The sequence below is a fragment of the Hevea brasiliensis genome, chromosome 8, assembly GCF_030052815.1.
Source record: "Hevea brasiliensis isolate MT/VB/25A 57/8 chromosome 8, ASM3005281v1, whole genome shotgun sequence".
In the NCBI taxonomy this organism is placed as follows: Eukaryota; Viridiplantae; Streptophyta; class Magnoliopsida; order Malpighiales; family Euphorbiaceae; genus Hevea; species Hevea brasiliensis.
The window spans coordinates 100,952,437-101,096,615 of NC_079500.1; the positions used below are offsets into that span (position 1 = coordinate 100,952,437).

At 33.8% G+C, this 144,179-nt stretch overlaps 9 protein-coding genes, 1 long non-coding RNA gene and 3 pseudogenes across 28 annotated transcripts; 8 read left to right on the top strand and 5 right to left on the bottom strand.

The window, feature by feature from the left end:
* The first annotated feature begins 15,510 nt into the window (after positions 1-15,510).
* LOC110668101 (peroxidase 4-like) lies at positions 15,511-17,025 on the top strand. The gene is made up of 4 exons (XM_021829199.2): positions 15,511-15,818; positions 15,916-16,107; positions 16,220-16,385; positions 16,488-17,025. The coding sequence occupies exons 1-4, from the start codon at positions 15,612-15,614 to the stop codon at positions 16,871-16,873; spliced, it is 951 nt and encodes a 316-aa protein (XP_021684891.2). The 5' UTR covers positions 15,511-15,611; the 3' UTR covers positions 16,874-17,025.
* Positions 17,026-17,074: 49 nt separating this feature from the next.
* LOC110668102 (uncharacterized) lies at positions 17,075-21,373 on the bottom strand. 2 transcript variants are annotated; one of them, XM_021829202.2, is made up of 4 exons: positions 20,903-21,373; positions 20,257-20,392; positions 19,309-19,372; positions 17,075-17,424 (listed from the first exon to the last, which is right to left on the bottom strand). In XM_021829202.2, exons 1-4 carry the CDS (start codon positions 21,177-21,179, stop codon positions 17,284-17,286), a joined length of 618 nt encoding a protein of 205 aa, XP_021684894.2. In that variant the 5' UTR covers positions 21,180-21,373; the 3' UTR covers positions 17,075-17,283. The 2 variants fall into 2 exon arrangements, with proteins under 2 accessions (XP_021684894.2, XP_058007880.1); XM_058151897.1 differs by lacking the exon at positions 19,309-19,372.
* A 3,056-nt stretch (positions 21,374-24,429) lies between these two features.
* On the top strand, positions 24,430-27,848 carry LOC110668097 (pentatricopeptide repeat-containing protein At2g35030, mitochondrial). 3 transcript variants are annotated; one of them, XR_009150775.1, is made up of 4 exons: positions 24,430-26,466; positions 26,653-26,808; positions 26,906-27,325; positions 27,636-27,848. XR_009150775.1 is itself a non-coding variant. In XM_058151899.1 (3 exons), the coding sequence occupies exons 1-2, from the start codon at positions 24,606-24,608 to the stop codon at positions 26,763-26,765; spliced, it is 1,974 nt and encodes a 657-aa protein (XP_058007882.1). In that variant the 5' UTR covers positions 24,430-24,605; the 3' UTR covers positions 26,766-26,808; positions 26,906-27,848. The 3 variants fall into 3 exon arrangements, 2 of the variants coding, with proteins under 2 accessions (XP_058007882.1, XP_058007881.1); XM_058151899.1 differs by having other exon boundaries at positions 26,906-27,848; XM_058151898.1 differs by lacking the exons at positions 26,906-27,325; positions 27,636-27,848 and having other exon boundaries at positions 24,430-26,802.
* On the top strand, positions 26,990-29,333 carry LOC110668096 (APO protein 1, chloroplastic-like; annotated as a pseudogene).
* On the top strand, positions 28,532-32,950 carry LOC110668040 (BTB/POZ domain-containing protein At3g56230-like; annotated as a pseudogene).
* Positions 32,951-33,413: 463 nt separating this feature from the next.
* LOC110668027 (transcription factor bHLH61) lies at positions 33,414-35,587 on the bottom strand. The gene is made up of 4 exons (XM_021829052.2): positions 35,277-35,587; positions 34,759-34,884; positions 34,433-34,603; positions 33,414-33,751 (listed from the first exon to the last, which is right to left on the bottom strand). The coding sequence occupies exons 1-4, from the start codon at positions 35,352-35,354 to the stop codon at positions 33,656-33,658; spliced, it is 471 nt and encodes a 156-aa protein (XP_021684744.1). The 5' UTR covers positions 35,355-35,587; the 3' UTR covers positions 33,414-33,655.
* A 6,724-nt stretch (positions 35,588-42,311) lies between these two features.
* Positions 42,312-44,447, top strand: LOC110668039 (protein NUCLEAR FUSION DEFECTIVE 4-like). The gene is made up of 2 exons (XM_021829065.2): positions 42,312-43,456; positions 43,904-44,447. Exons 1-2 carry the CDS (start codon positions 42,432-42,434, stop codon positions 44,325-44,327), a joined length of 1,449 nt encoding a protein of 482 aa, XP_021684757.2. The 5' UTR covers positions 42,312-42,431; the 3' UTR covers positions 44,328-44,447.
* Positions 44,448-45,790: 1,343 nt separating this feature from the next.
* On the top strand, positions 45,791-49,943 carry LOC110668091 (ribosome biogenesis protein NOP53). Of its 2 annotated transcripts, none has more exons than XM_021829179.2 (12): positions 45,791-46,045; positions 46,141-46,319; positions 46,416-46,467; positions 46,580-46,605; positions 46,799-46,879; positions 46,982-47,098; positions 47,175-47,254; positions 47,431-47,553; positions 47,640-47,762; positions 47,990-48,056; positions 48,179-48,258; positions 49,641-49,943. In XM_021829179.2, exons 1-12 carry the CDS (start codon positions 45,877-45,879, stop codon positions 49,645-49,647), a joined length of 1,104 nt encoding a protein of 367 aa, XP_021684871.2. In that variant the 5' UTR covers positions 45,791-45,876; the 3' UTR covers positions 49,648-49,943. The 2 variants fall into 2 exon arrangements, with proteins under 2 accessions (XP_021684871.2, XP_021684873.2); XM_021829181.2 differs by having other exon boundaries at positions 45,792-46,045; positions 47,434-47,553.
* A 1,652-nt stretch (positions 49,944-51,595) lies between these two features.
* On the top strand, positions 51,596-57,922 carry LOC110668033 (putative disease resistance protein RGA3). Of its 3 annotated transcripts, XM_058151902.1 has the most exons (5): positions 51,596-55,519; positions 55,619-55,787; positions 56,969-57,024; positions 57,161-57,251; positions 57,485-57,922. In XM_058151902.1, exons 1-2 carry the CDS (start codon positions 52,147-52,149, stop codon positions 55,636-55,638), a joined length of 3,393 nt encoding a protein of 1,130 aa, XP_058007885.1. In that variant the 5' UTR covers positions 51,596-52,146; the 3' UTR covers positions 55,639-55,787; positions 56,969-57,024; positions 57,161-57,251; positions 57,485-57,922. The 3 variants fall into 3 exon arrangements, with proteins under 3 accessions (XP_058007885.1, XP_058007884.1, XP_058007883.1); XM_058151901.1 differs by having other exon boundaries at positions 57,161-57,922; XM_058151900.1 differs by lacking the exon at positions 57,161-57,251.
* Positions 57,923-58,601: 679 nt separating this feature from the next.
* LOC110668030 (uncharacterized) lies at positions 58,602-59,766 on the bottom strand. Its single transcript, XM_021829057.2, has 3 exons — positions 59,398-59,766; positions 59,227-59,290; positions 58,602-58,937 (listed from the first exon to the last, which is right to left on the bottom strand). The coding sequence occupies exons 1-3, from the start codon at positions 59,686-59,688 to the stop codon at positions 58,768-58,770; spliced, it is 525 nt and encodes a 174-aa protein (XP_021684749.2). The 5' UTR covers positions 59,689-59,766; the 3' UTR covers positions 58,602-58,767.
* Positions 59,767-60,404: 638 nt separating this feature from the next.
* LOC110668070 (potassium transporter 2) lies at positions 60,405-67,688 on the bottom strand. 13 transcript variants are annotated; one of them, XM_058151914.1, is made up of 12 exons: positions 67,113-67,688; positions 66,019-66,499; positions 65,773-65,816; positions 65,462-65,564; positions 65,052-65,283; positions 64,728-64,973; positions 64,573-64,626; positions 63,039-63,299; positions 62,750-62,802; positions 62,526-62,643; positions 62,010-62,264; positions 60,405-61,684 (listed from the first exon to the last, which is right to left on the bottom strand). In XM_058151914.1, the coding sequence occupies exons 4-12, from the start codon at positions 65,498-65,500 to the stop codon at positions 60,582-60,584; spliced, it is 2,361 nt and encodes a 786-aa protein (XP_058007897.1). In that variant the 5' UTR covers positions 65,501-65,564; positions 65,773-65,816; positions 66,019-66,499; positions 67,113-67,688; the 3' UTR covers positions 60,405-60,581. The 13 variants fall into 13 exon arrangements, with proteins under 13 accessions (XP_058007897.1, XP_058007888.1, XP_058007898.1 ...); XM_058151905.1 differs by having other exon boundaries at positions 65,052-65,286; positions 67,113-67,686; XM_058151915.1 differs by lacking the exon at positions 65,773-65,816 and having other exon boundaries at positions 65,462-65,542.
* LOC110668036 (30S ribosomal protein S13, chloroplastic-like) lies at positions 67,433-71,692 on the top strand (annotated as a pseudogene).
* A 1,533-nt stretch (positions 71,693-73,225) lies between these two features.
* Positions 73,226-74,321, bottom strand: LOC131182559 (uncharacterized). Its single transcript, XR_009150824.1, has 2 exons — positions 74,087-74,321; positions 73,226-73,653 (listed from the first exon to the last, which is right to left on the bottom strand). It is a non-coding gene; the product is annotated as an uncharacterized LOC131182559 (long non-coding RNA).
* Positions 74,322-144,179: the final 69,858 nt, after the last annotated feature.

The window sequence follows — 144,179 nt, forward strand, 5'->3', positions numbered from 1 at the left end:
ATGACTATTGAACCTTCTAGTTCTTGGTCTATATGCCTGAGAGTGACTATATGTTCTCATGTGAACTTTCTTTTTGTGTCCATTATGTGCATGTGAGCATGAGGCATGGTGAGTGTGATGATAATTATGAGGCCTAGTAGCATGTCCCCTATGAAGTTTTGGCCTAGGTGCAACTCTCCCAGATGTATATGTTCTATTTACATTTTGTCTAGGAACATGTTGATGATATGAGGTCTTTCTAGGTTCATTGCTATTAGATTTCTTTGGTGCTTGTCCTTTAAGATTGGACATCTTTGGACCAGGCACTTGGGAACTAGGCTCACTAGAACTAGATGCTTTCATAAATATAGTCTGGAAGGAGGTGTTTAGGCAAATTTGTTATATCCAAGTACATACCTGATGCTTGGAAGCCTTTGAGAATCCAAAATTGCATCAAGTTTATCCTTTCCTTTTGCAAATTTGGAAAGAGAAGTTCTTAACTCAACAATTTCATTCTTCAACTTCTCATTTTCTAATGAGAGCTCATCTAAGGATTTTTGTATATCATAACCTAAAGATTTATCATCCTTAGTTGAGATCTCATTCTCCTTTCTTAAACTAACTAGTTCCTTTTTCAAAAGTTTGTTTTTCTTATGACTCAACTTAAGTTCATCATTTATGACTTTAAGAGCATTAACAAGTTTATCATAAGAAAATTCAATAATATCATCACTTAAAGTTATCCCATTGGAGCTTTCCTCCATTGCCATGAAGCACATTTTGGCAACTTCATCATCTGTCTCTTCACCTTCACATCTTGTGGATATTGAACATTACATGCTTCTCGTTCTTCTTGATTCTTTTTCATCATCTTCTAAAGTAATTAAGCACATGTCAATCATGGCATGTTCTTTGAAGCTTTATTCATGAGTATTATCCACTTGTGGTACTTGCTCCATTTGTTGATGAAAGGAATAGTTTTTTGTTTTCTCAACTTCATCAACTTGACAACAACGGTTATAATTATACATAGAATCAAGAGAATCCCATATATCTTTAGCATTGGAGCATTTAGAAATTTTAGCATAATAAAAATAATTTAAAGAAACTCTCAACATATGCATAGCTCTTATATTAAAAGAAAACATATACTTATCATGCTTACTCCATTCACCTTTGTCTTTGACATATGCTCACCATCTACTACTTTGATAGGAATGAAGGGATCATTTTCAATTATATCCCATAAATCCACTCTTTCTAATTTGAGGAAGTAATATATCCTATTCTTCTAATAGAGAAAATCATTTCAATCAAGGAAAGGGGGATTTACTTTCGGTTGACTTTCTGAAGCTTACGAGTAGAGGGTTGCCATGATATTGAAGGAACGGAAGCGTGAAAAACACAAGTTTATACCATTGAATTCAAAAATTTTCACCTAGGGTCATATGCATCATGCAAGATTTATTTTTATCTATTTGATTTCAATGATAAACAACATATTAAAGCTCTTTTAATATGTTTTTGGATCTGTATTTGCCATTTAAGATTTTAAAATTAATCAGATTAATTTTAGAACCCTAGATTAAATCAAGAACAAACACACTAACCTCTTGATGCACTGCAGTGTATTTGGGCCTTTGAGATTCGTCTTCAGGACACCAGATGTTGTCTCTCTAGCTTGTCCACACCAAGAACACCTATGGCAGCCCTTGAACAGCTTCTAAAGCTTTTTCTATTATTTAGAAAATCAAGTTCTGCCTTTTAAGAGATTAAGGATGTAAACAGGACACTAGAAACAATTTCTAACATTTTTAATTCAAGAGATTGATGGCTAATCTCTTTGAATTGATGAGAGATGAAGAAGAAGAGAAGGGAGAGCCTTGGGTGGCGGCACCAATAAGAGCAGCAGCTGGTTGTGTTATTTTCTTATCATAACAACACTTATATAGCTAGGTCAACACATTAAACCCTTGCCACATGTCACCTTTTGATTGGTTCTAGGTTTAATTGACCCAATCACATTGTACCGAGTGTCAAACCTATATTTAATCTTAATTTAAATCATCTTACATGATTAAAAGATATTTGGTAAGCTTATGTGTAATTCCATGTGTCACCATCTCATGGTGCCACATGTCACTCTGTGAAATGAGCAAAATGTCCCTGTGTCTTAATTTTGAGTTCTCAACCCAAAATAATTATTTCTCTTCTTCTAATCAATTTATATCAAATATAAATCAATTAATTAATCTTTATTAATTAATTTCTCATTAATTAAATTCATATTTAAACACTTTAAATATAAATTTAACTTATACTATACATCCAATAATCTAGATTTGGTTTCAAGTTATGCTAGGGACTTTACAATCTAATTGTAAATCAAACCTATTTAATTAATCGATTAAACTCTTTAATTAATTAATTAAATCATATTTAATTAGGTGATAACTTGTCTATGCGTGTGACTTACTAGGCTCATCACTAATTGGCAATGAGACATGATATCAACTCTTAATATCATCAGAACTCTTTCTTATCATAAATGATTTCTCTAAATCATTTTGTGCACCTTATAGACTATGGTTAATACCTAGCATAGCATGCCATGGCCACCCAATTAGTAATAAGGTTTACCTTAAATGAACTTATAATCATATGTTACCATGCACTAAAATCTCTCTGTTACAAAATCCCAACTCAAGCTGGAGTCATGGTTTATGTCAAACTCCATTTGCTATGAATATTATGTTCTCTTTTAATTCCAGTTCTTGATTAAAAAGATTTTCTCATCAGAAACTCTTTTCTGATTAAATCTATCTGTCATGGCCAGGAACTTGAAATATCAAGAACAATTAAATGAACTTAGGATTTTATCTCTATTTACTTAGAGGAACAGATTCCATCTTGATTAACACCTATCTCCATATATAACTAGTAGGAGCCAACACATGCCCATATAACCATACACAGTATAAGTATGAAAGCAGTATCAAACTCAAACTACCTATATACAAGATAACTGTGCTATCTCAGGTCTAAAGATTATATGCACTGATATGATTTATGACAAAACATTGACAAGAGTAAACTCCATATGCTTGTCATAAGTATCACTGGTTCGGCCTACTTATCATGTATAAGTGCCTATCATGTTTGTCATATGGCATGAGACTCACCATTCCATCTTATTTATATCTCATATAAATAACTTGGGAACAAACATGAATACAATCTTTCTAGATAAGTCATGTCCTTATTATGAAGTATCCTCGATTGTGAACCTATTTATGATACTTTGTACTAGAAATACTGTCACTCATATTCTTAACAACTTAAGAATAGAATTTCTAACAAAATATCAATGGACCTTTTCTATTACACATAAATATCTTATGTAAACGGAAAAGTGGAAATGCCTTTTATTAATAAAATCATGTACAAGATACATACTAAATGATATGCTCTAGGGCATACTACTAATAGATATTTGCTCCAAGATGGTTAAATCTTAAAAAAAATAGAGACTCAGCTCTGATACCACTTTTTGTCCCTTATAACAACCCAAGAGGAAGGGTGAATTGGGTTCTAATTGAAAATTTAAGGCTAGAGGAAGATTAAATAAATTAAGGCTCGAAGAAAGAAGAAGGAAGAAAAGATGAACACAAGAAATTTATAGAAGTTCAGCTATCCCAAGCCTACGTCCTCTCTCTTCAAGGCCCTCCTTGAGAAGTCCACTCCTCTATAACAATCTTCTTTGGTTGAAGATCAAACCCTTTACAATCTTTAGTGTAATCTCTAGCACTCTTACAAACTCTTACAATTTTAAGTGTAAACCCAAACACTCTTACATACCCTTTTTACTCAAGAGCAATTTAATGCTCTACAACTATTCTCTAATGAAGAAAAATAATAAATTTACTCAACAACCTCACTTTCTATCTTAGAATAACAAAGAAATTATAACTAAAAAGAAATCCCAATTGATTAAATGCTTTGGCTCAAGTTCTAAAGAAAGTGTGAAAGAAGGTTCTAACATAATAAATTCACAAATAAATGGTGTTGTAACTTTTTTCAGATTAAAAACACCTTATATTTATAGTTTTGGCATAAATATGATTATTGGGGGTGCATTAAATACAAAACTAGCCCTTTAACCACTTAAAAATACGTTCTAATGGCTTTTAGAAATCAGGTTCGGCTGTCGACGTCTCCTACTTCTGCTGTCGAAGTTTATTCTGCCAAAATATCATTTTTGAAAAATAGACTTCGGCTACCTAAGTTTCCTATTTAGTTGCTCAAGTCCATTTTGTTTATTTTTCCTGAAAACTAAAAAAATGCATAATTTTTTACTCCGAAATTGGATTTTTGATCCATTTGAAGTGCTGGAAAGCTAATTCAATGTATTTTTCAACTAAAATACTTCCCAAAATTAATTGTACATTTTTGAAAAAAAAAATAATTTCCCCTTGGTCAAGAATTAGGTGAAAATTAAATTAAATAAGATTTTCTTAGTAAAACCTAGACTTAAGCCAACACAGTTAATAAAATGAGATTAAAAAGGCATAAAAATAAATAAAAATTATTTTGTAGGATCCCACAAAGGTTTACTTCTCTATCTTGCTCTTTTTTAACCTTGATTTGAAGTAATTTGATAATTTTAAATTTAAGGCCTACAAATTCATCATAAACACTTAATTAGTAGCATACTGATTATTTATTATCATTAAAACATGGGTTAAGACATGGGTTAAGACACCTAGGTCTAACAGCACGTTCACTTGACTATCTAGCTGACAAAAGTCAAAATCCTTAAATTAGTTTATAAGTTTTAGATGAATTTTTTTTTAATTTTTAAAGTTATAATTAAATTATCTAAAATTAAAAATTTTGAATAAAATTGGCAATACATGTAAATATTTAAATTTATTCTGCCAATTGACTTTAAAAAAAAAAAACTTAACGGGATTAGTGTAATTTTTTTTTTTTTGAAAATAAGGATTAGTCCAATTAGTACAGATAGAAATTCTCAACATTTATTAATTAGGATTTGACTTTATTAGAGCACACTATAAAATTATTTAAAAAGAATTCAATTTAAACTGCTAACCACTTACATTAAACATTCGATTACTAAGCTACTAACTCAAAACGAATCTAAAATTCATTTTAAATTAAAAAAAATAAATTATAAATATGAATATTACTATCTAATCTATTAATAATATTTATAGTTTAATAATAATGGAATCGTTTTTTAAATTATAAATTTTCAATTAGTATTTCAATTCATATTAAATCAATTAAATATCACTGTCCAGTCAGTTCACAATAGACCATAAATGCATCATAATGTAGCATTGAAATGGGATGTAAAAGGATCAGAAATTGACCCCATCAACTAGCACAACAATAATTTGTGAGGTGCTATAATAGCAGTGATCGTTAGCAGCAGCCAGCTAAGTGGCTAACCCGAATAAGAATTGTGTTGGGCATGCAGCCCACCTGCACCGACCTTAATTGGACTAGGCCCCATTTTCCCTCACAGACATTCCCTTCTCATATGGGCACTAAATTTTTCAAGTGTGTAGTGGGACAAATGAGGTTTTTTTTTTATTTATTTATTTTCAATTGAGATTTCAATTTGAGATGTTGTTTTTTACAGACTATTTCAATACTGAAGTTTTAGATGCTGGTAAGAACAATGAAATGGACAGTGGACCACCAAGAATCCAACACCCCTTTTTTCTTAAGGGTATCTCAATATTTGGGTTTTGGGCATTGATTCTTGGGTGACAATGCCATTACTTGGTTTTCAGTAATTTATATTATCTTTTCATACAAGGAAGATATGAATATTAAATTAAAAAAAAAAGGAATATGAATAATTTAAAATATTAAATGGAATAATTATTATACTTTAAATGCAATTTAAGGTTTTTTTATCAATTACACCTTAATTCTCATATTGTAATTAATTATTTTACCAAGTTTTTTTTTTTATTTTGTACTTTATGGTCTATAATTTGGTGTATTGAAAGGTCTGTTGGTCTGAGTTTAATTCAACTAGCTCATATATCTTAAGTTTTTATTGGTTATTAATTAATATCAATAAATTTTTTGCTTATCTCAAAATAATCCTTTTAACAAGTTGCTCCATATTCAAGGATATTCCTTTTCATAAAAATAAAAAGGATATTCCTTAATTATTGTACTCAAAGTCTTGTGGATTCTTTTTTTTTTTTCCTATTATTTTTTTTTAAATTTAGTATTAAGAACAATTATCATTAATGAAATTTAATCTCGACATTTAATCTATTTAATTTCATCTTAAAAAATAAATGGTATAGGCCAATAATATAATAAATATTAAAAATCACTATTATTGAAGGTGATAACTAGCACTCCTCTTTTAATGTTTGATTAAAACATCGACTAAATCTCTTGAAATTAACTTTATTGATTAATTGTAACTGCTGAATCAAATTAATATTTAATAAAAAAATAGTTCATTCAATGCATTCATAAAAAATAATTGATATTTAATTCATATGGGTGAAGAAATTAATTTTCAATGAAATTACATCAAATTCGAAATTTAAAGATATATAACGAATAATTCTTTTTTTCTAATTTTTTTTTTAAATTTTGAAAGTGCTCTCAAAGCTCAATCAATTTTCTTGATCTTTTCGTTAAGCACTAATTATTATTATCTTTTGAGGGTCTTGATTGTTTCATGCTTGTCCATCTTGTTATCACACGTAATGATAGGCATGGGATGGATAGGAGAATCCACAAAGCCATAAACATTTCAAAAACCAAAGTAATAAATGATAAATTAATCTATTAAACTGTGATTTTTGTAATTCTTATGCAGTGGTTATTGGGTCTTTGAATTGTATCTTCTACTAAAATTTCTAATTCTTACTATATGATTTACTGGAATTTTATCCGTGACAATTCTAATATCATTGATTTAAAACTTATAGATAATATTAGTATGATTTTAATTAATACCAATCAGATAAAAAAAAAATCTTTTCTTTTATTCTAAAATCATACGTGTGGTCGATTGAAATATAAATTTATATTTAATATATATATATATATATATATATGTGTGTGTACACATGAGAAATTTAATTATTTTCAGGCAATAGTACATTGTTTTTGTGTCTCTCATTTGGTCTTGATCTAGGATCACTGATTCTCTGTACAATTTTCTGAACATATGGAATGCATTGTGACAGTGAATCTTATCTAAGTTCATTTTGACTTGCACTGTGTGGCTGTGGTGATGCATACAGTACCTATAGCTGAGCTAGCTGGTCCCCTTAAACTGTAGCATACCCATTTAACAAGAAAAGCCTTAGTAGTTGCAATTAATTTTAAGTTAAATGTGGTATATGAATCTAGGTCCAAAGTTGAAGGGAAAAGTCTTAATGCATTTGATGCCTTGTACAACTGAAGTTATAAAAGCCAATATTCCTCAGCAAAGCTAGCTGCCAGTGGAAGCTAGCTACTAGCCAGTACTACTCAATGGTGTATCATAGCCACTGAAATTGGAATCTTAATTGGTGGCCATTTTCAATTGTTGAATTGGGTAAAACAAGAACTCTGTGATTTAGTTTCAAACCCTTAATTTTACAAATGGAAATCGACACATGGCCGAATCTATCTTGCATGATAAAGTCATTCCAACAACACAAAAAATTATTTGTTGTCGTTAAACTTAATGTGACAAGCATAATATTATCTATCGTTAATATTTATCTATATTTTAAAAAAAGAATAACAAATATAACCATTACATCAACATAGAAATAATAAGCAAAGGAGATGGGTGTTGTAACTATTTGTGGGTTTGAAGTTTGAGCTTCAAAGTCACTCCAACTCAAAAGAGGAAGTTATGGAGAGCATATGTTAATAAATGTTAGAAACAAGGCAAAGGGACCACAATCTCTTGCTGGTTGCCTGTTAGGAGAAGACTACAGAGGATAGAAACCGACCAATCACCCTCGATTTTAATGTAAGATGCTGATCTTTTTCGAATCTAAAGAATAACAAAGAATCTAGCTACAGGGTCAATGCTATCGACCAACATATTTGCCTAGCTAAGTAGTGCAATTCTAGCACCCAGTTGCCCCCTATTTCTATTCAAGTTGGAGATTCCTTGTTCACGATAATCCTACCATATATGCATATAATATTTGCATAAATTAAAATGTTCTTAATCTTTGAAATTATTTGTTATCCCAGTTTTAATTTAAAGATTTGAATATTAAAATTATAAAGGTTTATTGTTTATCATAATATTAGTTCACTTGCCATGATAGGATGTAAAAGATATTTACGTAAATGCAGAAAATTATAGATTCAAAATGGATTCACACCAGAAAAGACGAGGAGGGAGGTACTGTGCACACAATGACAAGGCAAATGGTTTAATCTCTGTTTTACTTTTTCAAATTAAATTTGATTATGAAATTTCTCCGAATTAGTTTGTGATTTATTTTGTGGTTCCTTCAGACCAATCTGAAGTATCCAGCAGCATAGCAATATATACAGAGAAAGAGATAGAGAGATCAGTCCCGTCATCATTAGTGTTGTCTTATTATATGATAATACCAAATTGGAATTCTTTTGAAAGGAAGGTTTTGTCTTCATTCTACTATTGATCTTCTTGTCTTGATGAATTGGAGAAGAAATAGAATGATGCTATTACATGAATAGTAAGCTAGCTAGCTCTCTCTTCTTGATAATCACAAGTTTAGGGGGGTCCATAAGTGCTTTAATTTTCTTGTCCATTTTTTAGTACAAATAATGATAGTCTCTTTCACCAATTCTTTTCTATAATGCCAACGATACATCTCATTCATGGTTTTCCATTAAACAAAAATAGGTTTATTATGAAGAACAGCAATATTTGCAGTGAGAAGTTGTTAGCTAGGTTTTGCACAAATGCAGAGTTGTTGCATTGCATTGAAGGCATATATACCCTACATATCACCGATAACCTATAGCTCAAGCCATTAAGGCTACCCTATAGTATATTGGGAGGGAGGGGTGCCCTCTCCATTGTGCTTATTTAGAAAGAGACTAAAAATTAACCATTAGGTTTTGATGTCTCCATTTGATCAGTGTGAGACAAAACCTTTTGACCCTACAAAAGCCCCCACAAGTTCAAGATTATGATAAGGTCTTTTTCAAAAGGTGCTGTCCATTAAAGGACAAATTATTAGAAGAAAGGCCTATCAATGAATGGAGAGACTGTAAAGAAGTTTCAGAAAGTCCAAAGAGGAATCAAATTCAGTTGTGACATACATTGTATTGGTTGCCATGTTATATAAAACTATCTCATCAGGAATGAAAGACTATACCAAAATATAAATATGAGGTATAATTCAGTAATACTGAAGCCATCTTCATTGAGTTTAAATATGAGTAGGAACCAAATAATATAAAAAAAAGGAAGAATCTATATGAATATCCAATAGTATTAGCACATATTCTTATTGGGGTACCTTCTGAAAGCCTGCAAGGACTAATTAAAAGGTAGCACATTTGTTTTTGTCCAATGAGTTTGGAAAAGCGGGTTAGTAAGCTTTCGATCTCTTCAACCTAAATAATTGTTCCTTATAAGAGAAAAATCATATATTAATTGGAGTGGCCAAGAAGCCTTTTTTATTTAAATGGAGTGGCAGAGAAGACAACTCACTCTATATTCACCGTAGCTTTGCCAATGAACAATCAATTGTCGGTGACAATGAGTTGCCAAGTTGGGTTTCATTTTTGCAACTTGCAAGAACAACGACTACAAATAGGAACAGAAATGGATTCACACAAAATATCTCTAGATTTAATCTATAGGACACTCAATTTTTTTTTTTTGGCTTCGGCTTTGGGAGAATAGTCATTTTCTGATAAAATTTAATGATGTTAGTATATATTTGTGGATGCAAAAGAAAGAAAGATACTTGCATACGAAACCATTTAAAGAAAAAAAAACGTTTGAAATTGAATATTTAATTTAAGATTAAATCCAAAAAAAAAAACGTTTGAAATTGAATATTTAATTTAAGATTAAATCCAATTATTACTAATGAGTTTTAATTTAATAATATTAAAGATATTTTTAATATTATAAGATGTGGAATTTAAATTTTCAATTCAAATTAATTATATTAAAAAAAACAAAACATAACTATGGAATGTCAACTACATTTATTGCTGAAAGAATAAACATACACTTGCAATTAGAATAAGAAGATAATCTTAATTTGGAGAATTCCATTTATAAACGCATACGATATATGCCAATAAGCTTGAGATGCTTATCCCTAATGCGTACTAACCAACAATGGAGTCAAAGCATATGATGTTAACCGTGAGCAGAATATTGCATCAGTAGCTGCACTACATTAGGTTGCAAATTAATCATGACAAAGACACAAAAATTCTTGTATATGATTGGCTTATTGGCTCTTGGCTAAGTTATGTTGGCGGAAGGTGGTAGGTTATATAACAAAAGCTATATATATATATATATATATCCTAAAAATCGTTAATATATCCACTACCATAATGCACATCATGCTCAATATTTCTTGATCTCTTGCTCGTTTTTCTCATTTTCTTATTATAAACAAAATATTTTATAAATAAACAGTCAAGAAAAACTTAACATTTAGCCACCGACTATACCTTGATCTTTATACTATCTGAATAGCATTTTGGCACAAGAACAATATAAAATCTATACAAGAGTAAAACATAGATGACGTAGCGTGGAAAGGGATTGACACGTGATTAAACCCCTGAAAGTAAACAAGATTTAATCCAAGATATTAAAATAAATAAGACTCAATCCAGAATTTAAGGAGAAAATAAAGTAAATCAGTTTTATTAAGAAGAAACGTTTATTAAAATAAATTTGAAAACTTCTATATAACGAAAATACAATGAGAATTTATAGTATTCTAAATCCTAATCTAGGCAGAAATGAAATAAAGAGTCATAATCTAAATAGAAAACATATTTAAAGACTTAAATTAAATAGAAACGGTATTTTAGAATCCTAAATATATTAGGAAATATAAAAATAAAACATATCTAAGAAAATAAAGAATCCATCTAACATTAGAAGTCCTTGTGAAATATGGAAAACGTAAGTATTCGAGTTTGATCTTGATTTGTACACTACGTCATTTATCAATACTTTTTAGAAAATTCGACCTCGAATTTTAATTTCTGAACTGAATAATAATTGAATGATTATCTCTCACATAATTCTCCACTTGAGGTAAATTCGGCCTCAAATTTTAAAGTATTGATGAATTAAAATCTCCATTGGAAGATTATAACATATCTTTTTCTTGAATGGTATCAATAAGATTGGCTTGAAAAAAATTAATTTGAGCAAATTTGCATCTTTCTTAGCATGCTTAGACTCATTTAGATGAATAAAATCAATAAAAACACTATGAAAATTTTTAGAAAAAATTTCAATCTTCATTGAAATCTCCTTGACTTTATGTCCTTCTCTTGCCATGACACTCTATTCAAACTCTTCATCATCTACCATAGCAAAAGGTATTAAAAAAGTGCTAAATTCAAATTCAAGATGATCCGTTTGTTCTACAAAATCTTTTAATGACTTGTCTTCAATCTTTTGTATGAACATTGACCTCCCATCAAGCATGTCGATTCTTCTCGTTCACAATCTTCTTCTTTATCCTTTCCATTAGGCTCACAATCGATTTCACCATCATCATCATCATCATTATCATATTTTTCAATGATGTTGATGGCTTTTCTCTTTGAACATTCATTAGACCTATGTCCTTCCTCATTACATTTATAGCATTTGATAGGAGTAGGTTTTGCATTTGGATTATTGGTTTTGGGAGGATTCAAAGTTGTACCTTTATTGCTTCCACCCATTAGATTTTTATTGCTCACATTCTTCATGCTAATAATACTTGAGCTTGATTCGCCTTGTGCAACTTCCTTTATTTTTTCAAATTCACCATGGTTGTCATCTCCACCATACTGATACTTTTGATAGAGCTTATGGTAAATTCTTTCTTTCATCACCATATTAGCTTTTAACGCCAAGTTCCTTGCCTTTTGCATGCTCATAATCATTTGGATCCCAATCTTGCTACGAATTGAAGGTTTTAGTCCCTTTAAATGTCGTGCTGCTTGTTGATTATCACTTTCAGACAAGTGATTCATGTTGCTAACGTTAAGAATTCAGCTATATATTCATTGACACTCCTATTTCCTTGCAAGAAATTTTGGTAAGCTTCAAATAAATATTATTCATAATCTAGAGGTAAAAATCTACCCCTTAATAATTGTTGCATCCTCCTCCAAGTAGTGACTGGATTGCGTCCTTCTCGCCTCCTTGTCTCTTTCAAATGATCCCACCATATGGAAGCTCCTCCTTTTAATCTATAAGCTACCAATTTTACCTTTCGTTCCTCTAGAATTTCAACATACTCAAAGAAATGGTCCATCTCGGTTAACCAATCAAGAAAACCTTCAATGTTAAGATCTCCACTAAAGGTAGGGATATCCATCTTTTATTTGAACTCATCATCTCTCCTATGGTATTGTTAGAAATTTCGGCCACATCTTCCTTGTCCTTGGTGTGCAACATACCCAAAGTCCATCTCCTCATCATTGCTTGTATCATCCTCCATCATAGCTCATCTTCTAGGGTTAAATAGAATAGGATTAAGTTCAACTCTACTAGGGTTAGCTCCACCAACTTGAATCGGTATTTGATTCCTTTTTTCGCCAATATTCAACATGGTACGCTATTGCTCTTGAAGCTCTTAAAATTGGCATCTCAAATTTTTTGTAATTTATTCCATATTGTTCTGCTGTTCTTCGATCACTCTCCAAATAGCTGGTAACCATTGATCACTATCACAAGGTTGATTGTCACCACCACCACCACCAGTACTGACCATCCTAATAAGGGTGAAATCCTTGCTCTAATACCACCTGACGCAGTATGTAGCACGGAAAAGGATCGACACGTGGTTAACCCTTGAAAGTAAACAAGATCTAATCCAATGTCTTAAAATAAATAAGACTCAATCTAGAATCTAAGGAGAAAATAACTCAAACTAGGTTTATTAAGAAGAAAAGTCATTAAAATAAATTTGAAACTTCTACATAATGAAAATACAATAAGTATTTATAGTATTCTAAATTCTAATCAAGATAGGAATGAATTAAAGAGTCCTAGTCTAAATAGAAAATATACTTAAATACCTAAATTAAATAAAAATAGTATTTTAGAGTTCTAAATATATTAGAATATATAAATAAAATACATCTAAGAAAATAAAAAATCATCTAAAATTAGAAGTTTTTATGAAATATAAAAAACACAAGCATTTAAATCTGGTCTTGATTTGCGCACTATATCAATAGACACAGCAAGAACACAACCAACAACATGAGAAGAAAGAACATAGCTATTTTCTCATTGTTCTTATCTTGTGTGAGAAGAATGTAAAGGTTAATTGTATAGCAATAATTAATTGAAAATTTTCCCCATATGCAAATATGATTTCTTCTAAAAAATTTTCATGCCAATAGTCTTTCCCTAGTATCTCTGTGTGTCATTAATTTCTGTGCATATCTCTTTAAATTTGATTGAAATTTTAAATAATATATAAAAATTAAATTTATATAAAAAAATAAAAAAATAATATATATTTAATTTTTCGTGATTTCAAAATATGATATGTACATGTGAAACTTATATATTTATACAACCGAGTTCATATAAGTTTTTCTTATTTTATTTTGATGAATTGTAAAATCATAAAAAGTAAAAAAATTACTAATTATCATGGGTCACTAAATAAACCTTAATTACTAGTGGAGAGAACAGTAAATGGTGGAAATAGAATATAATCATTAGCACCTAATAAAAAAATAATGTTTTAAAAAAAATAAATAATAATATAATCATTAGCAGATTCCCATAAGATCAAAATAGCTACTTACAAAATGACGGAAGAGCCTCCCAACCAAATTGGAAGAGCCCTGCAAGTCCATATCCTTTGGGACAAGAACTTCTGTGAGAGGGTAAACTTTGGGCCTATGCCACAATTAATTTCATAAGGGAGCCCATATCTATCCTTTAGCAGATTGTGCTGCCCCAGCCCAAGTAGCAGCAAGTTATTTTAGATGCATGGAAATTAATTTTTTTTTAATAATTTTAAAAATACATTCCACCATAAAATAACTCTGTACAATCTCCAAATTTTAAATTGTACAGCATTCAATGGTAACAGTGTAATTTATTTCAATTAATGTGTAATTAAACTTAATTACATGTCATTCTTTTTTCTGTAAAAATAACATGTGAATACCAAAACAGTGAAACGCCATTTCTCTTTTGCTTTGTCGGTGAAACGACGCTGATGTTTCTCTCTTAGAAGCATTAATTTCAATGTGAAAATTGACTTGAAGATATCATAAATGTAAAATTAAAAAAAAAAAAAAAGATCCTACCCATTTTAAAAGATGATTGAAACCTTTGCTTGTAAGTATATGTTGTCCATATATATGATGAGAAAAGCTAAGACAGTGGAGGGAGTGGGTGTGAGAGGTAAGCAATTTTGTGGATGTAGATTGCTAAATTTGTGCTGCAGAGCTAAGAATGTACTACTTGAAATGATTTATTCATGTCAAATTTCTTCTGACTTGTTATAATAATGGGTTTGATATCATCATGATGCTATTCATTTTCAAGAATCAGGAATTCCCACCTCTCCAAATAGAAAATTTTTAAGAATTCTCGTTAGGCTAGCTTGCCCAGTAGAACTACAAGAATTCACTGAAATACAAATAGATTTGTTTCGTTTGTAATTACAAATAGAATTTCAATAAATATCACAAAAAAAAAAAATGTCGAGTTTTCCTTTCCAGACTTAAATGAAATTGATTTGCATTCTGCATTTCAAATTTTTTGTGATTCGTATTTACAATTATTGATACTTGTAACTGGAATATGTGTGATTTAATTAATTTGTAAGCTTTGCATTAAGATGGAATTAATATTATTTTTTTTTAATATTAGGAGTTTGAATTTCTTCATCTCTCTACCTATTATGGAATTATTAAACAACTCATTGTAACTCCATTGAATTAAAAATAATAATAATAATAAAATTGTATGCCCTTCATAACTTGTCTTCTTCTTCCACAAGGCACCGTTAGCTTGGAAAAGTATTCACGAGACTTTCAAGTAAGTAATTTAATTATATGAACAGAGTAAAGGTTATCAATTATTTATAAAGTAATGCTCAATTGCTTATCTTTTGGTAGATCTTATTACAGATCACCAGGATGTGTGATTCCCTATAGAGGAATCTTCAGGGACCCTTCTTCATGCGAGATGACACAAAATTATAACACGAACTTGCACTATATATCCAAGAAAAGACGAGCATAATAATGGAGGGTAATTGCTTAGTCCTTTTCATTTTAATTATTGGACTAAATTTGACTTAATACCTGGTTTTTCTTGGGGTTATAAAGCAATATTAGATCAGTACTACAATATCAGTATAGATAATTGTTAGATAACAAACAATTTCATGGCCTTTCACAACTTTCTGCTGCTCTCTCTGATTGCTGCTTATGCATCTGCTGCAACTGATGGCAAGCTATCCCCGAATTATTACTCGTCTACGTGCCCGAAAGCGTTGTCTATTATTCAGGCAGGAGTTGCAGCAGCAATAAAAAAAGAAACACGCATGGGAGCATCTTTGCTCAGATTGCATTTTCATGACTGTTTTGTGAATGTGAGCATTTGTGTGTGTACATATATATATATATATATATATATATATGGTTTTGCATGGATTGGTTTTTTATGCACTAATATCATATCATTTATAGGGCTGCGACGCATCGGTCCTGTTAGATGATAATGCCACCTTCATAGGGGAGAAGACTGCTGCTCCTAACAATAACTCAATTAGAGGATTTAATGTTATTGATGACATTAAAGCTAAGGTAGAAAAAGCTTGCCCTGGTGTTGTGTCCTGTGCTGATGTTGTTGCGCTGGCAGCTCGAGACTCGGCTGTTTATGTAAGTTATTGCATATTAAGCTCATAAGAGTTGCAACGTTCTGAAATTTTTATGTTGTTACCTTGTTAGAGTAGATGCCTAAAATGGGTTGATGCTTTTTTGGCACGGGCAGTTGGGGGGTCCTTTTTGGAATGTTGGGTTGGGAAGAAGAGATTCTCTCACTGCAAGCAGGGCACTTGCAAATATTTCTATCCCTCCACCTACTTCTAATCTGAGTGCTCTCATTACAAGCTTCTCTGCTCAGGGCCTCTCTTTCAAGGACTTGGTGGCTCTTTCAGGTGAAGTCTCTTTCAAGACCCATCACTTCACTTTTTAAGCTGATACGCAAACTATGAACATGAAATTTAAACAACTTGATAAATTGCTTATATGGATGGCAGGCTCACACACCATAGGCTTGGCCAGGTGCACATCATTTCGAGGTCACATCTACAACGATTCTAATATTGATCCCTCCTATGCCAAGTCATTACAGCGGATTTGCCCAAGAAGTGGGAAAGATAATGTTCTTGCACCCCTTGATCTCCGAACTCCAACCCGTTTTGATAATCTGTACTACAAGAACTTGTTGGAACGGAAGGGCCTTCTTCATTCAGACCAAGAACTCTTCAATGGCAACTCTGCTGATTCCCTCGTTAGAAGATATGAAAGTAACCCTTCTAAATTTTTCAGGGACTTTGCCAGTGCTATGGTTAAGATGAGCAACATTAAGCCCCTCACAGGCAGACAGGGAGAGGTAAGAAAAAATTGCAGAAAAGTCAATTGAAAGTCCTTGTGCTGGCAATTGAGGATCAGAAGTATGAATAAAATAATATTTGAAGCATGTAGTAGACAGCCTTTTACTCAGGGAATTATCTGCCATGTATGAATGTGGGAATCAAAAGTTACAACTGCAATAGAGTGATTTGAAGAATTTACCATCCACAATTGCATAATGACTATTGTCTAAAGAGAGAGACTTGCTGTATTTTCTACTGAAAAGAATAATCATTTCTCCATGCACGTTAGACTACAACAGCAAGTATCAAGCACTTACATCATATAATTGGTTAGGTGGTCATTACGCTAGAATGTATCAACTATCAACTAAGCTATTCTCAACTACACAAGACAAAATTCCAGCGTTCTGTTGCCTTGTTTGCTCACCCAGAATTATATACTTAATATAGCATTCATTCAGTCCAAGTCATCAACGGAAGTAACTTCCTCCTCTGAGAGCTCAAAAGCATCAATTTCTGCAAAGTAAGCTCTTTGCTGCTCAATAAAATCCTGTGGCAGGGCATAATTGGCAATATCTTTCTCAGTCTGGCATCGCTTCTGCAATAACATAATGTAGAGGTTGAAAGTTCATCCAAACAACTGTTAATATGGACCTTTATTAAAAGCAGATAGGAAGTTAGCTCAAAACAGAGAATATCACTATCTGACCAAACAGAACACTAAAACTAAAGTCAATGTTGAATGCTAATTGTTAATTTGTTACCAACTGTGTCCAGTTTCAGCAAAGAACAAAGACTGATTCCTTTTAAGATGAAGCTACTTTGCAAAGGAGAAAGTGAAAAATAGCTCACCACCTAAGCAGAATGAAACCTGTTTATACCCACAGAAGAAAAAATATAACAGTCTCAAAATCAGATTGCCAGTAGCAGAGCTCAATGATAAACTTTGAAGGGGCTGACTTCTAGAAAAAAATGCCATGTTTATGTATATAATGTATTAGATAAGTATAATACATTCTAAACCATTATTATAAAAAATTTGAGTTAATTTAGATATTTTTATGTACAATGATATAAAAAAAATATTTTCTAATATTTCCAGATTAGATGCACAGCCAGAGAACAGGTTGAGGGGGATTATAAACATCTCTATTAAGGTCCCATATATTTATAAGTTGATATTAGGGAGCTATAACCATAGTTATTAAAGGCTTAAGGCGCACTTAGGCACTAGGGGGTCCTGAAGCCTAGGCGCCTGCCTGAGCGAGGTGAGGTGCAAAAATATGAAAAATTCATTAAAAATAAATTATATAATAAATTCATTAAAAATAAGCACCATAAATTTAATTATTATATTAGTAATCATATAAAAATATATTAACCACCATTATTGTTAATTAAATTATATATACTATTGAAAATTATCATTAAAATTTATTATATTAATTTTATTTTAAATCAAATATAATATTAAAATAATAATTTAAATTTTTATTGCATTATAATTTTAATTTTAATTATAGGTTTAATTTAGTAATATCTACCTAAACATAATTTAAAATAATTTAAATTGAATTTTATAACTATAATTTATATTTAATTTTATTTTATGAAAAATAAAATTAAAAAATACATGTAAAAAAGTATTAATAATACTATCTCTAAATTAAGTTTAGCCCAATAACCATCAATCCATTAAAATCAGTCCATTTAAATAATATTAGTACATGCCACACCAATAAAAGCCCACCACTTAGCAGCAGCCTACATTTCATCAGCAGGCAGCCACGTACGCATCGTCTTCAACAACAACTTTTTCTCATTCTTCTTCTTCTTCTTCTTCCTCTTTTTCTTTTTGTTTTGTGGCTGTTGACTACATGTGGGAAGAGAAAAAAAAAAAAAAAAAGCGAGTGTTTATGGTGTGCCTGACACCTTGGTGCACATAGGTGCACCTCCTGTAGGTCGCTCGCGAGTGTCTCAGGCAATGGGTCCCTCACCTGGTGCGCCTTTAATAACAGTGACTATAACTTTTTCTAAAGGTTTTATATATATATATATATATTAAAAAAATTATACGTGTTAAGACGAAATTTTAAAGAATGAAATTTTGGGTTGGGGTGGGGAGGGTGGATGCATAAGCTAATTTTTTTACAGAGCCCATGAGGACCTTGGAGGCAGCTTGCAGTCATGCAAGAGTGAATTAACACTAGTTCCTAAGAATATAGCCCAAATTTGTGATGCTGAAATCAGTGTAAGCAAGCAGTCATGCCAATAGATATTACTCTTTACAGGTCCATTAAGAACATAAATCATTCAAAATAAACTGGGATAAGCAAAAAATTCTTTTCACAAAATTTTAAAGGTAAGCAACTTAAAGCAATTGACTAATAATGGTGAAAAGACACCTAAAGCAGGAGACAAAATGAGGAGTTGCAATAGTAAAAAAATGGTGTGAGAGTATAGACAACAAAATTCTCCACACCTTTTTGCAAGGCACTGTACAGGATTTGGATAACTTTGCAACTCCACCTTCATTCATTTCATCCCTACATTGAAGGCAAGATCAGAATATTTGGTTCCATCAATCTCGAAAATCTCTAGGAATAGAATTGGCAAATAAGTACATAGCAAAGTAAAGACAAAGCAACATATTGTTGTATGTAGTTAAACTAAATGGCCTATTCTGTAATCATTAAAAGATAATATTATGAAGCAGAAAATTCTACTCCAATTGCTATTCTGATGATTAGAAGCCATTATCATCATTTTCAAGGCCCTTAATATTTGTGTCCAGCAAGTTAGTCAAAGACGAAAGAACTCAAGTAAAACTGGACTGAGGATCTACCAATATATCAATGCTTAACACAGCTACAAAATCAATTCAAATCTGATAAAGCAAAAGAAGAGAGAATAAATAAAACGAATTAAAAGGTAAGCCCTTTGTTGACCACTTTTATTCCTTCAGCATGTACTTCCCAATATTGAAAAGGAGACAAACCCTTCTGAGTTAGTAGAATGCAGAAACTAAAAACATCTCTAATAGACTAATAATACTATCAAAGTCTGCTTCATGAGTAGTTAGAATGTTTTAAGCTCTCATTTCACAATTCATAACAAGTTGCACAAAACCGAAACCACTACTCATCAACATCCCAAAGACCCATTTCACCAAGTGAGCTACATGTCTTTTTAACATTGAGCATCCCATTAGACTTCATAATACTTTACTCATCATTCTGAAATAAATTTATCATAAACCATAAATATGATAATCACCAGTAGTACGTGATCAGTATGTCCAGTTTCATATCAAACTTCATCCTTCTACAACTTCAGTTGGGTGTGGTGGTGGATGGGTAGGTGGGTTGGGGTGGGGTGGTTGGGGGGTGTGTGTGTGTGTGTGTGTGTTAAGAAAGTGAGCAATGTTTACCTAGCAAATTGAGTCTTTACGGCAGGAAAGCAACTCATAGGCACAGCAACTGCCTTCCCTTTACTCTTCCTCTTATCTACTGATAGTCTCCGACTGTAAACTGAACATGGCTCAGAAACCTTATGACTAGGAGTCCCTAATCTCAGGTCACAAAAACACACTCATCAGGGAGAAAATTGAATCATAAATACAGAGAACAAGGCTAACTGAACAATAAGAATGTAAAACTACTCGAGAAATAGACAATAACAGACAATCAAAACCAGCATAGCATCATTTCAAATTTCATTTGTATCTCAAATATCCAGACCCTGAAAACAGACCATCCAATTCCAAACATGATTTGTTCCAGCAATTTTCTACTAAAAAATCCCCCAAAAGAGTATAAATTAAACTAGAATGGTTTAAACGTATAATGGCCTATACTATTAATCCATTACCCATAGCTACTATCTATATTAACACAACGGACACATCAAATAACACATCTCAAACTCGACTCCGAGAAGCAAATAACGCCTAATTATCAAAACCCAAAAGCGTAGTAATGTGGACAAAATAAACAAATAATTCAACTAAAAACCAGAAATCCAAATTCAGAACCCACAAATGAAACTCCAATCAAAGAAGAGAGCAGAAAAATTACCAGCAAGAGAAGAAGGTTTTTGAGCCCGAGGAGGCGTGGAAGCGGTAGGAAGCGAAACGGTACTAGGGTTTAATAGGGCGTTGTCGTTTCGAGTGGTACATCCAGTGGTTGATTTCTTTTGGGTTTCGGTTGTTGTGGGTGAGAATTTACTGGGTTTGATAATAGAAGAGGAGTTTTTGGCAGAGGTTGAAGAAGATTGAGAAGGATTGATGGAGTTGGTGCAATCTGAAAGCGGCTTTCTACTACTTCTTCTGCTCCTTTTAGCTTCCATTCTCATTGTAATTTAATTGATTCCCATTACAGAAGAGAATTAGACTGGTACTTGTTTCTGTTAGATGTAGAGAGAGAACAAAGGAAGCTTAGATTTCGTATTGGCGGGAAAATTCTGTGTTCTTCTTCTCAGGATATTTCTTCTTCTTCTTCTCTCACAAGCTATGGGGTCTGAGTCGGCTCCTTCTGGCTCGGGCTTAAGTTTCATCTTACCATCAGGCCCATATAAATTAATTGGCTCTTCATTCAAGTCCAATTTCTCTAATTAATAAAATTTCACACGAATAAAAGGGAAAAAGAGTGAGAATATTAAAATTGTATTTATGTTTCATTTGTTTCATGAAAAATAATTTATATATGTAAAATATTTTTATAAAAAATATTTTTTATTATTTAATTATAATATTAAATTAATAATATATATATAAGTATTTTTATATTTTAATAAAATTATCAAAATTTAGAAAGCGAAAATGACTTTTTTTTTTTAAATAAAAGTTATTTTTTAAAAAAATTGCATAATTTTTTCTTTGACGAGGAAAATTTTTTCCTTGAATAATTTTTTATAGTGTCTCAAATACTAAAAAAATATAAAAAATTATTTTTTAGAAAAATATTTTTTGTGAAATAAATTTAGTTTTAATAATAAATTTTATTTTTGTAAATATAAATAAATTTATGTATATTAATTTAAAAGATAAAACATATTTTAAAATTTTGATGTAAATTTGGCAAAAAAACATATATTTTAAAATTGTCTCTATCTTAATACATCTTAGTTCACCTGAATATAATCCCATTTAAAATTGAAATTGATTTAATTTGCCATTGAAATTGGATCGAAATTGGTCAAAATTAATAGAGAATGAATTGACAAGATAAGAGATGATAGAAGAAGAGTAGAAGAGAAAATCACATAAAATTAGAGATACAAAGAGAAGCTGAGAATACTCTATTTTTCAATTCAATGAATAATTCTTTGTCATATTTGGCTTTTATATTAAAAATTTGTTGGATCTAACAAATTTTTAATTATAGCTAGTAGTGTCATTAAATTTAGCTGAGAGATTGATTCAATAGAGATATTGAATCGATGAGTTAGTGATTTAATTAATGAATCAGTGATAATTTTACTAGTAAGACAATGATTTAATGGGTGAATAATCAATTTTAATAATTTTTTAAAATTTAAATAAATTTTTAATTTTAAATATTATTATTTAATATTTTTCCAAAATTTATAAATAATACATAAAAAATCATATAAATATATAACTATTTTTTAATATTTATAAAATATTAACCATATGTTAAAAAAATAAACTTATTATTATTATTATTATAGACTGAATAAAGAAAGTAAGAAATGGGCAGTTATAAGTTGAAAATGAGAATAAAAAAAGAAGCCAAGCCATGCCATGCATGCAAACTAACAAATGGCTTGAAATAAAAGTAGTGTACCCCTAGTTTCATACAATACCACATTGTTTCTCTCATCTTTTCTTTCCCATGTTAGCATTGCCTTTACCATGGAATTACAACAAGTTTGATACCTTTTCCAAAATTATTCAATACAACCATTACAAGTTATAGCATTTATTGAAATTTTTTCAGGCGAAAGTCCAATAGATAGGCTGCACCTGAAGAGTTGAAGGCTCTGATACAAGAACTCCTTATGGCTCCTTGATTTGAATCCAAATCCAATGGCTCACAGGAAATCAAGAAGCGAAGTAACAAAACCAGGAAAGTGGAGCCTCTAGTTTCAGGTTCCAGTGTTCCAAGAAAAAGAATGAAAACACTAAACCTAGGGGCCACAAAGAAAGACAACAAGGCACATGTTTCAACGTCTTCATTCCTTGCCTATAACTACCAACTCTCCCTTTGCTTGCCACTTCCACCATTTCTACTTCATTCTTTAGAGTTCTGGTACAACTTCATTCAAGAAGATGCAGGCATTTCAGTCTTGGGTTTCAGAACACAAGCTTACCAGCATTGGTTAGTAATTAATAATATATAATCCTAACTCATTTCTCTTATCATATAATAACTATTTAAAACTGCAATGATTATAATATGCATGATGTGGGTATTGCAGGAACATTGTGGGCAACAGCAGTTGCAGGATCACTGGCTTATACACGTACAAGAACTCCTCTAAAGCCAAGTCTCAGGCTCATCCATGCCAGGTATAGTATATTATTTATCATCTTTCTTTAGTCATGTTTTTGTCTCAAATACTTGTATTTTAGAGTCTTATTTTTTTTTTTTTTTTTTTTTTTTTTGTGGTTGGTGCAGGATGCATGCGCAAGCCTTGACACTTGCAGTGCTCTCAGGTGCCGCAATCTACCATCACTATGAGAAGCAAGGAGAGAATAATGCTGCTGCGTCCGAAGTTACCAACTCTCTGCCTAATTAATAACAAGTTTTCTCTAGTAGTCTCTTTTAATTTTTTGGGGTTTTTCTCTAAATTCTGTATTAATCTGGGACTTGCTTTCTGTGGGTGCCCGGGTTATGAATTACTTGTATGATTAATAAAGTTTTGTACTTTGCTATTCCATGGTGGATATGCATATACAACTATTTCATCATATATTATTGGGTTCTATATATTATGGTTATTAATACGTAATTGGTCCGTCCACTTTACCTATGTTTCAATATTTTTATTCGGTAATTAAGAATATAATTAAATTATTTAAATTATAATAAAATATTTTTAAATTTAATTAAATTATTTTTTATCTTACACATTTAATTAAATATAAAATATAATAAATAATCTGTTCTATAATAATTTTTAAGAAAATATTTAGTATTTTGATAACTCTAATATTTATATTATTAATTAGTTGATATAGTATTTATAGTAATATTTAAAAGTTAAGAGAATGATTTATAAAAAATTATATTTAATAAATTTTAGAAATTAGACGAGTGTTTTTATTAAACTTAATAAAATAACATTACTATTTATATATTGAATAATTAATTTAATAATTATTTTTATTAAATATTTTTATTTTAAATTATTATATAAATAATTAATATTTAAAAATTAATAATTATTAAAATAACTATCAATAATTACTAAAGTAACTAATAATTACTATGTATTATAAAAAATGATCAAAATAAATTTTAAAAAATTATAAAAAATTATTATATTTAATAAAAATAAATTAAAAAATAAATAACATTTCTCAATTTTTCCGAAGCCGCTTATAATTTTAGACCAAACAGGAAAGTGAAAAGTGGTTAGCATAAATTAAGGGACCTCATTATTTTTCACTTCGGTAGCCAGTAAGGCATTAATCACCAGACCGCCATTGTAGACCGCACCACTAACCACGCGCCTCCGATCACTACAATGATGAACTTTATTATTGAAATTGATGATTGAGTCATATGGATTTGGTTCTTAATTATCATTGTGATGATTATGGTGTCCCGCTCTCGTTTTTGGCATCGAGTTTTGAAACTTCCCTTCACATTTTCATGTCTTCGCCAGTTAAATCCTTCCTTCTCTTCTCTCGCGAAACAGAACCCAACAAGCTTCGTGAATCGGATTCCCATTTCCGTCAATGGAAGTTCGAGGCTGATGCCAATTGTTTCCTATACATATGAGTGTAACACAAGGATAAGTATTTTAGGCCGTCATGGCAATGTCAATGAAGCGAGGAAGTTGTTCGATGAAATGCCTCACCGTGACACCGTTTCTTATGCTTCAATGATTACTGTTTATTTGAAAAACAATGATCTTCCCAAAGCTGAGAGGCTTTTTTGGGCCATGCCAGAAAGAAATATTGTTGCTGATTCTGCAATGATAAGTGGTTATGTCAAGGCTGGCCAACTTGATAAGGCTCGTGATGTTTTTGATCATATGGTGGAGAGAAATGTGTTCTCTTGGACCAATTTGGTTTCTGGGTATTTCAGGATTGGGAAAGTTGATGAGGCTCTTCGGCTCTTCTATCAAATGCCTGACAAGAACGTGGTCTCGTGGACTAGTGTGGTTGCGGGTTATGCTCAAAATGGTTTCATTGATCAAGCTCGTCATATTTTTGATCAAATGCCAGAGAAAAACATCGTTGCTTGGACTGTTATGGTCAAGTGTTATGTTGAGAACGATCGAATTGATGAGGCTTTTAAGCTTTTCTATCAGATGCCCCAGCGGAATCTATATTCTTGGAATATTTTGATTTTGGGTTGCATAAATTCTAATAGGCTAAATGAAGCCATTCAACTATTTAATTCAATGCCTCATAGGAATACTGTTTCTTGGACAACAATGGTCACAGGTCTGGCTCGAAATGGAATGACTAAACACGCAAAGGAGTATTTTGATCAGATGCCTCAAAAGGACACAGCTTCATGGAATGCTATGATCACAGCATATATTGATCAAGGCAACATGGTTGAAGCTAGTGAACTTTTTAATTTTATGCCAGAAAAGAATATTGTGAGTTGGAATGTGATGATTGATGGGTATGCAAGAAATGGGCCTGGAGGTGTTGCCTTAAAGTACCTAATTCTCATGCTTCAGTCCAATGTTAAGCCAAATGAGACTACTATCACAAGTGTATTGACACAATGTAATAGCATAGTGGAGCTTATGCAAGCTCATGGCCTAGTGATTCATCTTGGCTTTGAGCATGACACATTGCTTTCCAATGCTCTCGTCACTATGTATTCTAGACGTGGTGATGTCCTCTCAGCTAGGTTTGTTTTTGATCAGCTTGAGGCAAAGGACATTGTGTCATGGACTGCAATGATATTAGCTTATTCAAACCATGGTTGTGGTCATCACGCCTTACAGGTCTTTGCACGAATGTTAAGATCTGGAGCTAAGCCTGATGAGATTACATTTGTTGGACTCTTATCAGCTTGTAGCCATGCAGGTCTTGTCAAAAAAGGTCAAAAGCTCTTTGATTCAATGGGTTGTGCTTATGCTATAGAACCGAGGGCTGAACATTATACCTGCCTTGTAGACATCCTGGGTCGTGCAGGAGAAGTGAACAAGGCAATGAAAGTGGTCTCTGAAATGCCTCAACATGAACGTGATGGTGCTGTTCTTGGGGCATTATTGGGGGCATGCAGATTGCACAGGGACGTTAGATTGGCAAACCAGATTGGCAACAAGCTAATAGATCAAGAGCCAACTAGCTCAGGGAGTTATACACTCTTGGCCAATGTGTATGCAGCATGTGGGAAGTGGAATGAGTTTGCACAAGTAAGGAAGAAGATGAAGGAAAGAAATGTGAAGAAAGAACCTGGTTTTAGTCGAATCGAAGTAAAAGGCAAGAGCCATGTATTTTTTGTAGGGGAGAGATCTCATCCTCAAGTTGAGGAAATTTATAGTTTCCTTGATGATAGACTGCTACCCCTAATGCAGGACATAGGATTCAATCCAGAAAGCACACATGCACTATTATCCTTTTACAATGAATAGAAGGCAATTAATTTATGCTTTTTATGCTGGCTAGGAGCTGAGGAGATGGAACTTTCTATTTCTTTTGATGATCAAGAGAGGATCATTGAAAGCCTTCTTGTATGCCAGTTACTAGATAGAGATTCCCTCTCTCAAAATCATCAATAGTTTCCTTTAATGCATGACCTTTGAGAACTTGAGAAATGATATGGTAAGTCACATTCCAACTCAGACTTCATTTCTGAATACCCATTTGCTTTTAGTTTCTGTGCCTCCAACTAACTGATCTCTGTATATACTTTATGCAGGCTGACATTGGGTTGCAAACTCGCAATATGCAGATCAAGTATATCTGCCATGCTTGAGTGAGCTTGGTCCATGCATGCTTGGTGATGACTTCATTGAAGGTTCATATATTGACTGAACAGCCGGAAGGTTTCATTGCAAGATACCAAGAAGCCTCTCCCTTGATCCAAGGGCTCATAATTATTAAAGGTGCACCTCAAGAGCAAGGTACTGTAGCAATCCTCTCTGGCAAGAAGAAGAAGGTCCACTTTTTGGAAACACTCAGCATCACAATTTCAAGTCTTAATCTTTGGATTTTTTTTCAACGGGAGGGGGCAGAAGATCTACAACTACAACTCCACTGACGCTCATGGAGTACTAAACATGATCAGCGGGGTAATTTTAATTCACAGTGGGGCTCTTATAGCGAGGTTCTTAAAAAGGTTTCAATCTGCAGATCCTCTATGGTTCTATTTGCTTTGTTGGTTGTCAAATTTTAGTATATATCATGTATGTTACTGGCTGGGGTACTAGGCTTGCTCTTGGCATTAAATCTGCTGGAATTAAATGGTGTGCCCCCACCAATATATTGGCATTAACACTACAGGTGGTTGTTGCATGTTGCAGACCAGACAGAAGTAGCAAGCATAGATGCTACTTTAATTTTTTCACTATACTGTGGGATATGTACTACATAATAATTCTCGGTATTATTAATATACTTTGGCATAATAGCATTGCTTGTGTTTGTAGAAATGTTGTTGCAAGTATACACACTTTTTTTGATTAAGAGAGCCGAGGAGAGATGTCAGAATGCTTAGCAGTTCAAGAAACTGAAGAAGAGGAAGTTTAGATGAGTTTTGTTTCTTTTTTTTACATATCCCATGTAAGTTATCTTGATACAATTTTGCTGTAGAAGAAAACAATGGTAGCTGTTATACAATTTGTTTAATGCTTTTTAGTTCCTTTTGGAGTCTCCAAGAATTTCTTTGTTGTTGTTGAGTCATTGTTAAATGATTGATCAAAAGAAAATGAAAACCTATTATGAGTTTATAAAATTTTATAAAATTCTTTTTTTTCTTAATAAATTTTAAAATTATGTTTTAGAAGAGAAATGTGGTATCAATCAATTCTTATTCACTCCTATATTCAACATCATTTTTGAAGAATTTTTTTTTCTTTTTATTATAAATACAAGTGAACTTAAGTGAGAAAAGACAAAGTAGAAGAGAAACTGAGAAAGTACTAAAAACCAAGCAAAAAAAAAGAGAAACTACAAATCTCCCTCCATCACAGGATGGGGAAGAAACAAGTATCTTCGTGGGGACTGGAAAGTGGCTCGGTGGGCAGTGCTTCTTGTTAGATACTTGCTGTCAAGAAACAAGCATCATATCCAGAGAATGTAGATCAGACACCGATACTACCAAAGAAAAAAGATGCAGCCCGATTCCTGTTGCACATGAGGTACTGGATGCCTGGAAATTTTTTATAAATGGAGTTGCACAGTTCTTGCATGTCATTTCTGTGTATGGTTGCAGGCACGTTGGACCTTTGATAGCTTGCTTGTCTAATGATTAATGCAATTATGCAAGCAAATTTCTTTGCTTTGTTTTGTATCTGGGGCATTAACATGCTAAAATTTGCGTGAAGTGCATGCTTAGAAGTTCATGTGGTCCAACCATTGTTAAGCGCTAGAGTTTCTACTCATGGATCAAGGGTTCCATCAATGATGTACTTGCTCCATTGAGTCATATCATCTCTATGACCATTTGGGTGGCCCATCAAGCATGAAACTCGGTTTGACTACGACATGATTCCAGCTTTTGTTGAACTCACCAAGCTGGTGCAGATATACCAGAGTATCCTTCTTGCCGAAGAACTAAACCAGTCAGAATGATTGGAAAGAAAGTGATAGACAGAGGTGGATATGTTGAGGAGCCGACACCATGGCATACTGCAAATCCATCTACTCTTACTGATTTTGATACTCATAGAGCTCGTGAAGGATTTTCACCTCCTCTGTTGGAAGATGTACCAAAGGTTGCACAGGAAACCATTGATGCATACGAAACTGTTGGGTGGGATGTGAGGAAATTAATGAGGAAATACACTGTGAAGGCACGAGGATATTGCTCAGAGGTTCACGTGGGTCCTTGGGGACACAATGTTGAGCTTTATGGGGAATACAAGCACCAGTGAAGGGATGGAAAACATGGTTGGCAGGACTACTGTTGAGGAAGTTGTCCCATCTTATTATGTGTGGCATGTTAGAGGCCCCAGTGGCCCAAGGGGCATCCCTTGAAGAGCGCACTCAAAAAGTTTTATGGCAAAGCTCCAGCTGTGTTTGAAATGTACAAGCAAGCGGGTGCGCAAATCCCTGAAAAATACAAGCCTATGATGAGGCTTGACATTATGATGCCTGAAACTGATGAAACCAAATTAGTAGCATGATAGGATCTGACAAGATGGCAAATGCCCCGTTTTTGTGCAGAAAATGAACTGATGCTTGCATGCAATTTTCGGGACATGTCTTTGCTACCATAATGATGGGAATGCAATTAGCAATCCACATATTTATTTGTCTGTGGAGGCAGCGCTTGTTTACTCTTGTGCAAATTGTTTGGTCGTGTATGGTGCGGTGCAGGTGAGGCCAACTGTGACCTTCAAAGAGATATATTAGAGTTCCTGGGCAAAGCCAAAATAATCTCACTGCCATTGGTATGTTATTTTTCTTATTTTCTCTGTTATAAGAATGTAAAATCTCCGAAATTGCCAAGCATTCATTTGTCTGTAATGCATAACAGTACTGATTTCCCCTGAAACCAGCTGATAAGAGCAGTAATTATTCTGCTCTGTTTTTGGTTCACAAGAGGAGAGGGAAAGTACCATTTTTAACCCCTTGATTGTTTAGAGGACATAATCCGCTCCAAGATATTGATTGTCTAATTGCATACCTTTGATAATTATTTGAGCAAGTGCTGTCAACCTAATTGTCATAATTCCATTCCCTCAATTATCACTTGCATCACCAACAATCAGCTTATGAGAAATACGTTCTTTATCCTAATATGGAAACCACATTGAGGTGATTTAGAAACTTGGAATTCCATTTTAAAAGAAAATGGAACTTCAAGTCTCTATCAGCTGATCCAGTGGATGGAATAAACTAAAAGTTTCAGATACTATTAGGCTCTTCTTGATTATAATGCATGTCTTTGCCAGTGGAAGTTCAACATTCCCTTTTTCTTCATCTCTTTCTGTGTCCTTCTTATATAAGTTTTATCATCCAAAGGAGATCATATTTGCAGTCAAAACATCCACACTGGCCAATGACATGTATATCATTGGGGAAGGCGGGCTACTAAAGTTAGGGGCTTGACAAGCCAACCTGGCCCAAAAGAACTACTTGGTGGAGGGTTGTAAGTGTTAGGGAAGTGGTTAATAGGACTTGCTTGCCTCACACATACTGGCTTTTTTAGGTTGGGAAGTCTTTTTCTTCTTCCCACCTTTATGATTCTTCCCCTAACCAAGTGATTGTTTATTAAGGGGCTTTCCTTTAAAACTACTCAGTCAAAAGCCAAACCTAACCAACTTCACATTCTTTCATTGATTGACAACAAACGCCCTTCACCTTCCATTTCTTTTATTCATTCTTTGACAATTATACCCTTACCAATGCTTTCTTTTCCTTCATCAACATGAAAAATGTAATGCTTATTTGAAGAAGCTAACCAGTGACCTTCCACTTGTTTTGCAAGAATAAGAGTCAAGGGTTTGCATTTTCATGCATTTAACCCTATTAAAGAATAACAGTTAAAATATGTAGAATCAACCTAAAGCAATCATGGAGTTGTCCCCTTCGCCAAATTGATTAACCAAAAAAAGGAGGAATATGAGATAGCAAACCTTTTTAGTATTAAGGAAAGTTGGCAAGAGTATGAATTGAACTCAACAGAGAAGAAACCCATCTCCTCCTCCTCCTCCTCCTCCTCCTCCTCTTCTTCACCATTAACATGATCTTCTTATTTGTCTTTCTTTTGGGTATCCAAACACGAAGAGGAAAATGGACTGCTCTATTTGTAGCACGATGCCCTCTATTCTTAGGCCTCCAAGAAATACCATATGCGGAACATGCTATGAGGGAGCTAAAAGCGTTATCACTTTGATGAACAAATTTGAAAATGATAAAGGAAGCGACAAAGCCAGTACCTCTGTGATTTCTTTCCCAAATTCCTGTAAGGCAAGCTCTTCTTTCTTTGTTTCTTCTAATTGCTTTCTTTGTATTGGTTTTTGCAGATGATGATAATATAGGGATTAAAATTGTTAATATCTCAAGATTTTCTTAAAAGTTTAATCCACTAACAAGAAAATATTCTAAAATGTTTAGGAAACGAAATTAATAATGGTTGTCATTGTGGTAATCATCCAGTACTTGAAATATTTATGACAAAGCTTTTTTTTTTTAATTACACCATGTATTAGTGAGTTACATAATTAGTACACCCTGCACATGTTTATAAGAGCATAACATTTGGGAGTTGGGGGCTTATCAAGTGATGAGTCTACGGCAGACTTATAAATTATGGTTTCTAATATTTATAAGTAATTCTCTAACAGGTGACAAAAATCATAATTTACTTTTATTTTAAAGAAGAAACAAGTTAGTATTCAAAGTGTATTTCTATTAAATTCAACATTAGCGGATTGAACATTGTAATAGTTTAGTTGATCACATTCTATTTTTTATACAGTGTAGTTTTTGTAATTTAATATTTTTATAATTTAATCTTTGAATTTGATTGACTATTTTGATTTATAATTGACTGATAGTAAATTTTAATATAAGTTTTATTTTGTTAATAGAAATATATTTCAAGTACATATATTGTAATTTATCATCGTAAATTATTCCTAATTAATTTATACTCAAATATATAGCAAAAACACTTTTGCTAATTTTAAATTTTCATTGTTAGTTGATGACCAGTAACAGAGATAAAAACTATAAATGTTTTAGGCTTTTATGGTAAACATACTATCATCCAATATTGAGTAATTTTGTCATTTAATCAATCATGGGATGCATGCATACGTATAATTTATATTCTGAGCTCTACTCTTTCTATACTCGCCTCAGCCGCTAGCAAATCTTCCAAAATGGATGAACAATATGAAGGAAATAGAAGATGAACTGAATGAGAAAATTAATTTCCTCAGTGGCTTTGTTTCTTTATTTAGAGATCAAATTCTTACTGACATCCAACTCAAACCTGCAATGGTGGTCTTTCCATTTCTGCACACAAAGCCTTACTGGTGAATCTCTCTCTCTCTCTCTCTCTCTCTCTCCCTCTCCCATATATATATGTGTTAGATTATTATTTTTATATTCATTGAGCTATGACTGACTAATTAAGATTCAAATTTGAGACTAATAGTTTGAGACTAATAGTTTGATATAAGACTTTAATATTATTAAGCCAAAATCCATTGGTATGCATATGATACATTAATATTGAATACATTATATTTGTAACTTATGTCTAGGCAGCAAGATCAGAAATATTCAAGAATATGCTAGGCTTAGATGCATGCAAAGCCGCAGCAAGTGATACAATAACACTTGCAGTGCTGAACCATGAAGAGCTCGAGTCTCTCCTGGAATTTCTCTACAGTGGAAGCTTGGCTACAGAGAAGGTGGGGAAGCATATCTGCTCATTGACCTTGGCAGCTGATAAATACGAGATCCCATTCTTGCTGAAATTCTGCGAGAGATACATGCTTAGATCCCTCTTCTTATCTAATGCTCTTGACGTCCTTAAGATCTCATATACGTGTTCCAACAAAATATTGAAGGAGACTGCCTTGAATTTTATTGTTAAGAACATGGAGGATATTGTTTTTCAGCTAAATATGAAACATTTGTATCCAAAAACCCACATCTAGCTGTGGACATTACCAGGGCATTCTTGATGGATGCCAAAAGCTGGCGGAGAAATGAGACCATTGCTTGACACTAAATTAATTACCAAGAATTCATTCATGTGTGGAATCCTATATATAAGCTTTGATCAAGAAGAAAACAAAATCAATTTGGCTTTAAATTTGCATCCTTTTTTTTTGAAAGAATGCAATAAAAAGACTTAATATTTTTTTTTTTGAAAGAATGCAATAAAAAGACTTAATATTTAAATATTTGTGTTCGAATATCTATTTTTTTCTGTGATATATATATGTACAAGGAATAATTAATGATGACATTGCTGATGGACAATGTACTAGCTGAAAAAGTATGTAATGGCCAGCCATATAATATCATATGGAATCATTTTGATTCTTTAGAATTTCACATGAAAACAAAAACTCAACTGCTTGCCAAACAACTTGTGATGAGCTTATCATTGTTTGATATAGTACTAAGTGCATTTCACACAAATGGAAGCATCCTACCCTAAACAACTTGAAATTGTTCTGTATTTTCATTGCAAGAAGACGAACAAAGGCTAATGCTTTTTCACTTCAATTCTTCTACTCTTAGAGAAAACACACATTTGATTTTATATATATATAATTGCATTTCATTTCTAAATTTGCCTTCCCCGAATTATGACTTAAATTCGGAGCATTTCATCTCTTGATTAACAACACTCTCAACCTAAACAAGCTAGCTTCAACAATAGATTAAACAAAAGTGATGGAAATTAAAATGACAATTAATTAACGATATTAATTTATAAAAACAAGACTTTGATCATATATATATATATATATATATATTACTCTTGTTCAGTACTCTCATTCCAATTCTTAATAGCCTGCAACACTGCTTGTTTCACCACCTGAGCATCCATGCATTCGCCTTGTTCTTCGTTCTGCAATCATCCCAAAAACATTATTTTCCACACACGCGCACATATAAAGAAAAAAAAAAAATGCTATTATCAATGCTAATAATTTAATTTAGAGATGGCAACTCTAAATGTTTGCCGACGCCTTTCCAAACGTCGGTATTTTTGTTGCTAAAAGTGATGATATCTCACAATTTTACAACACAAGATTCATGCGTTGGTAACACTAACATGTTGTCATTCAATGGATACTGGTAATCAAAATATTCTTTTTTCGGCTCCAAGACTACAAAAAGAACAAAAGAAAAAGGAGCCCACTTGAGCTGCTGGACAAACATGGCACGTACAAAGCCAGTGCATGACGACTACCACTCCATGGTTAAATACACAAGCAAGCAAACCTATAAAACACACCATTTAGCAAAGCAACAAGACATGGCTGAGTAGAGTGAGCCTCACACCAAATTAAGCAGCTCAATGGGAAAATTATAACAGGAAAAGAAAATTATAATAATGATTCCAAATTAATTCCAGTATTAGCAATAACAGAAAACTAACTGAAATACAAATTTCCAATGGAATTATTGTCCAAGAAATTATTAGCTTATCAAACATGTGATTGCTTGCTTTGGAACTATATGAGTATTAATAATAGGGAAAAATAAGAAAAAGAAAAAGAAAAAGAATAATTAGTTCATCTCCTACCTCCCCTCCAACTGCTTGTAATCGAAAACTATCAGTACAAGAAACCCTAGCTTCCTGCACATTAAGACCCAGTTCTTCAAATGCTTCCAATATGGAGACAAGCAAGCCAGGGCAACTCCTATCTAAAAATACATTTATCAGAAAACCCTTCTCTAGGGTTTCTACTGTAACCTGCAATAATAATGCAAAAAATTTAAAAAAAAATTCAAGAAAGAAACAAAAGCAATACTATTGTCGAATAGATCAATAAAGAAGAAAGTCCTCTCATGTGGGGGATGAAATAAAGAAAAAGAATAATTAATCATAGAGAGGATAAAAATTCGTACCATAGGCAATGGATTTCGGTGGCTCGAAGTTTGTGCAGCTTCCATATCTTGATTCAGTCTCTCTACCTTCTGTTTTAGCTCTTCAATGTACTTGGTTGCATCCATGATGATTGAGGTTTTGTTTAGCTGTTACATGCAAAATCTTTTGTCAGAACAAATTCATAAATACAACCCTTAATTCTCTTCTCTTTAATTTCATATATTTTTCCTTTCCTTCTGATTCCTTCATATGATACATAAAGCAAATTTTGCCTCTGGTAATATAAGAACTAGACAAGAATAACACAAGAATTAATTAAGGATGGCAAGAAAAAGCTAAGATCAATCATAGTATTAATTGAAAAAAAAAAAAAAAAAGAAAAAGCAAAGGTGATATACAGAAGTGAAATTGAAAGGAGAAAATTATGGTTTTGTTTTAGATAGAAATCTTTATATAAAATGATATATATAGATGAATTATAGGGAAAATGAATGTAAATCAATGGAAGCAAAGGCCTCAGAGAGATAGAGGGAATTACAGCATGAGAGTTAGTAATGGAACGAAGAAGTTGCAGCTTCTCATGCAGTGCTGCTCTCTTGTTCTCCCTAGAAACCATGGTTAATTCTTTCCCTATTGTCCTGATAAAAAAAAATAAAAGAAAATCTTCAGCTTTCTTTCTTTATTATCCTCCTCTCTTCTTCTTCTTAATTCTTCTCCTTCTTATATCAGCTCTCTGCAAGGCTCTGAGGCTGTTTAAAGAGGGGATGAAGCTCTCAATCTATATGATTCTCCCGTTTTCTTCCCATATGAATGCCTCAGTTTCTTCACACCAAAATATAACATAGATGGTGGCTGGACTTACCTCAATGCCCTTTCCAAAACATATAATAAAATATAACAAATTATTACGTATATTATAATTAATATTACTTGTATTTAGTTCTTGAAAATGAAAATAATATTCTTTTAGGATAATTACATGCTTAATTAATTATATATGCATATACGTCATTAATTTTCCCTTTCATGGAAACTTTATTTTATCAATTGAACCCACCTTATATAATTTCTTTTTTTTTTGAAAATTTTAAAATAATTATAAAGATGTTGGGATTTTGACAAGGCTCATCTCATCTCTTATTTTTTGTTTCTTTGTTATTTTCTTTATTTTTCAAGACAAAAAGTAAGTAAATTATAAATTATATATTTATAATCAGTCCTTTTCACTCTTTATTTTTTCTTAAGAAAAAGGTCAATAAATTATATATTATCATTAGTCCTTTTCATCACTTTGTTTTTAAATATGCACAACTCCAAGGCAAAATCAAATGCTTTATAATAGAACCGATGCTCCAACACTAATCCAAGTCTTTAATGTGGCGATTTTTTTTTTTTATTTAGCTCTCATTGAAACTCAAATTCAAGATATTATAATTCTGAATATAATTTTAATGACATTAAATTAAAATTTATTGATAATGATTGATTTATATTTTAATGATAAAAAAAATAAAATTGTCACCATTTTAGAGAAAAGGGTGTTTTGGGGAAGAGAGAGAGAGAGAGGCATAAGTTAAGATAGAAAGAGGGAATCATGGACTCGTGATGAGAAGGGAGTGCAAAAAATGGCTATCGAAAGAAGTGAAATAGAGAAGCAACAAAAGGATGTTTAGTTGTGATATTTGGAATGCCTCCAAGCACTCCTCACGGGGCCTTTTTAGCCTTCCATCCTCTCTTTCTCTCTCTCTGCCCCTCACCTTTTATCCCCTCTCTCTCTCTCTACACGTGCCTTTATTTTACTCTCCTCCAACATCTCATCTCATATAATCTAATCACCATTTCATTTCATTTCATTTCTCTATTCATATTCCTTTCCCTCGGGAATTGAACTCTCTTTATCCACCATGCAATCCTCTTAACATTTCAATCCTATGCTTCATGCAGCTTTCCTTCATGTAATCATTATACTATAATAATTTTATTATAACATTTACATAATTCTAATACACATATAATCACATAATTATAATATAAAAAAAATATAAAATTTACGTAATTCGGTCATAAACTTTATATTTACAAGCAAAATACAAAAAAAAAATTGCTATAATTAAAAAAAATATATAATTACAAAAAACTCTCAAAATATTATTTCTAATATATTTTTCTATATTACAGGTCGAATCATCCATGAATACATACTTGGAATTCAAGTCATATAATGTGACAAATTTAAATACTTGTTGATCATTTGTATAAAAAAAAAAGTAATAGTAGTAATTAAGTAAAATTGATGAAGAGAGGGTGGGTTAAATAGGCAGGCAGCCATCTGCAAAGAACAGGTCACGAGATGTTATATATCCAACAAGTATATCAAAATCACAGTTGATTATACATGGCAAGTTAGGAGGGTATTGGATCCTTTGCATCAAAGATTGTCTCCTTTGTACACAGACAAATCAAGTACTCAACCATTCACATGTGTGCCCTTTAATTAATCATTACAACAAAACAATACTCTCCTCATACATGCCCTGCTCTACCTTGTCTCTTCCATCACCTTATATTCTTCCTCTTCCTACACCTTTTAGATTCTACTTTTCCAGAGGCTTCTTCCATATATTCACCATTTATCCTTCTTAATTTATAAATTCTTCGCTATCTTACTTCTTAATTATTTACCCAGCCTTAGTTTTGGAGCCAATATCTTTAAACATAACGTTATGGAAGATATTCCCCCTTATTAATTAGTTAAATATGTCAATAATCGTTTAATATTTATAATATGATTTTAAAAAAAAATAGAATACTTTTATAATTGACCCAACTTGATTGATGTAGCATCCCATGTAGGATGCTATATTATAGTATTTTTTAAATTATTTTATAGCTAGTGTGGTCCATTTATACTCATATATGCTGAATCCATGAGCTAGAGTTGGAATAATGCTATATTTATATATATAAAAATAATGAAAATATGCTATACAAGTATAGAATTTTCACGTCAGAGAAAGATGGAATGAATGAGAGGTATAAAAGTGGAAATGACTCATATACCTATTGTAGATTTTAGATTAGATATGATATCAAATTTATGAATGTGTTCTTCAATAAGACTTATCAAGAAATGATTTTTCTTAGGAGTTTTGATATTTCCGAGCTATAATTTTGATTTGAACACAAAATTAAATCAGTCTAATTAAAAATTAAAATCAAACTCTTTATTTTTTTTTTTCATTTGAAATCAAATCGACATTTTCTTTTAATAAAATGAAGAAAATTTTAATCTATTAATTAGATTAAAATCAAAATGAACTAAAACTGGAATTGAGATTGATCAGTCGGCGGCCAACCCTAATACATGGTTGATATGTATAAATATGCAAGTAAGCATTCAGAAATTGTATTGTATGGTCTGTCCCGTCTACAAGTCTACAAGGTTGAGAAGGTTTCTAGGTCAATGAAAAATGCACACCACCTATTTGAAGGGAATGGCATGATTCAGAATTTGACAAAGATGAAGCTAGAACATATATATTTTGTCAAATGAGCCTGACTGGATGCTTATATCGAAATGATGGTGTTGCAAAAAAGTGGGAAAAATACAAATTAAAACAGATAAGCAATTATTTGTCTTCACACACATTTAGCAATAGCATATTTTGCTTCTTCCAGACAGGACTTATATATATGATTGATTTTTATTTGCTTTCTTTCAATCTGAATCATCCTACCTAGCTACCCTTTTCTTAAGTTTCCAATCCAATAATGGAGGAATATTATTAGGTACTTTTAACTAACATTGAAATTTCTACTACTTAATCCAATAATTGCATGCATTTCATCTTTAAAAGTTGCATTAATTTCATCTTCATATCTTTCAACTTACTTGCATGTTCTTGTAGTGAAATCCCACAAAGACAAAATCAACCTTTCACTTGTATTTTTTGATTCATTTAACTCTGATGAAGATTTAAATTCGAGACTTCATCACAGTTTTATAATATATATTTTTTTTTTCACAAAGAGATTGATCTCAAACCTGAAGCTACCTGACATAACAATTTTTTGTTATGTAGAAACCTTCAGTAATGTGTTAAAAATGGAAATTGTGGTGATATAGAGGGCTTGGGTAGTTGCAAAAAAGTTGAAGAATGAGAAGATACTGTTATGGAATGTGATTGTGATTGTTATTATTCACATGTATTATATTTTCACTATATAAAGAATGGTTTTAGTATAAAGTCTAAATAACAATATATAATAGCCTTAATTAAGCTCTTTTTTTGAGCTAATTTAATAATATCCAATGGGGCAAGGTGGTAGTGAATTGCTGATCTGTTGTGAATGATTTAATTAAATTATTATGGTATGAAGATCATGTGACAAAATAGAACAAAATATAAAACAAAAACCAAATAATATATTTTAAGGTCCAATAATGCAATTAAAGTGATTTACTTATGCAGAAATGTTTCTCGTGACATTCCAAATTACTTAAAAAGTGAAATTGTTCTCATTACATGACAACCAAATTACAAGACATGTTTCCTAAGGCTTACAAACATCATCAACATTCCCTCTAACCATATTTTAATTTCATTATTGCCCTCTCCTAATGAAATGGTTTTATTTTTTACTATTGAAGCAATAATTATTTGTTATTATTTACAGGATTCTTGTGAAAAGTCACATGAGTTGCACTTGGGGAAAAGTACATTCACATGCACATGTGATAATAGGAACAAACTTATACATGTATAGAGTTGTGATAAGTGCCTCCCTCCCTCTGATACATATGCCTGCCCACACAGATAATTAATCAAACTAATTAATGGGAGTTAACTGATTAGTGGCATAGGTTGATATATGATTCATTCATGGTTGAAGTAGAGAAAGAAGAAGTCACTTTCATGAAGCATTCTCTCCTATGAATAGAATAAAAGGGTCCTTTTCAATTGGTCATCATAACTTACAATCCTCATATTATTTTTCTATTGCTCATTGATTTCTCTGCTCTTTTACAAGCTTCTTGTTTCTATTCTTTCGTAGACACGGCTTTCCATCTCACACGCTTCACAGCTATTTTATTTTGTCCTTTCCCTCTTTTTTATTTTTATTTTTTTAATAAAAAAATTTCTATGAAATGCATATCACCCTCATACTTAAGCCTTATGGTGGGATTTGTTTCGAGTCGAGAATGAATAATATGTATATATATATATATATATATATATATATATATATATATATTATTGTTATTATTAAGTCTATCCGGAATGGAAGTATCCATTTTTATTGATAAACCAAATAGAAATAGACAGAGAAGATGACTTATAAGACACATGAACATCTACAAATAGCAACAATATATGTGTGTCATCTACAGAAGATGTATGTATCGAATTTGTTCTATCCGGTCTTGCTGGTTGATGAAGCCAGCTTCTATCAACCCCACACATTGTGATAAAAGGTATCAAAATTTGGGTCACGGGGTCGGTTTAATTTGTTGGTATCAAATATATATTTGCAATCTCAATATGGTAGAAAAATAAATAAATAAATAAATAAATGGATCAAATGAAAAGATACACTGCAGGGTACATCACATACTTGTCCTTTCCTTCTTCTTCTTCACATGTAAAGAAAGAAAGCCCACAAAAATGGCACGAGGAAGCCTGCCAGCCACTGCAATGGCCATTCATATATCTCTATTAGACATTTCAAGAAGAGGGTTTTTTCAACTGTTTGCGTCTCTTTGTTGGATTTTGGATAGTGTATGAGAGGCAGAGATATGGGTTGCGTTTTGGCTTCATGTCTTAATTTTTTTGTTGCAACTTCTTTAAGCCCCACAAAAATTGGAGAGGCTTTTTTTTTTTTTTTTAAGCATTTGGAAAATGACTTTTCTCCAATTGTAAGTCACAGGCCACAAGCCACTAATCCTCCAATAAACTTGTTAACTCCTCAAAGAAAGAATGTTAACTTGTCAACAAATTTTAACGAATAATGATGTCTAAAGAGTATTTTATTTATTTTATTAACATATATGGAGTTATAAGTAGGAATGCTAAGAACATGAAAGTTATCCACCAAATCGATATCTAAAAATTTATTAGGTAATAGAAGATTTTAGTTAGGCCCTCGAACTTGTAGATAAGATTGTAGATTATAGATAAGTTCTGCAAGTCTAAAATACATTAGTAATGATCTAAACATGTGGCTATATGTTGATCTTGAATATGTGGTCATTTAAAAATTTACTGTCAACTTCAATGAAGAAAAATTAGGAAGAATCAATAGACCCAGTTTCTTAAAATAAAGAAATTGCAAGATTATATATGGTTTTTATATTATTATTATTATTACCAGAAGGTTTCTTGCCCACATCTACTGTTTAATGCTGCAATTTTTTGTGGGATAGTTTTGGTTTATTTCCTTCGGGCTGGTTTATTTGTTCTGTATCTCAGTTTCTCTCTTTGCTTGGTTCTTGGTCTTTTATTCTTCTTGCTTTTCACTTAGCATGCTTAAAAAAAATGGTTATCATTGACTTTTCTGGTGATGGGGACATCTATTTGGCTCCAAAACAATAAAGAGGAGAAGAAGATCAGATGATAAAATAATGTCATTTTATATATTCAAATATATTTTTGTTGGTGAGGTAGCATTTAAATGGATTGCTGACTGGCACTGGCCTTTAATATATATAGTGATTCTTCAAATTATGAACACTTTCACTATCACCGTGTGAACTTTGTTGGAACCATAATTAATTAAAGCTGTCTTGTAATGGGCTTGAAATTGACCTAATTTATCAGAATTTACAAGTTTATGAGTAATTTTTGTGATGGTAATAAAGAAAGACCTCCTTTCTCCTCCAGCAATATATTTGCTAGTCTGCCAAAAAAAAGGCAGGCTAAACTATATGCAATTTATTTGATCTTATGCTGAGTTACTCTTAGGATGGCCTTTGACAGAGATACAATTGATCCTGTACTTGCAATCACCAGCAACTTTTAACAACATGGCATTCAAAATTGGGACAACCTAACCCCTTTTAGAAGCAACACATTTCACAATGTAAACCTACTTGTAATATCTTAATTCCTCTACCATTAAAGTTCATTTTTAGTCTTCTCATGTTCTCATAAGCCATTTCATGATTATATCAGTTTCAGTTTCTCTGCCTTTCCTGGCTCATCATAAAAGAAAAGAAAGTAGAGGAAAAGCAAAAGAAGAAACATAGTAAAACACACCTATCTTTTTCTTGAGAGCTAGCTAGGTTCTTTCCAGCCTCAAGTATGTCCAATTTGCCTAACATTTGGATTTGATACATATATAATTTCTGGTTTTAATTTTGCTATCTGGAAATTTGGACTGTAATTGAAAGTTACACATAACAAATTTCTGGGAAAACGTCCTTCAGGTGATTATTTGCTTTGACACAAAGCTGTATTTATTATAAAGAGAACAAGAAAAGAGCAAATCAAGAATTTCCAAATCCAGTTAACATCCAAAATAATAAAGAAAAATGAGCAATCAATTAAGCCTTAGACAACCGTCATCTTGGCTAGTCTTGGGGTGCATTACTTTGCTACAAGCCATTAGTGGTACTCGTTTTTCAATATTCCCTACATGCTCCACAACACAACAACAATATTGCCATTTCTCTCGTGTGCAGCTCAATAATCTAATGGTTGCTTCAGAAACTGGAAAGCTCTTTGGGTTCTTGTCAGGAGCTGCAGTTGATTATCTTCCTCCTTCTATGATCCTAGTAATTGGCCTTATATTTGGATTAGTTGGCTATGGTGGGCAATATCTTTCCATTGCACACAAAATCCCTGATTTGTCTTATTGGCAAGTGATATTTCTAAATGCCCTTGCAGGAAATAGCACTTGCTGGATCAGTACTTATTGTTCCACATTAGCCATTAGAAACTTCAGGGATTGGCAGGGAACACTGATTGAAATAACTTCAAGCTATTCTGGGTTGAGTGAAAAGATATATAGTATATTAGTTGGAGGCATTCAAGGGAGGAAGAGTTCTCAAAATTCCGTTACTTATCTCCTCTTTACTTCCCTTGCTCCTATCGTGGTTGGGTTAACCGTAGCAATAAAAAATTATGGTCTGAAGTGCTTGGAACATAGAGACATAGACATGTCTCCAATTGCCTTTCTGATAGCTATTTCAACTGGGATATATGTAGTGATTGAAAGTGTTGCACCAAGTTTCACACACTTGTCTCTGCAATTACAAGCAGTGATTTTAGTTTTGGTGCTAATGATACCATTTGCAGTAGCATCTTTTATTGCTTTACACCAGTTCACAACGCAGAAATGCAACTCTCAGGTAATGCCCGAGCCTTGTACTGACATTTTTGAATCAAAATCCAAAAGGGTCATCAAAGAATTCGAGATCGCAATAGATAAAGAAAGATGTGCTGATGAAAGTAAGGCCGCAGAGGTCGATAGAGGCACAGAACAAGTGTTAATGGTGGGAAATGAGAATGGTTTGAAAGAGCTGCTGATAGATGTAGACTTTTGGCTGTTTTACATGGTGAATGCATGTGGAGCTGCCGTAGGAAAGGTTTATCTGATCAACCTGGAACAAATCTTCGTATCTCGTAGCAGCAGTGTAGCATCATCTCTATTCGCAATGTCCTGTGTGTTCAGCTTCTTTGGAAGGAACTTCTCAGTTATGTTCAAGTGGTATACAAGGTTTGAACATTATTCTACTAACTTTGAAATAGAAAAGATCATATAGTGATATCACACATCAAAACTAAAGGAATTATTTATGATTATAGCTAATCAAATTTGATTAACACATCCATGCATTATAAATCAAGGGACAGACAGCAGAAACCAAGCTTATCTTTTTTCTTTTTTAGTTCAATAGGCTCCAAGTGGGTTCAAACTCGAGAACTCATAGACTATTTCAGTAACCTTGAGTCGAAACATTATTGATAGAACCAATTTCATCTTTATCAACCTTATACCTTAAAATTTTGCTTTCTTGATCAGATAAGCCTCTCAATGAAGTTCAGGTTTGATAGGTTCTGCTTCTGCAGAGATGCTGCAGCTTTACTCTTGGTTAATTACCTGCTATAACATATATGTCCCTGTAATTTTTATTGTTGGATATTCACAAGATATTTTTTCCAGGAAAAAATCAATCATATCCAACCCAGCATTAACAGTGCTCCTAATTCTTCCTATGCCGGTGGCCTTTTTCCTGCTAATCAACGACAGCAGCAGATGTTTATACATCAGCACAGGAATTCTTGGAGCCTGTTCTGGAGCCTTAAATGCCATAAGTGCATCAACCATGCACGAGGCTTTTGGTTGCAACAACTTCGTAGTGAAAAAAACCATTATTCAGACTAATATTCCACTGGGGCTTCTTGTCTTTGGGTGCTTGGCTGCTCTTAATTATCAGAAGGAAGGTGAAGGAAATCATGGGATTTGCTTGGGTTTGCAATGCTATAGCAGAACTTTCATCATCTGGGGATCCATTTCCTTGGCTGGAGCAATTCTCAGCGTTATTCTGCTTCTCCGTAAGCAGAACTTGTGTTCACATAAATCATAGAATGTGCCCAATTTGGAATAAATTTGATTGATTATATTATAGACTAGTTGAAAGCCCTTGCGCAGCTCAAACTTATGTAAAAGTTCCTCTTTTTACATTGTTTATAAAATTATGCTAGAATTTTGGAGTTATTTTATAACTGTAATAAAATTAAATTAAATTAGTTCATTCATTATATAAATGAATAAAAAATGCACTCATTATAATTAAAATAAAAATAATTAAATGAAACTAATTCATGAGTTTTCAATAATTTATTTTAGTATTATCAAGCGTCATAATCTCTTAAATAAATTTAACACATTAAAAATTATTTGAAAAAAAAAATTCTAACTATTCAACTTCTAATTTAATAACATGAGATCTTTAAATTAACATCACTCTTAAATTAATTAAACCAAATTAAACAACAATAACTAATTAATAATAATAGATCTAAGAATATATGTCCAAAATCTATTCCTAACGAACATAAATCTAAGAATTATTGAGAAAAAAAATAATGAAAAGTTGTCATGGGTGGTCATCCAAAGAGAAGATCAAAATGAAGAAAATATGAGAAAAATAAAAGAAAATAAGAGGTTTCTAGAGAGAAGGACCAATTTGGATATTTGCGATTGAACCTTAATTTAATAGGATGAATTTGGGTAATATATAATTATATTTGAGACCGAATTAGATTTAAAAAATAATATATATATATGTTTGAGTTTTGCATATTGAATAGCTATTATCTGAATCTATTTATATAAATAAATAATTAATTAATTATAAAATATATATTTTATAATGATATTTACAAATTTTTATATATTATATTTTAAATAAATAGAATTTAAATATTTTATAAAATTATTAAATTTTTAAAATATAAATTATTAATTAACAAATATTTATTAATAAAATTATATAAAATTAAATAAATTTAAATTTTTTTAGATAATAATAATTAAATTTGAAATGAGTTTGAGTAAAAAAAAATACTAACTTCTTTAAGGATGATTGTTATTTTTAAACACCTATTAGAACTAATGAAGTATATAATTGAATTTAAAATTAATTTGAATTTAATTCATATTAATTTAAATTTTATATATTAAATATTCATTACTTAAATTTTTTATATAAATAATTAATTACATATAAAATATATTTTTATAATAATAGTTATAAATTTATTAAATCAATAAAATTTCAAATTTAATTAAAATTATCAAATTTTAAATATAAATTATTCATTAACTATATAAAATTAAATAAATTCAGATAATATCTTAATATAAATTTTAATTAAATTTAAAATTAATTAATTACAAAATTATTAATTAAATTTAAATTTAAATAAAAAAAAAATTTTGTGAGCATCTAAAGGAAAAAAAAAGACTTTGAGAGTAACCTCCTTTGTCAAAGCAGAAACGGCACCGTTTTTCAGTTTTGCTAAGATATATAAATCGAGCGTCGTGCAAGGTTACCGTTTCACTCGCCATCTGCGCAGACTCTCGGCAGCCACAGCAGGAAGCAAGCAAAGCAAAGATAGAGAGAGAAAGAGATGGGGAAGAAAGCGAAAAGCTCAAGGAAGGGCAAGAAAGCATGGAGAGCAAACATAAGCACCGAAGACATAGACGATTTCATTGAGAAATCCACCAAAGATGCTCTCTCCGGAGGCTCTCTTTCCCATGTTCCCACTGAGTCCCTCTTTTTCGTCGATAAATCCAAAGGTGACCCTTCTCTCTTTTTCCTCATGGAAACTCTTCTCCTTCACCTTTTCCTCAATTTTATCTTTAGCTGATACCTTTTATTGGGTCAATTTCAGATCTTTCTGTGAAGCGCAAGATTGAGAAGCACAGAGAAAAGGTACTCCGCTGTGACAGTATACTTCAGAAAAATCCTTTTGTTCAAGCGGTGCCATCTTCGAATCAGAAAAAGAAGAAGATATCCAAGAAATCCCTGAAAGAGTCTGAGCCAAAAGATGCCACTCAAGATGGTTCCAAGGTAAGTGAGCAAGCGGTTTTGAGTGAGGTTGTGAATTGTGATTAATTTCTTTTAAAATTGCTCGGGATTGAGATTATTTCATGGGATTTGTTTCAGAATGATTGTCCTGTCCAGGATTCTGGCATGGTCGACTTGTGGGAAAATGAAGGTATTGAATTTTCATTGGCATGCATAACTTTATAATTTATGTTAGTTTAGCTTGTTTGGTTGTTTAGAGATTGCAAGGTTTTTATTTTTTGCTTCCTTTGACAATCTTCCAGGTGAATGTGACAACAAACTTAGAAAGGTACTTGATTGGCTTTAATTATCTAAATTCCAGCTTGAGGTCTTACTGTTACATTGCATATGAGGATATTTCGTTAAATATGATAGAATACATAGGATTTGTTGTATTTGTTTTGGCATGTACGAAATTCATTTTGCCTTGTAGATATTGAACAGGGTGTGCATTTTCCTGATGATTAGCTGATCATTTACAGGCATCCAAACCTTCAGTTATTCGGGCAGTGGAAGTTGAGCCTCCAGGATGCTCATTTAATCCTTCATTTGAAGCTCATCAGGTAATTTCCTAACATTTCAGATACTGACAGTTTTGCTTTTCTTGTGTTTTTTCCAAAATCGAAATGCTTTATGTTCTTTTTTGCTTCAATTCTTCAATCCAGGATTCTTTGGCCCAAGCTGTTGCAGAGGAAATGCAGAAAGTCTATCAGAGTGAGTTGGGACCTCAACCTGTTCCATTAACTGTTCCTGGGGAACAGCAAGTGATTGATGAAGAAGATGTGAGTCTCTTGCTTTACATGTACATTTAAGTTATTTTCCTTAAGCAGAAATTACAACATATGTTATTGTGTTTAGTTGTATTTTCTGGAGGCGGATAATGGGGATGATGGTGAAGAGAATTTGACAGAGAATGAGGATGCTGCGCAAGGAAAAAGGTTTTATTTGTTATCACTATTGCATATATATGCACTTGTACTTAACTTTTTAAGAACTTATATCTCAAATGTTGTTCTTTCTTTTGCTTTAACCTATACCCTTGTCTGCTTACAAATTGAATGTATTTTCTAATAATTGTCTCATCTAAATTCTTTCTATTTCAATGGTCATGTAGCAGGTCTACTAACACAAAGAGGGTGACCAAAGTTGAGTTGAATAGGAGAGCCAGACTCAAAGAACAGCAGAAAAAAGAAGCAGAAGCCAAGAAGAAAGAGGAGCTTTCAAAAGAAATTGATTCGTAAGATGATCATTGTTGTTCAAGTGAGATTTATTTCAGTGAAGAATGTGTTCTTACTGCTGTATGTTTCTCTTTTCCGGCTGCAGCTTGCCAGATATCATAAAGGAAATAGCTAAAGAAGATGAGGAGAAGCATAAAAGACACATCAGGCGTATAGTAGCTAAGCAAGAGAGACTTAAAACGTGTCCACCACGCTTGGGAAAGCACAAGTATGCATGCAGTTGCAGTTGTCTTTTGACATCTTTCCTTATTAGCCAGAACATTTAGAAATCAATTAGCTGAAATATTGTATTTTGGTTATGCATGTTTAACTTCTCAACTTTTTTCCACTATCAAGATTTAATTTCTTAATGGATTTCGTTTCTTCAAATCAAACTTATATTTTGCATTATTAATCTCAAGCATGACAAAACTAATTGACAATTTTCTGTTCCAGATTTAAGCCTGCTCCTCCACAAGTACTATTGTCTGAAGAAATTACTGGTTCTCTCCGCAAGCTGAAGGTGCATGCCAGAATCTTTTTTATTTTTAGAAGTTATTGATTAAGTGTCATCAGATTTCTGTTTATTAGAAGTTTGAAACTGAAGATTGCTGTTCTTATCCTTTGTTTTTCAATCATATGAAGGGTTGCTGCACCCTTCTAAGGGATCGATATAAAAGCCTAGAAAAAAGGGGATTGGTTGCACCAACAGCCAAACGCCTAAGGTCAGTTGATTTTTTTTCCCTTTTATTTCCTTGTGCTTTTGACTGGAACAGTGAGTTTGCATAGTTGATTTTCTTAAGAAACTGAGTGATGCTATTTAATTTCTCTGTAGCTTAAGTTTTTGCTTGTTTGCTGGAAACAGGCATTTGCCTTACTGTGGAGCATACTCAAGCATGTTATCCTTGCTTCGTAATAGATACTCAAACTAATAAGCAGCCCTGCACGATTTGCAGTATTGAGCTTGTGTTATAGTTAGCACAAATTATATAAAATTAGCACAAAGGATCAATCAAGGACAGCCAATAAAAAATCCATTAGAAATCTTTTATGATCAAAATATGAACTGGGAAATAAGAAATCAGTGATATATAAAAAATAAAATAAAACAAGGGTAAATAAATATTCCAAAATTATATGGTAAAAAATCCAAACTGTTTCAAAGTTCAAACTGAAACTAACCTGAATATTGCAATAGAACTGCCTAACCTGTGAAAGATGAGTGATTAATCAATTATTTAAAATCTTAAAATTAATATGACAACAACAACTAAAACCTTAATCCCAAACTGGTTGGGGTCAGCTATATGGATTATTTTTTTCCATTCGGTTATGTTAGACATTAGGTCCACATTAGTATTCAAAACTTATAAATCCTTTGATACTATTTCCCTCCATGTTATCTTCTTAGGCCTCTCTCTTTCCCTTCTCCCCCTTTCCCCTACTAACCTGTCACACTCTGTACTAGGGCATTTGATTTTATGCGTTGTACATGACTAAAATCTAAAAATCAATGTGAGAAAAACAAAAAAGTCAAAACTAAAAAGAAACCCACCATAATCCGTGCTAAACGTGTATCATCTGAAATAACTGGAGAATCTTCAAATCAACCCGAGCTTTGTCCTCCTACTCTGCTGTCCAATAGTTAAATCATAGAGAAAACATAAATAAAGAGAAAAGGGAGGAGGAAAACAGGAAAGGATTGGGAAAGGAAAGAGAGAGGGAATGGAGTGAGGAATTGTAGCTTTGCTGAGCATTGCTTTAGAGGGAGGGAAGAAAGGGAAAAGACATGAGTGTGTAATACTCTTGCCTTTAGTATAACTAGAATTACTAATCTCTCTATTGATGCCATTTCAGCTATTTAATCTAATTGCAAATAATTAAGCCTTACTCTCCACTTTTTTCATTATATTATGATTATGATATGCCTACTTGATGCAAAACCAAAATGAGGAGATGACGGTTCATTTTGGTGGTCAGTTGTAGTTGTAAGGTTATGTGTCAGAAAGCGTAAAAAAATGTTGGTGTTTCATATGCTTGTGTATTTTTGGGTACTGTTTGATGGTTCACATTAATTTGATTGATAGTGTATTTTGATCTTGGACAGGAGATAGATAGTGGATTCAATTATTGAGATTGTTGATTGTGTAGCAGTTGGCGGGTTAAAGCGAATGGAATGCTGTTTAGCATGAGAAGAAACAGATAGTTGAGATATGAAGATTCCATTGCAGACACAGACAAAGCCTTTTATCTGTGTTGTTATGTTTGTCACTCTATAAAATCCCAGTCATATTATTAGTCACCAATAGACTATTAGTGTTTTGCAAATGTGCTGGTTAGTTTGAAGTTATTTTTAGTTTAAATTTTGGATGGTTTAGATTGAAAAATAAAGAATTCAGAGTTCAGATTATATTTACATACTCCACATTGATATATGGTTTGGAAAACATGATACCCTTCTCACCCTTCTTCAATTTGCATACTTTTTTAGAATGTGAAATAGTTGCCACTCTTTTGATCTCATCCTCTAATATTCCCCTACTTTATCAACATCATTATATTAAAATAAAAGGATAAATATCAACAACTGTTCTTGAATTTATATAGTTGTAACATTACAATTCTTTAAATTTAAAATATAACATAACACTCCCTAAACTTTTAAATTTTGTACGGTAAAATTCCTCTGATTTTCAATTATTGATTTTTCAGTTAGAAACTGATGTAAATAGCATTCGCATGGCATTCATTAAATATTTATTTCTCCTCTTTTATGTAAAGTGTGAAATTATTTTCTTTATGCATGAAAAATTATTCTGTCTATAGGGAGAAAAATGATTCAATTTATACATGGCTTAAGAGAGAAAAGAAAAACACTGACTAAGCTCTAAGCTAGAATTTTTTAGATCAGCGTCTAATTGAATAATTGGAAGTTAGAGGGATTTTATGTTACATTTTTAAATTGAAGGATTGTAATGTTACAATTACATAAGTTCAGGGATAGTTGTTAAAATTTATCCTAAAATAAAAATGAAAGTTATAATTTATAGGTCTTGATTTCACCCACAAATATTCCCCTAATGCATTTGCAAAACAATTTCACATCAATAAGCCGCAAGTTGGTGTCAAGCCCTAGGGAAATTAACGGGCAGTGTTGAAACTATGCTAAACATTAGGTAGTTTTATAGTACAAATATGTTTTTAAAAAAACAAAAGGATACAATATTATTAAAATATTTCTATAATAAAATAATGTCATATGTTAAGTTAAATCAAGTTATAATTATTAATTTATAAAAAAAATTATTATGATATTTTAAATTTAAGAGAGAATTTTATTATAAATGGCAAAAAAATTTATTATAAATGGCAAAAAATTATGTGATTGCTCTAAAAAAAAAAGTTGATATTTGAAAACAATTTCTTCCATGGCATTATAATGTGCTGGCTTCAATGAATTGCACAATAATAATTTAAATTATTATTAATTAACATCATTTTGAGAAGAAAAATGCCCATCGACTAACCTATGAATATTTTCATTCATTTATTTTCTTTAATGTAGGTTTGAAAGCCAAGGTTTTTTTTTTCTTTAAATACACTTTTGCCATCCAATTTCCTTTAAATATTCATACATTTTATAATTTTAGTGTTAGATCATCATTAATCAAAACCATAATGAAAGCAAAATTGTTAATTTATAAAGACTTAAGGGGGAATTTATCCTCAAGTAGTGTAGAAGTGGCATCACCTGTCACACTTCTTCTTACGATTTGAAGGGGATCTTTTGTAATCAACTTTTTTTTCTTTCTTTCTTCTTCTTTTTCCTTTTCTCAGTAGAGAATTAGAGTAGTAATAACTAGAACCTGAAGCTATCATATGAGTTATATCACTTCGAACCAGCTAAATCAATTAGGCATAATCGACTTCTTTTTTACTGTTCTATTCTGGTATGCTTTCCATTACACACTAGATGTTAAATTAATTACGAAGGGATTTTTTGAATAATGAGTGCTTTAAAATTCTGAAACGTCAATTCTTATCATTTTTTTTTCTTTGTCATAATTTAAAAAAAAAAATGTTCTGGCAAACCTTCAACAGGTCTAACACTAATTACTTTTTTTTTTGTATAAATATATTTTCATATTAAAATTAATCAAACCCTTCAAAATTAAATCAATCAAAGGAAAATTTTGGTAGAATTTTCTGCTACACGTTCCAGGAATTAAAAAAAAAAAAAAGAATTAAGATAAAGGAAAAAAGAAAGAGAATACTATGAGCACCATCTGATCAATTATGCGTGGTTCTGCATGTTACCATTGAATTTGCAGGAGAAATTTCCTTGAATATACAGAAGATTTGTCGCTTAGGAACAGGAAGTAACAAGTTGAATATTAAAAAAAATAACTTCTCAATAGAAAAACAACATCCTTGCTTTCACGTGCGTTGGCTCCTGCGCGTTTCATAATATTAAAACCATCAATCATGCAAATGATTTTTTAATAATTTACACGAGACCTTGACTTCACTCAAAAATATTGCCTCTCCTTATCATCTTCTAGTTTTCAACTTCTGCTTCAACTCATTTCTCTGATCTTTGCTGGAAAGAAACGATGACTGACATGATCTCCAGTTTCGTGGTAGACGCAGCAATATCCAGGGTGGTTTCACTCATTACTGATGAAATCATGCTTGCTTGGAATCTCAAGGATGATTTGAAAGGCCTCCAAGAATCTCTCACAATGATCCGTGCTGTGCTTCAAGATGCAGAGGAGCAACAAACAAAGAGGAAGCCTGTGAGGCTTTGGTTGAAGAAGCTCCAAGATGTAGCTTATGAGGCTGAAGATGTTCTTGACGAGTTAGGCTATGAGAATCTTCGACAGAAGGTTGAAATGCAAGACCAATCCGGAAAGAAGGTACGCAACCTTTTGCCATTCTCCAAAGGCACTGGTTTTGTTAAGAAGGCTGCATTACATGTCAAAATAGCCCACAAAGTTAAGAACGTAAGTGAATCGTTGAGTAAGATTAAGAATGAAGCTATGGGTTTTGGACTCGAAGTCATATCTAGAGATAGAACAATGCCTCAAATTGACTTGGATCGAGTGACGGACTCAGTCCTTGACAACACAATTGTGGGGAGAGAAGATGATGTCTCTAGAATTGTGAACTTGCTGAGTTGTTCCTGTGACCAACAAGTTCTTACTATTATTCCCATAGTGGGGATGGGGGGTCTGGGAAAGACAGCCTTAGCTAAATTGGTGTGTCAAGAATTAATAAAAGAAAAGCTTTTTGATCTTAAAATATGGGTCTGTGTATCTGATAACTTTGATGATCGAAGAATTTTAGAGGAGATGTTGCAAACTCTCAATGCAAACATGGGAGGGTTGACCAACAAAGATGCAATACTTCAACAGCTTGAAAAGGCGTTGGAGGGAAAAAAATTTCTACTTGTTCTTGATGATGTATGGGATGATGTATTAACAAGGTGGGATGATTTAAAAATCCGTTTGGAAAACATTAGTAGAAACAACGGAAATGCTATTGTTGTCACCACTCGGAGTGAGGAGGTGGCATCAAAGGTGGAGACGTCTATTTCATGTAGGCATAAATTGGATTTGTTGTCTGATGATAATTGTTGGTTCATTATGAAGGAAAAGGTGTTAGGAAATGGAACATCAACCCCCCTAGACCTAGATTTGGAGGCCATTGGAAAGGAGATTGCAAAAAAATGTAGAGGAGTGCCATTAGCAGCAAAAGTTTTAGGTGGGACGATGGGTTTCATCAGGGATAAGAATGCGTGGTTGTTGATTGAGAAAAATGAAGTTTTGAATGCATCATATGGAAAGGATAATGTTCAGTCCATACTGAAACTAAGTTTTGATCACTTGCCTTCATTCTTGAAGTCATGTTTTGCATATTGTTCGATCTTTCCAAAAGATTTTAATTTTGACAAGGAAGAACTAATTTGGCTTTGGATGGCTGAAGGTTTAGTGATGCCGTCTAGTCAAGATGAGGGCAACAAGTATTTTAATGCCTTACTGCAGAATTCCTTTTTTCAAGATGTGAGAAAGGATCAATATGAGAATATTAGATGGTGCAAGATGCATGATCTTGTACACGATCTTGCATTGTCTCTTTCCAAGTCTGAATTATTGACTTTGGAAAATTGTTCAACGGGTGATAACATATCTTTCACTCGTCGTTTATTTATAAATCGTCAAAATGCAGCAACTTTAATGGCATTTCCGAAAGGTGGTACTAAGAAGCTGAGCAGTTTATTCATAGATGGCATTGTCTTTGATGGGACTTGGAAGTTGAAAAGGTTGCGGACTCTAATCTTGAAAAGTGCCAAAATTGAAGAGTTGCCATCTTCAGTTGGCAAGTTGAAACATTTAAGATATCTTGACATCTCAAGGACTAACATCAAAGTGTTGCCTGAATCCATCACCGGTCTCTACAATTTGCAAACATTGAGATTTTCTCTTTGCCGGTCTCTTAAAGAAGTTCCCAGAAACAAAATGTGCAATCTGATCAACTTGAGGCATATTGAATTTTCTGAACCTCACCATATGCCATCTATGTTGGGGCGGTTAACTTGTCTCGAAACACTGCCAAATTTTTTTGTGGCTCCAGGTGGGGGAAGTAACATTCAAGAACTAGAATGCTTAAACCAACTAAGAGGGGAGTTGAACATAATTTTTCTTGAGGAGGTGAGAGACAAAGAAGAAGCTGAGAAATCAAATCTAAAGGGGAAAATGAAATTAAAAGCCCTAGGATTTATATGGAAAAATGGAAGAGAAATCAGAAGCAATGATAAGGAAGTGTTGGAGGGCCTTGAGCCTCACCCAAACATAGAGAGAATAGACATAGGGAATTATTTGGGTGAAAATTTTCCTCAGTGGCTGTTAATGATGAAAATTCCAAGTAAGGGTGACTCTTTTGATAATTTGGTGGAACTTAAATTTTGGGACTGTCATTGCTGTGAAGAACTCCCGAAGCTTGGGCATCTTCCTCGTTTTAAAATACTTATGATACTTGGAATGGATAAGATCAGAAGCATAGGGAATGAATTCTATGGCATTGAGAGTGGAAGCACAAGCAATGGAGGGAGACTGTTCCCGGCATTAAAGAAACTATGCTTCTTTAATATGCCGAATTTAGTTGAATGGAAGGCACCGGTAAATGAAGGAGGTGAAACATATGTATTTCCTTGCCTTGAAGAATTGAGCATAGGTAAATGTCCTCGGTTGACAAAAATTCCATTAAGTGATCAGTCATCGCTTGTAAAACTGCAAGTCGATGATTGTGAAGAATTAAGCTATATATTTGACGAACTGCACTCCTTTCCGTCTCTTAAAAGTCTATCGATGGGTGGGTTTTATAAGTTAACTTGTCTTCCAAGTGTTCTGAAATCCTTCACTTCTCTGCAATCATTGAAAATACGTAGATGCAAAGGGCTGACATTCGTTCCTGAATATATAGGCGAATTGCATTCTCTTCGTCATTTATATATAACAGAGTGTCAAAGTTTGAGTTGTTTTCCAGAGAAGATATTAGGAGGGCTTTTCGGATTGAGGATTTTACATGTTGGTGGTTTCTCTAAGGCGTTGGATGGTTTTCCTTATCTGAATTCAATTCAAGACCTCCCATCCCTTGAGAACTTAGGGGTATATGGGGATTATGACAGTAGAATGAAGTCTTTGCCAGATCAACTTCAAGGCCTCACTGCCCTCAAGTCGTTGGTTATATGTAATTTCAATGGAGTGGAAGCTTTGCCAGAGTGGTTAGGCAACCTATCATCTCTAACCCACCTTAAGGTTTCGAAATGTGAGAATTTGAAGTATCTCCCTACAGCTATAGCCATGAAACGCCTCTCCAAATTAAGGACTCTCCACATTCTTGATTGTCCCCTTCTTAGGGAAAATTGCACCATGGGAATTGGCTCTGAGTGGTCCAAGATTTCTCATCTCCTGTCTATAATTATAGGTATGTTTACCCATCATCTGGCCTCTCTAAATATTTTGAAGATGATGATCTTATATTTTAATTAATTATTTATTTATTTTGTTGGTGGTGCATGAGAAGACGATGAACTTTTTTACTGAGTGGCCCGCATGATAAGAATGTGAATACTGAGAGGACAAAGAAGCGGAACTTTTTTTCCTCTACAGAACTTTTTATGGATAACTCCATACAGCCAGAATCTTGTTGTTGATTGATGAGACTGCCCTCACAAAACCTCTTGACATCCAAGGTACAATTCTTGTAGGCAATGATAGCTTAGGAATAGAACATGTCAAAAATTTTAATTCATAGTCTTATAACATGATATCTTAGGATTGAAATTGAGTAAGATTACATTTTGACTATGTTATCTTGAAAAAAAAAAAGGAAGGAGGAACAAATCAATTTGTTTATTTTGAACTGAAAGAAAATTGATGCATTTTGAATTGAGGAGCTCTTCAATACAGTATCAGTATTTTAAATTCATGAAAAATAAAGAAAAGAACAAAGAGTAGTTGGTTAATAAGAATATCAAGTATCTAGCTACAGCTACAGTCATGCAACACCTCTCAAATTTAACATCTCTGTATTTTATATAAAGTTTCCCTTCTTGAGAAAAGTTGTGCGAAGGGATGTGGCTCTAAGTGGTCAAAGATTTCTCAGATCCCAAATGTCACAGTAGAAAATGAGGAGATATATTTATAATTAATTATTTGCGGGAGGAATATGCAAAATGTCTCATATTTCAGTTCAAAGCTCTTACTAGCTCTAGACACAACCAATTTTAAATTTCTCTAAATTATCCATTATTTTATTTTATTGCTTATTTTCCTAATTTTAATCACCTTTTTTCCCTCCCTGGATACAGACATTTCAGCCTGTTTTTTCTGTAAAATCAATTTTAGGCAATTCAGTTCCTTCCATGTGCAATATCATTTTTTTTTTTTGAACAAAACAAAGGAAAATGATCAGGTTTTTTGTTTCTTACAGGGTGTTGTTTATGAATAAATGCCCATCTTTTGTTGTTTGTTTGAAGTATATACTAGGAAGCTTGCCTTTGATGATCTAAAGATTAAAAGAAAAAGCCCAATTGAGAAATACCATCTTTTTTTCATTTTTCTATACTTTATGGTTTCATTAATTATATTTTGACTCTTCAGCAATTCATTCTGGGATGTCTTTCTTTTACCGGAAAGTGGACACTTATGGATTATAAATAAATGCACAAGATATATGCTATCACTCTGCCGTTCATTTCCATTGCGTATTGCGATGAATTCATATGCTATGGTTCTTCCATCATCTTATGATCTATTATTACCTTCATGTAATTTTGATTTGACTCAGAATTTCACAAACTTTAAAGTATAGATTCATTAAGGAATAATGATTTATGCCAACTTCTAGTTATGTAACCTTTTCTATCAACAGGGGTGTTGCTGATAATTCTTTCTCAAGTTTCAATAGGGGGCATGGCTGCATTGCAGGTTTTTTTTTTTTTCTCAACTTAATTTGTCCCTTCTTCTCTGCTTAATTTGGACTTCACAATACTAGCTATGATGTTAGATATACTTTCTTCTGATAGTAAAGTTTTACTTGAGCCAACAAAGTCAAATTGAACAGGATAGCTAGATTCCATGAATAGAAGGGATATGAAGCAGAAGTAAGGAAGAAAGAAAAGAGGAACTTTGGGAAGTAATTGTCAAATAAGATGGTACTTGGATGTGAACTGTGAAATCAAATTTAAATTCCTATTTAGCAGCTCTAATGCCTGTTTATCAATCTCTCACTTTTTTCCATGGCAATGGTGTAAAATGTATGATTTTCTACTGAAGGGTTAGGCAGCAGCATCTTTCAAAAAAATTTGACCCAGTTTGATGTTTTGTACTGTTTGATGGTTGATGTTAACTTGATTAATAGTATTTTATGATTGTAATTCTTGTACAGGAGATAAAGAGTGGATTCACTTCAGGATAACCTTGATTGTATAGCAGTTGGTGGCGTAAAGCAAATCAAGCTCTTCTTTAGTTGGCCTGGTTAAAAATTCTCGGAGTGTAGGAGTTCATTCACCATTGGATCGAGCTCAAATTTGGTCAGCAAGTTCTTGACACCTGGTTCTTCAGTTTGAATGGTGGAGATCGAAATTGGAAACTTCTAGCCTGGTTAGTCCATGAATTTTGCCTTGTTTTTGGTGAAATTCTTCATCTTTTTCTTCATCTTCTCTAGAATTTAATCTCTTTGTTATTGAAATCAATTTGTTTATGTATTGTGACAATTATGGATGTGGTATTTGTAACATTATTTTGTTTATAGTGGAGATTTGTGGTGGACTCAAAAGTCCTGTGGTTTTTCCTCTTTGATTTGAAGAGGTTTTCCACGTAAAAATTCCTGTGTTCTTAGTGTGCTTGTTATGGTTGTGTTTTGAGCAATTTTTATAATTAATTTGCTGCTGGAATTTTGATGGAACTGTGATAAATTGGTGCTAGGCTTGTTGACAATTTATGATCCATATTATTATGGGTTTATATTGGTATCCTGAAGCCTGTATTTATTGCTTCAGCAAAATTTATCCAAATGCCAATTATTACTGTTCTATTTACTAGTCTGTTTCCTGCCTGTTAGAATCACTAATAATGTAGGATTGTCTTGCCTTTGAACTTGATATTTGGAATTCCATGTAGTTAGAATTTTGGAGGTTTAAGATTGAAGCAATGAATGCACCCTTCAAGTTAAAATTTTGGAAGACCATCATTCATGGAGATATAACTTTAATGCGATCTGTCGTTCACAAACGGCAGCTCTTTAACCTGAAATGATTAGTAGGTTTTCAATAGTATGTGAAATAGGCGACAGAATAGTATGTCCTTGCCTTGAAGAATTTTCCATTGACAATGAGATTGAGCTTTTCAGTGGGTTGACAAATTTCTTTGTGGCAGCATGATTGAAACGAATGCCATTGATTTCCATTTAAAAATGGCAGGAAGAATGTTATTATGTTGTACGTAATTTCACAGAAAATCTGAATTCTTGAAAGACTGATATGATGATTTAACTAGAATTGGTGTTTGCATCGCAAAATTAAGCAAGTTTTGTCAATTTATCATTCAAGTACACTTCAGCATCTTCTAGCTCATTACTTTTTAAGTTCAGAGGCAATTCTCTTGCAACAAATCTATATCAGGTATGAATAGCTATACAAAGGAAAATTCATTCAGCAGCTAACACTCCCTTCATCCGGAGAAAAGTCTGGTAAAAAAGTTCCCTGAATTGGCCTTTTCTCGACATGCTACATGAACATATCTTCCAAACTTGTCAACTTGCCTTGGCTCCCCTCCGGTATCTTTCCTGCAGACCTTGCAAGTTTTGTCAACCCAGCCATCTTCCACATATTGGCCATCCACTGATTTCAAGATGAGAAAATAGGACAAACTGTTAAAGCCCAGTAAAGCTAGTACTCAAAAGCAGATACAGCAAGAAAGATGGCAGTTTTGAAACCTGTCCCTAAATCTTAAATGAAACTTGATGGTGATTATGGCATGAAGAAGAACTATTCAAACTTTTTTTTTGTTTGATATTAGATTGTTCTCTAGTTTCTCTCCCACTATTGATCATTACAAGAGAAAAATGATGGATACCAAGAATAAGATTTTGACAGAATGAATTTGAAACTGGAAGAATGAACTGCATACCATCAATGTAAGATTTGAAGAAGTCCTTGTATGTCCCTCCAATTTTCCTTCTAAGAGCGCCATACTGCATTGAATGAGAAATTCAAGTCACATATTGAGTACACCACTGCAATATAGAGATTGAATAGAAAGATTATTACTTTCTTACATCAAACAAGAACTCTGCAATACCTGTTCCCTAGTCATTCTGCTACCAGACCTGGTGTTTTGTCTAGCTTTCTCAAGAAGTTCAGCATCTCTAGTAGACCGAACTTGGGAGAAATCTAAAGCTTCAGTTACACTGCTCAACAAAGATTGCTTACTCTTCTTTGGCTCCTCTTTACCATTCTCTGATTTAGCCAAAATTCTGAAGTTAGAGCTCTTATGAAGCCTGTGGTCAGACAAGAATTTCTGTGCAACTCCAACCTGTGAAGGGAAACAACAGTTTTGAGATGGTGACAACGGAAGAGTTCTAAGTCCCATGTCTATTTTCCTGAGGCTTAGTAGTATCAAATTCAATTTTCACTCAGAAACTTCGTTTAAGTTGCTCCTTTTATATAGTTAGCGTGGCTGTGCTTGGCCTGCAAAGCAGAACCACTAGTTTATTGCAATTTGTGATTGCACATAGCTTGGCTGCCACTCAAAACACTGGGTGGCTAAAGGAAAACTACGTGGTCCTTCGCCCAACTACTAAAATTGAGAGGACCAATTGGTTTTAAACTTGGGGAAATGCACAAGAAGTATCTCTTGACTAACATAAAAGAGATCTCTTTATATATTCAATATCAATGGCTGGCAGTCTTTTTTTTTTTTTTTTTTTTTCAATGTGAGAAACAGAATTTTCAAGTGATAATTGTTAGACTTGAAAACCAGCCGCAGGAAATTTGAGAATTTGTATTTGCATATGCTAAATCTTGTTTTATACAACTAAGACATTTTGTTAGTGAATATTAATTACCATAAGGTCTTTAAAAGTTTTAGTTAATTACAAATAAGCCCCTCTTGCTGACACTATTTACTATGAAATATAAAAATTAAATAGCATAATTGGAAAAGGGAATGAAACATATAAAGATTTTATAATTCAATGCAGACACTGTTTATCGTAGTGAATCCTGCGCTTAACAAAATTCATAATCAAGACCTCTTCTTGCTGCTGGTGCTCTTCAACTCATTGTAAGCACCATAATGGTTTGAGCTTCTTTGAATAAATTCATTTTTTTAAATTTCAAGAAGTGCATATGATTGGTAAAAGACGACTCTCTACAAACAAATTAACTTGCTATATAGACCTTGCCTGAACTTCAATTTCCTCTAGCTACTGTTCAGTTTTCTCTATATAGAATAAGCGTAGCAAATTACTTTACATGAAATTATTACACAACATAAACCATGCCAACCTCTAGAAGAGACACTGGTGGAACTTTGAGCGCCACATCAGGGCCCCTGCAGTTCCTTCCAAGGAAATTATATCCAAAATTAATAGCCAATCTCTTCAGGAGAGACGACCCTTGTTTCGCTTGAACATGCGAATGCCCTAGTATAAATGCAGTACCAGCTTGCTGAGCCGCAAACAGATCTTCTAGCTCGTCTTTTAACTGCACATGCATATCAGATTGTGAATCATCATCAATGGCAAACCTCACTCTTCTTTCAACTATAGGTTCCATTTCAATAACATCGGCCATACTTTCTAATGTCAAAAATCCACCAGATACACTTGCTGGCTGGACAGTCTCCTCAATCTCATAAGCTGGTAAGCCAGATAATGAATTGGTTCCAATTACTGTCAGTCTATATTCACTCGATGATGCAATGGATCGAGAAGCATCATCCTCAGTACACGAGTTAGTCCCATGTGCTCGATGCCAATCATAGTTGATGAAATCAGCCAGCCTAGCTACAAGCTCAGATTCAAAAGAATCAACATCCTGATGCACGTCACGGTATCCATAACGAACAATGCATCTGTAAGATCTATGAGATGGAGGGCCAACACGGCCCACAAGATACCTCTCATTAGGGGGCACGTAAGGGACAGGCACTGATTTTACACACACAAATACAAGGATACGATGGAAGGCAGGAAGGTTAGTGACAAAGCGTGAAAAGTTTGCAGGGATGCCAGAGGTGAGATCAGTGAAAACTATGCCAATGCCAGGCACTCTAGCAATTCCTAAGCTTGGACCTAAGGCTAAAAGCCAGTCTAGTGATACCTTGTTATGGAGATCAAATTCATATTTTTTAATGGTGGCATAATGCCAAACAAACATAATGGTCATGAGGAAGAGGGCTAAGAGGATGGGAAGCCAGGCACCCTCAGTGAACTTGGTGAGTGAAGCTGAGAAGTAGAGCAGTTCAACAGAGCCAAAGAAAAGTAGGAAGGAAAGCGCTATGATGGGGAGCTTGTTCCAACAGAGGATGATAACCAGGGAAGTAAGGCATGTGGTCACTAGCATTACCGTCATCACTGCTAATCCTGCAACAGAAAACCATGAGATTGTAAAACTTAAAAATCAAGATTCATTTCTTAATTGTCTAAATTTAGGTGCTTAATAACAATTTGATCATCAATTGTGAGATGAAGCAAGTTGTTTAACAAAGTCAATTCGGCAAATGATAGGCTAGGCATGCCCCAGAGGACTTAGAACTAGAAATGGACACTGCTCCTTATGAATAGGGAAATGAACTTGAAATGATTTCCAATAATATGAAAACATTTAATTGATATGGGAAAACTAATTTGATGATATATTAGAAAAATAAGGATCAGAGCCAACATTGGTGATACAAATGCAACTTACCTGATGCATTTCCCATGTGTTTTGTGTCTCTAAATCCAATAGTCACAGCAATGCAGAGGACCATGAGAATCCAATTTATCTCAGGGATATATATCTGGCCGTGTATCTCATCAGACGTATGAACAACTTTCACCTTTGGGAAGCAGCCAAGAGACTGGCTCTGGTTTATGATAGAGAATGTTCCACTGATAATTGCTTGGCTTCCGACCACAGAAGCAAGAATGGCTATTATTAGCACTGGTAACCTCAATTTTTCTGCATCCAAAGTCATCACTATCTTAGTCAAGTACACAACCACCAATGTTTTGAAGAAAATAATCCCCAGGACCCCAACAAATAGAGACATTACATTTTCTTAAGTTGCCAGGGTTGACACATTTTAAGTTCAGTCAGCATTGGCAGGACAGCAAATATGCACTGGAGTGAATACTAATTAATCATGTAGTGTAACCTCCTATCAAGACTATGCACATTTAACATTGTGGTTTCCTTTAAAAAGAATGAAGATGGTATTACCTGGAACTGAGATATAAAAACCAATATGACTATTGTCATCATGATGTTGCGAAAGATATGCAGCTTGCCCCATATATGCCAATATAAGTGCTGGATAAACCATAAATGTGAAAGCAATCTGAAGAACAATAAAAAGAGAAAATAAATATATAAATACATCATTGGCAGGTAGCATGGATTTTTCTATGACCAGATATCATACTAACTTTGGAATTCTAACAAACCTGAATTGCAGCATAAGAGAAATGACCAAGATCAGCAAACATTGCCTCTGAACCTGCATACAAATCATGCATAATATTGGCATTCTCAGGTAGTTAAATAAAATATGATCCAAACGTCTGTTTCCTACAATATAATCCATTGACACTGAGTCCTGGATGGCAAACTGTACCGGTAGATTGTATTGGCTTAGAGAAACATAGCAAACACATATCAGGCCGAACTTGAAATTCATAGTCACAAAACATCCAAGGCATTTCAATTCTGCAAATGCACATGTTATAAATGTACCTGTTATGCACAACAATATTCCACCCAAAGACATCCACCCGTCTTTCCTTGTTTTCTTCAAGAACTTAAACATGTAATATGGGGAAAGAGCTTGATAGACATGTGGATTCCAGTGGATTATGTTATATAAACCAAGGGCACTGATGCATACTAGCCATGTCAGTACTACTGGTGCAAAGAAAAATCCCACTCGATGTGTCCCATAGTGTTGTAGTGCAAAAAGACAAACCAAGATAAAGCAAGTGATTGGAATCACAGCATCTGCAAACAGAACGGGGCAAAGAGTATTATTATATAGTTACAACTAAAAATGAAACTAGCATATAAATGATAATCTTTCATTTCTAAACTGAACTGATTAAACACATTTAGTGACATGAATTACTGTGCTTTATGCCAATACCTGTTTAACATGATAAAGTAAATTGGATATAACAGTAGACCTGAAGAATGAAAATATGTACAACAGAGGGACCTATAGCCTTTCAGTGAAGAAGATCTATCTCAAAGGCAACTAAACCCATAACAATTTTTTTAGATATTAATCTAACTGTCATAAAAAGGCATTGATCAGAAACTATATATATATATATATATATATATATATGCTCTCACTTGGTGGGAAACTAAGTCCTGTATTACTTGCCCGAAATATTTATGATTATTCTCCTGTGCATGGCTGCCAATGCAGCCATAAAGAGAATGGTAAAAACTTCATGCATCCAGAAAAATTTCCTCTAGCAACATGAAAATAAGGCACAAAGATTCATTATTGCTGCCAATTATATGTAGGTATTGGAATTCTTCTGAGGCATTTAATTTACTCTTTGAATCATAAACAATAAGATGCAGTACTAATCAAAGATACTTTTTCTTTGTCAATCTGACTCATGAAGCAGTATCCTCATACTTCCTAAACAAAATTGTAAAATACACGAGGATGTTACAAGGGGTCATGATATGACTCCTTCAAGACCAAAGCATGCATGGGCAGTAGGGATGGTCCCAAAAATTCAGGCCAACTTGCCTTTCTTCAACAACTGGATCAGAATGACAAAGTAGACCCCACACCACCACACCCCCCCCACCGCCCCCCCCCCCCCCCCCCTCTCTCTCCCTCAAAATAAACAATCCAATTATCATCCCCTATGGCCAAATAAGGACATCAGATTATGTCTTCAAATAATTTACATGACTTTGTCACCATTTGGGAACATCACTTTTTCATAAACACAAATAAAGCTAAAAAAAAATTATTTGCAGACAGCCTAATTCCAATCCAGCCTCCCCCTTCCCCTCCCCAATCCAGTCTCTACCTTCTCCAAAGAGATCACCATTAACCTAAATAGAGAATATTCAATTGTGTGAAAGTAATTAGCCAGCTGTTCTTTGCTGCTTGTTTTTGCACACAATTAATCCACATCCAATGCAAAAAGCTTTGGCATTCTATTAAATGCCAGCTTCTTTTAACATTTATAACTTCCAATAACAATACAATGGTAATAATAAGGCAAATGCAAGTAAAGAAGAATACACTGATGATGCTCCTTGGACATGGATAACTCAAGGCCAGACACTGCAGAAAAAACTACATAGGAAAAACAAATAAACAATAAGTCAGTTTAAAAACTGAGAGAAATAAAGCAATGTCAAACAAATTATATTAAGTGTTACTGGAAATAGACTCACCAGAAATTGCAGGAGTGAGCAGTCCATCTCCAATTACCATACATGTACCAAGAAGTACCAAGATCAGTAAAGCAGTATGCAATCCCTTGTGCTTCTCAAGGTACATTTTAACCCTTGAATTATTATTCTTCTCTGGAGGGTGCTCCATTTTGTAAGTGGATAGTGCTTCATCTGCAACCTGTCTATTGGGCAGAAGGCTAACTTTTGCATGCCGGCATATCAAGGAATATAATGCAAAAGTACCGCCTACAAAATAAGTCATAAAAGGTTTTTAATTTGATGATATAACTGATATAGTCATAGCATAATTGTTCAGGCACTTACCCTCTCCATTGTCATCAGCTCTAAGTACAATGAAGACATACTTGAACAAGGGGACCAAAGTGAGAGTCCAGAATACAAATGACAGAACACCAAAAATCTCTTCATTGGACTCTGAATGCTGGATATCTTCTGCAAATGTGCTCTTGTAAACGTAGAGAGGGGAAGTGCTGAGGTCCCCATATACCACACCAAGGCTCTGATAAGCCAAAACCAACAGTGTCTTCAAAGAATCCTTCTGAAATGAAATTTGACAAGCACTACTCTTAAGAATTCGACCAAGTTACAAAGCACTTCAAAAAATTAAGTTTCTATTAACTGAATTGAGTCTACATGTTATGCCACGCCACAATAAAAGGCCCACAACTTTAAACAGCTACAGACTATTAAGCTCTAAAAGGAAATGAACAAACCTTTGAGGTATCCCAACATTTACCATGCCCAAGATCCATGGTTCCTATGCCTCAATCTTCACAATATATTTCTTGAAGTTCCTGAAACAATATACTTGTTGATCTGCAACGAATCAAATATTTATACTGAATATGCAATTAGAATGGAATCTGAAAACACGATCAAAAGAATATCCTAGTGAATTCCAAGCATCCATGCATATCCCTGCTTTACACCCGCAAACAGAGAAGATAGAACCCGCAAACAGAGAAGATAGAAAAGAACAAGTCCCATTCACTGACTTTACAATAAATCCACATGCCATCCATACCTCCAGCACATCCCACCAAACTTTTAGAAAATGCACATCTTTTTCTGAAAATTTTCACCAAAACATATTAAAAAAAAAACCTCTGAAGTTAAGTGACCCACATCTTAGTTTTTGGTGAATCCTTAAAATGTTAGGCTCAACTACAATAAAATTTAATCAAATAGAGCTTCATAAATGCAGAAGGGCCTTCATTTTAATTCTGCACCTACACTGATTTTGTGTTACAAATAAGAATTATATGTTTACCTTTCTTTTCCTTTTCTGGTTGATATCTCACTGTTTCTTGCTCTTGAATCAATCAAGAAGCCCAATCCAACACGAAATGTGGAACAACAACCCGCCCATAAAAGACAAAAAGGGTATAGAACAACAGGAGCTTTGAAGTTAACAGTGCATATATAGCCATGGGCATGGCAGCCTATGCAAGATAGTTACTACCACTACATCTTTCCACAGGGAAATAAAACAAAATTGAAGAATCCTATGTGATGGAAACAGAAGGGCATAGTCACGTGATATAACGACAGTTACATTCTCCAAACCATCACAACACCCCACTACAATAAAGCCAACTTTGAGGACTATCGAACAGACCCCACCCTCCCTCTCTTTCTATCTCTAATGCACACCCAATTGGACGGAGTCCCTTTATCACTCTCAATTTATCCATCAACTGCTGAATTTCAAGATTCTCACCTGCCAAAAGACACTCTTTTCATTCTTTTTCCTGCAAAATCTTTGAAAGCTGATTTAAGCAGTTTAAAAGGCAAGGTTAAGCGTTACTATAATTGCCATTAAACAAATAGGTTTTGCATTTTGCAAGCAGCTAAAAATAATAAAAAGAAACGCAGCCTCAATTTAACTTTTAGAGAGACCATAACCGCTCATATATTCATTAATCTAACAAACTTATCCTCCAGAACTAGCAATTTGCTTAAATGATTATGATAGAGGCAGATGCATGTGAGTCATATGAAATGAACATGTTTCTTAGCTCGAAATGCGCTAATCAACAGCCTTTTCACAACCCCTTTGCAGCAACATTCAGGCTCAGCATTTTCTGTTTTCTTATACCCACTTGGCTTCACTCCCAGACCCACTTTGTCCCTTTAATCATCTCAGCTAAAGAGCCTTTTTCTGGCCGAATCATCTGTCATATTTTTTCTGGGGGTTTATCTTGAAAAGAGATAGCAACTTGACCTCTAATTTTAGCATTTAACAGCTCACTCTAATTAAGAAATCTGACAGAATTTTTGTAAACTTTAAAACAAAGAGCATAAATTGACAAAAACAATTTGAACGGATACAAACGGATATGCAGCGAAGCACTAAACATTTACCTGATTTTCCATTCCATTCTGAAGTTCTTGGACACAACGGTACTATAGTCTTACTGGATCTGCAAGCAGTCACTAAAGCAGCAATCAACGGAGTTAAAGTTCAAATCTTTCCAATCTTCTCATCATATTAACAATACAGTGAACTCGAATCACTCTTTATATAACTGATTATTAACCAAAATTTAAGGCATGTGAGGCAGATTTGTACATAAAGAAAAGATGGCGAGTGAGCTTAAGACAGCGAGGAGTGAAGATTTTGGATGGATTTGAAGAGCTAAATGAATGCACAAAAAGCTGTTAAAGCTGTGCACCAACCGACAATGGCGAATGTTGCTCAGATAAAGTTGTATGAAAGGAAGAGAACATGGGTAAGCAAAGGGGATTTTGATTCTGTTCCGTGAAGAATGACGATGGATTTCATGGAAAACGGTGATAAAGTTGTATGAAAGTTCATTTCTTTTGTCCAAGTTGAACAAATATAAATTCCCAAAATGATTGCAAAAACAGGGGAATGTTTTCTATTTTCAAAAATTTTGCTATAAAAAAACCAGTTATTGCATGTATTCATCCATGTTTGCCATGCTTTGGAATCATGAGCCACATTTCAATATTAAAAATATAATTTCCAGAGACCAAAATGTGTTTATATAAAAAGGAATAAGAAAATGCTTAGGGGAACTTCATGAACTTAAATTAAATTGACATGGAATAGTTTGAAATACTTGTTCTTGAATCGCTGATTTCAATTCAAGCCGGTTCAAAATGATTTAGAGAGCGATTTAAAAGCAATTTAGATAATTTAAAGATAGTTTAGGTAAAAAAATTTTAAAAAAATTATTAATTTAAAATTAAGTTATATTTGTAATAATATTTTAATTTTTTTAGAAATTTTTTAATTAAAATAAATTAAAAAGAATAAAATTAATTTATCTTTAAGAAAAATTTAATAAGAAAAGAGTTAAACTTAAATTTGATAAAAAATTAGAAATAAAATTAATTTTTAAAAAAAAATTAAAAAAGTGTATATAAATTTAATTTTATCTATGTATCCTCTTGAAATTTAGAGAAATCAAAGTTTGCAATTCTATTATTTGCCTTTTCCTAAAAATTATATGATAATTTGGTAATTTAAAAAAAGTATAAAAGAGAAAAAAATAAAATATAAAGTATTAGAAATTTTTTTGAGGATATAAAATAATAATAGAGTAATAATATTAAAAATTTCAATGTTAATAAAGTAAATAAATTGAAAGAGTATTGGGAATTAAAAATGGTGTAGAAAATAATTGTTTAAAAAATTTGAGAGAAATTAATAATACTAAGAATTAAAAAAAGTGTAAAGAATTTAAGATTTGTATAAATGAATTAGGAGTAGGGTGAGGTATTTATTTAGTTCTTTTATATTAAACTGCCAGTTTGATTTAGTTTAAAACCATCTATCGTATTAAATTGCCAGTTTGATATGATTTAAAACCATCGATTCAATTTGATTCGAAATTGCCGGTTCATTATTCGTGAAAAATATGAACATGAACTAAATCAAAGAATAATGATTTCAGTTTGGTTTGAAATCAATTCCAATTTTAACTGATTTCAATTCAATTTTGACTGAATTAGTTTCGATTCGATTTCGATTCAAAACCAAGATCATCCCTACTTAGCCTAATTGGAAAAAACAAAAAATCTTGGCCTAATTTGTGAGGCGGCTAGCCACTTTGAGAGATATAGAGAAAGTTACAGTGCCCCCACTTTAATTGGCTAAGCTATTTATATAAATTGTGATGCTAGAAACCTAAGTTTATGTTATAAAGTCAAATTCAACCACTAACAAATAGATTTTTGGGAGCCATAGCCTATAGGCCTTGTGTTGCATGCTTCCTAGATAAGAATTTGATTTCCAATTCCTCCATATGGGTGAATTTTTCAGCCTAGTCATGAGATAAAACCATCTTAAAAATAGACCCCATCTTTAATATTAAAACACTTCCTCCCCTAAGGAATTTTTCATAGATTGATGTCGTATTATTATTATGGCTATGCATGGTTCTTATAATCGAATCGAGTCAACAGGAATCATATCGAACTAAAGTTTTTATCGATATTTTGATTCAATTTTGATTATTTACTAAGAATTAAACTGAAACTATATCGATACTAAACTGAAATCATACCAAATCAAACAGAATTGAGAGCTAAATTTATATTATGTTTTTCTTTTTTTTTAAATATATTATATACTTTCAATATAATTATATATATTTATATATGTATATATAATTATGAACTAAATACAATTTAATATTATATTTCATTTTTTTTATATTTTTTTATAATTTTAATTATAAATGCATTAAATTATCTTATAATTTATATTATTATAATATATATATTAATTCTTAATTATATTTATATATTATAATTAAATATTACTTAATTAATAAATAATTAAATATATATATTATATGATATATTTATACTATTATATTATATAATATATTTAATTTTAAATTACATATATGCTTTATATTTAAAAATTATATAATTTAGAAATAATTAAAAATACATTATGTAATATATTATATATTAGTAATCCAATTTAAAACTTAAATACTAATTCAAATATAATTTTTTAAAAAAAATAATTATATAAAATTATTATAAGAATCGAAAACTAAACTAAAATCGAAAAATTAAAAATTACATCGAATCAAAATCATAACCGTATCAAACTTTTAATTTAATTTTAATTTTTAGATAAACTTCAAATCAAATCGAAGCCACCCGCACTTAACTATTATGTTAAGAAGAAATACATTCTTTCTCGTTAGATTTTAAATTTAATAGCAGAAAGATATATAGTAAATATATTATTATTATTAATTAAAATAATTTTATATTAATTAAATTAAATATTTTATTAAGATTTATATAAATTTAATTAAAATATGCATAATTAATATATATATTTAAATAATATAAATATTTAATTTAATTATTATTATTAAATTAATTTTTATATAAGATTTTTAAAAGAATATCGAATGTAGGAGCGGCACATGGGGCGCAACCCATGTGTTTGATATACAGGCAGGCAACAGATGCTAAAAGTTTTTGTTTCTTCTTGGCCTCAATTGCCTATGATAACCTGTTTTGGCATTTTGTATTTAATATGTGAATGTGATATATCATAACAGAACCAACTGGAAATTCGAGCTTCCAGCTTCTCATTAATGGTGGATCACTGGTGATCATTGATGAGCTGCCTTACGTCCCCATTCATTATTGCTATTGCCTCACATCATTCAGCCAACTCTCATCAAATTAGAAATTCAACTATTCCAACTACTAATAAAAAGTTTATCATCAAATTTCCCATGAAGATTTTTCTCGACAAATTATCAACTTTATATTCATGGGAAAGAAAAATCTTCCCTTTAAAATGAAAAATTAGATAAATAAACATGTTTTTCAATTTTCTAAATTTTCATTCAAAAAATGAAAAAGTAAAGAACTTGAAAATAAAGAAGTAAAAAAAATACAGAAAACTTGGGTTTGATTTGAGTTTGTCTTCATCCGGCGTGAAGTTATGAATTTGTCCTATAGCCTTAAAACGCAGCGTTGCGTTCTCTGCGTTCGCATAACCAATTAGCAACTTTACAGTCTGTTTGGTTCCCAAGAAACGGCAAGAGAAAATGGCACGAATACAGAAACACTGGCAATGCCTTTAGTGGCACCCACGTTATCGCTAATATGCAACGGTCAGACAAGTAATTATCTCTCCAGCTTTGTCTCTCTTCCAATCTCAAACTCTCCAAAGGCAAGTCTCGTTTTCTTTGAAGGATTTAATGGTTTTGGTCTTTTCAACCATTTGGTTTTCTTATTGAAGTTGTCAATTTTTACATATTTTATTATAGGTTCATTGTTTAAGTATCCAGTGTGTTCGTGTTGGAGGTGTGGAGATTCCTAACAACAGGAGAGTTGAATACTCCCTTCAGTACAGACATCCATGGAGCTGGCCGCTCAAGGGGTTCGCAAAATCCTCTCTGATCTTAGCATGCACAACAAAATCACCAAGGACTTGTTTGATGAGGAGCTCTTTATTCTTCGTGATGAAGTCTCCAAGTTAATATGATTGAAGGCGATTTGGTAATACTTCTCATTTCTCCTCTCTCTTTCTAAAATTCTTATGTACCTTTTTATTTTTTATTATTTCAGAGACGGTTCAACGCTCTCAATAATATAAGGAGGTTGAAGGAGATTCAGTGCTACAGGGGGTAAGACATATTCAGGGTTTGCCATGCAGGGGATAGTGCACTAAGAACCATTGCCAAACCTTGACGGGGAAGAGAGTCACTGTTGCAGGGAAGAAGAAAGCTCCCCATTAACCATGTGGGTTCATTTTCTTTCACTTACTTGGTAGAATTGTGATGTTGATTCCAATGAAAATCACTCTTTAGTCCTAATACATATACTTGATTTAATGAAATTGAGTTTGTCATCTTTGAAAGTGCTTCTTGTATATTCTAAATACATTTTCTAAATAGCAAGCTACATGCCCTTTGTGTTTCTTGTCTAGCAAATTATTCTTGTTCATTAATGTTGGGGGCATCCGGTGCAGATAATTTGGTTCCTCAATGATAGTGTGATTGTGAGTCAGTACTGGCTAAGCTTTAAAAACTTGAACGAATTTGTTGTCAACCCTCCCCAGAGCCCATCAATGGTTCACCCTTCTTTCATTTAGCTCTTATATACTGACATTGTTTGAGTCCACACATTTTTCCATGTCTGCAGGTTCAATCCTATGCCTGCCCATTGTATTGGCTGTTGCCTCATCTCATCATTCTAATTATAGTTTTGCATTAATGTGTAATCAATTTCACTGAAACATTTCTGAGATCTTCTTCTCTTATGACTAGTTCATCCTATTGCAACATTCTTATTAAATCCCTTGTTTAGACGTTTGCACTCTACTTCTGGATAGAAAAGTGCACGCCAAGTTTAGATCCTTGCTTTCAGTCTACTTTTGTGGATGTTGCTCAAGGCTGAGGAGGATTGAAGCCATGGATTCTGTTCACAGCACAAGGCAATAATTGCCCGTAGGAGGAGCCTTGCCAATCTGCTTTTTCTATGGAATCATGTTTCCATTTTCCTCCCAAATATGATTGCAAGAAAAGAACTAAAATTGATGTTGGTGGTCTGTTTCCTTATTTAAGGCATTGTAATAATATAGGTTGGGGAATGAAGCTGTTTAATGATGATGATTAGTTGTAATTAAGCAGTAAAATTATTTCCTTGCAGTTTGTTAGGTGAGGTTGTCCGCTAAACATGTTTATCTCTTATCACCACAACACCATTGATTTAACTACAGTTCTCTTCTATTATCGTGTTTCTATTAGGACCTTGCCACAGTAGCAAAGATCAGTTACTAAAATTTAAAGAGCACAAATGGTCCCTCCTCATCAAATTCTTCTTTCTATCAAAAGGGTTTGAGCCATTATTTTTCAGTCGATTAAGAGGAGGAAATACAAGAGAATGCTATGCTGACCAAAGGCACTTGTGCATTACTTGGAATCCCAGTAAAAAAAATTAAGTTTTGTAAATATTTTTTTTCTTTCATACTTGTTATTGCAAAATTTTCAGGAAGGAGCTCGCTTTATACAGTAAACTGTGCTATAGAGATTTCAACTGAGGTGTTTTACCAGAAAGAGTCCATGATCATTGCTTTGGTTAATTTGTGGACAAAAAGTTAAAGAAATATTTCCCACATCTAAATCATAAACAAGCAAATGGTGATGCTTTCTTGTAATTCAAAAACAACATTTTTTTAAATTAGAAAAAGGCTGAGATTGCTTAGTGCTGACTTTAGAATTTAGCATACATAATCATGAGCATGCGCTTAGATGTTCTAAGATAGCTTTGTCAAGCCTGTGCAAAGAACGATAAGGGCATCTATCATAGGCCATGATGCTAATTTTTGTGATAATTACAGCGGGACTTCACAAAGAATTTTTTTTTGGAATTGGAGAAAAGGGTATCGCTCAAATTCTTTTTTTTTTTTGCTTTTCAAAGAAAAAAAAGGCTCAACTACAGTTTCCAACAAGGTGTTGCTTCACTTGGTGGGGACTTGATCAAATGTCCCAAAAAATATTTTGATAAAACTTTCAATATTGTCATATCTCCACTATAAAACCATGGACTAGCCAAAATCCTTACTGAAATGCTAATTTATGAACACAGGAAAAATAAAGGAAAAGAAATAGTTGTATGCATAACATGATGAAGATGAGAACTAACACAATAACATAAAAACATATGTATAGCAAAGAAGGGGAAAAAAATAGCAGCTGCAAGGAGACAAGAACTCGACTGTGCCTTCAGTGGCCAATACCAGGGCTTGGAACATCACCATACCTTCTATAATAGTCATAATCTCCTTGGGCAGCTTCATCTCCTGAATCATCTTCCATGTCTACATGCTTTTCTGCTCCTTTTCTTTCATTAAGGCAAGAAAGAGCACAATCTGTGCCAATCCTGGTAGCCACTTTATATTGAAACATAAGAGACAAAAGAAGCACTAGTATCAGCAGAAGAGCACGGGCCTTGGCCATTTCTTGAACTGATATAATTCTTGACGCTAGCTATCTAGCTTTAGCTAAGGAACCTAGTCTTGAAGGAGGTAAAGGTTACACCAATTTGAATTATTTATAAGGCACTATCATGGGGTGGCATGATTTTTAGAAAGGTGAGTAGTATTATATGATTTCATTCATGTAGGGTCATATAAATGAGCAGTGCATAGCATTTATGAATGAAGAATTATATAGTTTTATGACTTTGATGACTTTGTCTTTGACCTTATTGCAATCCATTGTCATTAGGAAACATCTTGAACTTGAAGATTTTATTGACATCATTATATTTCATTTATCAACTTTAGCTCAGTAACATCTTTGAAGAAAAGACACTTTCAGTACCTGACAGAAGTCTCTGGCAAGATATAGCTTGATGTGTGCAGTTCTAGAGCAATGTTAAGGGAGAGCCTTGGTGGAGTAGTAAAGTTACTTGAATATACTTGGGAGATTGCAAACATCATAAACAGTTCCTTCTCCATTCAAGGAGAGACCTTAGGAAGCTCAGAAGTCAAATCATATCCAGCCTTGAGATGAGTTATATGCAGACTTATTTCCTTGTGCATGGTGCTGCCTTATATAAATTACCTTGAAGTTAGTACTCAATGCAAATCACCTTGAATTTGAGGTCTAAGGTACTTGTAAATAATGAGGGACGTTATAAATTGAGTCTGGTCCATTATTAAGAGATCTGAAAGTTGTTGGAACTACAATCCTTTCAGTTGATAACTCTCATGTCACATGGGATATATCAGCTTTCCTGGCATGAAAATTTAGAATTTCTCATCCACCAACTTTCCATTTTTTTAATCCAACAGAATATTCTAATTGATAATGATGAAAGTCCTTTATTGATTAGTGTTCAACTTTGCAGCTAGAGCACTCCTAAATTACAAAAACCGATATGAGAGAATACACTTTTAAAATTATTAAGAGAAAAATATTTAATTTCAATATGCATAAATTAAAAAAATACTTCTCATTTTTATTGAGAGGATAATTAAGGACATTGCTAAAACAAAATGGGTCCATTTTATACGTAATAATAATGCAAGGATTGATGTTAATCTTCAATTTCTTGTTAAAATTTTCTTTTCCACAGTGATCAAAGCCTTCATTATGGCAAACTCCTTAATTTGATGGGCTTCACCTACATAATAAATATCTATTAACAAAGAAAGATATCTGGACAATCAGAATCAATTACAATCAAATTTATAATGCTACCTGATGGACAATTGAAGAATTTTTACGTTTATTTTAATTCCATTAAAGAAAAGAGATTTGAGACCTGCCTTTGTTGATACTAAATAAAACCAGGTTATAAAAATAAAATAATAAACAATAATAATAAAAGGTAAACTGGGGTCAGCATGGTATTCATTTCGTCTATAGAAAATGTCAATATCTTGATGCCTTCTGCATTTCTTTTCTTCTTCATGTAAAGCAAGTCTTTTTTAGCTTGTATGTATCAACAACTTTAATTCAGCCATGCAAGTGCAGCAACACAAACCAGCGACACATTAAAAGATTTATGCTTTTTCATGGCGTGTAGCTCTAACAAAGCACTTCTTTTTTCTTTTTCTTTTTTAATTTTCTCCACCAAACCTTATATGATATATATATATGTGTCATGCACTTGCATTTCATGCATCTTGCAATTTATTTGCGTCATCCTCTATGTTTGAAGCATGCAAATTCTTATTAATAATGTGTAAATTTACATATAATTATAATTAAGTGGGATAATTTGTAAAATTTAATTCTATGGTATGGGAAAGCATTAGGATATATACATGTACATATATAAATGCAATGAAGTAATAACAAGGATTATCAAATATATGTGAATTCTGAAAGCATATATCCTGTGATCAGAAATGCAAATGAAATGCTAATTTAATTAAAAATAAATAAAGTGGTTAGCCAATACACCCACTAACACAACTTTTTATCCACTAATTAATAATGGGATGGGACCAATATGGCTGCTTGGATTTTGACTGCCAATCCTAAAAAGTATTGGAAGTAGGTGAAAATAATGTTTTCAAGATTGCCATCCATGCATGACTTGGAAATCAATCTTCACATAGTAGCTTCCAGCGCGGTCCTTGGACTGAGATAATATAGAGATATAAAATTATTCTTAGAGTATTCATCTACAAGTTTAAGTTTTTACATTGAATGATTCATTAACATTTTATCAAAGCTTTTCAAATCAAAAGATTCAGAATTCAAACTTTGGCCACCCTATTTATTAATTGAATATTTCAGCGCAATCCAAAGCGAGTAAGTGCTTGTTGCAAGAGCGTAAAAGAGAGATATAAAACTATTTTTAAAACCTTCATCTATAAGTTTAAGTTATTAAATTGAATGATTCTTTAACAAGAGAGATATAAATTATCTTGTAATTAAGATCGTAATATTTCATTATGTTTCACAATTTTAATGTTCACGCACATTACTTTAACATTAAGTTTAATTTAACTTCGAGCGAATATAGTAATTTTAATGTCATCATTTATATTGCATTATTACAGTTGAGATGTATAGTAGATGGCACTGATATTATTAATATGAACTTAAAAAATCATACCCTAAAAATCAGTTATTAAAGTTCATATATTCCATATTAAAATTCTGACATTTGATTCATAAAACTGAAACCCTAAATCTTTTCATTTCAAATTTGGATTCTAATACAATATGATTTTGAATAAATGAAGGGTGGGCTAAAGTATTCTTTAGACTTTAGGTACATTAGATTCAAAGTGGAGAGCATAAAGACCAATCTTTTTTATGTAGAGAGCCAACATATTGGATTTCTCAGGAAGGAAGTCTATTAACTAAGGCAGGCAGCAATCACTTTCTAATTACCAAATTAATTAATAATTAATTAATAGACTATATATCCCTCATGAGTTGACCATGTTTATTAATTAAATTATTTAATTTGCATTAATTAAGCAGCAAATGGCATATATATATAGACCAATATACCTACAAGAAATTATTGTAGAGAAAGCATCAAGAAAATTAGTTGTGTTGGATTTCTGTTATCATGTGTCAAACGCTACCATATATTATATATCCAATTGAATTGGACTCAATTCATATTTGTATATGAGAAATCATTCTTCAATTCCCTATATACGTAATAGATGAGCTTATATATATATATATATATATATATATATATATATATATATATATATATATATATATATATATATATATATATATTCTAAATTAAGAGAATAAGGTTGGCGAATTAAATAATATTAAAGATTAATTAGTAATTAAATTTAATAAATTTTAATAATAAAAAATTCAAATTAAAATTTTTTTTCTCAAATTATTTTTTTATAGTACTTTTCTAATAATTACTTTTGCAGTCTCCTAATTACAGTTTCAAACAGAACCAAGAAATGAAGGCCGTCTTTCATTTGATATTAACCATATTTGTTTTTTTTTTGCCCTTTAGATAGAAAATAATGGATTAGTTATTCTCAACAATTGAATTATCAAACATGAGTTTAGATTTGAAAAATAATATGTGTCATACTCAAATTGGATTCAAATTTTGTGTTAGGTATTTTAAAAAAAAAAAAAAAGAAGATAAAACTTTCATTAAATGGAAACATAATACAAATTTAAAGTATAAATTTTTACCCTTCTATAAATTTACATAACAAAATTTAAGATAAACTACTTATACAAAATATAATAGCAATTTCTTAATTTGAAAGATTTGATCCTGTTAGGCACTTGTTATTCGAATATATTTATATAAATAACAAAATAAAAATAAAAATATACTTTATATATAATAATATTTATATATTATATTTTAAATAAATATAATTTAAATATTTTATAAAATATTAACATTTGAAGATGCAAATTATTAGTAAAAATTATATTTTATATAAATTATTAATTAAAATATATAAAATCAAATAGGTTTCAATATTATTTAAATAATTATAATAATTAAATGGGAAAAAATACACTTAAGTACCCTATAGTTTTCACGTTTTATTAAAAGGGTTTTGAGATTTTCTTTTTTTACGGATAAGAGTCTATGGTCTAACAATATTAGCATTTAAGAGACAAAGTGACTAACAATATTAGATATTTGCTAATATGACAGGTATGCATTGATATTGCGATGACGAGGCAAACGTGGCACTAATGTGTCGTGACTTCAATGCCATATTATTATTATTATTATTATTATTATTATTATTATTATTATTATTATTATTATTATTATTTATTTTGGGAGCTAAATACAAAAGGCTAAAAGCACATATCCCTTAAGCGTCAAAGGCTGAAAGCACATGTCCCTTTAAGTGTAAAACAAAAAGAGAAAAACTCGGGTTTTGAATGCTAAAAGCTTAAAAGTGTATGATATTTAAGTGCACTTTATGCTTTGATTTACAAATAATTCATTAAATATTATAATTATTTCTAATCCCTTTACCTTTGTCTCTTCCTCTTTATTTTTTTTTTTTTTTTTTTTTTTTTTTTTTTTTTTTTTTTTTTTTTTTTTTTTTTTTTTTTTTTTTTTTTTTTTTTTTTTTTTTTTTTTTTTTTTTTTTTTTTTTTAATTTTTTTTTTTTTTTTTTTTTTTTTTTTTTTTTTTTTTTTTTTTTTTTTTTTTTTTTTTTTTTTTTTTTTTTTTTTTTTTTTTTTTTTTTTTTTTTTTTTTTTTTTTTTTTTTTATTTTTTTATTTTTTCAAATTTAAAATTTCCGAATCGAAAATAAAAATCAAACTTTTCGAATTTTTCTCCGTCCCTCTCTCTTTCTTCTTCTCTTTTTCTCTCTCTCTCTCCTCTTTTCTCTCTCTCCTCCCTCCTCTCTCTCTCTCTCTCTCCTCTCTTCTCCTCTCTCTCCCTCCTCCTCCCCCGCCCCCCTCCCTCGCCGCGCCCGCGCGCGGCTCCCCCACCCTCGCCCCGCCCGCCCTCCCTCTCTAAATACGGCTTCGGCCGGCCAAATGCCGCCCCGGCCGCCAATCTAAAAATCCACAAAAATCCACCATCCATCCCCACCAAATTTCCTCCATCTCAATCCAATAATCTTTCCATTTTTTTTTTTTTTTTAATTTTTTTTTTTTTTTTTTTTTTTTTTTTTTTTTTTTTTTTTTTTTTTTTTTTTTTTTTTTTTTTTTTCGGGTTTTCCAACCTCGTCGAAGAAAAACGCGATCGAAATTCGACTTTTTTTTTTTTTTTTTTTTCCATTTTTTCTTTATTTTTCTTTTAAATTTTTTTTTTTTTTAAATTCTGAAAAATTTTTTTAATGAGCCAAAAAAAAAAATATAATAAAATTTATTAAAAAAAAAAAATTTAATAATTGGGTTGTAATTTTCGGTACATGAAAATTCGATTTGAAATTCAAGATTTGAAATGGATTGAAAGAATTTAGATTTTCATTCGATGTCGGAAAAGTTTCGTTTGTTGGGAACCCCATTGTCTTGTAAAAACCCTTTTTTTTTTTTTTTTAAAATTTTTCTAAAAAAAAATAAATAAAATATTAAAAAATAATATTATTAAAAAAAAAAATTAAAAAATATAAAAAATTAAAAAAAATAAATAAAAATTTAAAAATTTTTTTTTTTTTTTTTTTTTTTTTGAAAATTTTTTAAAATTTTTAAAATAAAAAAAAATTTTAAAAATTTGATTTTTTTTGATGAATGATCAATTGATTGATTTGTGTGATGATTGATGGATGTATGAGATGATGATGGATATGATGTGTGATGATAGGTGTTTGAGTGTGAGAGTTAGGTTGTGTAGGTTGAGGTTTAGGTAGGAGGTATAGGTTTAGAGGGGTTAGCTTATTTTTTTTTTTTTTAGTTTTTTATTATTTCTTTATTTTTTAATTTTATTTTTTCTTCTTTTAATTTCTTTTGAATAATTATTTCTATTCTTATTCCTCCCTTTGCTTTCGCGCGCCCCCTGCCTTTTAATGTAAGAGTAAAATAATTTTTAATTATAATTTTTATGTATTATTATATATTATTATATGCATATATATATATTATATATATATATATATTATATATTATTATATGCATATTATATGTTTATATGCATAATTATATAATATATGATATAATGTTGCATTGTTGTGTGTGTTGTGTTGTGGTGTGTGTGCGTGTGTGTGGGTTATGGCGTGTGTGTGGTATGGGTGTGGTGGTGGATGGTGGGGGTGGGTATGTAGTCAGGTAGTTGGATGTGAGTATTCATGTCATTGATTTCGTTTTGGATGAGGTTATTAAGAGGAAGTGAGAAGTAGTAATGAAGATTTGTTTTGGATAAGAGTAAGAGAGAGATATATGATATATATTATATATGATATATGACTTGTGTGTGTATGGTGTTGTGATTTTGATTTTTGATGATGTGATGTGAAAATGTTATTGATGTTGCATTTCATGTTGTAGTAGTTTTTAGTTTTTTAGTTTTTTATGGATTTATTTTTTAAATTGATATTTTTTACTCTGTAAAAATTTTTTTAAAAAAAAAAAAATTTTTTTTTTTTTTTTTTTTTTTTTTTGTTTTTTTTTCTCTCCTTTTTTTTATATTTTATTATTATAATTGTTTGTTTAAACTTTAAAAATTTTAGAATTTTTTGTTGATTTTTTTTTTTTTTTTTGATTTATAATAAAATTATTTATTTAAAACTAAATAACTTTATATATATATGATATGTTGGATGGATGGATGGGAGATGATTTTTTATTATTTTTTATTATATTGAGTGAGTGATGAGAGAGTGAGCTCCCCCAATTGTATATATATTATATTATATCGGTCGGGTAAAAAAAAAAAAAAAAAAAGTCATTTTATTTGATGACTCTTGTTTGTTTTTTTTTTTTTTTTGGGCAAATGGGGGCTGGGCCTGGTAAAAAATGAAATGCTAGCTTACTACGGGCGGGGGGGGCTTTGGGTGGCCAGTCAGTCCTCTTGTCCCGGGCTCATAGGTTGGGTCGTGACACTCTTTTTCTCCATCTCAGAGGTGGAGCGAGGGAGACAGAGATGGAAAGAGACCTAAATAGGAAAAGAGAGGGTGAAAGAGATGGATAGAGGGAGATAGAAATAGAAAGAGGGAGAGAGGGATGGAGAGAAACTCAAATAGGGAGAGAGAGAGAGAGAGAGAGAGAGGGTAAAAGAGATAGATAGAGAGAGAGAGAGAGAGAAACCTAAATAGGAAGAGTGATTGCAAAATATATGAATAGAGAGAAAGAGAGTGAGAGGGAGAGACAAGAGCAAAATGATTAAAATAATTATAATATTTAAGGACTTATTTATAAATTAAAGGCAAAATATACTTAAATATCATGTACTTTTAAACTTTTAGTATTCAAGGCCTCAGCTTTCCTTTTTTAATGCTTAAGGGACATTGTAACAACTTGAATTTTTTTTATAAAAATATAATTTTAATATTATTCTAATATTATTTTATTGATTTAAACAGTTCATTAAGTTTTGCTTGATCTTATTATTAGTTAAGGAATAAATAATTTATGTATTTAATTGCTTTAAAATTATTTAGTCATTTTAATATATTTTATAAAATTATTTTGAAGTCTTGAATTTAATCTTTAGAAATATTTACAATTTTATGTTTTAACATTTTTTTAAATTTAATGTAATTATTTGCTATTATTATGATTAATATTATTATGTTTAATTAATTTAGGGAGTAAGAATTTATTATAAATATTAATAACATTTTAATATTATTTTGATTAGAGATTTAATGAAGGTGTTTTAATAAAAAAAATATTATGTATTTAAATGTTAAAAGTATTATTTATATATATATTGATTTAATTATATTTTTATAAAAAAAATTCGAGTTATTACATTCTTCCCCCCTAAGAAAAAAAAATCGTTCTCTAATGTTAAATAGAAAGGACTAAGGAAAAGAAGGTGATTGGTCATTTCTCCTTAAACTCTACTTATGCTATCAAACATATTCCACTATTCTCCAACTTTGTTGTAGTGTCTAAGCCATCATCATCCTTTCGTAGTGAAACTCCTATCTCCAACTACTATTTAATCTTTTTCTAACATATTTGATACTCTTTATTCTTTCACTACACTCTGGTGTAATAGCTTGTAATTCTATTATATGTTCTCTTCCATTACCAATCTTTGTGGTGCACAAAAGTGACTTGTACTGCTTGTTATACAATGTCTCATAAAGCGACCTTCTAAAATAACTAACTTTGTATGCACTTTATCCAATATCATTTGTCATAACCTGAATTTTTTAAAATATATATATTATATTTTTATATAGTATTTAAATATTATTTTATTATTTTAATAAATTTTATAAGATTATTATGAAGTTAGATATAATCTTTTGGATTATTGAATTTAAAATATAGTTTTATGTTTTGATATTTTTAAATTTGGTATAATGAATACTATTATTATTATTATTAATGCTATTATGTTTAATTAAATTATTAAGTAAGAGTTATTCTAAATATTAATAATAATAATAATTAAATATTAATTTAAATTGGGGTTTAATAAACTTTTTTTTATACAATATTATGTATTTTAAAAGTTAAGAATTATTGTATTATATATATATATAGAGAGAGAGAGAGAGATGAAAAGTGATGGAAGTGGCAACTTCCATCTTGCGTAGTGTGTGGGCAGTGCAAAATTAAAAAAAAAAAAAAATTTGACACAAGAAAATCAGGAAGAGCTTCCTCTCCCCCCCCCCCCCCTTCTTCTCCTCCCCTCTCTTCTTCTTCTTTCTTTCTCCGGTAACCAGCCGGCGATCTCCTTGCCTGCTTCATACACACCGGCGATATCACCAGTGGCGGCAGCAGACCAAAATTTGGTCAGCAGTGGAGAGAGAGAGAGAGAGAAAAAAAAAAGGGTCCTAAACTTTGAAAACTCATATCCGGCGATCCCGACATTTGATCGGAGTGATTTCAGCTGCTATGGACTCCTAATAGAGAGCTCTTTCAGCTGAGACCAGCCTCGCTGGATTTGGTGTCCATTTTCGGCTCCGGCGAGGAGAGAGAAAATAGCCTTTTTTTTATTTTTCTGCGAGATTTTTGACAATCTGACCATTAGATCGATGATCTAAGACCACCTATGGACTCAGGAGGAAGAGAGAAATATTTGGTGTGACCAGTTCTGATAAATATCATCGGCGATCGGCAACCTGCCACTGTGTGCGGTTGTTCCGGCGGTGGCTCCGGCGAGTTTTGGGGATGATTCAACTTTCAAGGCTTCCTCATAAATTTTTAGTGTCACGACCCAACCTATGGGCCGGACCGGCACTAGGACCTGGGCCAGCCTAAAGCCCCCGAGGCCCGTAGTAAGCCTTAACTATTCATTAACCCAACTCTAAGGCCCATTTGGGCCCAATATCAAGAAAACAAACGGACAGAGTCCGGCCATAAAATGGACTTTCCAACGGGGAGTTTTCGACTCACCCGACCTGTAAACACAATAAACAATCCATTGGGGAGCTCAGCTCACCCTCCACATACTCATCAACATAATAATAAATGGGAGCTCAGCTCCCTCATCCAATCCATCAAACAGACTTAAAATATTTAAGTTTACAGGTCCAACATGATAAAAATATTACAGACCAAATTCAAATAAATACTGCTAACACATGCGGAAATTCTAGGAGTAATTAAAATTACACAAACATGGATAAACAACTGCGAAGGATAAAAGCAGTTAACCTAATAAAATATCCTCCGTGGCTGTAAAAATTTTTGAACAGAGTGAGCGTCGACTCGAGAGTAAAATATCAATCTTAACTATAATCTCTATAACTATCTCAAACTAATGCAACCTGTAGAGTGAAATGCAACATTAACATCATATTCACATCATAGCATCAAAAGGTAATTTGGAGCACTCACGCACTCGTAGCATCAATCATAATATATTGGGAGCCGATCCCTATACTCTCTTAAATCCAACTTGGTGCGCCGAAGAACTCAAGCGGACTTTCGCTTAATAAACCAAATCGAGGGTCCCAGAAGAACTCAAGCCGTGACTACCCTCGAAGGAACGGGTCCCTGAAGAACTCAAGCCGTGACTACCCGTCCTATCCATAGTCCACACCACATCACACGCACGCCAACGCACGACACCGCTCCAAATTACCACAACAACACTCATGGCACATTAATTATGAATGCAACATAAATCGTGCCTAGAGTTTAACTACATAAATATATTCATATAAGTGATGCATGGGCATCTTGAACATATAATAATATCGAAATTATAATTAAAATTAATATTTTACTCACGCACTTGACGACAAATTACCGTGGCGGGCGGAGGAAGAAGGGCTCACGACAATTACATTACATCTAATTAATACAATCTGACTCAATACAAACAAAGAAAAGACCAATTACGCCCTAAGTCGTGAAAATCCCAGAGTCTCCTATACCTAGGACCTACCCAACCCGCAAAAGGGCAAAAAACGCACTTCTATATTCACAATCCATATATCAACAGTTAAATCATATCACACAGACCCTCCTGGGACAATCAAATCAATTATCAATCACACTACGCAAAATTTCAATTTAGTCCTTATTATTGATCATATTTGCAAAACCGCCCAAACAAGCTCTAAAAATTATAAAACTTTGCCACGCGGTCCTTAGCAATATTACTAAGATATTGCAAAAAGAATCTTAATATTCTAATCTACAACTAAAATTTTAATGATTTTTAATCCTATTTAAGCAATAGAAAATTACGAAAAAACAAGGTACTGGTTTACCTTTTGCCGATTCCGACCTCGGGACGCGCCGACGTCGACAATGGGGTAGGCAAAATCTCGCCCAATTCGAGACTTTTCCAGAACGTGCATGCAGTCCGAAATTTGCGGCCAATCGTCCGAATTTCCGCGAATTGAGAATACCTACACGAAGCCCATAACACGCGTGTTAGTAAATAAATTTTTTAGAATTTTCTAAGCTCATTTAATGCTCGGAAAAACACTGCGAAGTTCCGTGGGACCCACCGAAAAACGTTGTCGGAAAATTTTGAAATTAATATCCCCAAGCTCGTCGAGTGGAGCGTGCTGGTAGCCTCGGTTTTCTCGTGGGATTCACGGTTTTCGAGAAATCTAGCCCAAAAGTCGAAATGGGCTAAAATCTTCCCGAGCTAAAATCGGACAATCCGCTCGATGGATTTCGGCGTTCTTGGTGTCTATGGAAAGCTCTCGCCGAGTAGATGGTTTTGGACACAAGACCCGGTCCAATCGGTGACCGGATCGGCCGGATTTGGCCGAGGAAGCTGAAGCGGCGCGGCGCGCGCAGGGGGAGAATCGCGCGCCGGCCGACTACCGGGAGGCCGGCGAGGGGAGGACGCAGGGGAGGCAGCTGGCCGGCGGCAGGGGAGGGGAGGAGAGAGAAAAGAGAGAGAGAAGGGGAGGGCGTCGCGCGCGGGAGGAAGAGGAAGAAAAAGAGAAGAGACCGGTCCGATTCGACCGGTCCGATCCGGTTCGATTCGGCCGGTTCGATTCGAAATACAAAATTTTGAATTTTTTACTCTGCCTCGGGACCGAAAACGAGGTCCAAAAATTCCGAAAAAATTTTCGAAAACTCAAAAAAATACGTAGACTCCAAATATATTTTTAGTTTTGCCACGTGGTCTTTAAATTAATTTTTTAAAAATCATCAAAGTTTATATTTTCGGAAAATCGAACCCGATTTTTAAAATCCGAAAAATCTCAAAAAAATTCCTAAAATTTAAATAAAATTTAAATATCAAAAATACCCATAATTAATAAAATTTTGGGGTGTTACATTCTTCCCCCCTTACAGAAAATTCGTCCTCGAATTTTTACACAAGGCAGAATAAAGTACATGATTATACATTGAACAAGTAAGGGTACTTGCTACGCATGTCCCGTTCGACTCCAGTGCACTCTTCCACCGATCGACTCCTCCACAAAACCTTAACCATAGGGATCTGCTTTGATCTCACTGCTTCACTTGGTAGTCCACTATGGCTACAGTGCTCCTCAAATGTCAAGTTCTCTTTTAGCTCTATCACATCCATGAGAAGGATCGGAATGTATTTCTGAGCATGGAGATGTGAAACACGGGATGAACGTGAAAAGGTTGGGTGGTAGCTCCAACCGTGAGGCAATCGCTCCAACTCTATCGGTAACCTCAAAAGGTCCGATATACCGAGGTGCCAATTTGCCCTTCTTTCCAAATCTCATGACTCCTTCATTGGAGATACCTTCAGAATACATAGTCGCCCACGCAAACTCCACATCCCTCCGTCAAGTGCATAACTCTTACGCCTCGAAAGTCGTCTTGATCGTTCTCGATTAAAGGAACTACCTCAAGTGTCTTGCACTAGGTCTACATCATGCACCTTCGCTTCCCCATTTCTGTCCAACACAGAGGAGACCTACACTTTCTTCCATATAGTGCCTCATAGGGTGCCATCCCTATCTGGAGTGATAATCGTTGTTGTAGGCAAACTCCACCAAAGCTAGCTCATCCCATTGACCTCCAAAATCCAAGACACTCATGCGGAGCATGTCTTCGATGTTTGGATTGTCCTTCCGTCTGTCGAGGGTGGAAGGTCAGATCAAGTTCAATTGTGTGCCAAGTGCCTCCTGCAACTTTCTCCAAAACCGAGAAGTGAATCGGGGCCCTCTGAGATATTATGGAAGCGAACTCCATGCAATGACTATTTCTCGAATGTAGAGCCGGGCATCGTGCCACGCAGTATGTAGTCTTTACTGTAAGAAGTGAGTGATTTGGTCGACGGTCTACAATTACCCATATCGAGTCATATCCTCGCGTGGTACGAGGCAACCCGTCACAAAATCCATAGTGATCATTTCCCACTTCCATTCAGGGATAGGGAGCACTTGCAGCTTCCCGACGGTCTCGTGTTCAAACTTCACCTTCGACAAGTCAAGCACTTGGACACAAAGTGCTATGTCTCTCTTCATGCCATTCCACCAATAGCTATCTTTCACATCATGGTACATTTTGGTGGAACCTGGGTGGATACTGTACAGTGTGTAGTGTGCCTCTTGCATGATTTCATTCCTGAGATTGTCCACATCGGGCACACATATTCTAGAACCTTGCACTATGGCGCCATCATTGGCAAATCTAAACTCACCACCTTCACCTTCTGTACTCTTTCTATAATCTTCATCAATTGTTGGTCCTGGCCGGGAAACTCTAACTCTGTCCCTCAAGTCTGGCCTCACTGAAAAGTGAGCCAACAATACCCCCTCATCTGAAAGATCTAGGATTAAACCTTGATCCATCAACTCATGTACCTCCTGAATCAATGGTCTCTTCTCTACTGAAATGTGCGCCAAACTGCCAGAAGATTTCCTACTCAAAGCATCTGCCACAACATTTGCCTTCCCAGGGTGGTACTGGATGGTGCAATCATAGTCTTTCAGAAGCTCCATCCATCTCCTCTGTCTCAAGTTTAAGTCCCTCTGTTGGAAGATGTACTTCAAACTCTTGTGGTCGGTGTATATCTCGCACACTTCACCATACAGGTAGTGTCTCCAGATTTTTAGTGCAAAGACTACAGCCGCCATTTCCAAATCATGGGTGGGGTAGTTCTGCTCATGCCTCTTCAGCTGCCTTGAAGCATAAGCCACTACCTTTCCATTCTGCATCAAAACACACACTAGGCCAACTCTGGAGGCGTCACAATACACGGTGTATCCTTCACCACTCACAGGTAGTGTCAACACAGGGGCAGTGGTTAGACACTCCTTGAGCTTCTGGAAACTCTCCTCACAGTCATCTGTCCAAATGAATGGAACATTCTTCCTGGTCAACTTAGTTAAGGGAGCCGCTATCTTGGAGAAATCTTGTACAAAACGCCTATAGTAGCCAGCTAAACCCAGAAAACTTCGCACCTCAGTGGATCGTTGTAGGCCTAAGCCAATCAGTTACTGCTTCAATTTTCTTGGGATCCACTTGAATACCGTCTCTAGAAACCACGTGTCCCAAGAATGAGATGCTTTCTAGCCAAAATTCACATTTTGAAAATTTGGCGTATAGCTGGTGCTCCCTCAACGTCTGCAACACCATCCTCAAGTGCCACACGTGTTCTTCCTCGATGCGAGTATACGAATGTCATCTATGAATACGATGACAAAACGGTCCAAAAATGGCTTGAACACCCTGTTCATCAAGTCCATGAAGGCTGCTGGTGCATTAGTGAGTCCAAAAGACATCACCAAGAACTCATAATGACCATATCTTGTCCTGAAAGCCGTTTTGGACACGTCCTCATCCCTGATTCTCAACTGATGGTAGCCTGATCGCAGGTCTATCTTGGAAAAGAATCTAGCCCCTTGGAGCTGATCAAATAGATCATCGATCCGAGGAAGTGGATACTTGTTCTTCATACCACTTTGTTCAGCTGTCTATAGTCAATACACAACCTCAATGACCCATCTTTCTTTCTCACGAATAGAACAGGAGCACCCCAGGGTGAAGTGCTCGGACGTATGAAACCCTTGTCCAACAGCTCCTGTAGTTGCTCCTTCAGCTCTTTCAATTCTTTGGTGCCATCCTGTAAGGTGGCATGGATATGGGGTTTGTACCCTAATAACATCAATGCGAACTCTATTCCCTTTCGTGGCAACCGAAGCTCTTCAGGAAGACATCCATGAATTCTCTGACAACAGGAACATTTTCCATATTGACACCTTCTACAGATGTATCTCTCACCAATGCCAAATACCCTTGGCATCCACGCCTCAACATTTTTCTGGCACTAATTGCTGACACCAAATTATATGGAGCCACGCTCCTGTCACCATCAAAGCTAAACTCTTCCACACCAGGTATGTGGAAGTATACCTTTTTGTTCCTGCAGTCTAAGGTGGCATAATGAGTTGCCAACCACCCATCCCCGTGATTACATCGAAATCCATTCGGTAGAGGAACCAAGTCCTGGGAGGATCTTTCCATCCACTACCACCGGGCTACCCGGAAATACCATGTCTACATCTATGTTGTCACTAAGTGGGGTAGCTCGACAAAGGGCACTCTAAAGTTGTAGGGTTTCTACCCAACCTCATGGCAAACAGGGAGACAAATGAGTGCGTAGCACCGGATCTATCAAAACACGAGCCTCATAAGAATGCACTGTAAGAATACCGCCACAACCGCATTTGAAGCTTGAGCATCCCGTGGGTCGTGGTGAAAACCCGAGCTTGACCCCTACCCCGAGTGGCGTAACCTTGATCGACTTCTACCTCTGATCGCCTCCAAATCCACGTCCCCCTTGTCCTCGGCCTGGCCATCTCGCCATGTTGGAAGCACCGGATACAATTGTCGAGGAACATTTGCAATGTAACCTGTGACCCCATCTGTGGCTCATCAAAACGGCGATCTCTAGCAAAGTGACCCGGTTGGCCACACCTGAAGCATACTCCTGACCCCATCAAACAAGGTCCTGAATGTCCTCTTCCACACTGTGGACACGGTGCCAAAGAGGATCTGAGCGCACTCGAATCGTGACCACCGCTGATCCGCACTGCGAATCCTCGTGGTTTGTGTCTAAAACCACTTTTCTTGTTCCTACTCTTTCCTCTGTAATTACTCTGGCCACCACTATCCGGAGTACCCATGGAAGGGACACCTGAGGAACCCTCTGCTCTGTTTTTCTTTGCTCTTCCGCTGTCATCCACAGCATAACTGATCTCAATCTGTCTAGCTCGATCAACCACCACATCAAAAGACTGATCAGACATCATGGCCAGGTTTGCATATCTCTTGTCAAGCCCCTTTAGGAATCTTTTCACCTTCATCTTTTCTGTAGCTACTGCTGCAGGGGCATATCTGCTCAATTCGTAAATTCAGAGCATATTCATCTACTGCACGCCATTCTGTCTTAAGGCCTCAAAGGCCCACTGCTTCTGATCTCTGAAGCTTTCTGGCACAAACCGATTAATAAAAAGTTCCACAAACTGAGCCCATGTCAAACCCTCCATCCGGGGTAACACGTAGTCATTCATCCATTGTCTAGGCATAGGCCCCATGACGTGCTGCATACACTCTATCAATCTTCTATCACCAATCAGTAATTGCTTCTGCACTGCAGAATCCAAAAACCGATATGCATCGTCTGACACATCATAGGTACCAGGCACCAACTTCTTGAAATTTATAATCTGTTTGTAAGATTCCTCTCTTGGTGCGCGATGCTTTGTGAAGGGTGGACCATATACTGCGCCATCATGTCGATGGTTCTCTGCAGACCAGCTAGAGTAGCTGCCATGGGGTCCATGGGACCCTGTGCCATGAAAGACTGTTCCTGAACTGTGGGTAGCTGCTCTTCTACTTGAGCAGCTCTAGGCCTCCTACCCCGCCTCCTCGAGGCGCCTCATCTGTCGACACCTCGTCAGCACATCTCGCTCGTGCGATGGCGCTCTTACCTTCTACGCATTTTCCTGAAATTCAGCAGCATTAGCCCACAAAATTCAAAACTGCACATTACACAGCTCTATAGACTCATATTTATACATAACATATGGAGCAGAAACTAGAAGCAAAGATGACAATGCAAGACGAATGTGGACCCTATATTTCCGCATGTGACTCCTAGTAGACTCTTCCCGACACTTTAGACAACATTCCCTAAGAATCTGGAGCCTAAGCTCTGATACCACATTTGTCACGACCCAACCTATGGGCCGGACCGGCACTAGGACCTGGGCCAGCCTAAAGCCCCCGAGGCCCGTAGTAAGCCTTAACTATTCATTAACCCAACTCTAAGGCCCATTTGGGCCCAATATCAAGAAAACAAACGGACAGAGTCCGGCCATAAAATGGACTTTCCAACGGGGAGTTTTCGACTCACCCGACCTGTAAACACAATAAACAATCCATTGGGGAGCTCAGCTCACCCTCCACATACTCATCAACATAATAATAAATGGGAGCTCAGCTCCCTCATCCAATCCATCAAACAGACTTAAAATATTTAAGTTTACAGGTCCAACATGATAAAAATATTACAGACCAAATTCAAATAAATACTGCTAACACATGCGGAAATTCTAGGAGTAATTAAAATTACACAAACATGGATAAACAACCTGCGAAGGATAAAAGCAGGTTAACCCAGAATAAAATATCCTCCTGTGGCCTGTAAAAATTTTTGAACAGGAGTGAGCGTTCGACTCAGAGAGTAAAATATCAATCTTAACTATAATCTCTATAACTATCTGAAACTAATGCAACCTGTAGAGTGAAATGCAACATTAACATCATATTCACATCATAGCATCAAAAAGGTAATTTGGAGCACTCACGCACCCTGTAGCATCAATCATAATATATTGGGAGCTGATCCCCTGTACAGCTCTCTTAAATCCAACCTGGTGCCAGCGAAGAACTCAAGCCGGACTTTCGCTTAATAAACCAAATCGAGGGTCCCAGCGAAGAACTCAAGCCGTGACTACCCCTCGAAGGAACGGGTCCAAGCGAAGAACTCAATCAGTGACTACCCCGTCCTATCCATAGTCCACACCACATCACTCGCACGCCAACTCACGCACACTGCTCCAAATTACCACAACAACACTCATGGCACATTAACGCTATGAATGCAACATAAATCGTGTCTAGATTTTAACTACATATATATATTCATATAAGTGATGCATGGGCATCGAACATATAATAATATCGAAATTATAATTAAAATTAATATTTTACTCACGACTTGACGACAAATTCGTGGCGGTGGGCGGAGGAGAAGAAGGTCATCTGCTCACTGACAATTACATTACATCTAATTAATACAATCGACTCAATACAAACAAAGAAAAAGACCAATTACGCCCTAAGTCGTAAAATCCTGAGTCTCCCTATACCTAGGACCTACCCAACTCGCAAAAGGGCTAAAACGCACTTCTATATTCACAATCCATATATCAACAGTTCAATCATAAAAAACAGCCCCTCCTCGGCCCATCAAATCAATTATCCATCACAAAACGCAAAATTTAAAATAAGTCCTTATTATTGATCATATATGCAAAAACAGCCCAAACAAGCTCTAAAAATTATAAAACTTTGCCCATGGTCCTTAGCAATATTACTAAGCTATTGCAAAAAGAATCGTAATTTTCTAAGCTACCACGAATATTTTACGGATTTTTAATCCTATTTAAGCACTAGAAAATTACGAAAAAACAAGGTTCGGGTTTACCTTTGCCGATTCCGACCTCGGGGACGCGCTCGGGACGTCTGACAATGGGGGGGTAGGCAAAATCTCGGCCCAATTCGGAGACTTTTGGCAGTCCGAAATTTGCGCACCGGTCAACTGTCGAATTTCCGCGAATTGAGAATACCTACACGAAGCCCATAACACGGGGGTTAGTACATAAATTTTTCAGAATTTTCTAAGCTCATTTAATGCTCGGAAAAACACTGCGAAGTTCCGTGGGACCCACCGAAAAACGTTGTCGGAAAATTTTGAAATTAATATCCCGCGAAGCTCGCCGAGTGGAGCGTGCTGGTAGCCTCGGTTTTCGTGGGATTCACGGTTTCGAGAAATCTAGCCCAAAAGTCGAAATGGGCTAAAATCTTCCCGAGCTAAAATCGGACAATCCGCTCGATGGATTTGGCGTTCTTGGTGTCTATGGAAAGCTCTCGCGAGTAGATGGTTTTGGACACAAGACCGGTCCAATCGGTGACCGGATCGGCCGGATTTGGCCGAGGAAGCTGGCGCGGCGCGCAGGGGGAGAATCGCGCGTTTCCGCTGGCCGGCTGGGGGGCGAGGGGAGGACGCAGGGGAGGCGGTGGCCGGAGGGGAGGAGAGAGAAAGAGAGAGAGAAGGGGAGGGCGTCGCGCGCGGGAGGAAGAGGAAGAAAAAGAAGAGACCGGTCCGATTCGACCGTCCGATCCGATCCGATTCGATTCGGCCGATTCGATTAATACAAAATTTTGAATTTTTACTCGCGGACCAAAACGAGGTCCAAAATTCAAAAATTCGAAAACTCAGAAAAATACGTAGACTCCAAATATATTTTTAGTTTTGCCACGTGGTCTTTAAATTAATTTTTAAAAATCATCAAAGTTTATATTTTCGGAAAATCGAACCCGATTTTTAAAATCCGAAAAATCTCAAAAAAATTCCTAAAATTTAAATAAAATTTAAATATCAAAAATACCCATAATTAATAAAATTTTGGGGTGTTACATTTAGAATTTTTGAGACACAGATAAGCGTTGGGTAAGATTATTTTTATCATTTCTCAATTTGTGGTGCTTAAATGCAATGTTTCTTAAACAGAAAAAATTAGAGAAAAATTCTGAAAAAAGTATATGATGAAATTAAAATTATTTGGAGATATTCTATGGTATTTGTTGAATTTTTAAGTGATTGTAGAATATTTTTGAAAAATATATATGTGAGTTTTAGTTAGATTTTTAGCATCTGAGCATATAAGATCATCTGAATTTATAGTATTTAAATTTTATATGATTGGTTGAAGCTTAAGAATGGAGAGTTAAATATGTGAATGTTGACTTGGGTTAAATTAGAAACATCTTAGCTGTTGGAAACTTATGAAATTGAATAATATTCTTGAATAAAAATTCATAAAATATTCATAGGTAATTAGAAAATTACAATTCTTTTTGCGATAGCTTTATAACCTTATTAAGGACGGCGGAGCAAAATTTTAGAATTTTTACAGCTTGTTTGAGTGCATTTTACAAAATGTTAATTATAGGGATTAAAACGTAATTTTTCAAGTTTATAACTATTGTCTGATTTAGAGGGCTCAGGAGAGGCCATATGATGTTGATGAGATGTGATTGTGAAAATTGAGAATTAGAAGTGTTATTTGAATCTTTTTATAGATTGGGTAGGTCCTAGGCATAGGGAAAATTCTATCGAATTTTCGGCATAAATTAGAATGTGTTTGCCTCTTTAAATTTATTTTTATTTGAATTAGTACTAATAAATTCACAATAAAATTATGTAGGTGATCAGGGTCAACCAACTTCCTTTACCCAACTTCTATAGTAGTATCTGGTATATGTGAGTAAAATATTAATTTTAATTATAATTTCAACATTATTATATGTTCAGGCATGCCCATGCATCACTTATAAATATGTATCTATGTAGTTAAATACTAGGCACATTTTATATTGCATTCTTAATTGATGAAAATTTTTTATAATTTTTAAATAGTTTGTAAATGATGTAACAGAGTTGAGCTAAGCTCCCCTAATTTTAGTTTCTAATAATTATTGGGTTAAGTTGGCCAGAAATAAAATTATAATAGTTTAATATAAATTATTTTATATGCATGTTGGGCCTAAATTATAGGCCTGGTCATGGGTTTAGAAATAACAAGGCTTACTACGGGCCTCGGGGGCTTTATGCCGACTCACGTCTTAGTACCGGTCTGGCCCATGGGATCGGGTCGTGACAAAGTTGGTATCAGAGCTTAGGCTTTAGATTCGTGGGAAAGTGTGCACATAGAGTTGTCATATGCGGAGTATAGGATTCTGTTTCGTCTTTTTCTGTAATTTCTTTCTTCTAGATTCTGCATTATTCCTTGAGTAGTATAAGAGTGCTTCAGTTTAACACCTCAGTTTTGTGAAGTACATGGTGATGTGAAATAGATTTAGCAGACGTGTTGAGGTCTGCCATGGAAATATGTACTCCAAGAAACATTATGTTTCTATCAGTATGGGTCCAAATGGTGTGCCTATCTAGTGCAAGGCACGAGGACCTAAAGGTGATTTTTGGCAATATAGCTACCCTAAATGGGAGTGAAGATATCGTTGCTAGTAGTCATTAGTGAATAGCCAGTCGAAGTAAGTTCATGGTAATAATGGATTCAGGATAGATAAAAGAGTTGGAAACCTAGTTTGTTGGGACGTACCGTCGTAACTATGCAATTTTCTCAATGTTTATGCTGTAAGCTGCAGATTACAGTACCAACATAGGATTATTGTGTAGAGTTGCATGCTTCCCGTGGTACTCATGACGAGGATATTTGCAGATAGTCTCTGTTTTGGTACAGTTATGCCAGAATAGGGTTCTATTACTGCAAAAGAGTTTGAAAATCCTAGGTAGAGATTTAAAACTCTAGAGCTAGAATATCGAAGGGTCACAGTTGTAAGGTAGCTAGAGTCAGTGACTCAATTACCCTAGCATGAGCTACAATTACATCAGAAATTACTGAAAGACTAGAGGTTTCAGTATAGTCATAAATTAAAGGTAACACCTATAGGGTGAGGCCATTTAGTCTTTGATATGGGGCCTTAGATACTTTTGGCATTGCAATGGGCCTTTTGCCTAAAGTTTAGTAAAAAACTGTGTCTTCGTTGTGTAACAGCAGGGCGCAGGGTATGATTTTTCTCCCCTAAAGGAGACAGGATGCTATGGATGTTGTTCATAGCCTATGAAATGACGCTTTAAGGGGTTTGCAGTATGATAAGAGAGCAGATAACCAGACGTGGTTGTGGCAAGGTGGTAGATGTAGTGCCTTTTTCACAGTCAGTTATGATGTAAAGCCCTTGAATTGAATGACGGGTTTGAGTGCCCAGTATCTTAAGTTTTAGCTAATTGAATAAAAAAAAAATGCTGCAGAATCAATTCTCGAGGTCGTAAGGTTATTATGTAAGCTAAAGGATGAGAATAGAGATCACACAATAAATGTATGACTGTAAGTTCCTGAGTTCCTTTCTAACTTCATATTGTTCAAAATAATAGTATAATCTAATTATAATAGTGTTAAGAGTAATAAATTAGCGAAGATAAATCACAGAAGGCCAGTGGATAGAGAAAGTGCAGAATGAGAGTTTGGACAATTTGTAACACCCTTACTTTAGCTAGTCCATGCATTCGACTGTTCTGGTGACTAATGTCTGTCCGGACAGCTAGAATAACTGGAATTGTATGTAAACTAGAGTGAGGAGTCATAAATAAACCAAATAATAGTAAGAAAAATTAAGAAAAAATTTTAGAAATGAAATACAATAAAGTTAAATAAGCCGATGCCTCGGTGATGGGTGACCCTAACAGGAAGTTGCTGTCTTCACAGCTAGTAACCCTAAACCCGAGGGGAATCCCCTGAAATAATTTCTGGGATGCTGGAGAAGAGTTACGATGCCCTAGGTAGCATTAGAATGCCAAGAAAAGGTTAGGAGAATTTTTAAGACCACTATAGACAGTTTTGGCTCTTTAAGCCAAACGGAGGGCATTTTGGTCATTTTGTCTTTAGAGACAATTTTTGACCAACTTGTAAAATTAAGTAAATAAATTATATGACATAAAATATAAATAAACAATGCTAAAAATTTAATTGAAAATAAGTAGAAAAGAAAAGAAAAGAAAATGAATTTAAATGGAAATTATGACATAATATGATGTCATTAAAAACTCTCCACCCAATCACAACTTGACAAACTAATTAAAAGGGATAAAAACTAAATAAAAAGAGACAAAATGAAAAATAAAAATCTGTACTCCCATCTTCAACCAGCCAGCCAACATAGGAAGAGAGAGAGAGAGAGAGAGAGTGAAAACCTCCATTGATGCTTGGTTACAAACTTGAGTTCACCCACCAAACTACCTCAAAACCCTAGATTGTCTTCACAAAAATTTAACCTCACACCTAGAGCAAGACTTGGACAGCAAAAAGAAAGAGAGAAAGTGGAGTTGGCAAGCTTGAGAATTTCTTCAATGGAGGTTAGTGCATATTAACCTTTAAATCTTGTTTATTTCTTGGAATTTAGCTTAAATATGAGTAAATAATTAAGAAATTAGAAGAAATCATGTATAAAAGTGAGAAGTAAAATTCGGGTAGCAACCATAAGAAGAGGAATTGATGGGTTTTGTTGAATTAAAACTTGAATACAAGCTTAGATAAGGGTATATGTGTGATTGATAACCTTAGTTGGTGTGAAAATGCATGGAAGTTGATTATGGAAGTTAGGGTTTGGAGCAAACTTAGGGTTTTGCTCATGTGTTGGTGAATGGAAGTCCTAATGGTTAATTAATGACCATTTGGCTATATTTGATGAGGAATTGAAGTGATTTATGCTAATGGAATTGAGGTTAGGTATGCTACCTTAGGTGACCTGTAGGGCTGGATGTGAGTCCAGCAAGTTTGGACAGCTGTAACTTGAGAGGTGTAGGTTTAATTGGTGCAAGGCCAATTGGACATGAAACTAGACACATAATGACACAACTTTGATGAAGAAACCTTTCTCAGAAAATAAACTTAGGATATCCTAAAAATTGATCAAATCCGGGTAACAAATTCTGGACTTGGCAAAAGTGACCAAATAAATAGTATTTGTTCAAATGGTCGTAACTGAGTGAACAAATGCCCAATTGACCTGATTTTTATGTCAGTGGAAAGCTTAGACAATTTAGGACAACTTTCATGAGGACCATAACTCTAAATTATGACCAGAACTAAATGAAATTGTTTATCAAAATCAGGACACTAAAACTGCTAGAATTGATTCTGCCCAGAAATTTTGGAAAAATTGCAATCCGGCCAGTTATGGTAATTTGGTCTTAACTTGAGCTACAAAACTCCAAATGGAGTGATTCAAAAAGGAAATTAAAGAAGACACATAAAGGAACAACTTTGACGAATAAAAGTTTATCAAATTCTAACTGTAGCTTAGACCAATGGAATAGTAAACATAGGACACAAAAACTGAATTTTTTGAAAATAATTATTGGAGGCTTTGAATTGCAATTGGCAATCAATGCCAACAAACTTAGAACCCAAAATATGGTATAATTATGCATCAAATATTTGTATACATATTATGTATGAAAAAGTCAAGAATTTGAGTGATTAGTGATATGTGAATAGTAATCCCAAAGACATAAGAAATAATAAAAGAAATTAAAGAAGACATTATGAGTACTAATATATATAGTGTAATTAGTGAATTGAATAAATGAATCAAATGAATGTAAGCATGAGACATTAGTTCTCGTTATTGTAGAAAGGAAAAATACTTTGTGTAAAATGGTATAAAAGGATAATTGATGTAAATTGCGATTATATGAATGATCAAATGAATGTATAAATTATAATGAAATAATAAAACATGATGGTACTAGCGTGCCCATATATTGCCTAGACACGTGTGTCAGATTAGATAGATTGATATGCCAATAGGGTATTATTTTAGTAGTACTGCGTAAGGCTTTATGCCTGTATTCATGGCTTTATGCCTGCACTCATGGCTTTTATGCCCGATTATATGTTATCATGGCTTTTAGCCATACTGATATGTTATCATGGCTTTTAGCCATACTAATATGTTATCATGGCTTTTAGCCATTCTGACTGCATACGTGATTGACGTTTCACATTTCACGTCCCATAGTATGACGGCCCGAGACACCGCGATGTCCAGTGCCAATGACCCGTTATCCAGTTTAGTCAGCCTGTCATAGGTTACTTGGGTAGTGAAATTTATTGAAATGAGTTAAGAATAATAGCAACTGAAAATATTAGCAATTAAATAAAAGAGTAAGAATATTTGAAATAAATTAGATTAGTTATTTAGTAGAAAGAATTAAAATGAATTGGAACGATATTAAAATTTAATTATTATGAAATAATCTGCAATAACCTAGAAAGTATTGAATGAAATGATAAAAAAAAATTTGCAAAAGAGATATAAGTATATTACTACTATGAATTTAGCAAATAAATTGCTTCTTAAGAGGAATAAATTAGAACGAAAGATAATTGGTATTAGAAGTATTATATAAAAGTAGATAAAATTCCAAAGCATCCAAAGTATAATCCATTTCTTTCTTTATTTGTATATATTATTTTATTTGTTATATTATTGCACCACTAAGCAGTAATGCTTAGCGCGATAGATTGTTTCCTCGCGCAGGTACTGAAGATAAAGTCCAGTGGATATTGGACGAGGATTTTAGAGTCCGGATCTACAGAAGTGTCAGAAGTGTATAAGGTTATCACCTCCTCAGCAATGCATGTAGATAGAGCTCACAAAAGTTATTTTATATATTTATAATTAGTTATTATGTTGAAATGTAAATTATGAAATTGTAATTAATTTGTATATTATGTAAATTTTAAATTTATGTAATTAGTTTGTAAATTATGTAATTAATGGAAATTTGAGAATTTGATATATGAAATGAGCATGAATGGATATGCATGGTAATGAATAAGAATCGAAATGTATGGACACTATCAGAAATGATGAGTATGGATGAGATCTTTATTTGAAAATGTTATTAAAAATTTCAAACAGATGAATAGTGACTCACGTTAAATGATAATAAAATAGGAGAAACTCCGCTGGTTTCTCCTTAGAAAAATAATTGATATTAAAAGATAATGAGTTTAAAATGATTAAAGGAATAAAGTAAAATGAGTTAAGGTGCTCCAGCACCGAGTGTGACATTCCTGACTCGGCTACACTATAGATGGGTGAGGGGTGTCATATTTAATGGTATCAGAGCATGGTTTAGGCGTTCCTAGGCATCGATAGATAGAATAAGATTGTGTGCATAACATGCATTGCATTCATATGAGTTGAGGTGACACTAATGCAGATATGTTTTCTCTGGTAAGGTGAGGAAATAAGGAGGTAGCAGCTCCTTGACTATTTACACCGGGAAAAATTTCGAGAACAAAATTTTTATTAGTGGGGAAGAATTGTAACACCCTCACTTTAGCTAGTCCGTGCATTCGATTGTTTCGGTGACCAATGTCTATCCGGATAGCTAGAATGACTGGAATTATTTATAAACTAGAGTGAGGAGTCATAAATAGACCAAATAATGGTAAGAAAAATTAAGGAAAAATTTTAGAAATGAAATACAACAAAGTTAAATGAGCCGATGCCTCGGTGATGAGTGACCCTAACGGGAAGTTGCTGTCTTCACATCTAGTAACCCTAAACCCGAGGAAAATCCTGTGAAATAATTTCTGGGATGCTAGAGAAGAGTTATAGTGCCCTAGGTAGCATTAGAATGCCAAGAAAAGGTTAGGAGAATTTTTAAGATCGGTACAGATAGTTTTGGCTTCTTAAGCCAAACGAAGGGTATTTTGGTCATTTCGCCTTCAGAGACGATTTTTAACCAACTTGTCCAATTAAGTAAATAAATTATATGACATAAAATATGAATAAAAAATGCTAAAAATTTAATTGAAAATAAGTAGAAAAGAAAAGAAAAGAAAATGAATTAAAATTGGAATTATGGCATAATATGATGTCATTAAAAACTCTCCACCCAATCACAACTTGACAAACTAATTAAGAGGGATAAAAACTAAATAAAAAGAGACAAAATGAAAAACAAAAATCTGCACTCCCATCTTCAACCAACCGGCCAACATAGGAAGAGAGAGAGAGAGAGAGAGAGAGAGAGAGAGTGAAAACCTCCATTGATGCTTGGTTACAAGCTTGAGTTCACCCACCAAACTACCTCAAAACCATGGAATTTCTTCACAAAAATTTAACCTCACACCTAGAGCAAGACTTGGACATCAAAAAGAAAGAGAGAAAGTGGAGTTGGCAAGCTTGAGAATTTCTTCAATGGAGGTTAGTGCATATTAACCTTCAAATCTTGTTTATTTCTTGGAATTTAGCTTAAATATGAGTAAATAATTAAGAAATTAGAAGAAATCATGTATAAAAGTGAGAAGTAAAATTCAGGCAGCAACCATAAGAGGAGGAATTGATGGGTTTTGTTGAATTAAAACTTGAATACAAGCTTAGATAAGGGTATATGTGTGATTGATAACCTTAGTTGGTGTGAAAATGCATGGAAGTTGATTATGGAAGTTAGGGTTTAGAGCAAACTTAGAGTTTTGATCATGTGTTGGTGAATGGAAGTCCTAATGGTCAATTAGTGACCATTTGGCTATATTTGATGAGGAATTGAAGTGATTTATGCTAATGGAATTGAGGTTAGGTATGCTGCTTTAGGTGACCTGCAGGGCTGGATGTGAGTCTAGCAAGTTTGGGCAGCTGTAACTTGAGAGGTGTAGGTTCAATTGGTGCAAGGCCAATTGGACATGAAACTAAACACATAATGGCACAATTTTAATGAAGAAACCTTTCTCAGAAAATAAACTTAGGATACCCTAAAAATTAATCAAATATGGGTAACAAATTCTAGACTAGTAAAAGTGACCAAATGAACAGTATTTATTCAAATGGTTGTAACTCAGTGTAGAAATGCCCAATTGACCTGATTTTTATGTCAATGAAAAGCTTAGACAATTTAGGACAACTTTCATGAAGACCATAACTCTAAATTATGACCAGAACTAAATAAAATTGTCCATCAGGACACTAAAACTGCCAGAATTGATTCTGCTCAGAAATTCTGGAAAAATTGCAATCCGGCCAGTTATGGTAATTTGGCCATAACTTGAGCTAAAAAACTCCAAATGGAGTTATTCAAAAAGAGAATTAAATAATACACATAAAGAAACAACTTTGATGAAGAAAAGTTTGCCAAATTCTAACTGTAGCTTGGACCAATAGAATAGTAAATATAAGACACAAAAACTGAATTTTTTAAAATAATTCTAGGAGGCTTTGAATTATAATTAGCAATCAATGCCAGCAAAATTAGAACCCAAAATATGGTACAATTATGTATATACATAGTAAGTATGAAAACGTCAAGAATTTGAGTGATTAGTTATAATACCCCTATTTGCATAGCCTGGTATATTTTACTGTTCCGGTGACTGGTATCGGTCCGAACAATTAAAGGAATTAGAATCACATCTAAGACAACTAAATAAGCCCTTAATGCAAATAATTAGTAATTGCCAAATAGTTAAGTATAAAGAAGAAAAACAAAGCATAAAAAGTTAAATGAGCCGGGAGTCTCAGCGATGGGTGATGTTCCCGGGAAATTACTACGAGGTCAGTCTTAACTCAAATTTCGAATTGGAAAATGTAACGCCGCGGTCCTAAGGACTATTGCGAACACAGTGGAAAAGAGAAAATCACGAAAAAGAGTTATTAAGCAGGTCAAATAATTAGGTCAGGGATTCGGAAGAAATATCGAATAACTTGCAAACCGGATTGAACCAGCGAGGGGCGATTTGGTCAATTCACCCCTAGAGTTGACTCCTGACCTAACTGTCTAATAAAATCAGAGAAATGAATCTTTGGGAATTGGGAATTAAATTAAGAAGCTATGGAAAAATAAAGGAAAAAGAAAAAAAAAATGAAAATTAGAATAATGACATCACCTACATGACCTAAGCATTACCTCATAAATAATTATCATTTAATTATTCTATTTGACTAAGTCAATTAAAGAGATAAAAACAAAATTAAAAAGATAAATTTTTTCTTCTTCTTCTCCTCATTCCCGTAGCTCTCTCTATCCCATTTCTTCTCTCACCAAAAAGCTCCATTAAAGCATGCTTTAAGCTTGCTTCCAACCACTTAAACCCACTTTGACCCTAACTAGTCCATAAAAGCTTGTTAGATCAACTTGAGAAAGCTTTTGAAGAAGGAAAGAAAGGGAGAAATTGAAGGAAGGGAAGAACTGAAAATTCTAATGGAGGTAAGCACTCGTACTTAGAAATTTAAGTTTATTTATTGTGTTTATAACTCAATTAACTTAGATCTTAACTTAAAATTAAAAGAAAATAATTATTGAGGGACCAAAAGAGAATTTTAGCCAGCCTTAGTTAGGTTTGAAATGAATGATTTTGAGGTGTTTGAATGGTTGTTTAGGTTGAGTTGTGTATGTGAAGTATGAATATATGTTTTGAATGCATTAGATTTGAATTCTATATAATTAGGGTTTTGAGCATTTTGAAAAATTAGAGAAAAAATTGAGAATTGATCAATTGATGTAGTTGACCTTATTTGAGTTGAAAAATAGTCAATTGTGACCATTTGTGGTGTGTGTGAATTGTTAGAAATAAGTTACAATTCGGATTGGTTAGGGTCATTATGCAGATAGCTTGACCTAGCTCCCTTTCAGGGACCAAAACTAAAAATTTACCAACCCAATTGGTGTAAGGCTAATTGGGAATGAAACTAGACACAAAATGCACCATTTTTTATTCAGGAATCATGCCCAAAAAATGGCCAAAACTTAGTGAACAATTAGGCCAAATTCGGATTAGGGCACACTGCCCTGTATAAAAATGACCAAATGAATAATAGTTACTTAAATGACCATAACTTAGTCTAGGAAGGTCCAAATAACCTGAATCTTATACCGATGGAAAGCTGAGACATAGCCCTACAACTTTTATGAAGAAAACAAATCCAAATTTTGACCATAACCTATCTGAAAAACTACCTGCAATTAACACACTAAAAACTATCAATATCTAGAAAATGCCCAGAATTCTGGATAACACCAAATCCGGCCAGCCATATTCAAATGGCCATAACTAGGGCTACAAAACTCCAAATGGAGTGATTCAAAAAGGAAATTAAAGTTAGGACAATAAGGAACAACTTTTATGAAGAAAACTTTATCAAATTCTAACAGCAACCTAACCAATGGAATAATACAAAATAGGACACTAAATCTGAAAATTTTAAAATTGTGCCTAGGAAACCTAAAAATTTAAGGAGCAACTAAAACCAACAAAATTGGTAACCAAAATGTGTTATGTGGGTGAAATTGAAATCCCTATACCTATTAAGCATAAGAAAGTCAATAAATTGACTTGAATAGTATCGTGAATAGTAACTCTGAAATGAAAATTTCCAAGAACGTTAGTTTAAGCATACTGGGGCTAGAATTAAGTATATATGAATAAATTATTAGATTTATTATGAGATAAGATACTGAAACACTATAAATTACGTGTTTCAGCTGAAAAAGACCTGGATAAGGATAGGGCAAATTGAGTCAAGGCCTAGAGGCGACTCAAATCAGATTTGTGCACAATAAACTTTAATTTATCGTTTTCTAAATGAAAACTTATTTAGCTATGCATTGTGAATTAGTTATACTAATTATGGGTTTTGAGAAATGCTGTGTTGCCATTTTATAAATGGAAATTTGAATTGGAAGTTGATTTGTATTTTGCGTGAAATATTTGAATAACTTGATTTAAATTATTTTTGATTCACACTTGGCATGACAATATCACTATGTTCCTCCTCCATTTATGGGGTGAGTATGATTATTTTCCTCCCTCTCTGGCTTGCCAGTTAGAGGTGAGTTTGGATGAGTACTCATTAGCTAGCTAGCCATCTCCCTCATTGATTTCGATAAGTGGGGTGAGTATGCCTTGTCGTGATGTATACATGGCATGTTCAAAAATTGTGTCATGACCTAAGTTGTGTTATTTATTGGCAACACTGTATTTATTAAATTATTTGATCAAATTTATGTTATATTAAGCTTTGAAAATTGTGAAATATTTAAATTGTGATTTGTGATAAATGTGATTTGAAAATTGAAATGTGATTGTGAAATATTTGAATTGTGAATTAATAACAAATGTTTTATATTTTGTATTTTATATTTTATTGTGCACCATTGAATATTTTTATACTCAGCGATAGCTTTCTTTGCTGTCGCAAATAGAGACAAGGAAAAAGACAGCAGAGTGAGCTACTGATTATTGGGACTACACTAAGGTTTTTGTACGGGTATTTAGTTATACCCTTATATATTAGGTTTTGATTATGCATGTAAATATATGTGTATAAATTATTTGAGCAAATGTATAAAACTTTTGAAATGTTATTTTGGGTGTGTAATGGGAGTGCAAATTATTGTAATGTTCAAACTTATTTTTGAGTTTTGTAATGAATGTAAATTAATTTTTCTTTAGTGGAATATGAATGAAGTTATTTAATATTATTTATGAAGACAATTGAATTGAGAATTATTTTGAATTATGGAGTTAGGAGAAATGATGTTGATTTGTATTGTGATTGTAATTGATTTTGATGAAATAAATCATTGAAAGTGTTTTGTCACAGGTTTTGAAGAACTGTTTTTCACAAATATAGACGGCACTCTACCGAAAGTTTTCAAAATTTGCTTAAAAATAAAAATGTACAAAAATTTTAACTAGTCTTTAAACTTTAAGTAAATATTTTTAATACCTGCTATAAAAGCTCACCACCTTCAAAAAGTAAGAAAATTGTTTTAAAATCCCTTGTAGTATATTTAATGGGTTACCGGTAGGCGAAGTATGGTAATTCATTAGATGCACTACGGGATCATGTTACATCTTACTGAGGGGTAGAGTGTGACAATAGTGATATGTGAATAGTAATCCCAAAGACGTAAGAAATAATAAAAGAAATTAAAGAAGCCATTATGAGTACTAATATATATAGTGTAATTAGTGAATTGAATAAATGAATCAAATGAATGTAAGCATGAGACATTAGTTCTTATTATTGTAGAAAGAAAAAATACTTTGTGTAAAATGGTATAGAAGGATAATTGATGTAAATTGCGATTATATAAATGATCAAATGAATGTATAAATTATAATGAAATAATAAAACATAAGAACATTTAATGGTACTAATGTGCCCATGTATTGCCTAGGCACGTGCATTAGATTGGATAGATTGGCATGCCAATAGGGTATTGTTTTAGTAGTACTACGAAAGACTTTATACCTGTATTTATGGCTTTATGCCTGCACTCATGGCTTTTATGCCCGATTATATGTTATCATGGCTTTTAGCCATACTGATATGTTATCATGGCTTTTTAGCCATTCTGACTGTATACGTGGTTGACGTTCTGCATTTCACGTCCCATAGTATGATGGCTCGAGGCACCGCTGTATCCAGTACCAATGACCCATTATCCAGTTTAGTCAGTCTGTCATAGGTTACTTGGGCAGTGAAATTTATTGAAATGAGTTAAGAATAATAGCAATTGAAAATATTAGCAATTAAATAAAATAGTAAGAATATTTGAAATAAATTAGATTAGTTATTTAGTAGAAAGAATTGAAATAAATTGGAACGATATTAAAATTTAATTATTATGAAATAATCTGCGTTAACCTAGAAAGTATTAAATGAAATGATAAAAAAAAAAATTTGCAAAAGAGATATAAGTATATTACTACTGTGAATTTAGGAATAAATTACTTCTTAAGAGGAATAAATTAGAACGAAAGATAGTTGATACTAGAAGTATTATATTAAAGTAGATTAAATTCCAAAGCATCCAAAGTATAATCCATTTCTTTCTTTATTTGTATATATTATTTTATTTGTTATATTATTGCACCACTAAGCAGCAATGCTTAGCGCGATGGATTGTTTCCTCGCGCAGGTACTAAAGATAAAGCCCAGTGGATATTAAATAGGGATTTTAGAGTTCGGATCTGCAGAAGTGTCAGAAGTGTATAAGGTTGTCACCTTCTTAGCAATGCATGTAGATAGGGCTCACAAAAGTTATTTTATGTATTTATAATTAGTTATTATGTTGAAATGTAAATTATGAAATTGTAATTAATTTGTATATTATGTAAATTGTAAATTTATGTAATTAGTTTGTAAATTACGTAATTAATGGAAATTTGAGTATTTGATATATAAAATGAGCATGAATGGATATGCATGGTAATGAATAAGAATCGAAATGTATGGACACTATCAGAAATGATGAGTATGGATGAGATCTTTATTTGAAAATGTTATTGAAAATTTCTAACAGGTGAATAGTGACTCATGTCAAACGACAATAAAATAGGAGAAACTACGCTGGTTTCTCCTTAGAAAAATAATTGATATTAAAAGATAATGTGTTTAAAATAATTAAAGGAATAAAGTAAGATCAGTTAAGGTGCTCCGGCACCGAGTGTGACATGCCTCACTTGGCTACACTGTAGATGGGTGAGGGGTGTCACACAATTGATTGCAAATATAACATAATCTAAATACCAGTGGAAGTACTAGCTAGAGTGGTCAAATGACCAAATCTGAGTAGCACAAATATGTGATGACCTAGTAGAGACTCTGAAAGATACAGTTAGCAAGTACAACTGTCATGTTAGGAAGAAGAATGGAACCAGGGATAGAATAGTCAAGTTCTATTGTGGGTAAGATAAAAAAAATAAATGAAAGGACAACCTGAAGGGTGCAGAACAAAAGGAACAAGGTTAAGATATAGGGTAGGCTAAGTGTTATTCTTGGCAAGGTGAATGATAAGCATGGAGAACTCAAAATGGGACCATATTAGTGAGAATAGTGATGGAGGTATGGAATCTAGTAATGTGATACTCATAACATGATGTAGTCGAGGTAGTGCCAGGGGCTAGAATATAGAGCTTGGAGTTACATGATTGGATCATACTCTATCTATTCCCTATTCCTAAAGTGAAGTAGATAGCAACAGAGTAAGATTTCTTTAACTTGTTAACAGTAACAAGAAGATTAGGCGAGGAATACAATAATAATTAGCAAAAGCTAGAAGGTGTGCATTGGTATCATGAATTATCTAATCAGGTAGAGAAAAGAAGTTAGTAAGTAGTAAGTTGAATAAAAGTCAATCTAATGAATCAAATAGGCATGATAAGAGGAAAGAATTATAGATAATGACACATAGGCTTTAGATTAGACTTTTGAGATAGTGAGAAGGTAGTTAGAGGTTCGTTATGAATGTCAGACGAACGTTTTTAGTGTGATCAACAGAATCACTTTGCAGTGAAGCAATAATGATAGAACAAAAGTAGGGGTAGAATGAAAAGAGACAAGTATAGGTAGTTATAAATCACTAGAAAGTTCAAGGATCAAATTAATGACCATAGGTAAAGGTGGAATTAGTGCTAACAGAATCTATTAGTGAGAGAAATCTTTTAGGATTCAACAAAAGTTGAGGGCACAATATAAATGATGGTAGATATGAATCATAGATCAAATATAAGTAAAGTTAATAAATTATAAAATATTATGTCAAGAAGGACCATTGGTATGGTAAAGGGTTCATGCGGATGATACCTTATAGGTAGATCACAATTGTGCTAGGAGATGATGAAGTTTGAAGAGAAAGACCAAGAAACATAGGTTAAATGTTATTATATGGACAATCAAGCGTAGTTAACTGCAAGAGAATATTTTTCTTTCTCTTCAAGTTTAGCTCGTGCTTTTAGTTCTAGAAGGTTATATAAGGAACAGAGACTGAGTCAAGGAGACCTAGTTATTTGAGAGTTTGGTAGGCATCAATTCATACACAATCTCCTAGTATGAGAATGGCAGTAAGTGCATACTTAATGTTAAGTATGAAAGGAAGATTATAGTAGTGATAGGAGTTAAATTGAGTTAGATACAAGGGCTTGCAATCCTTCTGAAATATAAGCTGGAGGAATTACTATTTATGGATGAGTTTCAATGGATGAAATTGCTATTGATGGGTGAATTTGAGGCTGAAGCTTGAAAAATTGTAAGCAATAGATGTGGCTATATCAAGGAGAATGAACTAAGTATCTCGTTAGGAATTGAGGCAGAACATGCATTTACCACTACCTCGTCAGTGCAGGTGGAACCTATAGGCTCAAGGATTGTAATGATCGGGCTCCAACCACTAGAGAAACTGTTCGCTTTGGCCATGAGCCTCACGGTTTTGTCCCATAAGTGGAATGGAGAACTTCCCAAGAGGTCACCCATCCTAGGATTTCTCTCAAGCGAGCACGCTTAACCCTGGAGTTCTTCCAACTCTCCAGGCCATTCCACCAAAAGGCGCCTCTAGTGATTAGTTCCCCCATTTTATATGTCATTACTTTTTGAACCCAAGACCATCTCCGTGCTTTGCCAATGTGGGATTTGCCTAAGGGACCTTTCTCCCCCCCTTTAGGGACTCAGCGTCCTCGCTGAGGTTTGCCCCACCATCGCTCAAGAGGACACGCGAGCGGCTCTGATACCAATTGTAATGATCGGGTTCCAACCACTAGAGGAATTGTCCGCTTTGGCCATGAGCCTCACGGTTTTGTCCCATAGGTGGAATGGAGAACTTTCCAGGATGGTAGTCAATCACACAATCATAGTCCTTTAGGAACTCAATCGATCGCCTCTGTCTAAGGTTGAGCTCCTTCTAGGTTGGCAAGTATTTTAAGGACTTTGTGGTCTACAGTGATGCCTCGCATAATGGGTTAGGGTGTGTATTGATGCAAGAGGGGAAGGTGGTCACCTATGCTTTCAGGCAGCTAAGGTCACATGAACAGAATTACCTTACCCATGATCTAGAGCTTGCAGCAATTATTTTTGCACTGAAGATATGGAGGCATTACTTATATGGTAAAAAGTGTTACATTTACACATACCACAAAAGCCTAAAATACTTGCCAACCTAGAAGGAGCTCAACCTTAGACAGAGGCGATGGATTGAGTTCCTGAAGGACTACGATTGTGTGATTGACTACCATCCTAGGAAGTTCTCCATTCCACCTATGGGACAAAACCGTGAGGCTCATGGCCAAAGTGGACAATTCCTCTAGTGGTTAGAGCCCGATCGTTGCAATTGGTATTAGAGCTGCTCGCATGTCCTCTTGAGCAATGGTGGGGCAAACCTTAGCGAAGACGCTGAGTCCCGAAAGGGGGGGAGAAAGGTCCCTTAGGCAAATCCTACATTGGCAAAGCACGGAGATGGTCTTAGGCTCAAAAAGTAATGATATATAAAATGGGGGAACTAATCATTAGAGGCGCCTTTTGGTGGAATGGCCTGGAGAGTTGGAAGAACTCCACGGTTAAGCATGCTCGCTTGAGAGAAATCCTAGGATGGGTGACCTCCTGGGAAGTTCTCCATTCCACCTATGGGACAAAACTGTGAGGCCCATGGCAAAAGCAGACAATTCCTCTAGTGGTTAGAGCCCGATCATTACAAAAAGTGTGCCTTCACCCAATCACATGGTGACACATGGCTATAACCCATTTAAAATGAATAAATGGGGCAGAAAATGAAAGAAAACAATCATATTTCTTTTCCTCCTCTCTTGTGGCCGAACTCTTCTCTCTTCCTCTATAGCTTTTTCTTTCTTTAAGCTTTGATTCCCTTCAATTTCCCTCATAGAACCTCTTAAACCATTCATAAAAAATTGTCTTTGCACCTTGGGCAAGGTTAAGGCAGCAAAAAAAAGTGACAAAGAAGAGCTTTTGCAAGCTTGAAAATTTACTCCATTAAAGGTTAGTGTCCAATCTCCTCCTTTTCTTGCTTAATTCATGTTTAAAGGCATGAGTCAAGTGGAAATTGTCATAAAAACATAATATAATTTATGTGTATTTATCTATACAATTTCTACAGCTTAGGGATGTTAAGGGTTTCATGAATTTCCTTGAAACAAAATGGTATGTGAGCTGCCTTGACATGAGATGAGTGTTTAAACATTTAAGTGCAAGTGAAATGTATGTATGGAACTAGAAAACTTGGAGACTTGAACAAAATTAGGTTTTGCTCATATAATGGTATGTGAAAATTGTAATGGTCAATTAGTGACCATTTGACTATATGTGAGGAGGAATTGAAGTGATTTAGGACAATGGAATTGAGGCTAAGCAAGCTGCCCTTGGCTGACCTGCAGGACTAAGCATGAGTCCAGCAGGTTTGGGCAGTTATAAATGGAGTTGTAGAGGTTCAATTGGTGCAAGGACAATTGGACATGAAACTAGAAACATAATGGCACAACTTTGGTGAAGAAACCCTGCTCAGAAAATCAAACCAAGTTGGCCTAAAAATTGCCCTAATCTGGGTGACTTGCATTCTGCCTGGGCAAAATGACCAAATGAACAGTATTTATTCATTTAGTGATAACTTAGTGTAAAAAGGTCCAATTGACCTGGAATTTTACCAGTAGAAAGCTAAGACATAGACCTACAACTTTCATGAAGAACACAAATCCAAATTCTGACCATAACCTAGTCAAATTGCCAACCAAACTTAGGTTACCAAATCTAGCAGAACCAGTTTTGCCCAGAATTTTTGATTCTGTCCAATCCGGCTAGTTATGGTTTTCAGGCCATAACTTAAGCTACAAAACTCCAAATTGAGTGATTCAAAAAGGAAATGTGACTAGACAAAATAAGGAACAACTTTCATGAAGACAACTTTTCCAAATTCCTATTGTAAAAAATAACTAATGGAATAGTAAATGCAAGGCTTGAAATCTGAAAATTTTGAACAACTAACACTAAGCTTAGAAATGGTATTGGCAACCAATACCAATAATTTTAGAATGCAAAATGTGGTATGTTGGGAGTATTAAAACCAATGTACCTATTATCTATGCAAAAGTCAACATTTTAGTTGACCAATGAAATGAATAGTAACACCTAAACTTAAATTTCAAGAATTCTAAAGTTTAAAAGTATAACATGCCCTAGTACACCTAGCAAGATTGGTTTGGATAGGTTGGCATGCCAATAGGGTTCAGTTAGCAGTACTGCACATGGCATTATGCCATTCTGTGATTTCATGGCTTTTAGCCATTCTGACATTGTGATGATACTTGACCTTGTGCCCAATATTTATTACAGCTCATTAGCTGTTCTGCTGCACACCGGGAGATACATATGTAACCAATGGTGTGACGGCCTGAGGTACTTAATACCCAGTGCCAGTTTACCCGTTTATCCAATCCAGTCATCCAGTATAGGTTACTTGGGCAACCAAAAATGAAAGTGAATAAATTTAATGAAATTATGAATATAATGAGTACAAAATAAATAAGATTACCAATAATGATCGAAAAATTGTCTGCATAAGACATCAGAACATGCACTGCATAATTATTTTCTATTATTTCTTTTTATTTTATTATTGGCACCACTAAGCATTATTGCTTAGCGCGTCGCTTTTTGCCACGTATAGATTCTGGAGAGACAGACAGAGAGCCCAGCAGACCACAGACTGGGTGAGGTCACAGATCTGCCTAGAGTCAGAGTCACCTCTCATCTACAGTGCATCAGTGGTAGGACCTTTAGGTCCTTTTTGAAATTATGTTTTTGCATTTTGTAATAGGTAGTAGTTTGTGATTTGTAAATTATGAACTCATGTAAATAGTAAATTTATGTAATCATATGTTGATGTACATATTTTGAAGAATTTTGTTAACTAATATAATTTGAGAATATCTTCATGAAATTTTAGTTGATTTTGAATTTGAATGAAATTGTGGATTAATGTTGAGAACTTGAAATAATTGCTAATGTTGAGACCATGTTGATGGTTATTGGAGTTTGAGAATGATTGGAAATGATTATTGGAAGTGTTTTTTATAGGTTCCGAAGAACTGTTTTCTCCATTTTTAGCCGGTACTCTATCGGATTTTCTATAAAATTTTTGGAAGCTCAAATAAATTATAATTTCAATAAATGACTTAAATGAATTATATTTCATAAATTATACTTCATAACTATAAAAAAAATAAATTAGGAAGAATAAAAAAATGATTAAATTAAAATAGGGTATTCCGGTACACTGCGTGATATATCTTGCTCGGCTACACTGTAGACGGGTAAGGGGTGTCACAAGGATTGTAGGGAATAATAATATTCTGATGGTCAAGTTGGAAAAGAAGGTACAAGGAGAATTTCCTGTAGTCAATTACAAGTGTGATACAATGTGAAGGATGTGCTAGTAGGAGCCAATCGGAAGGTTAGAATTCTAAAAGTAATGGAACTAATAATAAAAATAAATAAATAAATAAATAAGAAGAGGGTTAAAGTTAATGATGGGATGGGCATCCTTGAAAGAAAGAGGTATACAGGTGAGAGAGGACAAAGGTTAAACAGTAAGTACAGTAGATTTGAAGGATATCAACAATAACAGAAACAAGGAAAGGAAATGGATAAGATCCTAAGGACAGGAGAGAAGCTCGGTAGAGCTAGTTATAATGATGAGGATAAGAAGGAATAAATATGCTAGGAACACACTAAGAGATGTTTAAAATAAGTTATTATGAGATGATAGATTAAAGGAGTAGTAAAGCCTCGATCTAAGTGTCAATATATCAGAAGTAGGCCACATACTAAGAAGCTTCATGAAGAAGTCAAGATATTTCCATTCTAAAGAAGAAGTGAGAAATGATAAAGTCGCATTAACTGGGTTGTCAGGGAATACAAATACATTCGTACTATAAGGGAAGAGACCCAATTTAGTCTCCAATATTGATAGATGGTGTAGGGTATGCTTAACACTTGGATGGAACTCTACCTGACTAGTTACATAAGATGAATAGAAGTTAATATAAATACCTTAGTAATAACACAAATATATTAGAAATTTGAAGTATCATGAAAGTGAGAAGAAGTACCAGTGCTAACCATTGAGGTCAAAGGACAAGTAAAGATTTCGAATAAGATATCTATGATAGTTGCTACAGGAAAGCATTCCATAGGATACTATAGGATAAGGAACATAAGTCACATCTTTGGGGAGTATAGATTATTGAATAAATAAATAAATAAATAATATATATATATATATATATATATATATCAATGAATAGCTAAGAAGTAAGAGCCCCTCTAGGAAAGAATGATGATAGCTAGGGCTGAGCAGAATTCGGTTCAAACCGAAAAATCGAACCGAGTCAATTCGGTTCAATCGATTCGGTTTTAAAATTCAATCGGTTCGGTTCGGTTTTAAATTATAAAAATTTCGGTTATTTCGGTTTGGTTCGGTTTTGAAAAGAAAAAAATCAATTAAATCGAACCGAACCGAATACTGATTTATATAGTCAAATCAAACTAAATCGAACCAAATCGATTTTTGAATTAATTTATTTTTATGGAAAATTTATGAATTATATTTAATTTTATATATATTAATTGTTTAATTTCATTGATTAATGGTTATTAGGTTCAAACCAAAGTTAAAATTAAACCAAATAACTTGAAAATCAAGTCTAAATTAAAAAATCAATAAAAAATCAAACCGATCGGTTTAAATCGAACCGAACCGAAATAGAGCGATTCGGTTCGATTCGATTTTTCACCCATTTCGGTTCAGTTCGGTTTCTAAAATTTACGGTCCGATTTTTATAATTTAATTCGGTTCGATTCGATTCTGTTCGGTTCGGTTTGAGCCGAATGCTCACCCCTAATGATAGCTAGGACACTACATCAGAGTCAGAAGGCAGTAGAATGTGATCTATGGTATATGAAGTGCTGAAAAATAAAGTGTTGTAACTGTCTCTGTATAACTAGGGGAGTAAATGTCCACACTTATTCCAATAACCTTCTTTTCTTTATACCCTGTTTATTCGAAAATTCGGGGATGAATTCTTTTTAAGGGGGAAAGATTGTAATAACCTAAATTTAAAAAAAAAAAAAAAAAAAAAAAATATATATATATATATATATATATATATATATATATATATATATATATATATATATATATATATATATGTATATAAATTTTATATTTTTATATAGTATTTAAATATTATCCTAACATTATTTTGTTATTTTAATAAATTTTATAAGATTATTATGAAGTTAGATGTAATCTTTTGGACGAATTTTTTTTAAAGGGGAAAGATTGTAATAACCTGAATTTTAATATATATATATATATATATATATATATATATATATAAATTTTATATTTTTATATAGTATTTAAATATTATCCTAGCATTATTTTGTTATTTTAATAAATTTTATAAGATTATTATGAAGTTAGATGTAATCTTTTGGATTATTGAATTTAAAATATAGTTTTATGTTTTGATATTTTTAAATTTTGTATAATGAGTACTATTATTATTATTAATGCTTGTCACACCTTACCCCTCTGTAAGGCATAACATGATCCCGTAGAATACCTAATGAACTACCGAACTTCACCTACCGATAACTCATTAAGTACCCTACAAGGGATTTTAAAATAATTTTCCTATTTTTGATAAGTGGTGAGCATTTCTAATAAGTGCTTAAAACATTTAGTTGAAATTAAAACTAATTAATATTTTTGGCCATTTTAGTTTTCCGCAAATTTTATAAAAATTTTGACAGAGTTTCCTCTGTATTTTGAGAAAACCGTTCTTCGAATACCTGTAAAAAAACACTTCTAAAAGTTTTTCTCAACCACTACTTCAAATTCATACTCAATCTCAACAAATTCTCAAAATTCACAAGTTCAAAAATTCTCAAAATACTGTCCATCAATATCATTTATTCATATTCCATTCAAGATAAACAATTTATATATTCATCATACTAAAATTTACATTCAAAAAGTCCAAATTAAAATTTATTACAACTTTTATACAAACTTTGTACAAGCTGCTCAAGACCCATGTACATGTCCATACATTTATGTGCAATATATACATCAAAAGAAATATTTACAGTTAAGGTATAAATTATACTCGAAGACTTCAAGCTGATGACTTCACACACCTCAAGAGCCTGTTTGCTCCTCTAATCTCTGTATCTGCATGACAAAGAATAAAGCTATCGCTGAGTACTAAGACTCAGTGGTGCACAATATACTAAAATAATCTTTATGCAAAACTTAAAGCACATTCATTCAAAAATTTGACTAAACATGAAAATTAAATACAATCATGCATTGTAAGATTTTACATGTAAACCAAGTTTATTTCAAAGTATCAAAACACATTTCATAAAACCCACAGTTAGATCATGCCATTCGAAACAAATGGAATCTCAATAGCCAGAGGCTAAAGAGAAATCATATCACAAGGCTAGCTAGCTCAAATATATGGATATCCATTCACATCCTCTTCTACTGGCACACCTCAACACTTCTCCAGTGAAGGAATCAAAATTCAAAACAAATTACCCCCACTAGTCGTGCTAGTGAGGTGTTCAAATATATGGTCATGATACTGTGGTTTCAAAACTTATCTTAACAATTTGCTAAACATTGTCATTTCAAATATACATAATAAATTTCAACAATTTAGATCAAACATCATAAGAATGCCATAATCCAATATTTCACATTATTCAAAACGATATGCAAAAGATGATTATAAAAGTATATGTTGTGCACAAACCTCAAACGAGTCGCCTGTTGGCCTTGACTTGACTCCTCGGGTTCTGTCCCGGTATTCTTTTCCACTGAAACACGAAATTTTCTAATGTTTCAGTACTAAAACTTAAAATAAATCCAAAATAAACTTAACTTCACATTTACCTAGCTCTAACGTGTTAAATTCGATATTCTCGAAATTTTGTGTTTCGGGTTACTATTCACTGCACTATTCAAGTCAAATTATTGACTTTCTAAGGCTTAATAGGTATGGGAACTCCAACTTCACCCACATACCACATTTTGGTCACCAAACTTGTTGGTTTTGGTCATTTGTTTAAAGCTTAGGTCATTTTGGCAAAATTGCCAATTTTCGGTTTTGGTTTTCCGAAATTGCACTATTCCATTGGTCGATCTACTGTTGGAATTTGACAAAACTTCCTTCATAGAAAATGTTCCTTATTGTCTTAAGTGTATTCTCATTTTTGGATCACCTCAATCGGAGTTTTGTAGCTCAAGTTATGGCCAAAATAAATTTACTGTTCACGTGCACTGTTCATACTGCAATTTAGGTGCTGTCAGATTTTTGGTTCAACTTTGGTTAATTGTTTGATCAAGTTAAGTTCATAATTTGGTCTCACTTTCTTCATATGAAATGTTGTACTATGTCTTAGGTTTCCATCGGTTCAAGAATCGCCTAAATCCGAGTTTTCTAGAGAGAGTTATAGCTATCCAAACATTGCTGCTCAACTAAAAATCTGCAGAATTTCAGCACAGAAATTTTAACTTTGCTCAATGATTTGAATGAGTTAATGGCATAATTTGGGTTGGTGTTATTCATGAAAGTTTTAGGTCTATATCATATCTAATTTCTGGTAAAATTTCAGGTCAATTTGACCTACCTAGCTCAAGTTATGACCAAATGAACAGTTACTATTCATTTGGTCAGTTTAGTGCAGTGGCAGCCTGCTATCAACTCACTTTGGTCAATTGTTTCACCAAGTTTTGGTCAGTTTTTGGCAATGGTTCCTTAATGAAAATTGTGCTCTTTTATGTCTATTTTCATCTCCAATTGGTGGCATATCAATTGGACTTGTAAATTTTGAGTTTTGGTCCTTCAAAGTGGGTTTGGTCATGCTGCCAGCAGCATGACCATTGACCTACGAATTTAGCTAAATTTTCCACCATTCCCACACAATTCATTTGGTCATTATTGACCATTTTTCAGTCCACAATTGGTCAAAAATATCATTTATGCATTTCTCCAAATTTTTGGTTTACAAACCCTAATATTCAAACCCTAACTACACTAAAATGTTGCATTTACTCCCATTTATGCATTTCCAACTTACTACCATTCTCATGCAAGCTTACTAACACATTTAATTCATTCAAAATACATCAAACTCTCCCACATCCATGGCTGGCTGAAATTCTAGTTTGTCCTTCCCCCATATTTTTATTTCATTTCCTTAATCCTAAGTTCATTTCAACCATTAATCATGCATTTAAGTGAAGAAATAAGAAGTTTAACATACTAACCTTAACTTTAAATGCCAATTCTTCACTTTCTCTCTTCCTTTCCTCTTTCTTTCTTGTTCCTAGGTTGAGATTGCAAGGTCTAATGAAGTTTCTAGGGGAGTGATGTTGATTGGATGAAGAAATTCAAGCTTAAAGTAAGCTTAAATGAAGAACCATTCATGGAGGATTTTGGGGAAAATGGGATGGCAAAGAGAGAGGTGAAGAAGAAGAAAACCCTAAATTTTTTTCCTTTGTTTTCCTTTTACACGTTTTTTTTTTTTTGCTTATGGAAGACCCCTAAATCCAAATTAATTAATTCAATTTATTAATTTAGTTATGACATCATGCATGATGTCATAACTTTTGACTTTTCCAACCTCTTTCCTTTTCTCTTTTTTTTTTTTTTTCTATTAGTTCTTTAATTTAATTCTCGATTCCAAAATTTTCTTTTCTCGATTTTATTCGACAGTTAGGTCAGAGTCACTCTCGGGTCAATTGACCAAATTGCCCTCACGGATCATCCCGTTTGCAAATAATCCAATATTTCTTCCGCTCCCTGACCTAATTATTTGACCGACTTAACAGTTCTTTTTCATGATTTTCTCTTTCCATTGTGTTCATAAGGGTCCTAAGGACCGCGTCACTTTTACGGTTCAAAATTTGAGTTTAAAACGACTTCGTGATCGTTCAGGAGGTCACTCATCGCTGTGACTCTCGGCTCGTTTAACCTCTTATGTTCTGTTTTTCTTATTTGTAGTTAACTAATTAAACATTACTAATTATTTATGTTTATGGCTTCTCAAGTTGTCTTAGGTGTGACTCTAATCTCTTTATTTGTCCGGACCGACACCGGTCACCGGAACAGTGAAATATACCAGGCTATACAACGGGGGTGTTACAATGCTATTATGTTTAATTAAATTATTAAGTAAGAGTTATTCTAAATATTAATAATAATAATAAAATATTATTTTAAATTGGGGTTTAATAAACTTTTTTTTTATAAAATATTATGTATTTTAAAAGTTAAGAATTATTGTATTATATATATATATATATATATGAAAAGTGATGGAAGTGACAACTTCCATCTTGGGCAGTGTGTGGGCAGTGCAAAATTAAAAAAAAAAAAAATTGAAACAAGAAAATAGGGAGGATATTCCCCACGCCCCCCCCCCCCCCCCATCTCTCTCATCTCCTTCTCTCTCTTCTTCTTCTTCCTTTCTCCGGTGACCTCCCTGCTTGCTCTACAGTCACCAGCGACATCACCAGTGGCAGCAGTAGACCAAAATCCGGTTAGCAGTGGAGAGAGAGAGAGAGCGAGAGAGAGAAAAGGGTCTTAAACTTTGAACACTCATATTCGGCAATCCTGACATCCGATCGAAGTGATTCTAACGGCTATGGTGTAACACCCCAAATTTTAAATGTATTATTTTGTGAGTAATATTAATATTTTTATTTTATTTAAATTTTAGAAAATTATTTAAAATTTTTTGGATTTTCGAAATCGGGTTTGATTTCCCTAAAAAATAAAACTTTGATGATTTTTAAAAATTAATTTAAAGACCACGTGGCAAAACTAAAAATATATTTGGAGTCTACGAATTTTTCTAAGTTTTCTAGAATTTTTTTCGAAATTTTTGGGCTTCATTTTTGGTCCCAAGGTAGAGTAAAAATTCAAAATTTTGTATTCTGAATCGAACCGGCTGAACTGAACCAGACTGGATCAGACCGATCGAATCGGACCGGCCCTTTTCTTTTTCTTCTTTCTTCTCCCTTGCGCTCCCGACCTCTCCTCCTTCCCTTCCCGTTTTCTCTCTCCTCCCTCACCCCCAAGCCGTGCCGCCGCCACCTAGCCTTCCCCACCTCGCCGGCGCACCACCGCACCACCTCCCCACGGTTGGCCGACACGCACGCGAAGACCACCAGAAGAGCACCCGCCATTTCGGCTTCCCGACCGAAATCCGGCCGATCCGGCCACCGATTGGGCCGGATCTTGTGTCAAACACCATCTACACCTCGAGAGCTTTTCATAGACATCAAGAACACCAAAATCCATCGAACGGTTTGTCCAATTTTTGTCCAGGAAATTTTTGTCCAGGAAATTTTAGCCCATTTTCATTTTTAGGCTAGATTTCTCGCAAACCGTGAACCCCACGAAAAAACCGAGAGTACCAGAGCGCTCCACTCGTCGAGAGCTTCGCAGCAATATAAATTTCAAAATTTTTCGACACCATTTTTCGCTGGGTCTCATGAAACTTCGTAGTGTTTTTTCGAGCATTAAATGAGCTTAGAAAATTTCGTAAAAGTTTTATACTAACCCCCGTGTTGTGGGCTTCGTGTAGGTACCTTCAATTCACAGAAATTCGACAGTTGTCCGGGTTTATGAATTTCCGGCCAAACAGACCGGCTACCCAAAAAGTCTTAGAATTGGATCAGGATTTTGGCTACCTCTCCGTTGTCAGACGTTCCGAGCACATTTCAGAAGTCGGAATCGGCATAGGTAAACCCGAACCTTGCTTTTTTGTAATTTTCTAGTGCTTAAATAGGATTAAAAATCCATAAAATATTCGTGGTAGCTTAGAAAATTATGATTCCTTTTGCATTAGTCTAGTAATATTGCTAAGGACCGCAGGGCAAAGTTTTAAAATTTTTAGAGCTTATTTGGATAGTTTTTGCAAAAAGGGTCAATTATAAGGACTAAACTGTAATTTTACATATTATGATTGATGATTGTTTGGATGGGCCCAGGAGGGGCTGTGTGATGAGATTGAGATATGGATATATGGTTTGTAGATATAGAAGTGTGTTTTAAGTCTTTTTGCAGGTTGGGTAGGTCCTAGGTATAGGGGAGACTCTGCCGGATTTTCAGCACGACTTAGGACGTCTTTGGTCTTTTTCTTAGTTTGTATTGAGTTAAATTTATTAAGTAATTGTAATAAAATTGTTAGGTAAGCCGGGAAAGCCTTCTTCCTCCGCCCAGCCGCCACAGTGACTGCTGTCAAGTCTGTGAATAAAATATTAATTTTAATTGTGATTTCGATATTATTATATGTTCAAGCATGCCCATGCATCACTTATAAATATATATTTATGTAGTTAAACACTAGGCACGTTTTACGTTACATTCATAATTGTTAAAGTACCATGATGTCATTGTGGTAATTTAGAGCAGTGTGCGTAAGTTGGTGTGCGTGTGGTATGGTGTTGATTATGGACAGGACGGGTAGACACGTCTTGAGATCTTCGCTGGGACCCAGTCCTTCGGGGTAGACACGGCTTGAGTTCTTCGCTGGGACACCGATTTGGTTTATTAAGCGAAAGTCCGGCTTGAGTTCTTCGCTAGCACAAGTTGGATTAAAGAGAGCTGTATAGGGGATCAGCTCTCATATATTTTTGATTTGATATTATTGGGTGTGTGAGTGCTCCAAATTACCTTTTTGCTATTATGATGTGAAAATATTGCTGATATTGCATTTCATTCTACAGGGTCCATTAGCTTTATATAGTTATAGAGATTATGGTTAAAATTGATATTTTACTCTCTGAGTTGAATGCTCATTCCTGTTCATTATTTTTCAGGCTACAGGAGGATTATTGTTGTGGTTAACCTGCTTTTCTCCTTCGCAGGTTGTTTATTAATGTTTGTGTAATTCTATTAACTCCTAGAATTTCTGCATGTATTAGAAATATTTATTTGTTTTGGGGACTGTAATATAATTGTCATGTTGGGCCTGTAAACTTATTATTATATGCATGTTTGTTGGACTAGATGAGGGAGCTGAGCTCCCATTTATTTTTATGACATTTGAGTATGTAAAAGGTGAGCTGAGCTCCCCAATTGGTTATATATTGTGTTTATAGGTCGGGTGAGTAAAAAACTCCCCGTTGAAAGGCCCACTTTATGGTCGGACTCTGTCCGGTTGAATTCTTGAAATTGGGCCCAAATGGGCCTTGGAGTTGGGTTAAGGAATAGTTAGGCTTACTACGGGCCTCGGGGGCTTTAGGCTGGCCCATAGGTTGGGTCGTGACATATGGACTCTTGATAGAGAGCTCTTTCAGCTAAGACCAGCCTCGCCAAATTTGGTGTCTATTTCCAGCGCCGGAGAGGAGAGAGAAAATCATTTTTTTTTTATACTTTTGGACGCGATTTCCGACAATCCGACCGTTGGATCAACGATCCAAGACCACCTATGGACTCAGGAGGAAGAGAGGAATATTTTGGTGTGACCAGTTCCGGCAGATGTCACCGACGATTGGCGGCCGGCCACCGTGCTTTGGGGATAATTCAACTTCTAGAGGCTTCATCATAAATTTTTAGAATTTTTGAGACACAGATAAGTGTTGGGTAAGATTATTTTTATTATTTCTCAGTCTGTGGTGCTTAAATGCAATGTTTTTTAAACAGGAAAAATTGGAGAAAAATTCTAAAAAAAGTATATGATGAAATTAAAATTATTTAGAGATATTTTATGGTATTTGTTGAATTTTTGAGTGATTGTATAATATTTTTGAAAAATATATATGTGGGTTTTAGTTAGATTTTTAGCATCTGAGCATATAAGATCATTTGAATTTATGGTATTTAAATTTTATATGATTGGTTGAAGCTTAAGAATGGAGAGTTAAATATGTGAATGTTGACTTGGGTTAAATTAGGAACATGTTCGCTGTTGAAAACTTATGGAATCGAGTAATATTCTTGAATAAAAATTCATAAAATATTCATAGGTGATTAGAAAATTACAATTCCTTTTACGATAGCTTTATAACCTTATTAAGGACCGCGGGGCAAAATTTTAGAATTTTTAGAGCTTATTTGAGTGGATTTTTACAAAATGTTAATTATAGGGACTAAAATGTAATTTTTCAAGTTTATGACTATTGTATAATTTAGAGGGCCTAGGAGGGGCCATATGATGTTGATGAGATGTGATTGTGGAAATTGAGATTTAGAAGTGTTATTTGAATCTTTTTGCAGGTTAGGTAGGTCCTAGGTATAAGGAAAATTCTGCCAAATTTTCGGCATAAATTATGATGTGTTTACTTCTTTAAATTTATTTTTATTTCAATTAGCACTAATAAATTCATAATAAAATTATGTAGGTGATCAGAGTCAACCAACTTCCTTCACCTAATCTTTACAGTAGTATCTGGTGTACTGTGAGTAAAATATTAATTTTAATTATAATTTTAATATTATTATATGTTCAGGCATGCTCATACATCACTTGTAAATATGTATCTATATAGTTAAATACTATGCATATTTTATATTGCATTCTTAATTAATGAAGTGTCATGGATGTTGTTTATGATAATTTGGTGCAGTATGCGTGTGTTGGCGTGCATGTGGTGTGTGGTATTGGATATAGATAGGACGGGTAGACGCGGCTTGAGAGACACTTATTGGGACCCGGTCCTTTATGGATAAGTCGGGGTAGGCACAACTCGAGATGATCTCGCTGGCCCCCGCACTTGGTTTATCAAGCAAAAGTCTGGCTTGAGAGACACTCGCTGGCAAAGGTTGGATTAAAAGAGCTATATAAGGGATCAGCTCACATATATATACTGTTTGAATATTATATGGGTGCGTGAGTGCTCCAAATTTACCTTTTTGCTGTTATGATGTGATTTGTATGAAAACTATGAAGGTGTTGCATTCCACTCTTTAGGATGCATTAGCTTTAGATAGCTATAGAAATTGTACTAAAAATTGGTATTTTACTCTCTGAGTTAAACGCTCACTCCTGTTCACCCTATTTTTTCCAGGCTACAAGAGGAGACCTTTTTCAGAATAACCTGCTTCTTTTCTCGCAGGTTATCAATAATTACTTAATTGTATTATTATTCTCTAAATTTGTAATTTAGAACTCCGCCTGTACTAGCAGTAGTATTAATCTTGTTAGGGACTGTATGAATTTAAGTTTTGTATTAATAAATGAAAAATTTTTATGATTTTTAAATAGTTTGTAAATGATGTAATAGGGTTGAGCTGGGCTCCTCTAATTTTAGTTTATGATAATTATTGGGCTAAGTTGGCCAAAAATAAAATTATAATAGTTTAGTTTAAATTATTTTATATTCATGTTGGGCCTAAATTGTGGGCCTGGTTATGAATTTATGAACAATAAGCCTTACTACGGGCCTCAGGGGCTTTATGCCGGCCCAGGTCCTAGTGTCGGTCCGACCCATGGGATCGGGTCGTGACATCATTGCTGATCCTATTTGGCCATTGGAACTTTAGCAAGACTTTTCTTCTTGCTAAAAGCACCTGTACTTCTTAATTCCATGATATTGTGAACTTTCTACTTACTTTGTGCCACTAATAAGGTCCTTGTGCCAACTCCTACCTATCTCATAGGTAATCAGCTGTGTAGAGTCTCATCCAAATGCCAAGCATTCCTTACACCATCTATCGACATTGACAAGTGAACTAGTCTCTCCTCTGACATGGTAAAAGCTTATGTATTATCAAGCCACCCAGTCAATATGACTTATCATATCCTACTCCTTTTCTAAAAAGTGAGTTCCTTGACTTTTACTTAAACTTCTTACTATCTAACATACTTCCTGGAACATTAGTACTTAGATCAAGCCTCTACTGCTCCTTTAACCTATTATTTTACCATAACTTATCCTAAATATCCCTTAATGTCCCTCTCATAGAACTCCTTTTGTTTTTTCTCACCTTGTGCCTTTTCCTTTGAAGATATCCATCCCATCAATGTTAACTTTAACCTTTTTATTATTTCTCAATCCTAACTTGATTGCTAACTCTATTACTTCTAAAATTCTAACTCTGCGATTGGTTTTTCACCGATACAAACACCATATAGTATCATACTATAGTACTAACCTATTACTCACATTATGGAACACATGCCATTCACCATAGATGATTCTTCCTGTTTTTTCTTCCTAACATGACTATCAAAACATTATCATTCCCTACTATCCTTTGTAGGGAATTGCTCTTCATGGTTAGATAGGTATCCTTGAAACTATAAGTTCCACCTGAACTGTCATGGCATTGAGAAATGTGTGTGTTACCATAATCATAGACAAGATATTTTATGCATTTATTCTTCTTGATATAGCCACATCTATTGCCTACAATTTTCCAGACTTCAGCCTCAAATCTAACCATATCTCTTGATCCTCCTCTTTAAATTTCATAATCTCTTTGCAATTATTATGCTCTATTATAAGATATCAGCTGCACCTACCCTTTGTTATAATGTTGTCCCACTTAACATACCATCTTAGAATTCATAGTCTCTTCTTATTCTCCATTTGGCCTCTCTACTTATGATCATTTGTCTAGTGCCACTAGTGCCCCTTACACTCTGCTATGTTTTGGAAGATAAAGCATTGATAGATTCTTTCAGAACTAACTCCAGTCTTACAATAATCAGTCCTCTGATCCTTGTACTTCCTAATAACATGTGAATAACATCCATACCTATCTTGCCCTATTATGTCTTCAACTAGTGTTTTGTTATATATTGTCATACTATCACTCATACTTTCTTACAAAGTAATCCTACTGATCACACTGAAAACGCCTGCCTAACTCCCAATTACAGACTCTAGGTCTCACCATTTTGAATTTTAACATCAAACGTCGGTGCCATTATCCCTCATTTTTTTCTCTTATCAGACATATTTGAATCTATTAGGTTGAGTTTTATTCAACTTACTATCTACTGACTTCGCTTCTTTGTCTGATAAGACCGTTCGAGTTATCATTGCACACTCTCTGGTTGCTACCTACTTTGATTGTATACCTCACCTAACTTTCCTCATACTATTAATAATCTAAAAAGTCCTTATCCCATTGCCCCATATTCTACCTTAGGGACAAAAAATAGAAAAAATCTATTCTAGATCTTACAACTTTGAGCTCCATGTTCTGGCTCCTAATACTGTACCAACTACGACATGCTCTGAGTTCTGTGTTTCTAAGTTTTATACCATGACAAATGTTCTCCGTAATGCCATCCTTTTCTAAGCTCTCTATTCTTACTTTTCTGTTTATTTTGTTTACCTTCTCTAGAATCGCATTTTGCCTCCTCTGTATCTTGACTCTACTCTTCTTAATCTTATCCTAATTTGGGCCTCTTAGTTTATTCTTTAGCTAACTCCTTTTATTTTACTCAAAACTAAACTTTGACTATTTTATTTTTTAACTCTATTCTCTATCTTGATTTGACTATCATGTCAGAAACTTGTACCTTTTCACTATTTGTATGAAGTCATCTACACCTTGATATTACTCAGAATCGGTCCTTTGATCACTCTAGCCAGTACTTCCACTAGAATTCGGGTTATGCTACGCCTGCAACTAACTATCTAAATTTTCATTTTTACACTTCCTTTATATACTGGCATTCTATAATTTATCTTCACTGACTTACTGCCCTTAGCATTGTTCTGTTTAGAGTATACTCTTGTCTTGAGTAATAAGAAGTTGAAAAGAGACATAGGGAATTACAGCCATGCATTCACTGTATTATCTCTATTCCTATCCTTTAGACTATATATTACCTTCTACTACCTCGGAGAGGGGATCTGTAACACCCCTATTTACATAGCCTGATAGATTTCACTGTTCCGGTGACCGGTGTCGGTCCGGACAATTAAGGGGATTAGAACCACACTTAAGACAACTAGATGAGCCATAAATACAAATAATTTGTAATGTTCAATTAGTTAAGTATAAATAAGAAAAACAGAACAGAAGAAGTTAAACGAGCCGAGAGTCACAGAGATGGGTGACCTTCTCGGGAATGACTGCGAAGTCGTTTTAAACTCAAATTTCGAACCATAAAATGTGACGCCGCGGTCCTTAGGACCCTTATGAACACAGTGGAAAAGAGAAAATCACGAAAAAGAACTATTAAGCCAGTCAAATAATTAGGTCAGGGAGCCAAAAGAAATATGGAATTAATTGCAAACCGGGATGAACCAGCGAGGGGCAATTTGGTCAATTGACCTTAGAGTGACTCGACCTAATCACAAATAAAATCGGAGAAAAGAAAATTTCAAAATCGAGAATTAAATTAAAGAACTAATAAAAAAAAAAGAGAAAATGAAAAAGTTAAAAAGGTGTAGGAAGATGACATCATGCATGATATCATGCATGATGCCATAAGTCATATAATTAATAAATTAATTAAATGGATTTTTGGGTCTTCCATAGGGATAAAAACAAAACAAAAGAAAAAAAAAAAAAAGAAAAAGGCTTCATCCTCTCAAAAAAACGTGAACCATTCTCTCTCCCTCTCCCTCACCAAAAAACTCCCGTGGAAGCTTAATACATACAAGCTTGATTCCACCCACTTAACCTTATTTTGTCCTCAAATTAATCCATAAAAACTTGTTAACTTCACTTGGGGAAGCATTTGAAGAAGAAAAGGAAAGGAAAAAGGGAGTGAAATTGAAGAATTAGAGCTAAAAAATTCTGCTCACTTAAGGTTGGTACTCTTCCTTCATTCTCTCTTTGAATTTATGTTTAAGTAGCTAAGTTACATTTGTAAGCAACAAATAAGTGAATAAAATCAAGCATGGTGGACCAAATAGAAATGTGGGCAGCTAGGGTTTAGGTTTGAGGATAGATAATTTTGATACAAATTATGAATTAGTTAAGTGTGAATGAGTGTATAACTTCTAAGTATGCAATTAGAATTCAACAAGTGAGTTAAACATGGAAGTTAGGGTTTTGGACCTAGGGTTTGGGAGACAAAATTTGGAGAAATGGTGAAATGATGTCTTTGACCTAATGTGAAGTGAAAAATGGTCATTTGTGACCAAATGAGGTGTGTTAGAAGTGTTGGAATTAAAAGCCAATTCGGATTGGGTATGCACCATGACCAAAAAGTCAACTTTGAGGGACCAAAAATGAAATTTTACAAGTCCAATTGGTATGGGACCAATTGGGGATGAAAATAGGCACTAAATGACACAATTTTCATTTAGGAAGTCTGCCTAAAAAGTGACTAAAACCTAGTGAACAAAGTGGCCGAAATCAGAAAATCGCAGTGCCTCAAGATACCCGACCAAATGAACAGTGTTTGTTCATTTGGTCATAACTCGAGCTAGGCAGGTCAAAATGACCTAAAATTTTACCAGCAATTAGATAAGATATAGATCTAAAACTTTTATGAAGAAACCAACCCAAATTATGCCATTAACCCAATCAAAATACTGAGCAAATTTGGTGACCTGAATCTGCAGAACTGCAGATTGCCATATGAACAGTAAAGTTTCAATGGCTATAAATCTCTCTAGAAAACTCCAATTTATGCAATTCTTGAACCGATGGAAACCTAAGACATAGTAGAACATTTCATATGAAGAAAATTAGACCAAATTATGGACCTAACTTGATCAAATTGCTGAACGAAGTTGGAATCAATAATCTGCCAGAATAAAATTCTGCAGCATAAATAGTAAACATAATTTACTTATAACTTGAGCTACAAAACTCCAATTGGGATGATTCAAAAAGAAGAATAAACTTAAGACAATAAGGAACATTTTCTATGAAGAAAGTTTCGCCAAATTCCAACAGTAAACTGACCAATGAAACAGTACAATTAGGGACACCAAAATTGAAAATTTGGCAATTTTGCCTAAAAGGCCTAAGTTTTGAGAAAATGACCAAAACCAACAAGTTTAGTGACCAAAATGTGGTATGTGGGTGAAGTTGGAATTCCCATACCTATTAAGCCTTAGAAAGTCAATAATTTGACTTGAATAATGCAGTGAATAGTAACCCAAAACACAAAATTTCATGTCACACCCTACCCCTCTGTAAGGCATAACATGATCCCGTAGTATACCTAATGAATTACCAACTCCGTCTACTGATAACCCATTAAATACACTACAAGGGATTTTCAAAACTTTTCTTACTTCTTTTACAGTGGTGAGCACTATTTACAGGTGTTAAAAAAACTTTTTGAACTGAAGTGATAAAACTGACACATTTGACTTAATTGGAGTTTCTGTAAAAATTTTGGCAGAGTGCCATCTGTATTTTGGATAAAACAGTTCTTCAGAAAACCTGTAAAAAGCACTTCAATATGTATTTGCAAATCTCAACTCCAACATTTTTCTCAACTCAAATCCATAGTGATTTTTCAAAGACTGAGATACAAGAAATATAATACAAAACTATTTAAGTAAATGAAATCTCAGATTTACATTCACGATAATTTACATTTAATTACATACCAAAATATTTTACAAGAGTTTCTATACAACTGCTCAAATAATTTACATACATATTATTACATGCTTACATCAAAACCTATGTACATGGGTATATCTATGATATACCTGGAGCTGATCTGAATGTATCCTCAAAGCAACTTAATCACTGCTCTATGCTCTGCTTACCTGCGACAAAGATGCAAAGCTATCATTGAGTGGTGAACTCGATGGTGCACAACTATAATTTAAAACATAGTACGATATACATTGACAAATTTCTGATAAATAATTTGAGAATCGAATCGATCAAATTCCAAAACTCAAAATATTCATTGCCAATAATGTAAATCATTTGTATAAATGACTTGGAGCACAAAATTCAATTTATCAAATCATGACTATCCATTTAAGTAATTCCAACAAAATCAATTATACATAAACCATAATTGAAATTACCATTCCTTACCATTCAAAAGCCATTCTGTATCTCAAAAATCATTATGTATCTCAAAAATCATACTGTATCTCAAAAGTCATTATGCATCTCAAAAACCATGTTGTATCTCAAAAATCAATCTTTATCTCACTAACTATGCAAGACTAATCCGAAAGGGCCATATTCGATGTGATTCTAACTCCCTATGGTCGGGGAGGTCGAATCTGATTCTAACTCCCTATGGTCGGGGAGGTCGAATCATCGTGCACAGTACCATCACAATAATGAATCTTCCGCAAGGGCCATAACGATAAAATAAACTTAGATCTAACCTCAAATCAGAGGAAAATCTAAGCCTGTGCACGTACCATGGTAATCAAAACACAACTCACTCCATTGTCTTCTCAACAAATGAGAGAGACGGGTAATAACCTAGTCAAGCATCTATAGTGAGATATAAAATAATATCACAATCCTTTTAGTGAGCATAAATCACAATATAATTCGATTTAAATTCAATTCCAATATCCAATAATTTTTTATGCTCATCACAATTCAAATCATAATTTACATTTTTCCATGAAAATTACCATCACAATTCAAAACATGTTATATCACAATTTTCCAAAACATAATTTATTCAATCCATAACAATGCTTAATAATTGTGGAAATACCATTTCACAAAGCTAAATTCATACATACTATAACAATTTCAATAATCATTGAATTAAATCCAATGCTTGTTAAACATAATACATAAGAAAAATATGTCATTTAATCATATGAAATATTCAAAACAAAATCGTTAAAAACTAGTTGTGCACAAACCTCGATGATTGTCTCACGATCCGGACTCAGTGTTTCCTTCCCTTTTCTGAGTCTTTGATAACCGAGAAACACAATTTGAAGTGTTTGATACTAATTTAAACTGTCTCTATCGATGGTGTTTGGTAAATAATGCACTGAACTCAATTATTCACTTAATCACCTAATATACCAACCCTCATTATGTTTTAGGTAAATTAGGTCTTAGTGTCGTTAATATGTCACATTCGATAGGGTTTTAGGTTTGGTACGTTTTACCAAAGTCATTTCGATGTTTATTGCATTTTAGTGCAAATTCTTTGGATTAGGGATCTTGGTTTGACCTAACCGGACGATCTAGTTCCTCGGTTTTCGGGTCTCGGTCAAAACTACAAACTTGTAGATCTAGGTCTTATTGCACGCGGGGCAAAATTTCAGGTCAATCCGAGTTAAGTAGACCAAGTTATGGTCATTACACTCTTGCTGGTCAATTGGTATCAAATTAGGTCATTTTTAGGTCAAATTGGTCAATTCTGGTTCGGCCAGTTTTTGGACCCGAACTTGTGCAAGCTTTTTGACTTGCTTCTAGTCATTTCTGGGTTTTGGTGTCTTCATAAGACTTGTAGGTATGGGTCTTAACTATCCATGGTTAAAATTTCAGGTCAATTAGACCTGTTTTGAGTGAGTTATGGCCTAAATACTCACTGCTGCCCAAATGGTCAGTTTTTAGGTCTCAAGTGTACCTAATCCGAATTGGTCATTTTCTTAGGTCACATTGCAAGCAGAATTTTGGTATGGTTTCTAAATGAAAGTTGGCACATTTTGTGCCTAGTTTCACCTCAAATTGGTCTCATACCAATTGAGGTTACACATTTAAACTTATTGGCTAAAATGTACACTGCCCTTGGTTACTTTGCTTAACACACATCAACTACACACATTTACTTTGCAATTTGTTTACTTCCCTACCAATCTGTTTTGGTACATTAACCACAGTATAATCTACTTTACATTAACATTATTTTGGGCAGATTACCATTACCCTCAACACACCAAATATAATTCACATTTACAATATCTCAATACCATTACATACACACCTAAACACCACTAATTCTCACATACACTTTACACAATAATTTCATACACATATCCTTCATTCCTTAATGCCACAATTCTGCCAACACTCCCATGAATATACACATTTATTCAAGTGTCCCCAAGGCTGCCAAAATTTGTCCTTCAACATCACATTGCCCTACAATCCATCAATTCTCATCCAAGTGCCAAAATCACCATGTATATGTGAAACAATTCATTAGGATATTAATTTACCATGATCAACATTATTTCTCATCAATTATATGCATAATAAATCATCAAATGTGTGACCCCATGGCTGTCCAAAAATGGCTATCTCAATAACTATTTAAACTTCAAAATTTCCTTCACAAAACTAACACCCATAACATAAACATAAAGTTTAACAAGGAAGTTCTCAAAAATGCAAACTTACCTTTAATTGTAACTTGCTAAACCTTCACCAAACTTCTCAAAATTGGTATCAATATCTTCCTTGTGATGTGTAGACAAAGTTTAATGAAGAAACCTAAGAGGTTGGAGTTGAAATGGAGAGAGGAAATCAAGCTCATGCAAAACATCAATGGTGGATTTTTTTCATCTTCATTCACGGCATGGGTTATGGAATGAAGAAGATGACCCTTTTGAGTGGGAAGAATCTGCCCACTAATGAATATATTTAACCATTTTAATGTTCTTAGTGGACCACTAAACAAATTAAATCATATTTTAAGGTAAACTTTCACTTAATCCCACATTAAGCCCTTGATTTTAGTTATTTGTATTAGGTACCACTAAACTAATTTTTCATTTTATTTTCCAAGTGTAATATTAATTATTTTTAATGGAAATTTAGGTCAAAAGAAACTTCGGGATGTCAAATGACCATAATGCCCCTGTTAGATTACGTTCGATTTTTCTAACAAGTATTTTGTCATTTTTTTTCGATTTCTCACTTTTCTTTGTACTAATTATTTAATTTTTCTTTGATCTTTCTAATGATATTTATTCTTCAACAAGGGTCTATTTAAGTCCTAAAAATGTTTTCCAGGGTTCCCGGCAGTCCAGGGCTAGTCAACGGTCCACGCCGTGACTTCCCAGTGCGGTCACCCATCGTTAGGTTTCCCGGCTCGTTTAACTTGATTACCTTTCTTTGCTATTATTTTTCCTTTGTTTTTCTTGTATTTTCTTTTCTTGTATTTGATTATTTTATGTCTCCTCCCTCATGTCAAAGTGTAGTTCTAGGCATCCTAGCTGTCCGGACAACACTGGTCACCGGAGCAGTAGAACGCACTACCGAACTTTGGGGTGTTACAATTCTCCCCCCCTTAAATAAATTTCGTCTCGAAATTTTACCTGGCATTAATCTCTGAACAGCTGTGGGTGCTGTCTCCTCATATCCTCTTCACGTTCCCAAGTAGCTTCCTGGCCTGAATGATGGTTCCACAGCACTTTAACCAGGTGTATCTGTTTGTTCCTCAGCTGCTTCACCTCATAAGCCAGAATTTCTATGGGTTCTTCCTCATATGAGAGATCTGGATTTACTTCAATCTCTTCAACTGATAGTACATGAGATGGGTCTGATCTGTACCTCCTTAATATGGACACATGGAAGACATTGTGTATCCTTGCTAACTCTGGAGGTAATGCCAACCGATATGCCAAAGGACCCACTCTTTCCAAAACCTCATATGATCCGATGAAACGAGGACTCAGTTTCCCCTTTCTGCCAAATCTCATAATCCTCTTCCAAGGAGAAACTTTGAGGACTACCTTATCACCCATTGCATACTCAATATCTCTTCTCTTCAGATCAACATAGGACTTCTGACGGATTGACGAGCCTTGAGTCTATCTCTCGATCAATTTGATCTTTTCCTATGTCTCTTGAACAATTTCTCGCCCAATCATCTTTCTTTCACCAATTTCATCCCAACATAGGGAGTTACGCACTTTCGCCATACAAAGCTTCATATGGAGGCATCCCAATGCTTGATTGGTAGTCGTTGTTATAAGCAAACTCAATCAAAGGCAAGTGTGTATCCCAACTACCTTCAAATCCAATCACACAAGCCCGTAGCATATCCTCCAATATCCGAATAACTCTTTCAGGTTGGCCATCATGCGTGGGTGGAATCTTTGTGCTAAAGTTCAATCTAGTTCCTAGGGCTCTCTGAAGACTACCCCAGAATCTAGAAGTGAACAAAGGATCTCTATAAGATATAATCGATACTGGCACTCCGTGCAATTTTACAATTTCATATATGTAAAAATCTGGCCAATCTCTCCAACTATAGTCCATTTAGAATGGCAAAAAGTGAGTAGACTTGGTTAGTCTATCAATTATAACCCATACTGCATCATGACTATTCTGTGTCCTCGGAAGTCTCATCACAAAATCCATAGTTATCTATTCCCTTATAATGTTTTCATAGGGTGCCACTTGTATGCTAGCTTGACACTTATTAATGTATACAAATTCTGTTAGTGGGATGTATCTGTCCCATCTCCTCTCGGATTCAATGACATAAGTTCTCAATATATTCTTGAGGGCTTATCACATTTTACAGGTTATTATTATCATTTCATTTCATTATTTACAGAAATCCAATGAGTTTCAAAATTTACCTGAATCACTTGTTTCGACTGTCCATCCATCTGAGGATAATAAGTCGTACTGATATCTCTAAGCTTATAGCAATTATTGTGGTACAGGTAATTCACACTAATGTAACTGAGTCACTGACTCTAGCTACCTTACAAGTGTAGTCGTTTGATAGGCTAGTTCTGAAGTTTTAAATTTCTGATTAAAATTTTCATATTTATTTCCAGTACTAGTACTTTATTCGGGTGTAACTGTATCAATTTATAGATTACTTACAAATATTCTTAATTTATTGTACCACGAGGAAGCACGTAGCTCTACACAATAATCTCGTGTCGGTACTGTAATCTGCAGCTTATAATACAAACATTGAGAACATTTTATAGTCATTACGTTATAACCTCATGGACTAGGTTTTTTAACATCTTATCCTTCTCGAATCCACTAATATCCCAAACCGATTCTGATTACAATTTCCTTTGACAATTGCTAACAGTAACATTTTTGCCCTCATCTAGAGCAATTCTATTACTGTAACTTACTTTTAGGTCCTCTTGCCTTACATTAGTAGGCTCGCCAATTAGCTTTATAATTTATGGCATGTTAGAAAATACTTTTAGTTAACAATTCTTCCAAATTAATGTCAATCATACTTGTTATTATAGTTATTACCCTAAAGGACTAGTCACTAATACATCAAAATTCATTTCCATGTAAAGGAATAACAACATAACATATAATTCTGACACTAACACACAACTAAGTAGTGCTGGGATCAAATAATAACTAATTGTTTCTTTCCAAGATTAAGAACTTACTAGCAGCTACATCTGAAGTTTCTGCTCTTTCTCCTTGGCGCATAGTGGACGCCCGATCGTGCGCTACTATATTCGGGTTGATTCACTGTGTTATAGTGGTGAGGAATACCAACTCTATTTCTATCTTGACTCTGACTGACGGTCTGTGAAATCCAGAGAGCAGATCGAGGTGGTTTAGTACAATCTTTAGCAAAGTGTCCAAGTTTTCCACAATTGTAGCAGGCTCCAGACGCCTTATAGCATATCCCACCATGATATCTTCCACAAGTTTCACATTGGCGGGAAGGGTAGGAACTTCTAGTTGTTCGACGACTGGACCTTGATGGTCTCTGTCTTACTGATCCACCTCTATCATATCCTTGAGCTCGGGGTTCCTCAAATTCTTTTCTCTTTCTCAAATTCTCGCTCGAGCTCGACCCATAGGTTTCTCCCTCTTTTCCATTTCACACCTTGCCCTTGTGGGGTTGGGTGCAATACTTGGGCTTGGGGTGATTATCAGTCATTTGTTGAAAGAAAGTGGCCATTCTTTGGGCCATTTGTGCGATAATTTGTACCAGTAAATCGTACAGTCAGCCTTCGACATTTTGTGGAGTGGGGCCTCAACTTGTTCTTCTCGCCATCACATCGTTCTATTATCTCATTCTTCTCTTCCATTTTTCTCACGAATTTTCTATTCTGTACAACCAACACAAGGAGATTCCTCTCCATTAGTTCACATTTATGATGTAAATGTACTATATGTATCAAACATTTGAGCGATTGTAATTCTTGACAAAAAGATTTCAAATTCACAGTTCGAAATTCACTTTAAAACCATTGCTCTGATACCACAAAATTTCATGTCACACCCTACCCCTCTGTAAGGCATAACATGATCCCGTAGTATACCTAATGAATTACCAACTCCGTCTACTGATAACCCATTAAATACACTACAAGGGATTTTCAAAACTTTTCTTACTTCTTTTACAGTGGTGAGCACTATTTACAGGTGTTAAAAAAAAAACTTTTTGAACTGAAGTGATAAAACTGACACATTTGACTTAATTGGAGTTTCTGTAAAAATTTTGGCAGAGTGCCATCTGTATTTTGGATAAAACAGTTCTTCAGAAAACCTGTAAAAAGCACTTCAATATGTATTTGCAAATCTCAACTCCAACATTTTTCTCAACTCAAATCCATAGTGATTTTTCAAAGACTGAGATACAAGAAATATAATACAAAACTATTTAAGTAAATGAAATCTCAGATTTACATTCACGATAATTTACATTTAATTACATACCAAAATATTTTACAAGAGTTTCTATACAACTGCTCAAATAATTTACATACATATTATTACATGCTTACATCAAAACCTATGTACATGGGTATATCTATGATATACCGAGCCGATCTGAATGTATCCTCAAAGCAACTTAATCATCGCTCTATGCTCGCTTACTGCGTGACAAGATGCAAAGCTATCGCTGAGTGGTGAACTCAGTGGTGCACAACTATAATTTAAAACATAGTACGATATACATTGACAAATTTTACAGTAAATAATTTGAGAATCTGAATACTGATCAAATTCCAAAACTCAAAATATTCATTGCCAATAATGTAAATCATTTGTATAAATGACTTGGAGCACAAAATTCAATTTATCAAATCATGACTATCCATTTAAGTAATTCCAACAAAATCAATTATACATAAACCATAATTGAAATTACCATTCCTTACCATTCAAAAGCCATTCTGTATCTCAAAAATCATTATGTATCTCAAAAATCATACTGTATCTCAAAAGTCATTATGCATCTCAAAAACCATGTTGTATCTCAAAAATCAATCTTTATCTCACTAACTATGCAAGACTAATCCGAAAGGGCCATATTCGATGTGATTCTAACTCCCTATGGTCGGGGAGGTCGAATCGATTCTAACTCCCTATGGTCGGGAGGTCGAATCATCGTGCCTGCATACCATCACAATAATGAATCTTCCGCAAGGGCCATAACGATAAAATAAACTTAGATCTAACCTCAAATCAGAGGAAAATCCAAGCCTGTGCACGTACCATGGTAATCAAAACACAACTCACTCCATTGTCTTCTCAACAAATGAGAGAGACGGGTAATAACCTAGTCAAGCATCTATAGTGAGATATAAAATAATATCACAATCCTTTTAGTGAGCATAAATCACAATATAATTCGATTTAAATTCAATTCCAATATCCAATAATTTTTTATGCTCATCACAATTCAAATCATAATTTACATTTTTCCATGAAAATTACCATCACAATTCAAAACATGTTATATCACAATTTTCCAAAACATAATTTATTCAATCCATAACAATGCTTAATAATTGTGGAAATACCATTTCACAAAGCTAAATTCATACATACTATAACAATTTCAATAATCATTGAATTAAATCCAATGCTTGTTAAACATAATACATAAGAAAAATATGTCATTTAATCATATGAAATATTCAAAACAAAATCAGTTAAAAACTAGTTGTGCACAAACCTCTGATGACTGTCTCCCTGATCTGGACTCAGTGTTTCCTTCCCTTTTCCTGAGTCTTTGATAACTGAGAAACACAATTTGAAGTGTTTCAGTACTAATTTAAACTGTCTCTATCGATGGTGTTTGGTAAATAATGCACTGAACTCAATTATTCACTTAATCACCTAATATACCAACCCTCATTACGTTTTAGGTAAATTAGGTCTTAGTGTCGTTAATATGTCACATTCGATAGGGTTTTAGGTTTGGTATGTTTTACCAAAGTCATTTCCTTGTTTAGTGCATTTTAGTGCAAATTCTTTGGATTCCGGATCTTGGTTTGACCTAACCGGACGATCTAGTTCCCTCGGTTTTCGGGTCTCGGTCAAAACTACAAACTTGTAGATCTAGGTCTTATTGCACGCGGGGCAAAATTTCAGGTCAATCCGAGTTAAGTAGACCAAGTTATGGTCATTACACTCTTGCTGGTCAATTGGTATCAAATTAGGTCATTTTTAGGTCAAATTGGTCAATTCTGGTTCGGCCAGTTTTTGGACCCGAACTTGTGCAAGCTTTTTGACTTGCTTCTAGTCATTTCTGGGTTTTGGTGTCTTCATAAGACTTGTAGGTATGGGTCTTAACTATCCATGGTTAAAATTTCAGGTCAATTAGACCTGTTTTGAGTGAGTTATGGCCTAAATACTCACTGCTGCCCAAATGGTCAGTTTTAGGTCTCAAGTGTACCTAATCCGAATTGGTCATTTTCTTAGGTCACCTTGCAAGCAGAATTTTGGTATGGTTTCTAAATGAAAGTTGGCACATTTTGTGCCTAGTTTCACCTCAAATTGGTCTCATACCAATTGAGGTTACACATTTAAACTTATTGGCTAAAATGTACACTGCCCTTGGTTACTTTGCTTAACACACATCAACTACACACATTTACTTTGCAATTTGTTTACTTCCCTACCAATCTGTTTTGGTACATTAACCACAGTATAATCTACTTTACATTAACATTATTTTGGGCAGATTACCATTACCCTCAACACACCAAATATAATTCACATTTACAATATCTCAATACCATTACATACACACCTAAACACCACTAATTCTCACATACACTTTACACAATAATTTCATACACATATCCTTCATTCCTTAATGCCACAATTCTGCCAACACTCCCATGAATATACACATTTATTCAAGTGTCCCCAAGGCTGCCAAAATTTGTCCTTCAACATCACATTGCCCTACAATCCATCAATTCTCATCCAAGTGCCAAAATCACCATGTATATGTGAAACAATTCATTAGGATATTAATTTACCATGATCAACATTATTTCTCATCAATTATATGCATAATAAATCATCAAATGTGTGACCCCATGGCTGTCCAAAAATGGCTATCTCAATAACTATTTAAACTTCAAAATTTCCTTCACAAAACTAACACCCATAACATAAACATAAAGTTTAACAAGGAAATTCTCAAAAATGCAAACTTACCTTTAATTGTAACTTGCTAAACCTTCACCAAACTTCTCAAAATTGGTATCAATATCTTCCTTGTGATGTGTAGACAAAGTTTAATGAAGAAACCTAAGAGGTTGGAGTTGAAATGGAGAGAGGAAATCAAGCTCATGCAAAACATCAATGGTGGATTTTTTTCATCTTCATTCACGGCATGGGTTATGGAATGAAGAAGATGACCCTTTTGAGTGGGAAGAATCTGCCCACTAATGAATATATTTAACCATTTTAATGTTCTTAGTGGACCACTAAACAAATTAAATCATATTTTAAGGTAAACTTTCACTTAATCCCACATTAAGCCCTTGATTTTAGTTATTTGTATTAGGTACCACTAAACTAATTTTTCATTTTATTTTCCAAGTGTAATATTAATTATTTTTAATGGAAATTTAGGTCAAAAGAAACTTCGGGATGTCAAATGACCATAATGCCCCTGTTCGGGTTACGTTCCCGATTTTTCGGTAACACCGTATTTTGTCTGTTTTTCGATTTCTCACTTTTCTTTGTACTAATTATTTAATTTTTCTTTGATCTTTCTAATGATATTTATTCTTCAACAAGGGTCTATTTAAGTCCTAAAAATGTTTTCCAGGGTTCCCGGCAGTCCAGGGCTAGTCAACGGTCCACGCCGTGACTTCCCAGTGCGGTCACCCATCGTTAGGTTTCCCGGCTCGTTTAACTTGATTACCTTTCTTTGCTATTATTTTTCCTTTGTTTTTCTTGTATTTTCTTTTCTTGTATTTGATTATTTTATGTCTCCTCCCTCATGTCAAAGTGTAGTTCTAGGCATCCTAGCTGTCCGGACAACACTGGTCACCGGAGCAGTAGAACGCACTACCGAACTTTGGGGTGTTACATTTCAAGAACGTCGAATTTAGCACGTTAGAGCTAGGTAAAAGTGAAGTTAAATTTATTATTGGATTTATGCTAAGTTATGGTACTGAAACACTGTGAAATTATGTGTTTCAGTGGAAAAGAATACCGGGACAGAACCCGAGGAGTCGAGTCAAGGCCAACAGGCGACTCGTTTGAGGTTTGTGAACAACGTATACTTTTTATAATAATCTTTTGCATACTGTTTTGAATAATGTGAAATATTGAATTATGGCATTCTTATGATGTTTTGATTTAAATTGTTGGAAGTTATTATGTATATTGAAATGACAATGTTTAGCAAATTGTTAAGATAAGTTTTGAAACCACAGTGTCATGACCATATATTTGAACACCTCACTAGCACGCTAGTGGAGGTAATTAGTTTCGAATTTTGATTCCTTCTCTGGAGAAGTGTTGAGGTGTGCCAGTAGAAGAGGATGTGAATGGATATCCATATATTTGAGCTAGCTAGCCTTGTGATGTGATTTCTCTTTAGCCTCTGGCTATTGAGATTCTATTTGTTTCGAATGGCATGATCTAACTGTGGGTTTTATGAAACGTGTTTTGATACTTCGAAATGAACTTGGTTTGCATTAAAACATCATAATTCATGTTTTGTGTTAAATGCTCATGTTTAGTCAAATTTTTGAATAAATGTGATTTATATTTTGCATAAAGATTATTTTAGTATGTTGTGCACCACTGAGTCCTAGTACTCAGCGATGGCTTCTATTGCTGTCGCAGATACAGAGACTAGAGGAGCAGCAGACTGAGCTGCTGAGGTGTGAGGAGCTATCATCTTAAAGTCATCGGGTATAATTTATACCGTAATTGTAAATATTTCTTTTGATGTATGTATTGCACATAAATGTATGGACATGTGAAAATGGGTCTTGAGCAGCTTGTACAAATTTTGTATAAATTTTGTAATAAATTTTAGTTTAGATTTCCTTAATGTAAATTTTATAATGATGTATCTAAATTGTTTTGTCTTTAATGAAATATGAATGGAACTATTTTATTTAATTTGAATGAAATGGATTGCTAGTATTTTGATGATCATTGGATAGTGGACTTGAAATTTGAAAGTTGATAAATGTGTTGAGAATTGATTGTGATTGAGTATGAAATTGAAGCAGTTGTTGAGAAAAATTTTTAGAAGTGCTTTTTTACAGGTATTTGAAGAACTGATTTCTCAAAATACAGAGGGAACTCTGTCAAAATTTTTATAAAAATTGCGGAAAACTAAAATGGACCAAAAATATTAACTAGATTTACTTTTACTCATATGTTTTAACTACCTATTAGAAAATGCTCACCACTTATCAAAAGTAAGAAAATTGTTTTAAAATCCCTTGTAGGGTACTTAATGAGTTATCGGTAGGTGAAGTTTGGTAATTCATTAGGTATTCTACGGGATCATGTTATGCTTTACAGAGGGGTAAGGTGTGACAGGATCTGTAGCAATTTTATTTCCCATATTCATTTAATTAGCCAAAACTTAAGATACTGAGTATCCAAACCTGCCATTTGATTTAGAAGGCTTTACATCCATCATGATCTGATCACTTATGGTCCCCATAATGGAACTTGTAACCTCTCTAGGATACCTGAGTCAACAACTCTCTACCACATTCTATAGTCCCATTTGGGATATTATTCTGTAGGTCACCATCAATAGTAGTAACATTCTGTCTCTCCTAAAAGGATAAGACCATATCCTATATCATAACTGACTGCAAAAGAGGTACTACATCTACCACCCTGCCACAACTATGTCAGGCTATCTGCTCTTTTATCATACTGCAAACTCCTTAAAGCGTCATTTCACATGCTATGAACATCATTTATAGCATCTGGTCTCCTTTTAGTGGAGCAAAGTCATATTCTGTGCCTTATTGACACACAAGGGAGATACTATTCCTCTAAACTTTAGGTAAAACATCAATCGTAACGCCAAAATTGTCCAAGACTCCGCACTGGAGACCAAATGGTCCCACTCTGCAAGTGCTTCATTTACTTTATAACTATACTAAAACCTCTAATCTTATGATAACTCTTGATATAACTCAAGCTCATGCTAGGGTAACTGAGTCACTGACTCTTGTCATCGCCTAACTGTAACCTTTGATATTCTAACTCAAGGGTTTTAAACCCCTATCTAGGAGTTCCTAACTCCTTTGCAGATATGGAACTTTATTCTGACATATCTATACCAAATCAGAGGTTGTCTATAAACACCATCATCATGGAACACCACGGGGATGTACATAGCTCTATACAATAATCCCATATTAGTACTGTAAGCTGCAGCTTATAGTACAAATATTAAGAACATTGCATAGTTACTATGGTATGTTCGAACAGACCAGGTTTTCCAACCTCTCATTTCTCTTGAACCCATCGATACCATAAACTTACTCTGACTGTGCTATCCACTAACGACTGTTAGAAGTGGTACCCTCACCCCTATCTAGGGTGGCTATACTGCCATAACTCACATTTATGTAATCGTGCCTTGCACTCGATAGGCACACCAATTATCCCTATTCTGATAGAAACACAATATTTCTTGGAGTACGTATCCCTAAGGCAAACCTCAATACGTCTACTAGCTCTAACTCACATCACCATGTACCCCACAAAAATCGAAACATTAAACTGAAGCACTTTTACAATACCAAAGGAAATATGCAGAATCTAGAAATAAGAAATTACAAAAAAAGATGAAATAGGAACCTATACTCTGCATGTGATAATTTTAGATACACACTTTTCCATGAATTTATAGCCTAAGCTCTGATGCCAACTTTATCATGACCCGAATTCTAGGCTGAACCGACACTAGGATTTGGGCTAGCATAAAGCCCCCGATGCCCGTATTAAGTCTCACTATTCCTAAATCCTCAACCAGGATCATAATCAAGGTCCAACATGCTAATAAAATAAAATAAAATATCATAAATTTATTTGAGTCAACCCAACTCGATAACTATTAGAAAACCAAAGTTAGGGGAGCCATGCTTAACTTGATACTTATCATGTACAAACCACTTAATCTTTATTAATTAATATAATACATAAATACATTGGTGTCACAGCGGAGTTCTAATAATTAAACAAATGGATAAATAAATAAATAAATAGACACAATAAAAGCTATTACACTATAAAGCACAACCTGCGGAGAAAAATACAGGTTAAACTCGAAAAATAAACTCACTTCTCCTATAGCTTAGGAAAAATATTTGAACAGGAATGAACATTCGACTCAGAGAGTTTAGATATTAATTATAGATATAATATCTATAACTATCTAAAACTAGTGTAATCCTATCATGAAATGCACATCCAACACATAAAACAAAGAATTCACCCAATATTCACACAAGAAGTTAATTTGGAGCTACTCACACACCAAGTGTATCACATCAATATATATGTGTGTGTGTGTGTGTGTGTGTGTGTGTGTGTGTGTGTGTGTGTATGAGAGCTGATCTTCTATACAACTCTTTTAATCCAATATCTGCCAGCGAGGTTAATTCAAGCCAGACTTTTGCTTAATAATCCCAATGCGGGGGCTAGCGAGATCAACTCAAAGCTGTGCTCACCTCGATTTATCCATATATAAGAATCAGGTCCCAACGAGTCAAGCTTCAGCCGTGACTACTCGTCCTACTCATATCCATATCCACACCATACTTACGCCAACACACACACAGAGCTCTAAATTATCCTTAGGGTGATAATAATAAATACATAACAATAATTAAATATGCAGCAATCATAATGCCCCTAATATATCAACTATTTATGTACATAATTAAATACTTGTAAAATGCATGAGCATGCTAGATGTATAATTAATATTGAAATTGCAAAAATAATCAATATCCAACTTACAAACTGATTGATCCAATTGCAGCTGGTCCGACTGAAAGGAGAAGAAAGGCTAGCCAACACCAATTATCTCTATTAAATTTACTGACATAATTAATTAATTAATTAATTAATCAAAGAAGTAAGAATAATTTCTAAGGTCTTGCAGAAATTTCGGTATAGTCTTCCCTATAACTGGACCTAACTCCCTGCAAGAAAAATGCAACAACCGTGACAAATAGGGCCTCAGGCACACAACAACAATTATAATGCCCATCCAGATACAAGGATTTTAATCTAGGTCTAATCCTTCAAACTCCAGCTCAAGTCTCTAACTCCTCTACAGTCCAAATAATTATTTTTAGCACTTCAAAAATTATTAAAGCCATTTTACTTAATTTTACAAAGCCAAGAATATTTTATAGTTTTAACCAACTAACTTAATCAAAGTACAAACTATACAATTTGAGTTAGGGACTACCTTTGCAAATTTTGCTACCTAAAACGCGTTCAGAATGTTTAAAAATGTTGGCAATGACTATAAACATGACTCCTTTCTGGGACAGCCCATCGAACACTCAAATCGGGCCAAAAACTCAATTTCGAGTGTCGATGAGCTATTGTAGATTCGATTATATCTAAACAAAGCCCATAAATTATTAATAATTATCATATAATTACATTTAATTTACGGGCATTGAAAAAGGTAAAAAATCTCACCATGAGATATACACCTTCCGATGATTGCCTTTTTCAAACGATGTCTGATTAAAGCGCAGCTAGTCCCATCTCAAAACTTTTGTTACTCTGAGTTCAATGGTGGTCTTGGATTTTTAATCCAATAGTCAGCTTGGCCAAAATCTCGTCAGAAAGCCCATTGTCATTACTTTCTCTCTCTTCGTTTCTCATTAGAAACTCCACCATTCCAGGCGTGGTTAGTCGAAAAAGAAGGCTTAGAGGGAGGGAGTCGAACATCGATTCCAGATCTATAGTCCGATGTGTAGATTGCCAGAAAAAGGACACCAAATTTCTCTCTCCTCTCTCTCTCTCTCTCTCTCTCTCTCTCTCTTTGAAATCGCTGGAAAGCACCACCTCCTGCCGCCAACGTTGCTCCTATTGCGTTGCCAGACGGTGTTGGAC

Bases quoted from the DNA above. Each gene is read 5' to 3' on its own strand.
- LOC110668101 (XM_021829199.2), top strand. From the start codon at position 15,612: ATGGCCTTTCACAACTTTCTGCTGCTCTCTCTGATTGCTGCTTATGCA. The intron at 15,819-15,915 runs GTGAGCATTTGT...TATCATTTATAG, and splicing joins TTCATGACTGTTTTGTGAAT to GGCTGCGACGCATCGGTCCT. The intron at 16,108-16,219 runs GTAAGTTATTGC...TGGCACGGGCAG, and splicing joins CTCGAGACTCGGCTGTTTAT to TTGGGGGGTCCTTTTTGGAA.
- LOC110668102 (XM_021829202.2), bottom strand. From the start codon at position 21,179: ATGAGAATGGAAGCTAAAAGGAGCAGAAGAAGTAGTAGAAAGCCGCTT. The intron at 19,373-20,256 runs GTAAACATTGCT...CCTTCAATGTAG, and splicing joins GTAAAGACTCAATTTGCTAG to GGATGAAATGAATGAAGGTG. The intron at 17,425-19,308 runs GTGTGGAGAATT...ATGTTATTGCAG, and splicing joins GTACAGTGCCTTGCAAAAAG to AAGCGATGCCAGACTGAGAA.
- LOC110668097 (XM_058151898.1), top strand. From the start codon at position 24,606: ATGATTATGGTGTCCCGCTCTCGTTTTTGGCATCGAGTTTTGAAACTT.
- LOC110668027 (XM_021829052.2), bottom strand. From the start codon at position 35,354: ATGGTTTCTAGGGAGAACAAGAGAGCAGCACTGCATGAGAAGCTGCAA. The intron at 34,885-35,276 runs GTAATTCCCTCT...TGCATGTAACAG, and splicing joins CCATTACTAACTCTCATGCT to CTAAACAAAACCTCAATCAT. The intron at 34,604-34,758 runs GTACGAATTTTT...TTATTATTGCAG, and splicing joins ACCGAAATCCATTGCCTATG to GTTACAGTAGAAACCCTAGA.
- LOC110668039 (XM_021829065.2), top strand. From the start codon at position 42,432: ATGGTTGCTTCAGAAACTGGAAAGCTCTTTGGGTTCTTGTCAGGAGCT. The intron at 43,457-43,903 runs GTTTGAACATTA...TATTTTTTCCAG, and splicing joins ATGTTCAAGTGGTATACAAG to GAAAAAATCAATCATATCCA.
- LOC110668091 (XM_021829179.2), top strand. From the start codon at position 45,877: ATGGGGAAGAAAGCGAAAAGCTCAAGGAAGGGCAAGAAAGCATGGAGA. The intron at 46,880-46,981 runs GTAATTTCCTAA...TCTTCAATCCAG, and splicing joins CTTCATTTGAAGCTCATCAG to GATTCTTTGGCCCAAGCTGT. The intron at 48,057-48,178 runs GTGCATGCCAGA...AATCATATGAAG, and splicing joins GTTCTCTCCGCAAGCTGAAG to GGTTGCTGCACCCTTCTAAG.
- LOC110668033 (XM_058151901.1), top strand. From the start codon at position 52,147: ATGACTGACATGATCTCCAGTTTCGTGGTAGACGCAGCAATATCCAGG. The intron at 55,520-55,618 runs GTATGTTTACCC...GTGCATGAGAAG, and splicing joins TCTCCTGTCTATAATTATAG to ACGATGAACTTTTTTACTGA.
- LOC110668030 (XM_021829057.2), bottom strand. From the start codon at position 59,688: ATGGGACTTAGAACTCTTCCGTTGTCACCATCTCAAAACTGTTGTTTC. The intron at 59,291-59,397 runs GTATTGCAGAGT...CATTCAATGCAG, and splicing joins GCAGAATGACTAGGGAACAG to TATGGCGCTCTTAGAAGGAA. The intron at 58,938-59,226 runs GTATGCAGTTCA...TCTTGAAATCAG, and splicing joins CTTCAAATCTTACATTGATG to TGGATGGCCAATATGTGGAA.
- LOC110668070 (XM_058151911.1), bottom strand. From the start codon at position 65,500: ATGGATCTTGGGCATGGTAAATGTTGGGATACCTCAAAG. The intron at 65,287-65,461 runs GTTTGTTCATTT...ATTTCATTTCAG, and splicing joins AATGTTGGGATACCTCAAAG to AAGGATTCTTTGAAGACACT. The intron at 62,265-62,525 runs GTAATACCATCT...CTTTGGATGCAG, and splicing joins TTTTTATATCTCAGTTCCAG to AAAAATTGAGGTTACCAGTG.